The 138,092-nt window shown below is 33.5% G+C and overlaps 10 protein-coding genes across 10 annotated transcripts; 5 read left to right on the top strand and 5 right to left on the bottom strand.

The window, feature by feature from the left end:
• Positions 1-18,516: 18,516 nt before the first annotated feature.
• LOC125835407 (kinesin-like protein NACK2) lies at positions 18,517-26,196 on the top strand. The gene is made up of 15 exons (XM_049514530.1): positions 18,517-18,575; positions 19,027-19,312; positions 19,396-19,485; positions 19,582-19,682; positions 19,774-19,887; positions 20,001-20,082; positions 20,248-20,315; positions 21,003-21,062; positions 21,144-21,268; positions 21,512-21,710; positions 23,408-23,545; positions 24,178-24,267; positions 24,370-25,284; positions 25,436-25,740; positions 25,827-26,196. Exons 2-15 carry the CDS (start codon positions 19,048-19,050, stop codon positions 26,155-26,157), a joined length of 2,883 nt encoding a protein of 960 aa, XP_049370487.1. The 5' UTR covers positions 18,517-18,575; positions 19,027-19,047; the 3' UTR covers positions 26,158-26,196.
• Positions 26,197-28,606: 2,410 nt separating this feature from the next.
• On the top strand, positions 28,607-33,707 carry LOC125835505 (eukaryotic translation initiation factor 3 subunit K). The gene is made up of 8 exons (XM_049514637.1): positions 28,607-28,872; positions 29,004-29,060; positions 29,144-29,194; positions 29,284-29,346; positions 30,644-30,694; positions 30,771-30,837; positions 32,329-32,411; positions 33,252-33,707. The coding sequence occupies exons 1-8, from the start codon at positions 28,744-28,746 to the stop codon at positions 33,453-33,455; spliced, it is 705 nt and encodes a 234-aa protein (XP_049370594.1). The 5' UTR covers positions 28,607-28,743; the 3' UTR covers positions 33,456-33,707.
• Positions 33,708-36,481: 2,774 nt separating this feature from the next.
• LOC125835414 (TORTIFOLIA1-like protein 2) lies at positions 36,482-41,954 on the top strand. Its single transcript, XM_049514541.1, has 7 exons — positions 36,482-37,209; positions 37,515-37,709; positions 37,816-37,918; positions 38,294-38,952; positions 39,289-39,990; positions 40,710-40,875; positions 41,777-41,954. The coding sequence occupies exons 1-7, from the start codon at positions 36,550-36,552 to the stop codon at positions 41,791-41,793; spliced, it is 2,502 nt and encodes an 833-aa protein (XP_049370498.1). The 5' UTR covers positions 36,482-36,549; the 3' UTR covers positions 41,794-41,954.
• A 1,213-nt stretch (positions 41,955-43,167) lies between these two features.
• On the bottom strand, positions 43,168-48,674 carry LOC125835462 (probable serine/threonine-protein kinase PBL17). The gene is made up of 6 exons (XM_049514586.1): positions 48,179-48,674; positions 46,982-47,325; positions 45,183-45,318; positions 44,638-44,774; positions 44,346-44,469; positions 43,168-43,950 (listed from the first exon to the last, which is right to left on the bottom strand). The coding sequence occupies exons 1-6, from the start codon at positions 48,237-48,239 to the stop codon at positions 43,463-43,465; spliced, it is 1,290 nt and encodes a 429-aa protein (XP_049370543.1). The 5' UTR covers positions 48,240-48,674; the 3' UTR covers positions 43,168-43,462.
• Positions 48,675-55,654: 6,980 nt separating this feature from the next.
• LOC125835529 (uncharacterized) lies at positions 55,655-86,857 on the top strand. The gene is made up of 7 exons (XM_049514659.1): positions 55,655-55,665; positions 80,566-80,641; positions 80,726-80,779; positions 81,092-81,197; positions 86,091-86,097; positions 86,241-86,325; positions 86,708-86,857. The coding sequence occupies exons 2-7, from the start codon at positions 80,618-80,620 to the stop codon at positions 86,819-86,821; spliced, it is 390 nt and encodes a 129-aa protein (XP_049370616.1). The 5' UTR covers positions 55,655-55,665; positions 80,566-80,617; the 3' UTR covers positions 86,822-86,857.
• A 739-nt stretch (positions 86,858-87,596) lies between these two features.
• On the bottom strand, positions 87,597-99,248 carry LOC125835523 (lupeol synthase-like). Its single transcript, XM_049514654.1, has 19 exons — positions 99,242-99,248; positions 94,187-94,389; positions 93,885-94,070; positions 93,437-93,526; positions 93,138-93,329; positions 92,943-93,027; positions 92,691-92,857; positions 91,948-92,136; positions 90,721-90,834; positions 90,483-90,602; positions 90,246-90,368; positions 89,639-89,737; positions 89,385-89,441; positions 89,146-89,192; positions 88,884-89,027; positions 88,610-88,787; positions 88,402-88,482; positions 87,875-87,958; positions 87,597-87,776 (listed from the first exon to the last, which is right to left on the bottom strand). Exons 2-19 carry the CDS (start codon positions 94,382-94,384, stop codon positions 87,660-87,662), a joined length of 2,271 nt encoding a protein of 756 aa, XP_049370611.1. The 5' UTR covers positions 94,385-94,389; positions 99,242-99,248; the 3' UTR covers positions 87,597-87,659.
• A 9,339-nt stretch (positions 99,249-108,587) lies between these two features.
• Positions 108,588-110,860, bottom strand: LOC125835556 (uncharacterized). Its single transcript, XM_049514673.1, has 5 exons — positions 110,168-110,860; positions 109,844-109,927; positions 109,625-109,741; positions 109,283-109,553; positions 108,588-109,009 (listed from the first exon to the last, which is right to left on the bottom strand). Exons 1-5 carry the CDS (start codon positions 110,858-110,860, stop codon positions 108,588-108,590), a joined length of 1,587 nt encoding a protein of 528 aa, XP_049370630.1.
• Positions 110,861-111,645: 785 nt separating this feature from the next.
• LOC125835555 (uncharacterized) lies at positions 111,646-112,553 on the bottom strand. Its single transcript, XM_049514672.1, has 3 exons — positions 112,521-112,553; positions 111,963-112,261; positions 111,646-111,844 (listed from the first exon to the last, which is right to left on the bottom strand). Exons 1-3 carry the CDS (start codon positions 112,551-112,553, stop codon positions 111,646-111,648), a joined length of 531 nt encoding a protein of 176 aa, XP_049370629.1.
• Positions 112,554-123,123: 10,570 nt separating this feature from the next.
• On the bottom strand, positions 123,124-124,104 carry LOC125835553 (uncharacterized). Its single transcript, XM_049514671.1, has one exon. The coding sequence runs from the start codon at positions 124,102-124,104 to the stop codon at positions 123,124-123,126; it is 981 nt and encodes a 326-aa protein (XP_049370628.1).
• Positions 124,105-131,196: 7,092 nt separating this feature from the next.
• LOC125835552 (uncharacterized) lies at positions 131,197-131,932 on the top strand. Its single transcript, XM_049514670.1, has 2 exons — positions 131,197-131,263; positions 131,475-131,932. Exons 1-2 carry the CDS (start codon positions 131,197-131,199, stop codon positions 131,930-131,932), a joined length of 525 nt encoding a protein of 174 aa, XP_049370627.1.
• Positions 131,933-138,092: the final 6,160 nt, after the last annotated feature.

The raw sequence follows: 138,092 nt of genomic DNA, 5'->3' as shown, positions 1-138,092 counted from the left end.
AATTTTATAATTTCGGATGTGCTCATCCAAGAAAAATGTTCTTTTTTTAAAAAAATATATGAATTTTCTTTTTCATGGTTGATACTTAAGTAAAAAATATGATACTAAAATGATATGTATATTATAATCTAGAAAAATAAGTATTGAAGTTGAAGAGTGATGGGAATAGGGGGCTAAGATGAAAATGAAGTGTGTCTAAAACTTAAAAGGATGGAAGAATACCGTTAATGTTACTAATAAAACTTATTTTTCTTGCTTTCATAAGAGAGGAAAGACATTTACCTTCATTTTTTAAATAATTTATTTTCTTAGAAAAAATAATTTTCAAAAGAAATTATTAATTAAACATAAAAAACAAATAAAAAGAAAATGTTTCTTCCTTCATACCAAACACAACCTATAGAAAATAAAGGATAACTTGATGTACTTAATGTTAATTTAGGAAGTGATCGCACTTCAAGAGGTATAATTTAGTGGATAATCTTATGGTTCCAACTCATAATTTATAAATTATATAAAGATAATTTTATCTTCACTTTAAGATTCACTTCAACTTTATGATTTATAATTTGTAGTAACTATTTAAATTATTTATCCATTTAACTTTTTTGGTACAAATCTCATCTCACGGTAATTGTGGTAGTTGTTGGCCGTTGAGTTCATTGAATAACCAATTACCTCTTTTCCAATTTTCTTCTTTTGAAAAGAAAGAAAGCTAAGTTCACATTTTCAAGACCTTAGGTTTGACATGAAAGAAAAATAATACCGTGAAAACAATATATAGTGCTTGATCAATTTATTTATTTATCCGATGTTTGATATCTATATTGTAAGCTCATCTAAATAGGATTTATATTGTATAAGTAGGGATTTACATCAGTCGTTTGTTTCATATATTATCGCTATGATTTATTGATTTTCAGTATTTAAATACGATAAATCAATAAGATATTTTTATTGGTTTATCGGTTTTGATCTTTAAAGGTTCGATTTTTTAATTAACCAATAAAAAGATGCTTATAAAATAAATATATGGCTTCTTCAATAATTTGATTATAAGACAAGATAATACTGTACTAAATTATAGAATGCTCATAAAATAGAAACAAGTATAACTAATATGAAAAGAACTATACAAGTGCAACATAAAGAAAAAATTAAGAGGAATAGAGGGTTTTTACTTTAGGTATTGAAGTTATGTATAATGTGAAGTTGTGAACTTAAAGTCATTGTGAAGTGTGAATTGAAGGCTTGAGGACACAGATACTAACCAATAAATACGGAGATTAATATTTAATATTTATATAGGGATAAAATAGTAAATCACTACCGTCTTAATGAGTTAGTTGGCAAAATCATTAAAAAATTGTTAACTTAATAACTCAATAACGATAAACAAATAAGAATTTTTTCAATTCAATTTATCAATGAGTTTAGTTTTTACACGCCCCTGCATATAAATCTCAATTAAAGAAAGAAATGAATATATGATTAATTTAAATTTGTACCACATAAGACTTATTAAATAATCATCAATTGATTAAATTCGTAATCTTATTTATCTCATCGCAATCTAACAATTTTGTCCAATGAAAATGTTTTAACATGCATGCACCTTCGTTTCTACTCCCCTTGTCAGTTTGTCTTCCAGTTTCACAGTTGTTTTATCCAAAACCACTTTTGGTGCTTCTGTATTTAACAGTAATACAATGGACTCATTCTTTGTTTAATATTGGTGGACCCGACCCGTTTCCTTGATGATGACTTTAAAACCCTTTTTTATGTCAATTTGTTGGGATACTATATTTGATTTGTGGTTGGGATTTGACCTTTTTAAATAAAATTCACTCAATGTTCAAAGCACACATTGGAGCTCCCATTAAGTTTAAATCGCCTATTGCAGGGCTTATTCGGGAATGACGTTTCCAACAGGATTTTCACCATATTCAAGACTCAAATTCGAAACCTCTGATTAAGGATAAAAAACACTTCCAACAGTACACCCAACTCATGTAAATTTAAACTTTTTTATTTGTTAGTGTGTTTACAATAATGACAATATTTTATTACTTGCATAGGGAAAATAAAAGTTAATTGAGGATAATACTATGATCTTTAATGTTTTGATTGTACGGTATGTTTCTGGATTTCTTGAATTTTCAAAGGTTCCTTTTTCTCTTTTTGACTCTATCATCCTTGAACCAATTACATCTTACATTACGTGTGTTTTAAAAATTGAAATTAAGAATAGATTTTGAAATTTATTTATTAACTCTAAATATATATATATATATATATATATATATAAGGTTAAAAATAATTTTAAAAAATTTATGTATACATTATGGATTGTTAAATTCATTTTGACTTCCGTGTGTTCAAATTTTTTATAAAGATTTTGAAGCGGTGAAAATTCTAATTATACCACTTATACATGCATATTTTTCTTTATTTTTCAATGTAGAGAAATTATGTAGGCATTTGATCATAAATTTCAAATATTATTTACTTTACTTAGAATTTATTAGATCATCAAATATTTGAAAAACTGATCATTCTTAAGTATACTCCAAATACTATTTCAAAAAATAAAAAGTGAGTAGAAAAACAAATTTTAAGCTATTTTCAAATAAGAAAATAACTTTAAATTGAATTTAAAATTTTCGTAATCAAATTTTCAAATAAAATAAAAAATCATTTCGACAAACAAAAAGAATTGTTTATGGGCAAATTGGTCCACTTTAATTGTCATATACCATGCATGTCTTTTTTGTTGGTGGTTTCTAGAAATAGGGTGTAGGATTATGACTTTGTTTCTCTCCTCCATATATTAGCTACAAACCATATCCAATCCACCAACTACAAAGACAAGACAAGAGGAATTAAATCACTTTTTAAAAAAAATGTTTTTCAACTTAAAACAAGATTAAATATTATGATCCGAAATAGAGTAAGATATGCAGTCCACAGTACTTTTTGTCTTCACGTGCGTGCAGATCTGATTCTTTTTTAGAGTTAAGCATGTGAAAATTCTGATTGATATGGGTGACGGTAAAATTCGATTTCAAAACCTTTGTCTGCTCTAATATCATATTAAAATGTGTGACCATCTCATCTAAAATATAAAAGTTTAATCTATTAGATAGAGTATAATTTTTATTAGTTAATTTATCTAATTTACGAAAAACAAAACTCAAAACATGAATAAAATTTATGTAGTTTGATTTTATGGAACATTACAAGTATTTTGGAACAGAGGGAGTAATTAATAAATGGAATTGTTGAGATTTTTCATTTTGGGTGTGGAAGTTGAAAGAAGTTTCTTGGCAACCAAAATCCTAATGAATGTCAGCCAATGAATCCCACCGTTTTCCCTTTTCCACATAATTCTTTTAGACTCAAATTAGGCCATGACAAATATATAGGAAAGTGAAATTTGATGTCCTATGAAAGTCAAAAGCAAAACACTTCTAGATAGAGGAGCCTTTTATTTTAGCTTTGTCCACAATTTTGATTAATTTCTCGATCCGTTTTATTTTATTTGATCATATTAATTTGATTATTAGTGATTTATTTCATTAAAATAACATTATTAATCGTTTTAAAATTCAGGTTTTGATTATTATTTCATTCGTTTTATTTTATTAGACACTTATATTAAATATTAGAAGTTTCATTCATTTTGACAAATCAAAAGAGTTTCATTACTTTTTTTCACCTGCTATATTTATTAGTAATAATTATATAAAGTCGTAGTATGATAGTCAAATCTAAAGTTTTTAGCATTATTAAAATGTTAGTTTTGTAAAATATACTTTTAACTTGTTATTTTGGATCTCAACGAAAAAACTGTATTATACCTTGAAATTTCAAATATTATTTTTGAATAAAAAACAAATTTATACTCAAATTATGTGAAACAGAATAATCTTATCCTCAAATAACGATTAATTTTGTCTCTATTCATAAGTAATATCAAAGTGGCTTGATTTTTCCCTTATGAACTAACATCAACAACTTAAGGGCAAATTTAGACAAATCACTTATCACCTGGTTAAAAGGTAAATCCGATCCTTTTTACTTCATTTCCCAAAATCTTTTCATTAAAAAGTCAATCAAAGCTAAATTTAGATAATTAAGTGTCACTAAATATAGATAACTTATAAAACAGAATGATTATGGTTGAAGTACATCAATTTAAATTAAATTTGTGAGACTTTTTTTTTCTTTATGCCTGGTGTAGAAAACTTTAATATTGATATAATTTTTATTTACTTATAACGTTCATTACTTAATTTACACACCAAGTTAGAATAGTTACAATCTCAATAGACTACTATGTAAAGAATCTTCTAGTCTCAGACCTCGACCTGAATGATAAAATTTTAAATATTAATTTAAATTCTATGCACTAATAATATAAATTGAGTTTTTATATATCAACATGTTAAATTGGATATATGAAGTAAATAATGCACAAGAGAACAAAAAACTATACATAAATTGGGATAGAAGTTTTATTCACGGATGACATAAAAAAAGGTTTAGGTTCAATTTAAACATGTGTACTTTGACGCACATTCATTTTCTATTATAGGCTATATATATTTGGTGACACATAATTACATTCGATTAAGTTTAATGACTTTTTAAAAAAGATTTCATGGAAAAAAAAAAAAAATCAAATTTACTTTTGAACTTTGCGAAGGATTGAAAATATCCCTTTGTTGTCATTAGTCCATTAGGACAAATTGAGCCACGGCAATACCGATGATAATAGAAATTGTTAGCCTCATATAATCGACAAGTTTTAATAATGACAATACTTAACTGACTCATCACTTGGTGCAGGAAAATAACGAGGTACAAGTCAAAGCACAAATACTCGTAATGAAGGAAAGTAGATGATTTGCTGATTGAGCCTCTTAAGAAAGGAAAGTACATATTTGCTAAATCAATCGAGAGGAACAACTCGCAGGAATCAAAGGATACAATCAAGAAAACAAGATCAGCCAAAGAGGAAGATATCTTGTAAATCAGTCTAGAAGGACAATACGCATAAATCAAGGGACACAATCAAGGAAGTAAGATTGACCAGAATTCAAGATCGTTTAAGAAGAAATCAAAATCAAGGGATAAAGTCAAGACATGAAGATCAGCTAAGATTCAAGATCATCCCACAAGGAAGGATTCGATTTACCCACATATCTGATATGGACATGACTCAGCAAATCAATCACGATCGAATCAAGGATTAAATAAATGACTTGATTCAAACACCCTTGGGTTTCTAAAAAGAGCAAAACTATATAAACCTTTCTTAGCCATATTTGTGAAGTAATGAACTTCACTTGAACTTGTACGATTGTTTTCTATTATCTGTCATAAAAGCATTGTATTCTTAAGAGTATATAACTGAAAAAGAAAAGAAAAAGGAAGATCAGAGTGTAGGTTATACAAGTTGAGGTTGTGTCAATTAGAAGATCTGATTTGCATATCAGACAGGGAACTTAGCAAAATCATTTTGTAACCCATCAAGTTCTCAATTGCTCTTAAGGAAACCCTTGAAACCCAAGGGGACTGGACGTAGGTACCACACCGGTGTTTCAAACCAGTATAAAACCTTCTGTGTTATTTACTTACTGCTAATTACTCTTACTGTTTATCTATTCTACTAACTTGCATGTGAGTCAACTAGTCCTCTCAGGAAGTCGATGTCATCCCTCGAGTCTACACCCTAGACGGGACTGGCACTCGAGAACCATTGATGGCCCCAAGCGAACTCTTGGCCTGACTTACTTACTCAGCGGAAGACTTTAAGCATTAAGAAAAGAACTCAAATGCAAGATAAATCAACTGTCTCAAACTAAACTCATAATGTTTTAGAAATAAACATTTAACTTAACCAAAGTGGCAACTCAAATCTGAACATAAGCCAATAACAAAGTAAAGACAAATGAACCAACTAATTGTCTATCTATGAAGCCTCTAATAATTGAGATGGATGTCGAGACAAGACCCACAACATCCTAATGAACTAAATACTATAAAGCAATAAAAAGGATCATCTGAAAGCAATGAGGCTCACCAACAAACTCTGGAGCTCAACTAGAATCAACGATGCGTTGGCTGTTGATCCTGGTTACCTGTGTCTGCATCATAAAAAGATGCAGGACAAATGGCATCAATACATTGAATGTACGAGTATGCGAGGGGAATTCTAAAACAAGACATAAGCTTGAAAGGAACTGAAGAACTTACCTTGGCTTTACTCAACTCATGAACAACTTAACTCAATGTAATGCAATAAAACACATGCAATATATAAAGCCTTTAAAACAGTAGAAAACAACTTAGTTCGTTAAAGAAAATGCAATAACAAACTCAAATTTACTCTTATAATAAAATAATATAGTTTCTGTGGGAGTTTCTCTAACTGACAACCACCACTATGAGCCTAAGTGGTGATACATCGTCTTGCCCACGCTACCAGAACTGTCTTATACTTTGCCGTCATATAGAACGCCTTAACTAAGTGGATCCACTAGTCTATGCTAAAAAGCACTTAAGGAGTCATCTAAAAAGTATGATCATTTACTACCCATGATGGCTACATGGTTTATGAAGACTTGAGTTAATATGAACTCGGATCCCTATATCGATGCTCAATATTACTCCCAAAATATACTTAGCTCATAAGTTTTAAAACAAAACTTCTTTCTTTGGTTTGAGATAATTACTCAAAACTTTAGCTTAAAAGCTCTCTTGGAAATCGATTTTTCCCTTTCTTGTTCAAATGTGAAAGCATTTTAAACTCTTAGGAATACTTAGTTCCCTTATAGCTTTTGGAGAAATGAACTCAACTCTTTACTCTTTGCTTAACTCGAAACTTAAGTCTTAAAACAAAGTTAAAACGTTTGTGAAAGACTTTTGAAAACTTTATAAACTTCTTTTGACTTGCTTCTTAACTTCTAGACTTGACTCGTAACTTTCCTTGAATTGAATTATGGATTCAAGGTTCATGATCTCATGTTTATGGATGATTTCATGATGTTTAGATGTACCTAAGAGTGTTGGAATCAACTAGAAAACATAGGTACATTGCTAAGGAACTAGTACGGAAAGAAAGGGGGGAAAATAGAAGACCTAGCGTCCTTGGCGCTCTGAGAGACGCAGGGAGCCAGACACAAAACTTCAGAAATGAAGTTGGGGCGCACTGGTAGGCACGGCTCCCCACCCCTTTCCCCATGTGTTTGATGATTTTTCTTGCTCGTTTTTCAACTCTAACCCCTCTAAACTCAAATAGTTATTTTCCCAAACACTTAGAATTGACTAAATCCTCAATATATGAAATATTCAACTCGAATTCACACCTAAATACATGAATCAATCTCAAGAAACTTCAACAACAAGAACCCACAAGATTTCAAACGAATTTCATCAAGTACTCATAGGATTTACTTTCAAATCAATATAACTTTGCTGAATTGAATCATGATTGGCGCGTAGGTGAACTAACCCAATGATATGTGATTTCACATACCTCGTAGGGATCACCCCTTAACGAAATGCACAAACGATTCTTGAAGAACTTGACGATTCTTGATCCTTCTCATTTCTCTTCTTCTTTTCTCTTTTTTAAAACCCTAACTCATTATCGTAAAGTGTAAACTGAATCCTATCAGTTTAGAGCTCAATTAATTACCAAAAAACAAAAGTAAGTCATGGGGTATGGAAAAGACCATAATGCCTTTCTAAAATTTGAGTTAGATGGGCATATCTCACTCATACGAACTCGGAATCGCGCAAACCCAGCGGCGTTGGAAATATAATTCAATAATCTTTCCAACGGTATCTTCAAGAACACCTAACTCATTCTGAACTAGGAGTTATGGTCATTTGACGTTGACCAAAAACCATACTTGACATAACTTGACCAAATTTCCAGATTTTTTTATTCTTTCCTAAAATGCCTATTTCCAATTTTCTTAACTCTTCCTAGTTCTTTCAAATAGCGAGATGTTATAGTTTACTAACAGAATTATTAATTCACCCCCCCCCCCCTCTCTTGACTTTCAATTGGTATCATAGCATGTCTCACTATTTCAGTGTTTAACCCAAATGTGAGCAAAGATCCAATGGCACACTATCAGATCCCTGGCACTTTACTTCAAGATAGACATTTTTCACACCGACCACCATACTTCAATGGACAACATTACTCTCACTGGAAAGACAGATTCAAAATCATTGTCTCTTTAAATGATCATCAATCATGGATAGTAATCAAGAAGGGCCCAAAACCTATTCCAGGATTGACTGAAATATGGCACTGAAAAGCCATTTGATCCTGAATCATTTGATATCACCAAGGAACAACAAGAGGTAATTCAAACTAATGTTAGAGCTATAAGTTTGTTATATTGTGCAGTGAGTGGAGCCGAATCTGACAAAATATCAATATGTGAAACTGCGAAAGAAATGTGGGACAAAATAGAAGTGACTTATGAAGGAACTACTAAAGTAAAGGAAGCTCGGATCAGTTCACTTGTAAATGAACATGAGTTGTTCAAAATGGCAGAAGATGAAAACGTTGAATCCATGTTCTCGAGATTCAGTAAAATTGTCTGTGAATTCAAATCACTTGGAATGGTGTATTCAAATGCACTACAAGTCAGGAAACTCGTTGAAGTCTTCCCAAGACTTGGGAAACTAAAGTTGTCATTCTTGAAGATGGAGATCTGCAGAAAATGACATACGATGAACTTCGAGGCAACTTAATGGCCTATGAACAGAATTATATTAACATGTACAACAAGGATGATAAAAAGAAGATTGTGGCATTTACACCTGAAACATCTGAAATTGGAAAAGAAGTTGATGAAGATCAAGATAAAGGAATGACTCTTATCAATCGAAGAGTAATACAAATGTTTAGACAGAGAAGACAGAGACCTCAACAGGACTTTAATAACAATGATTTCAAAAGGAATGATGATCAATGTTACTACTGCGGGAAACCAGGACACATCAAACAAAATTGCCTAGAACGGAGAAGAAGAGACAATCGAAGAAACGAAGATCTTAAGAGTCTTGGAGAATGGGATCAAGGTGACACAATTGACGATGACCATGATGAAATGGAAAATCTATGTTTCATGGCACTAGGTAAGTGAGGTAAGACCTTTTAACCGTCGAAATTGTAATGATTTACAAAATTCTTTGGATATGGTTGCTGATGAATTACAGAAGGTTATTGATTAATACAATAAAATTGCACAAGAAAATAAAGATTGGCAGATTCTTCTTGAAGCAAGTCAGATTGAAGTCGACTTACTAAGAAGAGCTAGAGGAAGTAAAAATGTAGTTGAACAACATCAAAAAATCTCCAAGTCACAGTTCTGTCAGATCTAACAGAACTATGTTTTATAGGAGAAACTCTCCTAATCATAGTTCCAACAGATCAAACAGATCTATATCAAATTCTCACTCTCCTGATAATTCTGTTAAAGTTACTTACTATACTTGTGGAGAACTTGGTCATAAATTCTTTAACTGTAGAAAATATTCTTCTGGAAAGTGGATTTGGAGAACAAAAGTCACTAATCATCAAGGACCCAAAAATACTTGTGTACCTAAAAGAAACTAATCTTTTTTATTTTTAGGAGCAGACTAAGAAAACCTACAAAAAGGGAATGTGGGTACTTGACAGTGGATGCTCTAGACATATGTGCGGAAAGAAAGAAAATTTCAAAACCATAAAAAAGATTGATGGAGGTTGTGTAAGATTCAGGACAATGCTAAAGGAGAAGTAACATGAGTAGGAACCATTACTCTTAGCTCTTCATGTGATCTAGTTTAAGGACTCAAGCACAACCTTCTTAGCATCAGTCAACTATGTGATGTCGGATTTCAAGTCACCTTCAACATTGCAAGTTGCATCATCAAACATCCTGAGAAAAACCCCACTTTTATCGGAGATCGAGTAAATAATATATATGTCCTGAATAATGTTGATTTTCCTTCTCTTACTTGTCTTACTGCAGTCACAAGTGACTCGTGGTTATGGCATCGAAAGTTAGGACATGCAAGTATACACGCTCTTGATAAACTCTCTAAATTGGAACTAGTTATTGGTTTACCAAAATTAAATTTTGAGAAAAATCACATCTATGATGCATGTCAAATATGTAAGCAAACTCGTTCATCTTTCAAGGTAAAAGATATTGTAAGTACCTCTAAACCTCCCCAGCTTCTTCATATGGACCTTTTTGGTCCAACTCGAACTGCCAGTATCGAAGGTAAAAGATTTGCTTTCGTAATTGTTGATGATTTCTCAAGATTTACATGGGTAATGTTTCTCACTTACAAGAGTGAGGCCTTTACTATCTTTGAAGTGTTTTGTAGAAGAGTTCAAAGGGAAGCAAGTTACTTCATTACTACCATTCACAATGACCATGGTGGCGAATTTGAAAATAAAGCATTTGAGGATTTTTGTGCTTAAAATGGATTCACTCAAAACTTCTTTTCACCCAGATCACCTCAATAAAATGGAGTAGTTGAAAGGAAAAATCGTTCATTACATGATACAACCAGAACTATGTTATTGGATCGAAATCTTCTTGATCATTTTGGGCAGAAGCTGTAAGTATTGTTTGTCACATTCTTAACAAGTGTCTTATCAGGCCTATTTTAAATAAGATTCCATATGAAATCTGGAAAGGAAGGAAGCCAAACATTAGCTATTTTCATCGTTTTAGTTGCAAATGCTTCATCCACAATAATGATAAGAACAACCTTGGTAAGTTCGATTCAAGAAGTGACGAAGGTATTTTCCTAGGCTATGCCCCTCTTAGCAGATCTTTTAGAGTTTTTAACAAAATAACTTTAAGTGTTGAAGAATATGTTCATGTAGTTTTTTATGACACTAATCCAAGAGTACAGGAAACTGAAGTTGGTGACGATGAAACTCCCTCCCTTAAACAAACTGAAGAGACTCCAAAAGTTACTCTTGTACCTAACACTGAAAAGTCAACTACTACAGAAGTGGAGTCGACTACCCCAACTGACAAAGCTAATATTCCTAGAGAATGGAGACATAATGCAAGTTACCCTGAAAATTTCATTCTTGGGAAACCTGATAACAAAATTCAGACAAGGTCTTCACTTAGAAAACAAGCTTCCTTGGCTCTTGTGTCTCAAATGGAACCCAAACGAATCAATGAAGCTATGGAAGATGAGTCTTGGATACAGGCAATGAAAGAAGAACTTGACCCATTCGAAAGAAATCAAGTATGGACTCTTATCGAAAGACCAAAAAACTGCTCAGTAATTAGAACTAAGTGGGTGTTTCGTAACAAATTGGATGAGAATGGAAAAGTCATTCGTAACAAAGCACGATTAGTTGCTCAAGGTTACTCCTAATAAGAAGGTATTGTCTACGATGAAACCTTCACTCTTGTAGCAAGGTTAGAGTTTATTCGCATCTTACTTGCATATGTTTCTTTTAAGCGTTTTAAACTTTTTCAAATGGATGTAAAAAGTGCTTTTTTAAACAACTTTATTAAATAAGAAGTTTTTATCAAACAGCCCCTCGGGTTTGAAAATTCCTCGTGCCCCGACTTTGTTTATAAACTTTCCAAAGCACTTTATGGTCTCAAACAGGACGCAAAAGCCTGGTATGAGAGATTAAGTACCTTTTTACTACAAAATAATTTTCAAAGGGGGAAAATCGATACAACTCTTTTTATTCAAAGATCTGGCTTATATATTCTTATAGTACAAATTTATGTGGATGATATTATACTTGGAAGCTCTAACCCTTCTTTGTGTGAGAACTTTGCAAATCTAATGAAAGGTGAATTTGAAATGAGCTTAATGGGAGAACTCTCATTCTTCCTTGGATTACAAATCAAGCAGTCGACTAATGGAACTTTCATCAGTCAAAACAAATACACAAAAGAGCTTATAAAAAAACTTGGACTCGAAAAAGGTAAAGCCTTTAGAACTCCAATGAGTCCTTTCACGTGTCTCGAAACAGATGCAGCAGGCAAAGATGTAGATGAAAAAATGTATCGTGGAATGGTTGGATCTCTACTCTATCTCACTGCAAGCAAACAATATATCATGTTCGGTGTATGCAAATGTGTATGTTTTCAAGCTGCTCCAAAAGAATCTCATCTCACTGCAGTAAAGTGAATCATCTGTTATCTTATTAGAACTACTAAACTAGGGCTATGGTATTCTCACCCTTCTCATTTTGATTTAATTGGATATTCAGATGCTGACTTTGCAGGTGATAAAAATGATAGAAAAAGCACTAGTGGAAATGCCAAATTCTAGGTCAATCCCTAATTTCCTGGCACAGCAAAAAGCAAACCTCTGTCGCTTTATCCACCAAGGAATCAGAATATCTTGCGGTGGGAAGCTGCGGTACTCAATTATTATAGACGATGCATCAATTACTTGATTATGATTTATCCTATGAAGTTGTTCCTATTTTTTGCGATAATATCAGTGTTATTAGCCTTTCTATATATATTGTGCATCATTCCAGGGCTAAGAATATTGATATTATGAATCATTTCATTCAAGATCATGTTGAAAATGGTGATTTTTCATTAGAGTTTGTTGACTCTGAAAATCAGTTAGCAGATATTTTTACAAAATCCTTGCTTGAAGAAAGATTTTGCTTCCTTCGAAATAGTTTGGGAATTACCGTATTTGCTCCATAAGCTAATTTTTTTTCCTTATTTATTTGCTTTCTGTTATTTAATCGTATATTAATTATTCTCTAACTTATTTCTTTTCCTTTTTTAGTGTGCTCCGCCTTTTCTCTTCCCCATAAAATGTCTTTTCCTTTCCATCAACCTGTCTTTTCCTTTTTTGTTCCATCTTGACTTTTCTTCCCTCCGTAAAACCCTTCCTCTTCTTTCTCCCTTCTACTTATTCTCTCTTTTATCTCCTCTCTTTTCCTCATTCTCACCATGCCTAAAACATGATCGATGGCCTCTCTTAAATTCCGATCTCTGTTCCTCAAATTCCCCTAATGTTCTCTCCTTATCCTCTAATTCATCTGATGAATCACTTGTTTCCCCTTCTTTGTCCTCTAAGCGTAACTATCTGCAACAAAGACGAATAGTTAGAAGAAAGTCAAACCGAGTTCTTCTGGAACTCTCTCTCCTGAGGACATGCATCGTTTCTGGGCATGGAACAAAAGAACATGTATGAAAGGTTTAAGTCTCAACCCATTGTTCCTGGCAGGGTGGTAAATCTCAGTCAGTTACGAGACTCCCATTGTCCGGTAAGTCCTTTTCTTAAGTCTAAAAAATTATCTCTGTTTTTTACCCTTTGTGGTCTTGAATTGTTTAAGGATGTTGTTCATTTATTCTATGTTAATCTCCGTGTGTCAAGCGATAGTGGTGAGTTGGAAACTCTTGTTTTAGGAAATCAACTTATCATTAATGAACTGTTGTTTGAAGATGTTTTTGGAACACATTTTTTTGGGATTATTCCATACATGAATGATTCCTAGCCTGAAGATTTTGAGGTAACCCTGGAGGGTGCCAAGACTGCCGTGGCTGAACCCGGTTTACAATTATTTGAATTTGGTCATTTATCTCTTTGCTTTGAACATCGTATCTTAGCGCATATCATTGCTACCACTCTTTTGCCCAAGAAGGGCTCTCTGAGCAACATCTCCAACAGGGATGTGTTTGTACTCTATTGTCTGCTTAAGAAATATCAGAGTAACTGGGCAAATTAGTTTAAGGAATATATGTGGGAAAACGCTGAGGAATCCAATCCATTTGCTAGTTTACCATATGGGTTGCTCATTTCTAGAATACTGGTGGATAGACTCATTGACCTCTTCATGTTCAAATAAATTGAAATCAGCTCCACATATGACTTTTGTACGTTTTCCAGCATGGGTTGTGTGGAAGTAGGAAACAAATGGGTTAAAAAGGATTCCGTCCAAGAACGGGTTGATGCTGCCAAACCAACCAAGATCTCTGCAGAGTCAGCTGCTCTCTTGCTTCAGGACTCTGATGAACTGAAAACTCGCATCATGGCTATGGAGCAAGGATTGGAAACCCTTCATGATGACGTTGAGAAGGTGTTTTGACTTTAGAAGGATACCAACACTGATATAGGTAATCTTCGTATTGCAATGACAGGGATAAAACAAAAAGGCATTGCAACAGTTAACAAGATGATCAGGCAAGTTAATTCTCTCAAGTGTGGAGTCGACTCTTCCAACAATGAGCTTGCCATCTTTGTTCAGAATTCCTACTCCAGCCTATCCAGGAATGTGGAGCGTTCCTACAATTCTTTCAGTGAAAGGGTTATCAGCTCCCTGAAGTACTTTTAGGGTTCGCATCGTTAGATCTCTAGACTTGTTTTGCTACTTATGAACAATTTCTAACAGGGGTCTGTTCCTGTAGCTTTTGGACTGTATATTGAAGGTTCACAGCCTTTCTACACTGCTTTTCTCTTATTTTGCTATTATCTGGTCTATAGTTTGTGCTTTCCATTATCTTTCTTTTTTATTACGCCAAAGGAGAAGAATGGGTTCAAGTCCAGGTTCACTTAAACAGGAGACAGTCAAACTCAGGGGGAGCTTCACAAGAACCTCAACATATCAGGGAAGTCTTATTATATCTCCATGTTTATAAAATTAGTTGTCATTATCAAAAAGGGGGAGATTGTTAGCCTCATATAATCGACAAGTTTTAATAATAACAATACTTAACTGACTCATCATTTGGTGCAGGAAAAGAACGAGGTACAAGTCAAAGCACAAACACTCTCAATGAAGAAAAATAGATGATTTGTTGATTGAGCCTTTTAAGAAAGGAAAGTACATATTTGCTAAATCAATCAAGAGGAATAACTCACAGGAATCAAAGGATACATTCAAGGAAACAAGATCAGCCAAAGAAGAAGATATGATCTAAATCAGTCTAGAAGGACAATACGCATAAATCAAGGGACACAATCAAGGAAGTAAGATCGACAAGAATTCAATATCGCTTAAGAAGACATCAAAATCAAGGGATAAAGTCAAGACATGAAGATCAACCAAGATTCAAGATCATCCCACAAGGAAGGATTCGATTTGCCATGCACATATCTGATATGGACATGACTCAACAAATCAATCACGATCGAATCAAGGATTAAATCAATGATCCTTGATTCAAACACCCTTGGGTTTTTGAAAAGAGCAAAACTATATAAACCTCTCTTAGCCATAGTTGTGAAGTAACGAACTTCACTTGAACTTGTACAATTATCTTCTATTATCTTTCATAAAAGCATTGTATTCTTGAGAGTATACAACTGAAAAAGAAAAGAAAAAGAAAGATCAGAGTGTAGGTTATACAAGTTGAGGTTGTGTCAATTAGAAGATCTGATTTGCATATCAGACAGGGAACTTAGCAACACCATTATGTAACCCATCAAGTTCTCAATTGCTCTTAAGGAAACCCTTGAAACCCAAGGGGACTGGACATAGGCACTACACCGGTGTTCCGAACCAGTATAAAACCTTCTGTGTTATTTACTTACTGCAACTTACTGTTACTGTTTATCTATTCTACTAACTTACAGGTGAGTCGACTAACATAATTTTTAATTCACCCCCCCCCCCTCCCTCCCTCTTGACTTTCAGAAATATACTTTCTTTTTTCTAAGGATGGTAAAAATTGTTCCATTTTGTATAATATAAGGACGTGCTATAAGTGGAGGATTCAGAATTTTTAGTTATGGGTGCTTAACTATTTCTAATTTGAAGTTGCTACTAAAACTGAGTGCTCAATATACATATTTGTACAAATTATTAGATTTCCTATATAAATAATAGTGTTGGCTCCAAAATATAGTGGGTGCTCAGCACCCATAAGCTTAAGTGTAGATCCACCACTGCGTGCTATATATAATTCTTAGCCTAAAGACAAATATTACAAGATGTAATGCCAAAAGATAGTAATAGACTAATAGTACACGCTTTAAGAATTTCTAAAACATACGTACGATGAGCAATAATATATGTCAATATTTGGGGATTTTAACAAATCTATTGGCTGGCTTGGCCATGTGGGTTTAAGGGAACCCATAGTATCTCCATTCATTGCATGTGTCACGTGCTATATGTATTCATTTTACATGTAATATATCAAGTTTCGTTTCAAATAATTTATCGTATTTTTCTTTTATACGTATATAAGAAATATCCTACCTTTATTTATATCATCATTTCACAATTGAAGTGTTTGTAAGTTTTCAAGAACAAGTACTATTAAGAGTAAAATAAAAATAAACAAATTATCTTGAACTTCTAAAATAACAAATAATTTAAGATAACTAACTTTTAGATGTCAATGATTGATTTTCGAATTTATTAGTCGTGAACTCGTGACACAACAATTACCAAAAAATACTCGTGTAGTATCAATTACTACCTCCGTCCATTTTTAATTGTCATAGTTTCATTTTTTAGAGTCGAACTATAAAAACTTTGACTAACATTGTACGATGTATTTTTTTCATATTATTGATATGCAAAAAGTTTCAATTTATAGTATTTTTCGTATAGTTTTTGAATATCTAAATTTTCTATTAAAATTATCGAATTAATGTAATCTAATTTAACTTTGAAAATTAGTCAAATTAACTTTTGAAAAACGCAACATGACAAATAAAAATGGACGGTGAGAGTACCAAGTAAGGATACTATGAAAAAACTCAAAAAGAATTTAATCAAGGCGCGATAAACAAGTTGGCATATTTTGTTAACCTCTTTAGTTATAAATTTTAAAAAATTGACAATATTTTAATTTGATGGTTAGTTAGAACTATGTCGATATTAACAAGCATAACTTAGTTATTTCATCTTCAATATCTTGCAATTGAATAATATATATAAAAAAATTATAATTTATACATGTATTAATTATTCATGCAAAATTTGATAACCAAACACTATGTTTGATGTGTTAAATCTTATACACAACCATTAAAATGCTACCAAAGATGATATTAGTTATTCTAATTTTAAGAGATGATGAACGATTTATCCTAACTAGTATCCAACCGACACTACAACAAAAATATTTTTTAGCGGCAATAAATATATTGTATACACATTAAAAAAGAGTGTTAAAGTCTTTACATGCATTACTTAATTGTCATTAGATCTAATGTCGCTATATATTTTAGAAACATTTACAAAGAGTATTAATGAATTAAAAAAATTATATTTAACGGCGATTAAGCTACTGACAATAAATTAATTATCATTAAAAATATTTTTTCAACTGCCGCTAAAGATTTTTTTTAATGTAGTGCGACCCCTTATTTGGTGTACTATTCCCTTTTGTATGGTATTGAAATACAAAATTTTAAAGTACTCCTAAAGAGGAAAATAACCTTTAATTTCTGTTTTCTATCATAAAATTCCCTTTACTTATCTCTACCTTTTATTCCAATGCCATTAGAAATGGTCATATAGCATCAAATATTCTATATGTATGTTGTGTGTATATCATTACTCGGTCTTCTTGCATTATTTTTTTCTGGGAGAAGTGAAAGCCAGACTGTTTGGTTCTACGGAATTTAATTCTCAATGTTCTTACATTGAAATTTGATTAATTTGGATTCACAGTAGGTAGGGGTCATTTGGAAAAATCGTTTCCTATCAAGAATTTTTTCATATTCAAAGCTCAAAATCGATACATCTAGGCTCTAATTAAGAAAGGAATTGTCTCGTTCACTGCACTACCTTCTTTTATTGGTACAATGTTACTTGATTCGTGGGTAGAACATACTATTTTTTAAGAAAATATATATTAGTAAAAATTAAGAATAATATTATAGCAAATCGTATTGTTATTGGATGAAATGTTTGAGTCCTAAAAATCATAGGCGAATATTTTTTTTTTTATTTCCATCAGACTTAAAACTCATTGTTGAAAAGAGCTTTAATAGAACATAACTTCAGACTTGAAACTCGTTGTTGAGAAGCATTTTGATAGAGCTTAACTTCAAACTTAAAACTCGTTGTTCGAATAATATAAATAAATATCATATAAAATTTATTAATGAACAAAGTTTGCTATTCTCAATTTTAAATTAAAAATTTCTAAATTAAAATAAAAGGATCATATTGAACTCACCATATTATATATTTCCTTGGTGAAGAGAGACAAAGAATAAAGAGTAAAGACTGGGTTGGGCCCAAATGCACATATCATCAAGCTAGTACTTGGATAGCATTAGGAGAAAGTATTAAGGTTATATATGACAAAAACAGAAACTTGAGGTACTAAAGTGTAGTAATTTCAAAAACATTTTACAGGGATGAACGAAGAGGCTCCAACTCAGATATAAATAAATAAATCAACGGCCTTCAGGTGCGCGAGGTGTACGGAAACGGAAAAAAAAAAGAATATAATTTTGTTAATTAGATTTAACTAGCCGTTACTCTCTCAGAATCTCAAAAACACGAACCCTGAAAAATCTTGTGTATCAATCTTTTCCATATTTGATCTCAGTTTACTTGCATCTTCTTGGGGGTAAGTCATGTACATTCCTTGTTTATTATCTGGGTTTTCGTTGAAATCGCAAAATTATCGTTTAAAAATCTAATTTTTTGGGTTTGAGCTTTACTGGTTTAAGTAATCTTTCCATATTTGATTCCACTTTACTTGCCATTTCTTGTTTATTATCTTAAAAAACGCATAATTTCATCTGGGTTTCGTTTAATTCTTACTTGTTTCCTTGAAATTAGATGATAATAACGAAATTGGTTTTCACAAGATCGGTTTTTTTTTTCAAGATTAACTTTTTTTCTTGTTTAAAATCATGGGTTTTGGGTTTTTTTTTTTTAATGCGTTGTTTTGGTGGTTTAAGGAGCTTAAGTTGATGGTTTTAGTGATTTTCTTGAATTTTAGTTGGTGATTTTGGTGTATGGTTTGATAATTTCATGTTAAGAATGGTTTATTAATTTGATGGTTTTTTGAATAGGATGGTATATAGTTCACAAAGATGGTGATAGGCGTACCAGGAACACCATTGTCGAAGACTGGAAGGACACCTTCTCGTTTTCCAGGTAGTAGAAGGACTATTCCGTCGTCTACTCCAGGAGGTCCAAAGCTTCGCGAAGAGAAAATTCTTGTAACGATTCGTGTGAGGCCTCTTAGCCCGAAAGAACAAGCAGCCTACGATCTCATTGCTTGGGATTTCCCTGATGAACAAACTATTGTTTCGAAGAACTTAAATCATGAAAGACACACTGGTCCTTATTCATTTGGTAGGTTGATTAAATGTGAATTGCTGGTTGTTGTAGGTTCTGATTTTTGAAAATCTGCTAACATGGTTTTTTTTCTGTGCCAGATAATGTCTTTGACCCGACTTGTTCGACTAGCAAGGTTTATGAACAAGGGGCTAGAGATGTTGCTCTCTCTGCTCTAAATGGGATAAATGGTAGAACTAGAGTACATTTTGTTTTAGCTCTTACATACGTCATTTGGTTTATTGTTTGAAAGAGATCATTCAGTTAATCTCGTACTTCTTTTGCAGCAACCATATTTGCATATGGACAGACAAGTAGTGGGAAGACATTCACAATGAGGGGAATAACCGAGAGTGCTGTTAATGACATTTATGAGCACATCAAATTTGTAAATCCTACTTTCTCTAGAATCTTTTGTTGTTCTATGATTGAGAAATTGAGATGTTGATATCCGGATGCTTTTATTTTCTGCATTACAGACTACTGAGAGGGACTTTGTGCTGAAATTTTCTGCTTTAGAAATATATAATGAGACAGTAGTAGACCTCTTGAATCGCGAGTCTGGCTCGCTTCGCCTATTGGATGATCCAGAGGTAAACAAGTGTTAGACCTCTTGAATCGCGAGTCTTAGTTTACGAGTTCAAGTTTCTTAACTAGAATTTCCTTATAAATAAATTTTCCTGAATTTTTTTGTCTCTGAATGCAGAAAGGTATTATTGTAGAGAAACTAGTGGAAGAGATTGTAAAGGATAGCCAACATCTGAGAACCTTAATTGGTGCCTGTGAAGGTAAGTTACATACTTCTGGTTCAACAAAATATTCTTTAATGATACATTATTGCATTATCTTATAATATCATAGAAGAATGCTGCCTTAGAAACCTCAGTATATATATTTTTGAAGTTCAGGATTTTTCTCTGACCTTGTGGTTAAATACTTGTTACTTGCTGCAGCCCAGAGACAAGTGGGTGAAACTGCTCTAAATGATAAAAGCTCAAGGTCTCATCAGATAATTAAGCTGGTAAAAGATGCTGATCCCTTTTCTACTAAAGTTTAAAAGTATTTGGCATTGTTAAGTTTCTTCTGCACATTTGACATGAGATATCGTACATGGAATAGATAGGGATTCAAGGATTTGTAGGCCAGAAAATTAAAGTTGGACTAAATCATCATTTTGAAATTCTTGTTATTTACTTGGTTTTAGACCACTTGAACTATGTACTATATGTTGTTAGTTGGAGGGAGCAAATCTAATCTACCCAATAACTACGAAGACTAAATCCTTTAACTCTTAATCCGGATGCCAAGTAGTGAAGTAGATGTGGTTGCTGCCTCTTTCTATGCTGGGGGAACTACTTCTAAGGTGGCATCCCAGCAGTTCTTATTTTCGTGATTTATATGGAATATCTTTATAGTAATACTAGATATGGTTGCTGCCTCTTTCTATGCTGGGATCTACTTCTAAGGTGGTATCCCAGCAGTTCTTATTTTCGTGATTTATATGGAATATCTTTATAGTAATACTAAATGTCATGTTGGTAATATTATATTTGGTGATTTATATGGAATATTCTTCATGTACTAATAAACAATGTTGTGTTTGTACTGTTATGATGTATTATGTATCTTACCTCCTTTCATCCATATTGTTTCTACATGAGTTCTTAGCACCCTGTCCATACAGCTGACATATTGACTTTTTGTTTAGACCATTGAGAGCAGCATCCGGGAAAATTCAGGGCGTGTGAAATCCTTCTTGGCAACTCTGGTAAGGACCTCTCATTACTGATACTATAATATTTCTAATGTCGTGCATGAATGTCAATATATGATACTCCTAATACTGTAGAACCTTGTGGATCTTGCTGGAAGTGAGCGTGCCTTGCAAACAAGTGCAGATGGTACAAGGTTAAAGGAAGGAAGCCATATTAACCGGAGCTTGCTGACACTGACCACAGTGATCAGAAAACTAAGGTAATTGAGAACACCATGATATTCAGTTACTTAAGAAAATTTTTGCAACTTGGAAGAATGGGTGAGCGCATTGCTTTCCATTCACACTATTTATATAACCACATCTGTTGTTCTTATTATTGTGCACAATTCTCATATGCATTAATGGCCTAGAATTCTTGCTACTTGTAAGAACAATCCAGTTGATGATAAATCTCAGTTAATAATAGCCTTGAGACATTACTTGTTGAATTTCATTTGCAGTGGTGGAAAGAGGGGTGGTCATATTCCCTACAGAGATTCAAAATTGACGAGGATATTACAGCCTTCACTTGGCGGAAACTCAAGAACAGCAATTGTTTGCACTATGAGTCCTGCTTTAAGTCATGTGGAACAATCACGCAACACTCTGTGTTTTGCAACAAGTGCCAAAGAAGTCATTACCACTGCGCAAGTAAACATGGTATGCGATTAGTGGTTAATTTGAAAGCTCCTAATGAACTTCTAAAGGAACTGTATCATTTTATTATTTCTCTCTGTTTTCTTCCCTTTAAAATTAAATATACCAATTGATAACAATAAATAAGTTAAGGGGTTGTTTGGCCATGTACTAGTTATGCAGTGATTATTTATGCGGTGAATAATAATGTGGAGATTGTTATACTGTTAATACCGAATAATCTTGTTATGCAGATCTTACTGGCTTTATGTGACTTTGTTGTTTAGTTAGTCTTATTCACGTAGTGCTATTATATGTTTTCTTATCACATATTCTATCAAGCATAGAATAATATGCAGATTGGCGCACACTTATGTGGTATGAGCAAATGCGGATTTTAATGCTGCCAACCAAATGTTTGTTATAAATTATGTGGCACTCGTGGTGGAATACTCTCTCACGGATTCGCTCTATTGGTTTTACTGCATTTATTTCCAATTATTATTAATTTTGTCAGATTTAACACTCACTGACTGTCCATTAGGGTAGAAGGGTAGTAGTAGGTAGTGTAGTGTTGTCTTGCTTAGGGTGGCTGGTGTTTGCTATGGTACTAGTTGTATTATTGTAATTCTTGTTTTTTTACCAGTATCATTGTTGTTTACGATGTTTCAATTATCACATGATTTTATTGTTGTTTTCGCTACTTTTGCACTGTTCCTTGTTATTGCTGTATTCTCTACATTGTCTGCTTCTTCTTTATACCGGGATTTGTTGCACTTGAGCTGAGCTCGGAAACAGCCTCTCTACCTCTTCAAGGTAGTGGTAAGGTCTGCGCACAATCTACCCTCCCCAGACCTCACTTGTGGGATTTCACTTACTGGCCATGGATTCAGATATTCAATCCCACAATGATTGGAAATATTTGGAACCGGTAGAGTGAGGATTTCCAGTCCTCTATCAATCCAGATTGGAACTGGTGGAAGCGAGGATTTTCAGTTCTCTGCCACAATCCCAACCCTCTGGAACCGGTAGCTGCCAACTGGTGGTGACACGAGAATTTTCAGTCCTTTGCCCTACGAAGTGAGCTATCCTGGCTTTTAATTCCCAATCCAGATTGGAACTGGTGGCACGAGGATTTTCAGTCCTGCCAATCCCCTTGAACAAGATTCCTGCAAGCGTGGATCGGTTGTGCTTGAGGGTGATTAGTGGTAATTCAGCTCTGAAAAAACTCCCCGTAGAGCCAGAGGGAGATGAAATTTATAGTCAAACCTCTCTGCCTCTCAGATAGCTTTCTTTTTCCTCTACAACTTAAACCATAAGACCCCTGAGTTATTGTTTAGGCCTACAAATTATCTCGTAATGTGAATTAAATCCGTAAAATCTATATAACTTCTGTAGTGTAGATACCATTGATTGTTTTGTTTAGTCCCTTTATTGCTAATTACATGTACTCTTATCCCATATTCTATTTGGCATAAAAAAATTCACATACTCAAATTCTTTGTATTACTTAATGTGGATATTAGCAAATGCGGACTTTAATAAGGCCAACCAAATGTTGTATTAAATCGTGCAGTACATACCATTTATGTATTCCTTTTTTTATGCAAGTTAAAGCCTGCATTACAAAAAAAATCAGGGCCCTTAGTCTACTTGGTTATTCTACAATCACAGACCTTCATGTTTGACTTCTTCTTTCTTGTTTTCCTATAATTTTCCAGGTTGTTGCTGAGAAGCAATTGCTGAAGCATTTACAAAAGGAAGTTTCCAGACTTGAAGCAGAGCTCCGAAGTCCTGACCCTTCTGCCTCCCCGTGTTTCAGATCTCTACTAATGGAGAAAGAGCGGAAAATCCAACAGGTACCACAAATGTTTTTCAGCAGTATTGGACTTCCAGCATCATTTTAGCTATTACTAAAGAGGGGGGTAACCCTGCCCTTCTAGTATCATAACTTTGTCATAATAAATGAACTTCTTTGTCATTTTCTGGAGTTATTATCTCTGGCAGCTACGTTGTACTGCTTCTCATTTTCATGTGTGAAGAGTTGCTCATTTCATTGCACAATCCGATTGAAAAGTCTAGATTAACAGAAGCTTCGTATCTCATTACAGCTTACCATCTTGACTTACAAATACTAGCCATGTTACCCAAATACTTCATTTTCCTAGATTCACCTGAGCAGATGGCGAGATATGGGAATATAAGATGCTTATTGCAGATCCTTTGACACAGAAAAAACTGCTAATTTTGCATGTAAGCATGCAGATAGACCTCTTTCCAACAATGACATCTGAACTTGTATGACATAGGACAATTGTGATACTTATGAAATACATGTTCTCTAAGTGTAAAGTGTCAGTTGTATTAGTTCAGAGATATTTGTATGTTCAAGAAACAGAAAGCAATGGCTTATTAAGGTGGAATTGTCATGTTCACTGTTAGTCTAATATTTTTCCTTAATCTAATATCTTTACTTATGAATCATTTGCAGATGGAGGAGGAGATGAATGAGCTGAAACGTCAACGTGACCTAGCACAATCCCAGCTCGAACTAGAAAGAAGATCAAAGAAAGAGCTCAAGGTACAAAAAATTGTGGAATCTAGACAGAACACCTAACATCCCATCTTTGTTTGTGGATTTGAGTCTTGAAAAGTAAAACTTGTTGGCATATGCTCATTTCAGGCTTCAGATCACCATGGACCTTCTCGTCAAGTAGTCAAATGTCTTTCATTTACAACTGAAAATGAAGTAGTTTCTGGATCTCTTTCTACACCCCTGGGAAGAAAAAAGTTACTTGACAGGCAGGCTGCAATTAGGAGGTCTACCAATTCAACCAATCCATCTATGCTGGTGCACGAGATCCGAAAGCTTGAGATGAGACAGAGGCAACTTGGTGATGAAGCAAACCATGCACTTCAGTTGCTTCACAAAGAGTTTGCATCTCACAGAATTGGCAGCCAAGGGGCCACAGATACCATTGCAAAATTGTTTGCAGAAATTAAAGAACTGCACAAAATAAGTTCTGTTCCTGAACAAATTGAGATAAAAGATAAAGCCAGCTTGAAAGAAGAGATTGCACGGCTGAGATCGCAGGAAAACAACATTGCATCTTTAGAACAGAAACTTGAAAATGTTCAGAGATCTATAGACGAATTAGTCATGCATCTTCCAAGTTGTCAGGAATCTGTTGATTTGAGGAGTCCAAAAAAGAAAAAGGTGCTTCCTTTTAACTTGAGTAACACCAGTAACATGCCAAATATAATTCGATCACCATGTTCTCCTATGTCTCCTTCATCCTGCAACATCGTGGATAGCGAGATTGAGAACAGAGCACCAGAATGCAATAATGTTGGATCTGCTGGTGATTCATTCTGTAGCCAAAAGAGCACTCCAATTAGAAGAATGGACAGTAACTGTATCTCATCGAGGGAGGGTACTCCTGGATCAAGGCAGTCAAACTCTGTTAACATGAAGAAGATGCAAAAGATGTTTAAAAAAGCAGCTGAAGAGAACATTCGGAGTATTAAAGCTTATGTTACTGAGCTGAAAGAAAGGGTAGCTAAGTTACAGTACCAGAAGCAGCTGCTTGTTTGCCAGGTTAGGATTTATCTTCACTCTCCTTGTGGCTTTTTTTGACAAGATATACAACCTCCAGTTCATGGTTCTAACTGTTGCAATTTCCTTTTCCTTTTGTTTTGATAAATCAAAATATCATTTGGTCTAATTGTTGTGCGACGAGTAAAACCAGGTGCTGGAGTTGGAGGCAAATGAAGCTGCAAGTGATGAAGCTGATATAACCGATCAATCTCCGTTGTCATGGCACTTGGTGTTTGAGGACCAAAGGCAGCAAATTATAATGTTGTGGCATTTGTGTCACGTGTCTTTAGTGCACCGTACTCAATTTTACATGTTATTTAAAGGGGATCCATCAGATCAGATATACATGGAAGTTGAGCTTAGGAGGCTGACATGGTTAGATCAACACTTAGCAGGGCTTGGTAACGCGAGTCCTGCTCTTTTGGGTGATGACCCTGCTGGCTATGTCTCATCAAGGTATTATTTATTCTTTCAAGGTATTTTATTTGAACTTTTCCAAGGCCTTCAGTAAATTTACCAACTCTTGGCTTTTGAATACACAGTATTAAGGCTCTGAAGCAGGAGAGGGAATATCTAGCGAAAAGGGTGAGCTCCAAGCTAAATGCAGAAGAAAGGGAAATGCTGTACATGAAATGGGGCATTCCACCAGAAGGAAAACAGAGGAGACGGCTACAGCTTGTGAATAAACTCTGGTCAGATCCTCTTAACATGCAAAATGTACGCGAAAGTGCTGAAGTAGTCGCGAAGCTTGTTGGATTCTGCGAAACAGGAGAACATGTTTCAAAGGAGATGTTTCAGCTCAATTTTGTTTCCCCATCTGACAAAAAAACATGGCTAGGTTGGAATCTGATATCAAACTTATTACACTTGTAGTTCCAAATAGCAAGTCAATGTAGATTTTGGCATCCTGTACAGTTTCTTGCTTTTTTGCTTCTAGTAAACACACATCTTGCTAGAATTTTAGCAGAGAGAAGAGTTTACTGATTTTTTTTCAAAAAACTAAAAAATAGCATTCATGAAAGACATAATACCTGAAACAAAAATTAAAAATCTAAATCTACATAATATTCAATTGCTTTTGACATATATTGTTTTGGCTAGGAGTGGCAAATGAGTGGGTCGAGTCGAATGTGAGTCTGTCCAAAATGAGTTAAACAAAAATGGGTAAAATACTCTACTCGACTTATATTTTAAAGAGCCAACTTTCACATATAGCAAAGATAAAAATGATATTTGTATGTTATAGCTATAGTTTGCATAATGGTGCTCCATAACAAACATAAATATGTATATTTCGCTCTACATATACAAAAGAAAACAATTGTCTAATCTGTTTCGGTATACATATACACAAGATCAATTGTATAATATGTGTTTTTATAAAGCGAGAAAGAGAGAAAGACAAAAGAAAACTGGGCAGGAGAAGATCGTAATTGTATAATCATAAGTGTATAGGATGAAAATATATGCATTTGTATATACAATTTTCTCTCGCTTTATACAAACACAAACGCAATGTATACATTTGTGTTTGTATAAAGTGAGAGAGGCGAGTGAGAGTGGTGAGCGAGATCTGGGAGAGGGGAACGAAAATATATGTATATATACAATTTTCTCTCGCTTTATACAAACACAAACGCATTTTATACATTTGTGTTTGTATAAAAGCGAGAGAGGCGAGGGAGACTGCCCAACGAGAATGAGAGTGGCGAGCGAGATTCATCAGGAGAGAGGCGAAATAACAGCAGTTTGCTATGGGGTACAATTAAATCAAACTATAGTTGTAGCATTTAATTTGAATTAATAGTTTGCTACTATATACAATTTTTCCTATTTTAAATGGGTTAAAACGAGTGATCCGTTTTAATGGGTAAAGCCTTCTTAAGGCAAGTGAGGAGTTGTCCGTCTTATGTACTTTTCTGAAAATAGTACTCTCTGTTCAATGTGAAAAATTAGACTTTCTTTAAGGGGTAACTGAACTTCCCTTTATCCGGCTGAAATGCTTTTGAAAACTATTTATGCTCTTCTTAAAAAAAGTAATTATTTTCTCAATGTGAAAATAGTACACTTTTGGAACCATTTGCATTTCCTTAAACTTTTCTCAAAAGATACTTTAAAATACTCTTGAACTCACTTTAAAATTTCAAAATCAATACATGAAAATAAATGCACAAAGACTTTCAATAAAAATCTCATTAACTAGGGTTCATGTGAAATATAAGTATGAACAACAACTCAAGGATATCAATGCATATAATATTGCAATCTCATAATATAAAAATTTAAAATTCGAAACAAGAACATAACTTGTATCAAGAATTTCATAAAACTAAGGGCAGAATCCTAGATTGAACTTTCTACTGATTGAATTGGGATGTAGGGCGTGAAGACAAACTTAGTCCAATACTATGAGTAGTCTTCCATAAATGGAAGAACAAAGTTCTTGAAGAAGTTTAAAGAAGAACTTGATTGGAAGCCTTGAAACCCTAGCTTTTGTCTTTCTTGCTGTTTTCTTTTTGAGTTGGGGAGTTGAGAGTGTAGAATTAAAGAAAATTGAGTACTTGGTGGAATATGTTCTCCTAATTGAAGTTAAAATGTCATGACTTGGGTTTAGGAAAAATGGGAAATACAAAAGAAACCCCACTTAAAAAGCTATCGAAAACTTTCCACGGGCCATCTACGGTTCATGGTTTGATCTACGAACCGTAGATCCCATCCGTGGAATTCATTTTGAAATTTTAAGACTAAAAAGTTCACTCTACGACCCAAATTACGATCTATAGAAGTTTCTACGACTCGTAGATGGGTCCGTAGAAATTGGACCCAAAAACTTGACTTTCAGTACTTTACAGGTCAACAATACAAGTTGTAGCTCTTTCTACAACTCGTAGAAGTGATTCATAGGTCAGAGACTCAAAAAACTCTGTTGTGATAGTTTATGGTTAAATGGTCATAAATGATTACTCCGGACTATAAATGAGGCAAACTTTATGATGTTGGAAAGAAAACTCATAGATTATGAAAAACAAAAAAAAATAATCTATTTTGTATATTGAAAAAAAGATGAAAAAACATATCATGTCAGATGAAGAGAAATATCGATATAGTTTTATATATCCAACACTAACTTGAATATAAATATTTTATTCTACTTTATTAAAATAAAAGTTATTTATCAAGAATTACTATGTGTATATATAACTGTGGGAAGGGAGGACAATTTCACTAATCTAAATATAATGTCCAAAAAAAATTCAATTTAAATCAGTTTAATTTTAAATTATGTTCAAAGATGGAGAAATTTGAAGGGTATATCCGTCACAAACAAATAATCCCTCCCGTATCTCCTACTCTCGCCCTCTTAACCCTAAAACCTCCGTTCAGCTACACTGCAACCCCTCTTTTGCTCCTCTCTTCTTCTTCCAATTTGCTCCAAAGCAGGCAGATACAGTTTAGAAAATGGTTCAAGAGGCGATTAATGGTGGTGCCGAGAAGTCACAGTTGGCTATCACTGTAGAGCAGCTCATTGCCGTTAACCCTTACAACCCAGATATCCTCCCTGATCTGGAAAACTATGTTAACGAACAGGTACACTAATTTACTAATGCCGATGACTCCAAAATTGATTTTTTTGTAATGGGTTTTCAACCCTTTTTCAGATTTTTGGTTCTGCTGGATTTTCCGTTGTTTTTGATTGAGTAATTTCAATGTTAATTTAGGTTTCGTCTCAAACATACAATCTGGATGCAAACCTTTGCTTGCTCCGTCTTTATCAGGTTTATATCGTTATTTTGAGAATTAAGCATGGAGGTTTGTTTGTTGTTTGATATTGGTTTTTGATTTGTTTGGATGAGTACAGTTTGAGCCGGAGAGAATGAGTACACCAATTGTTGCTCGTATTTTGGTTAAGGTGCAATCAAGTTCTTGTTTTGCATCCCGTGATATTACTTGTTGCCTCTGTTATTATCTAACTTATTATTTGCTTGGTATTATTGATAGGCCCTAATGGCAATGCCAGCTCCAGATTACAGCCTGTGTCTCTTCCTAATCCCGGAACGAGTGGTATATATCTCTGAAGTTGCCTTGATTATGACTTTACCTTTGATGAATATGAATTGTAAATTTTGCTTGTCTTGTGTACTCTGGAATGGGTGTTGCTGGAAAACATAAAAACTGTCACAGCCAAATATGTAGGTAGATTTGTTACTACACCTATTTGTGACCAGGAATATTAGCTATCCTCATTCATACCTAACACAGCTTGACAGTTGTTTCATTGCTTGTTTAAAACAGAAAGGAAGGCAGGTGATCATTATGACATAATTCTAATATAAAAAAAAAACCCAAAAGATCTTCCTATATTGCTAAATCTTTTAATACTCATTTGTCGTCTCTTGCTGTGTATCCAACTAGATTGGAGGTATATTACATCAATAAAACAAGTACAAGCTGGAGGGTTTGGGAAGGATTGCTGCTTTATGGGTTCAGAAATGTTCTTGTGCTAAGTATGAGGAAATTAGATAAATAGGAAACTCTGAAACAAATAAATAGATACATAATGATGTATGATATTTGGTGGTGCTCTATAAACCAATATCTGCAACATAAAGGTTGTAAGACTGAATATCCTAATGTCTTCCCCAGAGTTGTTAAACAACAAAAACATACCCTAGTGTAGTTCCACAAGTGGGGTCTGGGGAGGATAGGATGTACACAAACCCTTACCCCTACCTTTAAGGTATTCTTAAATTTCTTAGCTAGTATAGTTTCATATTTGTTAATGAAATGCATCCAAATGTATATTGAGGTTGAGATAGCCTCCCCCCCCAAGTTATTCAACACCTGCATACCCAGTGTAGTCCCACAAGTGGGGTGTTTGGAGAGGATATGATGTACGCAACCTTACCCCCACTTTTGTGGGGTAGAGAGGTTGTTTCCCTGTAAGTTCTCCATTTCCTTATATTGGTATTCTTAAATTCCTTAGCTAGTATAGTTTCCTATTTGTTAATGAAATGCATCCAAATGGATATTGAAGAGGATGAGGATTTATATAGCTGTCCCAAACAAGATTGGGATTGAGGAACAGTTATTGTTGTTTGTTTCCTTCTGAGGGGCACTTTCATGTGCAGACACTTTTCGCTGCAACTCCCATAGACATCTATTTATTGCTGCTCAAGTTTGCAAACACTTTTCGCCTTGATTTTCTTTTCTTTTTCACTGGGGTTGTGGTCATTATGGGATTTTTTTGGGAGCAAGGCAGAATACATGCTTTTGACATCTACATATAAATCTTCAACTGTGGTAGATGCATTGTCCTATCCTTTTTTCTTCATAATGATTTTCTCATTTCATTCCTCAGCAAATTGAAGAGCAATTCAAGACACTAAATGTTCTCTCACACTTCTTAGAGGTATGACATGTTGTGTTTGCTGAAAGTTTCTTCCAATTCAATGGTTAACCCAACAAGTACACATATCTTTTTGCAGACTGCAAGGTTCCGCCAATTTTGGGATGAAGCTGCAAAGAGCCGCCACATTGTGGAAGCTGTTTCTGGTATTACTGAATGCTTTAATCCACCCCTCATCCACAGTGTTCAATAGTAGCATTACGGATGCAATAAGAAACCTATTTGTTTTACATAATAAGTATCAAATTTTGTGGCGACATGCTTAGAACTGTGGAGAGAGAGACATTTGAAGTGATTGAGTTTCAAACCATTTCCTTGACCTTATTTATTCCAACTATTAGTAGTAACAATTTATGTTTCAGATATAACCCATTAATATTCTTGAGTTTCTGACCACCCAAAAAGAATTCCTGAGTGTTTCTTGTTGACAATTACACTTTGCCCGACCTATTTACAACAAAATGAATGAAGTACAGAGTATAATATTCTAAATCCCTCATATTAACCACATAATCTGGGTATTGTCTCCATATACTTGATCCTCCCCTTGCCCAAAATGAATGAAGTACAACCTATAATATTTCAAACCTCTCATATTAACCACATGATGTGGATATTGTCTCCATATACTTAATCTTCCCCTTGCCCACAATGTTCAATAGCAGCTTTGATACAATGAGGGAACCTATTTCTCTTAAAAAAATTACATTTTTCAGAACTTGCTTGGCACTGTGCAACAAGGGGAGTTTCATGTAGGGATTTTAAATTTCAAACCGAGTCCTTTACTTAGTTGACATTGTTTATTCTACTACCAACTCCGTTTCATTTTACTTGGCTCTTGTACTAAAACTAGATTTTTTTTGCTTGTCCATTTTAATAAATCAAGAGAAATTTATTATTTTCTTTCAATACTACCCTTGATATTAAATAACTGCATAAAGTAATAATAGTCAAATTTAGATTTCGAAAGCATATTTAATAAGGTTAGTTTAGCAAAATGAATCCATAATAATACTTTCTTGAGGAAGTGTCAAGTCAACATGGATCAAGTAAAATGAAACGGAGAGTAATTTTTAATAATTTATGTAAGACATTTAAGCCATTATGCACCTGACAATATATATTTGGCCCCACTTAAATCTTGATACTATTATAACAGCAATTTGAGTGATATAGGGTGTTTAATATTCCCAGTCCTCTATTAATCACATAATCATGGTAACTTTATTTGAAAACTCGTTAATCCCTTAATTGTATTCTGTATTTGTGTTATTAGTTAATAAATTCCAAATTTGTAATATAAAATTATTATTAACTTCCAAACTCTTTAGATGACCTGCTTTTAACGTGATTTTGTGCATTCAAACTACAATATTTTTCTTAGATTTTTCAACAGCCAACCATTTAGTGCTTGCCTCTTTTATAGGCAAAATTCGAATGTTACAAATTCAGATTTTGTTCCTTATTTGATGTAAGTGGATACTTCGTGGGACAATCTTGAATAGATACTTGATCCCTCTTGTGTTATCCATATGTTGGCTAATTGAGATTTGTGCCATACGGTTGCCTTTTTCCTAGAATGTCTTGTTTTTATTGAAACATGAATGCTATTTATATTAAGAAAGTGTGAACTGTAGGTTTTGAACAAGCTATTCGAGCATATGCTGTTCATGTCCTTTCAATAACCTACCAGAAGGTTCCAAGGACGATCCTTGCAGAGGTATGTTTTCTCCATGATTGCTGGTGTATTATCTATTTTGAGCTTTACTTGTGCAACCACTTGAAAGAATTTGAAAGGTAATCCTAATCATTGGATGAATATATGTTCCGTAAAAAGAAGATGAAGAGTGTTAATATGAGTTTGGCTAGTCACACTTCTGGAGAAACCAGAGGATTGGATGGTTGAAATTTCATAATTGTATAACATATAACATACCATGGTTAAATATGGTTTATAACTTTTTGATCATTTTATTTTCGAAGTATCCAACTTTTGAAAGATTATACAAAGACTTGTAAAGTGTACATGCTCTATTGCATTTGCAACTCAAGTTTTTTACTGGTTCTATACATAAATAACTCGTTTTATTCATTGAGTTATGGTCTAGGCACACATATCCTACTTGTGTTTAGCTGCTGTGAGTGATAGACTGTTTTTAAAGAGAAGTATCTGTCAAACTATGTGGTAAAGAATTTCCTTTCTAGAAAATGACTTACTACTTGCATTTTCACTAAAGCTTCACAAAAATATTATTATTTATTCATGTATTGTGTTAACCTGAAAATAATGGTAAGTCTAGGAAGGTGTAGTATATTCTGTGTGAACTGTATTCGACAATTTCATGCTTGTAATGAGGTCTCTTTTTACTTGAAATCTATATCCCATTGTTGTTGAATAAGAAACTCTTCTTTCTTCGTGGATATTTTTAATTTATTCAGAGAGAAGGAAGGAGGTTGGAATGCCAACATGCACATATTATATTGAATTTACCCTATAGTTCCCAAGTCTCTTTTATCATTATGACATGTGTTGAGCTCACCGTGTAATTAATATTGGCAGGCTATCAACATTGAGGGTGTTTCATTGGATAAGTTCCTTGAGCACCAGGCATCGAACAATGGTTGGGTTATTGAAAAAGGTCAGGGTAAGGGCCAACTCATCACCCTTCCTCCCACTGAATTCAACCATCCAGAGCTTAAGAAAAATACTGCTGATAGTGTTCCACTGGAGCACATCACGCGTATCTTCCCCATTCTTGGCTGAAGCCTGCAATTGAGAGCAATTTTTCATTGTGAAACACATGGGATCGTAGGTCCTTGCATTTTCTGAACTTTAATAGACTTAGGAGAGGGTTCTTTTTTTTTTTTTAAATGATTACCGCCAGCCAATGTACTTTTGGAAGATGTTAAAATATACTCTGCTCGGAAAATTTATAATGTAGTCGATATGAGCGATGTGTACTATATGTGCTTTAGCGTATTTTTAGTCCAACATGAATTTGGGAATGGTCTGCTATTCCATTAGTCCCTCTCTCTCTATATATGTTTGATTGATGCCCTTCCTGCTTCACGCATAGTCCTTGTTAGATAACATATCAATAATTTCATAGCAATCAGTCTCGATGATTAAGGGTGTTAAGTTATTTTGTAAAGTCAGTTTAAAATTGTGGAGTAACGTTAGTGCTTCCTTGCAGATGTTAGTGGCATAATATATTCCCATGACCCATTTTTGTAGTGGTCTCTGAAAACACTTACATTTTTATTTGGTGGTTTTTATTTGATGTAGATGATGCTCTTTATTCTATTGACAGAATTTTTACTAGGTCATGAACTTGTATTCTAATGGAGAAATTTATGTCACTGATTCACTTGTTCCCATAAGATTTTTGAGTGAGTGCACCTAAAAAATGTATGTTCTATGCAATACGACGAAAAGAATAGTTTCATATGACAAAAGTATCGATACAATTCATTTAAATCAGGTGATATTTCAGTTGAGCAGAATTAAGAGAGAATATTTGAAGATTTAGTGACGTGATTCATGAAGCAAATGTGACATCGAGATTTGATTCAAGAGAGATAGTTCTAAATATTTAGGGTCAATTGTCCAAGATAATGGGGAGAATTGTGATGATCTCACGTATTGTATTGGAGTAGATGAATGAAATGAAGGATTGTTTTTGTGATAAGAATGTGTCATTGAGGTTAACAGGTAAGTTTTACAGAATGGTTGTTAGATCAACTTTGTTGTATGAAAAGTGTTGGTCAGTTAAGAACACCTATGTCCAAAAGATAAAAGTAGTATAAATGAGGATGATATGTGAACATACCAAGAGAGATAAGATTAGAAATGAAGATATTTGAAACAAGGTCGGTCGGTGTGTCCTTCGCGGTGGATAAGATGTGGCATGGAAGACTAAAATATTTTGAATATGTGCAAAGGAGGTGCATGAATGTCCCAATGAGGAAGCATGAGAGGTTGGTCATATTGTGTTTGAGGAAATGCAGAAATAGGTCAAAGAAGTACTAAAGAGAAGTGATTGCGCAGGATAAACCACAACTTCAACTTACTCTTGATAAGAGAGTTGTGGAGGTCTAGTATCAGGGATAGAAGGTTAGTAGGTTGCTGAGCATATTCCTTTACTCGAGTATTAATTTTATTTTTAAATTGCTTATTTTTAGATCTATAGTACTATCTGATTTTTTTCCGCTTCGTTTATTTGACTATTTTGTTGTTGTTACTATGTGTTATTACAACTTCTTTTTCATCTATTTCTTTTTTTTAATTGAAAGACTATTGGAAATGATCTCTCTAAGCTCTATCATTAAAAAAAATAAGAATAAAATCTGCGTAAATTATTGTTGATATTTTTCAAATTACGACGCAATTATAACCTTACAAAAAAAAGTCTTTATCACATTCAATTCTCGTCTTAAGTAATTAGTAGTATTGAAATTAAAACACCATATTCAAAAATTGAAAGCTTACAAAAGTGAAAACAGACAAAAAGAAAAGAAAATAAAATCCTCGGGACTAGCAGCTTCAGGTGGGTCCCATTACCGAAATTCTCCCTCTTAATTCGAAAATCGAAGTCAGAGCGCGAAAACTTAAAATAGCCACTCGGAAAACCCCAAAAACCCCTACACCGTCGCTCTTTGCCGGCGCGTGTTCTCCACCTTCCGGTCTCTTTCTCTCTCTCTATCTCTGACATTACTTTTCAGAGTTTTTCTCCTTATTCTCACTCTGTTATTGTACGGGATTTGATTTTCAATTCTCGCAGTGAGCTCCTTCTTCACTGTTTCTCCATCACCGAGATTCGTAAATTTCAAATATTAAATTACTGTAATATAGTACAAGTCATGAATGGCGTAAGTTTTATTCTCAATGTTTCAACTATGCACATGCAGGGAACTTTATTTACAGCTTTAATTCGCAGTTTCCTACTTTACCTGCGATACTTATTACCGAAAAAAGTGAAAAAAATTTATGGCCAAGTTGTTCGTTGTATCGAGTAAAGTTTGACATTTCAGTAGTATTATTAAATTAATATTCAAATTTTGAACTTCAAAATGTTACTCTATTTTCCAGGGACCTGAGTTAGATTTTTCAACTCTGCTTTTGGACATCTGGTGAAGACTGAAATGCTCGGCTTCTTTTGTAAGTTTTTCAATCTATTAGCTCTATGAACATTTTTTTATACTTTCATGTTTTTTGCTTAGTTGCAGTGAAAATGTGACTGTTTTGATTTTTCTTTTTTTTAAAAAAATAATGTGGTGTTCGACTGGTTCAATTTTTGGATAATTCTGACCACCAAAGTTTGCTTATATGGAAAAAAATCTTTTGAGATTTAAACTTGGTCTCTTATGGTTTTCATCCTACTTCATGTACCACTGGTGCAGGCTCTTGGATATTCCTAGAGTGTTTGCATTTGTATTCTGCAAAATGCTCAGGTTCAGTCATTTGTGTGTTCTTAACCGTTTTCTTTGTACTTTTTTTTTGGCTTCAAGGAAAGTTGGAAGCTATACAGTTACAAATAATATTAGATAGAGTTATTCATTTTCCCCCTTTTTTGGTTTACTGGTTGGAGGTTTGTTGTGGGGCTGGGAGAGAGAAACATTGGGGGCAGCCTTGCAACATTATTAATCGCAGTTACTAACTTTGACCCAATAAATTTTTTGAAAATGAAAATGACTTTGGCACATGAAAATAGGTGTTGCTGTTTACTGGATAGAAAGAGAGAAAAGCTTGATATTTTCTTAACAAGTTATTATTTGAATTTTGAAGGGAATAATCGTGGGTTACAACTGTGAATTGCTGGAATTATATTCTGGGAGAGGTGAATGAGCAGGCAAAAGAGATGAAGACACATGTTAATATGGTGAAAGGAAGAGGTCCCAGCCGGGGGAACGGACAACAGGTTGTTTTTGAACTTAAACAACGTGTGGTTCTTGCACTGAACAAGCTTGCAGATAGGGATACTTACCAAATTGGAGTTGAAGAGCTAGAGAAAATAATTGAATGCTTAACCCCAGATGGAGTCACTCCATTTCTGTCTTGTATATTAGATACGGACTCTGAGCAGAAAAGTTCTGTTCGTAAGGAATCTATCCGGCTGATGGGCATTCTGGCCAATTTCCATGATAGTATTGTTGTTCCACATCTTGGGAAGATGGTAGCCAGCATTGTTAAGCGTCTCAAGGACTCAGATACTGTTGTAAGAGATGCGTGTGTGGATACTGTTGGCATTTTGGCTTCTAAAATGAGCAGTGTTGCACGTGACAATGAAAATGATGGAGTTTTTGTGGTGCTAGTGAGACCTATTTTTGAAGCATTGGGAGAGCAAAATAAGCATGTGCAAACTGGTTCGGCGCTGTGCTTGGCTCGGGTCATAGACAGTATTCAGAACCCTCCAGCTGTTATTTTGCAGAAGATGCTGGGTAAAACTGTCAAGCTGCTTAAGAATCCACACTTCATGGCAAAGCCAGCTGTTATTGAATTGAATAGAAGCATAATTCAGGTTGGTCTATCTTGTGTAATTTTCTTTGATCTTTGAAATTTTCTGTCACACACATATAATGGTAATATTTGTGTGTGACTTGAAGGATAAAAACATTCCAGTTTATACTTACTGTTAGATCCTATTGAGTTCTGCAGTTGTGTAGCATATGTCTACATGTAGTTGGCACCTTAAAAGAACAAGGAAAATGTCCTTTTAGTCATTAATTTCACCTAAGTAAAATTTTCAAATTATGTTTGCAAGCTAATGCTGATTTACACATCAGATAAAGATGACAATTTTTCACATTTTTTTCTAATAATCAGGCTGGTGGTGCTAGTACACATAGTGCTTTATCAACTGCAATGACTAGCATTCAAGAAGGACTCAAGAACAGTGATTGGGCAACAAGAAAAGCTGCATGCGCAGCATTAGGGGACATTGCTTCAGTTGGTGGAGCATTGTTCAGTGCTTTCAAATCTTCCAGCATCCGGACCCTTGAATCCTGTCGATTTGATAAGGTAAATGTTGCAGTCAGAATGCATAATTGAGCCATGTGGTAAGCTTCCTTGTGGTGGTTGCCTGATATGAAAGTTGAAAATGTTAAACCTTATATGCTTTGTTCAGGTGAAACCAGTCAGGGACTCGGCATTGCAAGCTTTACACATGTGGAAAAGGCTTCCTTGCCATGGTACATCTGAACCTTCCGAAGCAGGCTCTTCCATAAAAGGTATGCTGGTCAGTGCTCTCTGATGTGATATTTTTTTCAATTGTTGCAGATATCTCTCATGTCTCATCTTACTCTCAATGTTTATGTAATACTCTGATAACCTAGTTGATTCGTTCCGCATCTAAGTAAATAAAGTTTGCGATTTGAGTGCTCTAGTTCTTGAGCTATGATTTTGTGAAAATGAGCTGGTTCTTTGGGCTCATGGCATTTAAACCCAAATGTTGATCTAGTTTCAGGTCAGTCTTGCTTCTGTCCTTGTTAGGCTGGCCATATGACTGGCATGTTTCCAAATTACATGTTTCCAACAGCATTTTAAGGATGGACTTCTGTTATTTTTATTTTGTGACTAGCGTAATAATACTTTGTATCATGCAGAAAATCTGTATAAAGATGACTATGGTGATATAACAAGTGCCAGTGAGTCAACACTGAAGGATGTCACACCTAAGAAATTTGGTTGTGACTCGGTTAAAAACAAGCTTCCCCTTTCTTTGAGAAAAGCAGGCCATAACCATGTTGAAAAGCCTCAGCATTCCGGTGCTGATGAGTGGCATGTAGAAATAGCAGTTCCAAAAACCCGTAAGATCTTTATGCCAGAAGTTAGGGATGAAGAATCAGAGGGTAGTTCTGTTACGAAGGCATTTGAAAAAGGTGCTGGGACTAGAAGTTCTCATGATGTTGAATATGAGTATGTGCACATAGATGACAAACAGGAATGCTCTTCTGGGTCAAATCTGTTTCCTGATAACTTTCAACGCAAAGAAGTTGTGGGTTCTCATGACGTAATTGATGAGGCCAGTTTGGGTACACCATTGGGAACAAGTCGGCGTTCTGCAGTTGAAGAAATCAGTATTGAAGAACAACGGTATTTTTCTGGAATGCAGGACCGAAGAAGCTTAGATTCAACTGTTACTGATTTGAGTTCTCAAAAATTGCATGGCTGTTGTTCTCAAGTAGCCAAGGAAATGTTAGCTGTCAGAAAGCAACTGTTAGACATTGAAAATAAGCAATCCAATTTACTGGATTTATTAAAGGTAATTAAATTAACATTTCTGTTGTGTTAGTCTGGATCAGCCAATGCATATCATGGCAACTAACCATTGTGTGTCATGCCATTTTGTGGAAGGCACATCAAATGCTCTTGTAGTATTAATCTGTAATGTAAAGTAAGCCAAGAACTAAACTTCCTGGACACTGTCCTTTCAAATATAACTATATAACAGTAACAAGGAAGCTTCAGTATATGCATTATGCTTGTATCTGATTAAGCTACTTTCTATATATGATGTATAACATTTTAGTTGGTGCCTTGTTAAAAAAAACATGTTCAGTTGATTATTTGACCACCCCTGTTGTAACTATACTTTCAGGAGTTCACATCCAACATTGTGGATAACCTATCAATTATGCAAATAAAGGTATCCAGTCTTGAAGGCATGGTTGATAGAATGTCCAAGGAACTTTCTCATGGGGGGAAATTTCCTGATCCAGCAACAACAAAATTTATGAAAAGAAGTCCTGCTGTTGCTTCGCCAAGACTCTCCACATACACCCCAAGGCCATCAGTTGATATACCTCATAGGAAGTCTCCATTACCACCCACCAAAGAAGTGGAGGTTCGGGGGGATAGGACACTTGTGAAGAGCAGATCTAGCAGTTTTAGAAATCAAAATCTAGACATGTGGATCGATCCTGCTGCAAAACAAGGTGGATATTCTGTTGGAAAGGGCATCCACCAAAATAGTGGACAGGGAACACATGGAGGACAATTGAGGAGAAATAAAGATGTTATTGGCAGAACTGCTACAACTAATGACAAACAAAATCACTTGGACGCCAAGAATAACCTCTGGAGAGTTGTCAAAGGACATCTGTTGGGTGCGGATGTAGACTCTGCTTATATGGAAGCCCTTTATTCTGGTGATGAACTTCTTTTATTTGAACTTGTTGATACAACAGGGCCGGTTCTGGAGAATTTATCCCAAAAGACCGCAAATGATCTTTTGGCAACTTTGGCATCATACTTCTTTGAGCAAACATATGTGAATAGCATAATTCCCTGGCTGCAACAGGCAAGTGCATCTTGTGGTTATCAAAATCTTAAAACTAACTATATGCTTTTTCTTTACTTCTCTTGAAAATATACATGCACAAAGTATGCTTGATTAGGAAGAAGGTTCAACTAAGAGTGCGTAGCACTAAAGGTAGATAAGTGGGGGTTTGAATGTTTTATCAAATTACTGTGCCTTTTTCTACTTCAGTAAATCCTTTCATTAAGTTTTCTGCCAAATATGTGATAGCTTCGTTGTTTTATTCCATAGATTTCTGCTTATCTTGGTTTACAATCTTTCACGACTTAGATGGCATGTCCATTGCCTATTTTTTTGTTGTTGAAAATAACAGTGGTGTCCGGGTCAACTTGTGCATACCTCGACTTTTACACCAGATTCCGCTGCCTCCCACCATCACAAGTACCAGACTACTTTGTCCACCAAGACTTAAGCAGATGAGAAGAAATCACCTAGTCTTTTTTGTCTTTACTGCAATCCTGATATCCAAGATATACCTCCACATTGAACAGTTGGCCAAACCCTTGGGTGCCATGTCCACTGCCTTTTTGTTTCTTGACTTTCTTCTACTTGCAGCATTTCTGAATTATGCCATATGGTAAAACATGTTATGATAGTCTGATCACATTATACATAATGATGTATTTGGATCATGAATAATTCATTTTTGAAAAAATTGTGGACTTAAAGCCTCATGGTATGTATTTTTTTCTGAAACTTAGGTGGTGGAATTGAGTTCTGTCCATGGACCAGATTATATTGTCCTCCCTACAAATGCAAAGCGGGAATTTCTTTCTGCATTTCAGGAAATGATAAAGGGTGGATATTCTACCCCGGCAGAGAGAAAATCTTTGATGCAGTTGGCAATGACGTTAAACCAGATTTGGGGTAAGAAAAGTCTCTTCTTATTCAAATTTTTCTCCAATCAGAAGCTCACATTATTGAATGATCTATTATATTTACCTGCTTCAACTCTTGCTGAACATGGGTAAGATAGATAGATATAAGGTTGCTGAATTCTACTAAGAACCTAACAGAACTTCCCAAAATGTGGGTTAAAAACCACTTGTTTAAGTCGGGGTTGAGAGTTGGAGGGCCATGCCCTACCCCATCAGCCTAAGCTTCACTATGAGAAACGACACTTTCTAACTCTCTATGAGGAGCGGTCTGCTGGAAACAGCCTCTCTACCTCCACGAGGTAGTGGTAAGGTCTGCGTACATTCTACCCTCCCCAGACCCCGCTTAGTGGGATTTCACTGGGTATGTTGTATGTTGTTTATGAGGAGCGGTCTTATGGATTTTGTTGGTCAGAAAGCTCCTTTATTTTTATAGATCCCTTTGTGATAGTCAATGTGCATTATCTACCATGCGGTGCTTGCTGAAAAGTAGAATTTGAGAGTTGATCACAGAGTCTGCGATTTTTAGGATAGGAAGAGTGGCCATGTGGAGAAGGAAGTTTAAATTGATGGAGGTTTCAGTTTTCTGATTTTTGTTTCTCAAAAAACCAGGTTTATAAAATACAATGCAACAAGTATTTTCTGTGATGGGTGCCCCTATTTGGAACTCCTAGAGAGGGTGTTTAGAGTTTCTTAGGGAATGGAAGGACAACACGATTACCAACAAAGTGATACCACTAGAAGAAACACAAAAGCTTGTGTTTATTCGTTTACTTGAATTTGTGTGTTAGCAATTGTCAAGTTGACCTGAGAAAGATCTTTTGTTGCTTGTGCTTCTTTTCCTCTTTCATAGAGGTGTCTTCAGTCTTGACATCACTTGTTTCTCATCGCAGGAAAAAATGCACCATAGCATATGCCAAAGAAAGTTGAAGTGAATGGATTTGCGGGGAAATGAATCTTGATGTTTAGAAAGAGCTATTCTTTTCTTTTATCAACTTCTAGAGTGTCAAGACAGTTTCTGTTTTCATGAATCTGTGATTTGTTTTTGTTCATTTCTCAGTTTCCTTGACAATGCTGACATATCTGCCATCATGTCAACCATTCATTAGGTGACATTGTACAGTTGAAATTGAACAGTAATTTCATGTTTTTACCTCTCCAATCTCATTTTAGCAACATTTATAAGAAAACTGCCTTTTAGTTTAGTGAAATGAACAAGGGTCAGGAAGAGGCTTACTGCAGCATAGAGGACCTAAGCTTCTTCAAACAAAAAATTGCGCCAAAATCAAATATTGAATTAAACCATCTTGATAAATTCATTTGTTCAGTCTGTAATCCTCCTTAACTGCATGTTCTCAGAATTGATTGAATCTAATGACATTAGGTGGTATGATAGAATATAAAGACAATTCTAGTTTGAAGCATGTTCAATTATGTTATTTTGATGCATATGTGATTACATGGAATCTTATGACATTTGGTGATTTGATGGAATGTAAAGATATTTTGTGGTTTGAAATAATGTCGTAAAATTCTTGTTTCATGAAATTATAATTGTTGTAACTTTACCTAAAAGCTTCCCAACTTATATTGTACAAAATAGCATGTTAACTCTTTAGTTGCTTAAAAATGGCTTAGAATGTGTCTATGCAATACCTTAAATTGGTGAGAAAATTCACTACAATTTAATTCAAGTTGCTTCATAAATACAACATAATTACAATTAAAAAAACCTAAATTGGACTGAATATGCTCTTATACTTTTGTGTGTAGATCTAAATATGTTCTCGATTAGATTCATATGATATAAGGATCTTTTCGACTCAATAAAGTAACTTTAGGAGCATAAATGAGCCAAATTATTAATATATGATGAATTTGATATACTTTTAACCTTTTTGGTATATTTTTCTTATTTTGAACACGTTTAACTTTAGGCAAAAGATCTGGCATTAAACTATTTATACTTTAGAATTATTCTTTTCTATTTTTATGGAGACAAAAATCCAACCACTTTACAGGCAGGAAAATCATGAAAACTCAACAGGTTGGTTATCTTATTTTACTATCATTAGGTAGCCTTTTTCATCATTACAACCATGACATGTCAAGCTTTACTCATACAGATCAATATCATCTAACAACAAATTCCTTAAACATTCGAATTTAGTTGAGCTCCAATGCTCTGGTGAAACCAAAAAACAAAAAACCATTAAACAACTCTTTGTTGGTTTCCCTTTCGAGACTCCATTCAAGAAAGAAATAACTTAAATTTTTTTGGGTCATACCAATATATTTGGTCAAAATGATGCTAGACGCCTGCCTCTCCTTCGGAAAGACCTTATTGTTTCCCTAATATGACCAAATGTCTCATTGCTAAAGCAGTTCCTCAATACAACAACACAAAATAGACGTGGAGTGACACATGATGTCTTACAAATATTGATAGTTCCTCCAATGAAGGAATGCTAAGAGAAAATATATGTAATGCGGATTAGCAAAGATACATTTGGTACAACATTAGCTTCATCTTAGCTTTTCAACTTCTTGAAGAAACTGATCCCACGTCAAGTACAAGATCAGGTGAAAGGATTATAAAGATCACACTCCTTTGGTAGCTCACTCTTGCTTCTTCCATTTGTTTGATTACTCTTTGATGCATCAGGTTCCCTTCCACTTTCACATTTGAGTGGGTTTGCTTTAGCTTCATACAATGTGACACTGCCACCTCCAGTCATAAGAAGTGCCTCTTCACCTTTATCTTGTGGTTGAAGGGCTTCAAGTATTTCAACAACAACACTCATGACAGGCCTTCCCTTTGGGTTTTGACTTAGGCATTGATAGGCTAGATTAGCAACTTTCAAAGCAGTTTTAGAGGAGTATTGACCGTCCAGTCTGGGGTCAATTATCCTGAAAAGCTTCTTGCCATGATTCAAGAGAGGTCGAGCAAACTCAACAAGGTTATGTTCCCGGCTAGGTTTACTTTTGTCCATTGCTCTCCTTCCAATGAGCATTTCAAGCAAAACAACGCCAAAACCATAAACATCACTTCTGGCTGTTAAATGTCCTGAATAATGCAATTAAACATCTTAGTTCACAGCATCAGGTGGTAGCAATGCCTATTCAAAGTAAACAATAACCAGTAAGGTGTATAACATTTGGGTCTTTGGCTGCATAAAGAAGATAAGGAAGATGCTATGGTTTATGTTGAAGAATTTTAATACTTGAGTCTTCAAATACAGTTTCTTTGAACAGCTACGGAAGGCAAATGGATGTGCTATAAGTATTTAAGAAGATAGCCAAAACATAAAACCACTCATTCTTAAAGGTTGAAGAGAAATTGGGCATAAATGGGTCTAACCATCGTTCTTTGCTAGGCTCAGAAGTTACTTTACTACTGTATCTCATAAGCATTTATTCTGTGCTTGCCTGATTTGTGCAACAAGCAACCACAGGACTTACCGGTCATGACATACTCTGGAGCAGCATAGCCATAAGTGCCCATCACACGAGTTGATACATGTGTTTGATCTCCCATGGGCCCATCTTTTGCAAGTCCAAAGTCAGAAAGCTTTGCATTAAATTCCTGCATCAAAATTTAAACAAAGGCAAAGATGGTATAGAACTAATAATTTTGTTCTCAGCAAGTTGTAAATACCAATTTTCTAGGTCTCTTTTAACAAATGAGAAGAAGACCATAAACAAAGAAAGAGGCTTTGAAAGAAAAAAATACATCATGAAAAAGACAGCTCACCGCATCCAACAAAATGTTTGACGTCTTGAAGTCTCTATATATTATAGGCCTTTCAGCTCCATGAAGAAAAGCAAGCCCTTTAGCAGCATCCAAAGCAATTCTCATTCTTCTTGACCAAGATAGAGTAGCACACACTCCTACAGCACAAGCCATAGTTGAAGAGAGAAAGAAATTTTTTTCATAGAGAACAAACTACTAAAAATACTGATCAGTTAAATAGGGATTTGGAAACAAAGAACATTATTCACGAAATATATGTTAATTTCTATAATTTTAGTGACACTGCACAGATAGGTGCATCTTCTTCATCATGATTATATAGTACAAATGTTCAGCTTTACATGCACAGAACAGTTGTACTTTGTACCTAATGCAACATTGGTGTTGGTATAAACAGAAAACTAATTTAAAATTACAAGTCTCTCTGAAAGTTTAGGAAGTAAATCCAAAATTCACGAGTGCCTATTGTTTCTTTGTGTTCTAGAGTGGACATTAGTCTTATTAGCCTTTGTCAACATGGACTGACATGGATACTGAGTACTCACTTGGAAAAAGGTGCTTTTCCAGGCTGCCAGATGCCATATATTCATAAACCAGCAGTCTATGGTAATCCTCACAGCAATATCCTATCAGCTTCACCAGATTCGGATGTCGAATATGCCCCAAGTAATTCACCTCTGCCTGCATGTGAATGAGTTAAATAAAAGATTAATATGCCAATGAACAACAGAGTCACCGAAATTGCTGCACATTCATGAAAATTATTGTAGTAGAACTTGCACCTGAGTGATCGCGGCAAGTCTAGTTCATAAGACAATTTTTTTGTCAAACAGCAGACTAATATGTACACTTTGCAAAGATCTTTACATGTCTTGCACACTCTCAAATGCATGTCACTATTAATTTGTATGCAGTTGAGATGTAAGATCTATTAATTGACATCAAAGAATCGATTGACAACAAAATGTTTGGTCTTTATAACACAAAGGAAAAAAAAGAAAAAGTTGGACCACAAGTCAAATCCACTGAAGCATCTTGAAAAACACTACTTGTTTGAGTAGCTAGAGAAATAGACAAAGGCGATAAGCACAGGAATAAGTGACGAGTGGAAACAAACAAAGAAATTTTGAGAAAAGAATTCATAGAAAGACAAGAAGCACCCGAAACACATGAGAAAAAAACAAAACAAATGAACCAGAATGATACAACTGCTTATAATTTAAAATCAGAAAACTGGAGAACTGACCTCTTTATATTGGATATTGGAGAAAAGAGAAAGACACAAGGGCACTTCTGAATTCAGTTAAGTTGCATCATACAAAAATATGGTAAGTTTCTTTTATTGTTCAATGGTTTACAAGATTGTCCATGAAGTCAACATACAGGGTGTGTTAGGTACAGAGGAAACATTTTGAGAAAAATGACTTCCCTAATGGAAGTATTGAAAACAAGTTAGACTAGTGGCATTACACATTCATAGTGTCCCCCCCCCCCCCCCCACACACACACACACACATACACACCCTTCCCTTCCAACACACCTCATCTTCATCCTCACCACCCCACACCCCCTACCCTCCACCTCCACCTCTCATAGTATTTGTCTAGATTATATATAAATGCTTTTAGGATAATTTTTTTGCTTGCATACTGAAAACAAGAAAATAAATAAGAAACCCATTTATTTTCCTAAAAAACAATTTCTAAGAAAATATTTCCATCATACTAAACACACCCACAGTTTATGCAGTTTCATACAAGTTATGAACATTCAGTCTTAGTAAAATAACACGGAAAGATCATGTCGTTCAGGAGATTTGTTAACATAAATGTTTTGGATTAGACAACACAATTGTACCTCAAAAGCTGAACAGCAGCATGAGATTACAACTCACAGTACAATAGAAGGCCACATCCCCACAATCAAGTCACTGTTATGCTTCAAAATAACAATGTGAGGAATCTATCCTAAACTTGGTGATTCCATCTAGTTTCTGGAGGCATATCAGGCAGTATATATTCTATAGAACTATGTATATACTTATCTTTTCACCTTATACTATGTTCCCTTATTGGATTTTTATGCAGGGATATCAACAGAATGTAAATAATGGAAAACACCAGCAGTATTTTACAATTTTATGTCAACCCCCCATTTTGGTAGTGTCAGTGTTCAAAAATTCAGTAAAGTTGATGCAGAAACAGATATGCTGATTTTATTGGTTCAAAGATATTAAGAATATCCTTTTACTAATCTAATGACACTCAGAATTCCAAAGTTCAATTCCACAGAGACTGCAAATTAGTATAATGGTGTTTAATAGTCAATAAGCGGAAATCCTACCAGCCACTCTCTGTCGCCCTGAAGACTTTCTGGATCAAGCTCCTTAATGGCAACATATGTGGTCTTGTATCCTGGTCTGACATTTTCATCAATAACTCCTTTGTAGACAATGCCAAACCCACCCTCTCCGAGTACCTTATCTGGTCGAAAGTGCTTGGTAGACAACTTCATCTCTTCATATGTGAAGATATCAAGGTCGCTACTCCCAGGATTCTGCCGCAGGTCCTTGACATTTTTGGGAATCACCACAATGCTGTTTGCCTTTTCAGTGTCATGAGCATTAAGATTTGTGTTCTGGGGAATTACAGGATTTGACCTGGGATATGCACCAACTCCATGGCCAACTAGAAGTTAAAGAAAAAACAGAATCCCTCAATTATCATATTTGCATTAGATTCTCTGCAAGATAAGATATAATTTTTACTCATATACTTTGCAGTTAGGAGATCCCATGTTCCAAAAGCTGTAAAAGCCTTTTTTTTTACATCAAATAGTAGCATATGCATGACATTGTTTGCAGAGATCTTGAAGAGATTCTCATTTAGCCAACAGCTATTATTGTCTAAGATGGGCTGACAGCTTGGTAAACAGTCAGTTTTATGCTTTAAATCAGCACAACGTCTAACATCTCAAGGTCTTCGGGTAAGTAAAAGGTCAAAGCAATTTCCCTGATCAAATGAATTAGGTCAATTGTGATTCAAGTTCAGTGGCAATGACATGGAAGTTTAGAGTCCAAGACTCTACCTAATGGATAATTCTCAAATGGTTACTGACATCCAAATTCCAATCAGACTGGCACCTTTCATATTTGGCAATCAGATGCCTTAACCATTTCGAGATTAGCAATATTGGTAATACCAATAATAGTACTCCATCCGTCCACTTTTAGTTGTCCAGTTTCGAAAATCAAGTTATCACTTAGGGTGATACAGTAAAATTGTCATATTGGTATGCCAAGTCAATACCAGACAAGTAAAAACGAAGGGAGGGAGTAACTTCACTATACTTTAGAAATTCCATAAGCAGCATCACAATTCACAACAAAAACAGATCACTGCACAATTTTCCATTTACACAATAATTGATCTTAATCAATGGATCCATCACACATATATGCTTTGGTCACTGAACAATTTAAACATGCATTCTATAACAAAACTATCAAAAACCCCAAAAAAAGAAAGAGAAAAAAAAAACCTGGCTTGTTATGTGGTCGCGGTTCTGATTCATCTTCTTCAATACTAAAACAAGACCCCATGAAATCTGTCCTTAACAACAGATTTGCATTTCATTTACCCAAAAATAACTTAAAACCCACTAAAGATAAGATCTTTATGCACTAAAAATCCTTTCTTTTTCCTTAAAACACTCTACTAAGTTGTCACTCTCAATTGCCAACAGAATCTGAAATGGGTAACAGGAAACTTGATTAATTTTGCAAGAATCCGATCTGGGTCGGTGGGGATATTCCAAGAAATGTGAAGGGAACAGAGAAAAATCTTCTAGAAAATGCAGAATGCGTAAAGTAGAGAAGAAGAAGAAGAAGAAGAAATGGAAGAGAAGGAAGGGTCTAAACAAGTGCAACCACTAAATTCATTTTAATTTTTTGGGTTATTGAGAGAGTATATTTAGGAGGTGTTTGATGATGAAATAATGATTATTCAGTCAAGTGTTTTGGTAGGAAGATAATTCCAAAGGTAACAGCTGGAGTCTAACTTTACTTTGGTTGGACTTTGAATCCTTGAGGGTCCTACCTTCATAAATCATAATGTCTTCCCAAATTGCCCTTTTCATTTCGGAAGTTGAGATTTGAAAATTTGAGTTTTTCAAGTTGTGACTTTTGTAATTTGAAGTTGTGTCTAGATGTGTATTTTACTTGAAAAAAATTATAGTTTTGTGAGAGTGAGTGGATGTCTCAGAAACTCGTCTAAATTAGTTTTTGGAACTTGAAAATTTATGAAGATTGATTTTTAAAATCTGATTGAATTCTACGATTAAACGAATATCTGATGAAGATTAATTTTCAAAATGTGATTCAATACCTATGATCAAACTCTAGCTTATTCTATTTGTCTTGTTTTATATGAGAATTTTTATCGAGATATATAAATTAGGGCCTAATTATCCGCCTTGGCGAAGGAAAGCAATAGTTTTTAAAAATAAAATATACACAAATAATGTAAAAATATACAAATATACACAATATATATATATATATATATATATATATATATATATATATATATATATATATTATTATTATTATTATTATTGTATAGCATCCAAGAGTATGTCTTAATGGTCAATTAAGTGTGTTGAAAATCATGAGGTCTCACATTTAAATTCCAAAAGAGACAGAAACAATACTAGGCAATTTATTCTCATTTGTCTTAATTTTGATGAACAGAGTGACCTGATTGATACCTATTATTGGTAAGAGGTGACAAGTATCTGGTAGAATTAGATTAGACGTGTGTAAGCTAATTCAAACACCACAATTAGTATCAGAGAAAAACATGCAAATGGCCTATACAAAATATACAATTATGTTGTTGTATGTATTTTGTACGTGAAAATGCATATATTTTATATATCGTGTGTATATCATTGTATGTCTAACAATAGAATGAACATACAAATAATATACAGCCGATATATAACTATTCCACAACTTGAAAAATAGGCATACCCGTCATTAAATATCACCATAAGCATAATTCATTATAGAAGAAAGAAGAGGAAGTAATATGACCACAACAAAATAATGACCTATTGGCATCCCTATGTAATTTTGATCATCGTTAGCATTTTACATTTCAAATTTATTTGGGACAACTATGTATTAAAAGTTTTGAGTTCATAATATCTTGAAAATTGATTGAATACATGTGACACTTGAGGGAAATAACATGACAATCTTGGAAAGTCAAATTTTAGAAAAGACACTCTTGATAAAGAAAAAAGAAAAAAAATACTAATGGCTAATGTAAGTTCAGGTGCTCACGACGTGAATAACGAGACAAATGGAACAAAATGTATGGATGATTAGGTACGCAGACGAGCTCGTCTGAATTTGAGTTGGCATTATTAACGTCATCTTCACGTAGCCTCCGTTCATTGGTCTTGATACTTTAGGGCCCAGTTGAGGCATTTCTATTTGCTAGTGTCTCACTATGAACAGTTTATTTCAATCATTTATAAAGGCATTGTAACAACAACTCTATATGTTCTTGTGCATTAAGTTCCCTTTGGCTTTATAACTTCATCCGTTCCTCATTAGCTTTCAGGCATTCTCAAAGTCAAGATCTATCTTTCAAAGACACTTTTATACGCCCCAAAACATTCACTCATACTCTTGCTCTTTATTTATCTCATTTACTCATAGTAGCATCTCATAATTTTCCATATCTATACCTATTACTCATTAACTTGCTTTACTTTCTTAGCTCATTATTAATCTATATTTGAACCGCTAATAAACATACTAAAAATAAAGAATTAAATTAAGATGCGTGCTCTGACCTCATATAAATTCAATTATACAAAATCTATAACATAGGGTCTAATGTCTCAAGACTTAAATCTAATTAAGAATTATTTTCTTCCTTACACTACAACCACATCAAGATTCCCTTCGACAAAATACATCTTACGTGAAGCACACTTCCATTTAGAACTAGGAGATCATAAAGAAAATTATCATACGATTACCCTTAGATTCTCAAATTTTAATGATGAAATTTTAACTTGCAAATAATTAATTTTATATGAATAATTTTAGTTGAAGTTGAAAAAATAGAGAGTATTTTAAAGTAAAGTTGCAAAAGAGTGTTAGTAATATATTTGGAAATAGTTGTGTTAGGACACGAAGCATACTTCGAAAAAATAAAAACTTAGAAGTTTTAATAGGTGAAAATCATTATTTCACTTGAGATACTCTTTAAAATCAATTTTTCAACTTCAAATTCTCTATTTTAAATTGAAGTTGAAACAATTGATCAAATGAAGAAGAAAAAAATTGTGTCCCAAATCATATTTGAATTTAAAGTTTTAAAATGAGTATCTCATACTTTCTGTATATACATGAATTTACTTTATTTTTAGAAAAGTTAAGGATTTGCGAATAAAATCATACTTCAATTTTATTCAAATCAAAATTTTAATTTTGAAATTGGAATAATAAACAAACATATAAATAAATATTGATTTTCAAGAAGTATTTCAATTGAAGTTATGTCCAAACTCGAAACGCTATGCAATTGAAGTCATGAACAGTTACAAACGGTTATACCTAGGGTCCGTCTGGCCATGGATGATTTTTATTTTTTTGGAAATAGTTACAATTTTTGGCAATTCAATTTTATTTTGTTGAATAGTTGTTATAATTTGCATTTCAAATCACTCACAAAATTTAAAATAATTCTAGTTAGTATTCCTATCCAAACATATTTCGATAACATCCGTTCTACCTTTACAAGATAATGATAAAATCTGTGTATACATCACATTATTTTTCTGGAAAATAACTCGATCATTTGTCTTACTGATCAAAATATAGGTCTAAAGAGACAATAAAGTGTTTCATAAACCTTATTTTTATTTCAAAATAATGATATACTCTAAAAAAGTAAAGAAGAAGTTTCCATTTTAGACGATTGTGACTTCCCACCTCTGACCACTCTACACTAGGGGTGTTCACGGGTTGGTTTGGATCGGTTATTGGTCAAAATCAAAACCAAACCAACTTAATTGGTTTTAAAATTATCAAAACCAAACCAAACCAAATATAATATACATTTATCGGTTTGGTGATTATCGATTTCGGTTTGGTTTGGTTCGGTTATTCGGTTATTAACCATACACAAAAATAAAAGAAACAATTCATTTAAAATGTGATAGCAGTGACAACAATCCATTCAAAACGAATATAGTTAGAATGACTTAAATTACTGAACTTTCGATCACTAAATTTACTATCAATAAAGCTTTAAAATTCACTATATTGGTCTAGAAGGAAGAGAAAATAACATTTTCAGTCCCACAAAGAATTGTCATAGACACTCATATACATGAAATCAATAAGATAAATGTTTCATCTTGGGAATTTTTGCTTTCAATAAGTAAATTATAAAGAAATTTTAATGAAAATATGTATAAGATCTTTAAAATTGTTTATAAAAACAATATATTAAGTATGTATATTAATAAAATATATGTATATAATTCATCGGTTCGGTTCGGTTATTTCTTCGATTTTTTTCAAATAAAACCATAATCAAACCAAATACTATCGGTTTTCAAAAATCTAAAACCAAACCAAACCAAACCCAAATAAAATCGGTTTGGTTTGGTTTGGTTTTTCGGTTTGGATCGGTTTTTATCCAAACCGTGAACTCCCCTACTCTACACCATACGCAAATTATGGAATTTCACTGAATCTGTTATTATTGTGTACAATAGACAAACACAATTTTAATTTTCAACTTTAAAAAAATATATTATTTTTTTAAAAAAATTATATTTTTTTAAAAAAATAATCACCAAGTTCTATGTCTAAACACTTAACTAAAATACATATAAAAGCAAAATTGACCTTTTCAAAGGCATGAAACGTGTAATATTTTTCTTATAATTATTATTATGTCATCATGTATGTGATCTTCACAGTTGACGAAGAGCTTAAATAGTCCACACGTTTCGAGTCAGCAGCACACGGTTAAGTCCTTTTCTTTAATTAAAAATAAAGTCTCATTTTTGAATTTCAATATTAAAAGACAAACTTTCTCTTTCCATAACTTATATGTTTTTTAAAATAAATAAAATTAGAGATGCTTTAGGCGTTTAGGCATCTTTTGAAAAGAGTTATTTACAAAACTTATTTAGGAGTTCCGCATAAGGCACTAGTATACCGCTTCCGTGAGTCATAGTTCCGTCTCTCAAGTTCTTAGTAGGGGTACAAAACGCGATCATAACGGAGAAGTCGAGACCTAACAAAAGAGGTAAACCTGAAGTCTTGCGAAAGACTAGGTCATTACTGAACGATCCCTGTTTACTAAGAAACTTTAGGGTGGATTCTAACGAAGGGGAGAACATGTTTGTGAAAAAAGTACATTTGACTAATTATAGAAAGTAGGTGTGTGAAAAGAATATGAAAAATCGACCGAATCAATTAAACCTAATTGTATCAAATCGATTTATATTATTTTTTTCAATAAAAGTTAAAACCGTGGATTTTTATTTAAGTGTATAACCGTTCCAAACAATTGAGATGGTCTTTTTAATTTATAATAAAAACTGAAAAATTCCTGAACCGAAGCGAATAATCTTACATGTATGTAAGACTAATATTTTTTCACAACTACTTGTGTATATAATTGGTTTATAAAGTGATTTTGATGGTTTAATTTTTTTTGAATTGATCTAGGTGTATCAATTTGGTATGATATGTGATGTTCAAAAAATAAAATTATTGAATTATATGATATTGATATATTTTCAGGTTTCAAAAAAAAATAAAAAATATATATATATATATATATATATATATATATATATATATAAATTGGTTACTAACTTGCTATCAATGATTTTCTTTCAATTAAAGAAGTATATAAAATTGATGTCTTAATATATATGTATTATATAAAATATAAGTAACCTGATTTTTAAAAATTTCAGACAACAAGAAGTTATTTAAAAAATTTAAGGCCAAAGTCATCTGTAGCCACTCAAAGTTGTCCTCATTATTCATTTAGACACCTCAACTACACCTAGTACCTATTGAACACCTCTACCACCCCAGATTTGAACCATCTAAGCATTTTTTGCCTACATGGCAAATCGTTTGTGATTCACGCAAATCAGGTGCGTGAATTGTTTTTTCTCCCATTTTTTATCCTGCATTTAAGACATCCAACGTTAACTTGGATATTTTAACATTAAAATCTTCTTCTTCCCCCAAATACATTTTAGAACCCTAATCCCCAATTCTCTCTTCTTCCTCTAAATATCCAACGTTTCTCTCTTCTAAATCAGTTGTGTTTTATCAAATGTCACAAAGTTCAGTGAATATCGAGGAAGTTGATGTATGTAAGTGTGGTTATTATTGTCGACTGAAAACTTCGAGGACTCCATTGAACCCAGGTCGTCGATTTTTTGGATGCAAAGCATCAAAGGTTTGTAGTTATTTGAACAAAGACTACTGTTATTGTATTATTTGAAAAATCAACATTTTTGTATATTTATTACTATTATGTGGTTTGTAGGAAAATGGTGGGTGTGGCTATTTTAGATGGATTGATCCGTCACTTGAAAATGTTGATGAATCATCCTTAATGAATAGATTCATAGATGGTCATAATCCGATTGATCAACTAAAGAGAAAAGTGAAAGAGCTTGAAGAAGAAAGGGATTCTTTGAAATTTCAATTGAATGAAAATGAAGAGAAGATGATGGTATTGAACAAGAAGCTCAAGGAAGTTAAACTCCAAAGGGATTGGGAAAATGTCAAATTTAACCGAGTTGTGATTGTTTTTCTTTGTCTGCTAACTATAAAATGGTTCTTTAATATTGTGTAGTTCAAAATTGTAGTACTTAATTGTTTAGTTTTGCAATAGTTAGGAGGCTATTTCACGTAATTAGTGTTGTACTTAATTGGTCTGTTAAGTTCATATTTTATATCAAATTGGAAGTTTGAATGTGAATTGATCAGTGTCTCTTTTGTAACTTCTAGTGTGAATTGATCAGTTTCTCTTTTATAACTTGCCTCTGTTTTATAACTTGCCTCTGTTTGTTAACTTGCCCTGTGTTCTGAAATTAGTTCTGGGATCGACTTGCCCTGTGTAATTGTTGTTCAAAAACTGAGCTAATAACACAAATGCATGGCTGGAAAATACATAACACAAAGTCATGGTTGAAAAATACATAACACAAATGCATTGAGAGGTAATAAACAACCATTGTCTTGCATGGTTCAAAAATACATAGTCTTGCTAACACAAAGGCATGGTTCAAAAATACATCACATGAGTGTTCAAAATAAACTAAAGAGTAGCTTGTTGAAAACCCTTTTAACATGGGCCAAAATCATAACAACTTTCTAAATGAACTACTTTTAGTTTTTCCTGTTTGCTTTCATTTGTTGCAACTGTGAGGTGCTGACTGCATCTTTTCCCTTCCATTTTAGGCCACGAGGTTTAAAGCCAATGTCTATATTGGTTGGTGAAGCACTCTTCAATTTTGTTGGCCCATGTAGAATCTTCTCACTTGATGTACCAGGCTGTAATATAAGAAAGAAAGTGTAAGATAAGGTAAGATCATAATATAGCTATAAGAATATACACCAAAACAGAGTAAACATACATTAAATACTTGGGCTCCAGTTGTAGGATTAGAGTAAACACCAAAACCAGTTGCAGGCCTTCTGTTACCTCCAGTAGCAGCAGCAAATGAGGCAGAACTGTACGGTCTTTTGTGACCTGATAAAGGTGGCAGTTGACTAGAAGAACTATCACTTTCAGTAACAATTGGGGTCCCTCTTACATTAGCTTTTTTTCTTCCCAATCCTCTTCCAGTCCCAACTTGAACCCTATTTTGAGGACGTCTTGGCACATATTCTGTGTCAGCACAAATAGAACTTGGTTGACTTGATTGTGTAGTTGCATATGTGGTTCTGAAAGTAGAATGCGATGGACCTCCCATTGTAGACTATATAGCATAAATAAGGATATATGAATAACTTGTAGATCAATTAGAAAATGTAAATGAATTATTAAATCTAATCTTACTGTTGTTTGAGTAGTTCTTGGCACAGCAGTGGTATCAGCACAAACAGAACTTTGTTGACTTGATTGTGTTCTAACCTATTGAACAAAAATAAGGAGATATGAATAACTTATACAGTGAAAATTAATGCAAATAAATATGTAAATCAAATCTTACTCCTGTTTGAGAATAACTTTGTTGACTTGAATTTCCTTGACTTGTAGGTTGAGAAGTGCTCCCCCTCGTATACTATGTCACCACAAAATAAAATATATGATTATAATATATATAAACTTTTAAGCAATTTACAAATGTGAATATGAAGTATTACTTACTCTTGCACACACAGCTTTGTTATGACCAGTTTTCTTGCATATGGTACATGTCATCTTTACTCCTTTTCTTGAAAGTTTCCCCCATTTTTTTGGCTCATCCTTACTCTTTCTTCTCTTCTTGCCAGGTCTGCCTGGCATTTTTCTTGGTTTTGGAGGCTCTATTGATGGATTTGTAGTTTTAGGCCACATCCTCATATTGGGAATAGGTTGGATAAAATGGATGTAAGCCTTGAGAAATGTTTCCTTCTTATACCAGTGCTCTACATGTTGATCAGGATTTTGATTCAAGTTATAATAAGCACAATTAGCATGAGGGCAAGGAATACCTCTCAACATCCACAACCTACAGTCACAATGTTTCTTCTCCAAGTCAACAACAAATGAATATTCCCCCTCACTAATCTCAAAACCATTCAACCCATTCCATTGAACATTACAATTATTTGAATACTCCTTGTTTCTTTCTAGTATTGCCCTTGCCATAGGTGCAATGTCTGATATCCATGTTTCAGCAAATTTGATCATGTCTATATGTCTGTTCATCATTTTATGCCTAATATCCTCTAACATGGTAATAATTGATTTATGTCTAGCAGCTAAGATCCAAGAATTGAAAGTCTCACACATGTTATTTTCTACAACATCACACTTGGAGTGAGTTTGGAAAAAGGCCCTAGACCAATTTCTGGGATCATAATGTAGCAAGTCCTCTGTTATTTCCTTCTTACCTAGCTTGGACATTGCATGAACTTCTTCTCCAAACTTGACTTCAAAGGAGGCCTTTGAGCATCTCCAAAACTGGTTCCTTCTTTCTTCTCCTTTCCAGTTCACATGCCAGTTACTCCATATATGTCTAGCACACATCCTTTTCTCAGCATTTGGTAACAACTCTGACAAGACAGGAATAAGTCCCTAACAAAAAATATGTACAAAATAAGTAATTGAAGAAGTAAAGATCAAATTAAAACTAAAATATAAAAAATTGTATAATCAATACCTTTTGCATATCTGACATTACAGTCAAACCTTCACCAGTTCCCAAGTTTAGATCAGCAATTAAATACCTTATGAACCAGCTCCAACTATGTTTTGTTTTTGTATCCACAACTGCCTAGGCAATGGGATACATTTGATTGTTCCCATTCTTTCCAACAGCAACTAATAGCTCACCTTTACAAGCTCCCTTAAGAAAACAACCATCAAATCTAATTATATTCCTACACCCCTCCAACCATCCTTGCTTAAATGCATGAAAGCACACATAAAAATACACAAAAAGGTTCTTTCCTGGTTCAGTTTCCTTATCAATTTTTACCCAACAAGAGCTTCCAGGATTGGTTTGTTTGATCATATCTGCATAGTCACATAATCTGGCAAATTCCACTTTCCAATCACCCATGTTTTCCTTCATAATCCTCTGTTTAGCCCTGTAACAAAGAGTCTTACCAACATAAAGACCCAATGTCTTTCTAACCAAATCTTGAATTTCCCAAATCCTTATGTATGGTTGAGATACAATTCTGTCCTTAAACTTTCTAGCAATTAACTTTGAATTACACAACTTGTTCATGTTTAATGGAATACACTTGTGAACAGGATGATAGTTCTTCACAATGAAATCACCTGAGTCCCTGTGAATGGAAGCATATAACAACCACTTACAGTTAGCATTTTTGCACTTCACCCTCACTCTATGTTTTTCATTAGGTCTTAACTTTATCTGCCTCCTGTACTCTACAGCATAATCTGCCACTGCTTTCCTGAACTGATTTGCACCCTCAAAGACCATTCCAAGCTCAAATATTGAAACTTCACAATCTTCATCATACCTAACTTTTTTGCTTCTCCTTCTAGTAGGTATATCTACTCCCCTAACAGCATCCACATCTAGTTGTTCATCATTATCATCACTCCAACAGTCTGAGCTATCAATATAATCCTCATCTCCACCTAATTTTCCTGCATATTTGTCAGTTTTATTTTTTCCAATATCCTCAAAGCCTCTATCTATACCACCAGCCTCTCCAACTGGTATTTCTTCAAATTCAGTAGCCTTTTTTCTCTGTTTTTTGTTTCTTCTTTCTTGTCTAAAAGCTCTCAACTCCTCATCAATATCTGAACCATCTTCTGAAGGTATATCTAGATCTGAATCACTAATCAAGAAATCAGATTCACCTTCTCCACCTAGGTTATCATCCACACCATCTCTACCTAGGTTATCATCCACACCCTCTTCACCAATGTTAACATCAACACCCTCACCACCAAGGTTAACAGCCTCACCTTCTCCACTTAGGTCAACAACCTCACCTTCTCCACCTAAGTTAACAGCCTCACCCTCTTCGCCAAGGTCAACATCAACACCTTCACCACCAACATTAGTTAGATAGCCTCTAGGTCCCTCAGTGTCAAGTAAGGGTTCATCTAATACATGACAGACAAATACTTCAAAAGTGTCCTCATGTTTTAAGTCTTTAATTAGGTGTAGGAGATGTTGGTCAGTTGTAATTAGGACCCATTTTTTATTCAATAAATCCTTCACATAAAAGCCTCCAACAGTTTCATACCCTAATTCTTTAGTATAATACAGTAGTTCCAAAATGGAAAAGTGGTCCTTCATAATATACTTGAGTGCAGACACACAGTTTCCAACATAAGTAGGGACAGATATCTCGGATAAGATTCCACCGTGGTAAATCTTTGTAAAAATAACGCTTTCCTCCATGGTCAATTGTTAGCCCTACAAAATATCAAACAAACCCTAGCTTAAGATAACGGAATATACTCATATATCCCATACAACAACTAAAAAACAAAGTTTTAAAGCATATTTTCTGGGTAATAGTAAAGAAGGGACAAAATATTCGCAAAAATCACAAACCCTATATTTTTACAAAACCCTAGCTTTTTGGAATTCATTTAACAAAGCATGTAAAAATCATTAACAATCCTAACTTACACAAGGAAATCTTCAAGATTGTAACACGAACAAGACGAATCCAACTTCAATCTGGAGGAAATCGCGAAGATGGAGAGCTTCAATTTGGAAAAAATTGCGAAGAGAGAGAGAGAAGTGTTCTGTCAATTTTAACGATTTAGGAATCTTCCCCAATTAAGACATTTACAAATACACGTCGGATACACGTGGTAGTTGTTAAATGGTTATTCTATACACGTCGGATACACGTGGGAGCTTAAATACACGCGCCTTGGCCGTTTATGAAAAGTGATAAAAAAAATGCTTAGATGGTTCAAATCTGGGGTGGTAGAGGTGTTCAATAGGTACTAGGTGTAGTTTAGGTGTCTAAATGAATAATGAGGACAACTTTGAGTGGCTACAGATGACTTTGGCCAAATTTTAAAAACTTGTTTTTAATACCAGATTTAATATCAACATAATATATGAAACAACAAGGATATATTAGATTGAGGTCAAGGTTGAAAATCTAATACTATACCGTAAGTAATAAATTCAACAAAAACACATGCATACAAATAACAATTGCTGAAAAAATTGAAGTTATTAAATGTGTTAGTTAATAAAAATATATAAATTTAAAAATAAAGACAAGATGAACAAATGAGAACGATACAGTTAATGAAAAAAATTGAACAAAAAAGATATTTTGATTTTGGTTCTCTTTTTCTGGGTAGCAAAAACTTTCAAATTTTTCTTCATAATTTCAATTTTGAAAGATAAAACACAACATAAATCGATTATGAAATTGGAAAAAAAAAAAAGTTGAATAAAGAGTATCAAACTTAAGTTGAAAAGGAGTTGATGATTTAGTAGTATAGACCTATTCAAACACGATTTGTATTTGAAAAACGAAAAAATACGTGGGTTTATCAGCTTCTTGGAGATTATGGAGAAAAAAAAATGGAATTTCAAGTAATAGTTGAGATTATTACCTTTTTGAAAGATTTGTAAAATTAAAATTCTTAAATTGTAGTTAGATAATTACCTTGGTAACTTCCATTAAAAAATGTGTCTTTTATTTTCTCTTTCCAATATTAAATACGAAAATAAAAACAAATAAAATTCAAATTAAATAAATTAATTTGAATATGTTATCACTAGTAATTAAGTTGTTGTATTAGCAGTGGCGGATCCAGAATTTTACGGCTATGGGTGCTCACTATTTTTAACATAAACGTGTATCAATCAAAGAGCGTAATTGCGAGCTAAAATTCCTCAACAAAGGCGTTATTTTTTTTTCAATGCAATAGTCAATCGGATCTTTGGATTGGTTCAAGAAAAAAAAAGGAGAAACAATATACCTTCACATACAATTGTAATTACCAAAAAGGCAAACCAACGAGAAGGAGGATTTTTTCACTTTTGAATTGGAGAACTGAAATGAATGCACTAGAACAAATTATTATTTTTCCTTCCCTTTTCATTTTTCCTAATTAGACTGATGAGAAAGAAAGAGTTAATAGACATGGAAGATCACGATTGTTCATATTTTTGGAGACTAAGTTGCATAATAGACATGAGCAGTGACCAATTCAAGGTTTTAAGATCATGGTTACTTTTTAGGAAAAAATATTGAAATACACGTCCTATGTTTCCCTTATTTCTAATATTCCCTTCTATTTCTAAAAACCTCTAAAATCCCTTATTTCTCTCCTAATTCTAAATTATTTTATAATGTATCCGATTTATTTTATAATGTATCTGAGCTACATATTATGTATCCGATTTGTTTTACTTTTTCAAGGATTAATGTAATTACAAACTAAATAGGGATAAATTGTAATTTTATATTAAAACTATGTAATTTCTAAAATTTATACCTTTTTAAGCTATCAATCATAGAATATAAATGTACAAATTTAACACTTGTTATAAGAAAGACAATTATATTTAACTATGATAGTGAAAATAAATCAATAAGAAAAACTAAAATAAGATTATCTTGAAAAAGGAAGAAGGAATTTTGTATAAGATTTTGTTTAAGAAAAGTTAGCAAAAAGGATAGTTTATGAAAGGAAAAAAAGAACAGGGAGAAAAGAAGAAGTTTAATTGAAATAAAAGGGTAGAAAGAAAAGAGCTGGATTTTAAAATAAAAGCATCGCTCTTAGAGAGAATCAAACTCAAACCATAGAAGCAATATTATGACCCTGAGCACCCACTTACAACCACCGCACCAATTAAACTATTTATTTACTGGGTGATTGCATTTTATTTTATACGATACTGCCTTAATTTAATTATAAGTATATATAGTTCGATACGAGGTTAATGGATGCTTGCCTTTTATTTTATACGATATTGTCTTAATTTATATATAAGTATATATAGTTCGATACGAGATTAATAGGTGCTTGAGCACCCAGACATGTCCATGTGGATCCGCCCCTGTGTATTTGTAATTCCTAATTAATAGATTTATATGATGTAATATAGAGTCTTAAATATATATATAGGGGGGGGGGGTCTATTTAAAAAAAAATAGATTTTCAAAACAATTTTTTTCTTTACTTAAAATGCTACAAGTAATCTTTTAATTAATTGTTTGCTCTGCAACATTATCAACGAGTATATTACATTCTTCTTAATTTGTTTGTTGATTGTCAAAATAACACAATACAATCCTACTATGCGTGTTTAAAGTGGCAAAGTCTTGTTGAGGCGTAAAAGCGAAGTTATCGATGGATTCTGCTTTGTCACTCTTTTCTTTTCAAATGTTATTTATATCTTGGTTAACTTGACAACTTAGTTTCTATTGCCTTAATTTGTATGCAGATTTAGAATGCAAATTTATCTATATTGGATCTGATGAGGATGAAACATATGAACCAACCAACATCTAGAAAGTAAACTTGTTATGCCTTGTCAATGTTGGAAAGCACCCGTAGTATTGCAAGTATCATCTCTTGGTTTTCAAAATAATTTTTTTCTTTACTTAAAATGCTACAAGTAATCATTTAATTAGTTGTTTGCTCTGCAACATTATCAACGAGTATATTACATTCTTCTTAATTTGTTTGTTGATTGTCAAAATGACACAATACAATCCTACTACGGGTGTTTAAAGTGGGCAAAGTCTTGTTGAGGTGTAAAAGCGAAGTTGTTGATGGATTCTACTTTGTCACTCTTTTCTTTTCAAATGTTATTTATATCTTGGTTAACTTGACAACTTAGTTTCTATTGCCTTAATTTGCATGCAGATTTAGAATGCAAATTTATCTATATTGGATCTGTTGAGGATGAAACATATGAACCAACCAACACCTAGAAAGTAAACTTGTTATGCCCCGTCAATGTTGGAAAGTATCTCTTAGTATTGCAAGTATCATCTCTTGATTTGTGTGAAGGAGCTATGAAATTACATTGATGTACCCTAACTAACTAATTATGTTAGTTAGTTACTGAAAGATTCTATTTCTGTTAATTAGCTACTAGAAGGTTCTATTGGTTAATTAGCTACTAGATTAATTATGTTAGTTGAATAGTCAGTAAGATAGTGTGTATAAATGTAATAAGTTCAATCCTGTTGAGTTCAATGCAAGATATTTTTCTTTTTTCTTCTTTGTAAATTTTCTCTCCCTCACTCATATTCTTGCATTAGTTTTTTACATGGTATCAGAGCATTCATGAGAGCAAATCAAATGAGATTCATCCACACGCAATGGAGAATTGTAAAAAAATTGTAGCTAGATTCATCCACACGCAGTGAAAAATTGTTGGAGTTTTTTATTTGCAACTCTTTTTTCTTCTTTTTTTGATGTTAATCTCATCAGCTGAAGCTGAATCCGCTGGTTCGATGCCACCAGTTACAATCGATCATCATCATCCTTTTTTTTGTATCATGCACCTGGTTCTCTATCCATTGGAATCATGCTCACTGGATCTGATAAATATACCCTGTGGAACAGGGCAATGAAATTGGCATTGCTTCGAAAAAATAAATTGGGATTTATTGATGGACTTGTTCAACGTGATCAATTTGCAGGAGATTTGGTGCAACTATGGGATCGTGGTAATGCCATCATCGTATCGTAGATCATGTGTAATGCCAGCAAAGATCTGCTTGGAGGTATTCTTTTCTGTTCTAAACACACCTGATTTGAAATGAATTACGTGAACGATTTGATAAAATCAACATTTTAAAGACTTTTCAGTTGCATAAGGAATTTTTCACCTTTGTTCAAGGTGTTTCTTCAGTATCAGTTTATTATTCCAAACTTAAAGATCTTTGGGACGAGTATGACTCTTTTATGCCCCCACCTTCATGTAATTGCTCTAAATCTAGTGAGTTTCTCGAACACCTGCAATATCAAAGGGTACTGTAGTTTCTAATGAGACTAGATGACAATTACAGCCAAGCTAGGAGCCAAATTTTAATGATGCAACATGTTCCTAATGTGAATCAAGTCTATGTGATGATTAATCAGGATGAGAGTCAACGTCTTGTTGTAGGATCGACTAGAGTGTTTAATGATCACTTGACTCTAACTGTCATGTTTATCCAAGGCAATACTGAATCCACAACTAAATCGAAGAAGCTTTACAATCCTAATTCATATTGTGATCATTGACATATGAAAGGACACATTCGAGCTGATTGTTACAAACTTATGAAGTGTGACTATTTTCACCTCACAGAACATGTCAAGCTTGACTGTTACAGACTTTATGAATACCCAACTGATTTTAAGGGGATGAAACGAGTAAATGCAAATGCAGTACTAAGCCCTCTTCTAGATAACACTTTTTCTTCTGATAGTGTAGGTCAACATGGATGGCAAGGTCAGTAGGAGTGGCCAGGTCGACCACCTTATCAACACTAACAACTCATTCACATGATCAACAAGCCTAGCATTGAAGAACTGGAGGCAACACTAGTGGGAGTGCTAATATGGCAGGTAATTATTTTCCTACCAAAGAGCTTCCCATGAAATGGATAGTTGACACAGGTGCCTCTAACCATATGATAGGGGATCTTGCTTACTTACAAGGTACATGTTTCATAGAAAATGCATAACATGTTCACTTACCCACAAGTGATTCAGCCAGGGTATCACATGTTGGAGATTATCACTTAGGAGGAGGTGATGTTCTTAAGAATATACTATGTGTGCCAGCATTTCAGTTTAATCTTTTGTCAATTTCAAAAATGACTAAAGAATTGAACTGTTGTGCAACATTCTTTCCCAACTATTGTGCGTTTCAGGATCTAACATCTGGGAATTTGAGGGGGATTGGTAAGGAGGAAGAAGGTCTATACATTTTACATTCACAAGCAAGCAATAATAAAGGAAGGATCAATAAGTGTTTGGTTGTTGCAACACAGGACATTGGTGCAATGACATGGCATAACATGATGTGTCATGTGCCCATGAAGGTCTTAAGAAATATACCTATGTTTCAGAGTTTTGAGTCTTTTGTTGTTCCTGACTGTGAGGTTTGCCCCCTTGCAAGACAAACCAGGCTTCCTTTTCCACATAGCACTAGTAGGTCTACTTATGTTTTTCAATTACTACATAGGGATGTTTGGCGACCATATAAGTTGAAAACAATGAGATATTTTTTAGGGCTGAGCATAAACACAGAAAAACTGAAACATCGAATCGAATTATTTCGATTTCGGTATTTTGGTTTTCGATTCGGTATATGTTTTTGTATTTTTTGATATTTCGATTCAATTTTCGATATGTAATTTTTTTGTTATTCGGTATTTCGATTTACCGAAATATATTATATTATAATATATTAATATATTATATTAATTATTAATATTAAATAACAAATATTATAATTTAAAATAAAAAGCAAAAGTAGGTCAAATCAAAAGTTTGCCTTTTCAAACTTTTGTTACTTTTCATGTTTTCCACTTTACACTTAAGACTATCGTTCCCAAAGGTCAAAAGTGACCATCCCAGTTCCCACGTTCCCACGTCTACAGACTACAGCAGCAGCGACCGTTCCCACTTCCAAGTTTCGGCGACCAACAGTAGCACGCACCAGCCGCCAGTCGACCAACACGCAGCCGCAGCACATCAGCCGACCTTTTCAATTTCCACACAGTCAGGCGCCAGCCGTAAGCCGACCATCGACCACTTTCCACTTCCGATGACCACCAGCAACCCCATAACAAAAATTGAAATAACATTAATTCGGTTCGGTGTTTGATACACGTTATACAAGAATTGAAAATTGAAAAAAAACCAAAATTGAACTGAAATACCGAATGCCCAACCCTAATATTTTTTTACTATTGTTGATGACCATTTTAGGTGGACTTGGATTTTTTTTATGAGACTTAAATCTGATGTGCTTACTTTATTAAATAGTTTCTTTGTTCAAATAGAAACTCAATTTAGTAGTAAGGTCAAAATGGTAAGGTCTGATAGCGGGACCGAGTTCTTTAATTATGTGTCACGCCCCGAGACGCAGACACGGGTCCTAGGACCACAAGTGATCCCAAGCTAACCCTGTTGGCCTGATCATGAGCATAATAAAGATAATAAACTGATGCGGAAGCTAAATCATAAATGAAAATGAAAAGATGGGGAATACCCATATACTATAACTGATATAAATGATAATTGATGAGTTTAATAAAAAGATGATATTAACTCAATGTTAAGTTGAATCTAACTATGTCTGAAAATAGCCTCTAACTGACTAGAAATGTTGGGACAGGCCCCAACTAAGTCTAGCAAAACTAAAACTAAAGGACTAAAAATAATACTGAAAAGAGACTCATGACTATTGTCCTCGGAGAATGAGGACTCACCACTGATTCTGCTGAACTGGAGATCGGGAACCTATCTAAGCGTGATCTGGATGCTGATAACCTGAACCTACATCACAAGAAGATGTAGCGCACGTATGCGTCAGTACATGAAAGGTACTAAACGTGCAGGATATAATACAACTGAAATAACATATAATTGAACAAATCAAATAAACAATGACATAATCTGAATAGGATATAGATACTGAATGCTGAGATAACTGAATGTAGTGACCAATTTATAACATGCTGAAACTGAATACTGACTATGCTGATAAATGGTCAATGCAATAGAATCTGACTTAACTGTGGGAGCTACTAATAACCGATAATAAAATCACATGAGCTAAATGTGGAGTCCGATGTATACGCCTCATCGAGAGGACCCAATATACCCTGCCAGAGGTATAGAAGCATGCTGGCGTGATCACTGAAATGATGCCCACAGAGGGGACTTACAACCTACGTGGCTAGTAGTTCTGGGACTATTTGGGTACGCTGAATCCTAGTCCAACTCGGTATTATGCTACTCCCAATGGATTAAGTGATTAACACATTATGACTGAATTTCTGTAAGTTACTGAATAGCTCAAATTGAGCATGCAAACTGAGAATGCAACAATTAATCTGATAATTATGCATTCATAAACTGAGGCATGTATAACTGAATACTGAAATATCTGACCTAACATGTGTAATTCAAGAACTAAAGAAATATATAGCTAGGGTTCTGAAATTCATGCAATAAACTGAATATTAACATACTAATCTGATGTGGATCATTCTAACAGCTAGGAACCCAACAATTCTAACATTCAAGAAACCCTAGGTCTAGTCATAATAAGGGAATCAAGAAACTGACTAAAAACTAGGGACCTAATGGGTGAAAGGAACCCACTAGTGAAATCCCACATACCTGATGATGATTTCTCTCGATTTCGAGGCTGGAACTGAAGAAAACTTGATGCGTTCTTGAACTAGGGTTCTTGACTTCTTTCTCCTCTTAGCGTTCTAATTTTCAAAATTTTGATTAATGATTTGACTTAGGTAAGTTCTAGTTATGTTTCTAGGCTTAAACTGACTAAAACCTCATAATTTAGGGTCTAAACGATGTAGCTTAGGGGTCTAACGAAATAGGAAAAGTACCAAAACAACACTAACGTAATTCTGGCGAAGCCCATCCACGGAAGGAACGATGGTCCGTCGTTTGATCTACCAGCCGTCGTTTGGGTCCGTCGGTCAAGTCTGTCCGGCAAGTCTTCACTAAAATGAGCATAACTTTTTACTCGGAGGTCGGATTTTAGCAAACTTGGTGGCATTGGAAAGAGAATTCAATTATCTATCATATCATAGGTCATGGAACACATAATTCATTTTTTTATAAGAGGTATGACCATTTTAAGTTGACCCAATCAATAATTTTCCTCTAACTAGCTGCTGACCCTCATCCACGGTCGGACCTATGGATCGTGCATTGAACGAAGGTCCGTTCTGGTCGACCGTAGTTCGTGTCAGAGGTTGGGTAAAGGTGTCTTGATCCACGGACCGTGGTCTGACCTACGGACCGTGGGTTTGTTTGTGGGTCGAGACTTAGCCGATTTTCTAAGCTAGGCAAGGGGGAGGGGTTGCAGTGGTGAACCACAGACCACCAACACGTGCCGTGGTCTGACCTACGGTCCGTGGATGGCAACCGTGGGTTGCACCTGCAACTTCTCAAAATCTGCATTTTGGTCTATCTAGGATACGGGGTGTTACATTATGGATGTAAGGAGTTGTTCCAAAAATATGGAATTATCCATCAAAGTTCATACCCTTACACACCTCAACAAAATGGTGTTGTGGAAATGAGACATAGGCACATTCTAGAGACTGTAAGAGCAATTAAATTCCAAAGTAGTTTACCTGATAAATTTTGGGGTTTGTGTGTGGAAGCTGTTGTATATGTACTGAATAGGATACCTTCTATTGTTATGAAAAATAAATCACCTTATGAAAGAGTTATTTTGGGTCTCTCCATTGTTTCTTCTTAATCTAGATAGAGTAAAATAATCTTGGAGTTTTTCCACTATTATCATTTGTAGCTCCCCTACTTTTTTGCATCTTAGTTATGCTTGAGTTTCTTAGCTTTGAATTTACCTCTATATCTTGATGAATGTTCCTTAAAAATGTTTATTTTCCTCAACTTATCTACGCTATTGTATAAAATTGTTCAAGATGAAAGAGTTATTTTGGGTTTCTCTGTTGCTTCTTCTTAAATAGAGTTTCAAACTCTTAGCACTCTTCAGCTACCATGCTAGTAACAGTTGGAAAAGTCTAATAGGTACTAAATCTGAACCCATAGTTTTACAGTTACAATTATTTATGTGTTACAAGTGTTAAGATCCATATAGGTTGAACTCATCAAGTTTAAATCTTAGATCGTATCAAGCCTAGGGAGCTTCTTAAATAGAAAAGATATCAGAGTTCTGATTCATTTAAAACTGCGATTATTTTAGTGTCAAAAGTATTAGATCCGCTCGGGCCTTAGGAGCCCCTTGAATAGGTCTTCCAAAGGACAGTAAAATTTTGATTCTCAAAGTTGTGCTTGGCGTGGCGTTTCCACTTGAGAATACTTCATTCTACTTGTTTCTTCCAAGTCTCTTATTCATATTACATTATGGCTAGCCTTAGTAGAAGTTGGTAGATGTGGACAGATGAACATTTCTTAGATTATTGAATTCCAACTCAGAGATCTTCAACTCTAAAATTATTAAGTGGACGGGTCTCTCCACCCTTCGTAGGTATTACTTGCTATTCTTTAGGAGCGAAAATGACAAGGAAGTAGTGCCACGACGATACAAAATGTGACTTGTGGTATAATGGTTGGTGGAGTGCCCTCACTTGGTGTGCGCGTGAGTAACTCACTTCATTTTTCTAGAGCACCGATTATAAAGCCTTTTAGTCTCTTTCTCTCTGCATTATGGATTTATAGCATAGAACACATGGTGTACCACAATTATTGATTTGCGCTACACTTATAGCCAATTAATTAGACCAAGTTCTGAAGTCTATTTGGACGTTGTATCACAATTTGAATTATCTGTTTTGGACATTGGAGCACAATTTGTATTATCGCCATATTGTCAAACTAGGAGCATGTCGTAGATATTGAATCCCCTTTTACATAAAAAAAAAGAAGGCTAGTTTTAAACATTTTTTAATGTTCCTCACTAATGTGTTTATCATATTGTTATTATTGCACCTTGTAATGAGCAACCTTTGTTATATCATATCGTAGTCGCCCATGAGGGCATCTATCATGGTGGTGGCATCAACAAAGAAAAATAGTATATTTGTTGACATGGTATGTGAATGCATAGTGGTTAAAAATAAAAAGTAATTTATTCCCTCTTTTGAACATCCACGTTTATTGTATATTGAACTATTGAGAGCGAAATTGCAGGTAACGTATAGAGTGAAGGTGAAACAATTGGCTTTTATGGGGATTAATATATGTACAATTATGTTTTTAATTGTGTATAGGACCACTAAATATCAGTATCAACATACAAAGGTATGATAGTTCTACCATTGATGTGTTACACAATTTTCTGTTTATTTAAATGATTAAATGTGAGAAAGTAGGGATACCTTATATTTTGCCCGAGAACGATACAACCAGCCACTCTGCTGACAATCATACTTTACCGTGTACCTTTTCAGATGGACTCAAAATTAGATCCATTTTATTTTTCAAAGGTAGTTGCATTTATGTTCTTCTCTATATATAAATTTGTAATTGTCCGACACTTATTAGCTTTCGGTTCTGGATGAGCTGAAGTATTTCACCAAAATCATTTGTATCAATTGTCACTCTAGTGCATTATGTTCGTCTATCCAAGATTTTGATGTAGCTATTTCATGTTTGAACAGTTTGCCTCATAGTATTATCTAAGCAAGCTCGGGTCTAGAGTTAAAGCCTCTTTTGATCTACAAGTAATTCAAAGCCCAAGTTGTGTCTCTACTCCTTAAGTGCTGGATAAATATAGCATCCTCCTTTATTATCTCTTGATCTTGTCATGTTACTATTTGTTTGTTTTTTTGGCTTTGACCCTACCTTGTGTAATGGAAAATTCTTCTATACGGAGTATGAGAAATAAAAAATTAATGCTGATAACGTTGGAATTTTTTTATCATGGTAGAGGCCCAACCAACCAAAGTTGTGTGAGGCTCCATTCATTTTTTGACACGTGAATTATGGGCCAATATGTGTACTTTGCAAATGAAATCAAATGAAACAAAATCAAAATAAAGATAAACTTTTGTATAGTACAATAAAAATAGAGGGAAAGAGAGTACTATTTTCCATCTTTAATTAGGATCTTTGCATATCATATCTAAACCAAGCAAAGTAAAAACTCCAAAAAAAAATACACCATTGTTGATCTTTTACTCTCCAGAGACGTTCACATTTTATTCAAGTAAAGTTACAAAATATATAGATCTATGAACTTATTTTTTTTACTCTCTTTGTTTCTCAATATTATTTATATTTGTACAATGATATTTTTTCTTTCTAAAATTTTAAATAGAATGAGAAGTTGTTCATTAATAATTCTCATTATACATAGATATAAATATTTTATACACAACTTGAAGGCATAGTATTGCTTTATCTTGTGCATAATGCTCAAGATGACACAATTTTCTATGTAGACTTTTGTGTATCATTCAATAACATTGTCTCTAAAAATTGAACACTAAGTCTTCAATATAACTTGATATTAATGAAATTTCCGATCTAGAAGAAAGAAGAAGAATGATTTGAATGTTAATCTTCTCTTTCCTTTGGAGAAGAGAAAAAGAAATCCAAAACTTTTTCTCTTGGATATAAGTAAGCATTTAATATATGTAGACTCCATTATTAACTTTTAGTTATATTTTTATTTTATTTAAGACCATTTTTTTAGAGGGACCTGTCACTTTTGACAGATTTTTCTCCTTTTGATTTTTTTAGCCTTTACTTTAAGAAAGGGTCCACAATCCACGTGTCAGAAAATGAATGGAGCCTCACACAACTTTGGTTGGTTGTGCATTTTTCATAATGTTGCATCAAATGTTGCATTTGAAGGAATGTCAATTATGCTCGTTTATTCAGGAGTCATATATGGTCCCGCAAAAGTCCAGACTGAAAATGTTGTTGTATGTATGATACATATTTCAATCTTCTTCCCTCCTTTATGGTTGAAATGTCATTGCCTGCATGGTAAATCGTTTTAATGCTACAACTTTGATCTTAGCTACAATGTTGATGCTCTTGTAGTTGATTAAAATATTTTACATTTCTATCTTTTTATTCACATTGACATATTTTTTTTAAGACTAAAGCATGTTCAATGATGCCACAATTATCATTCTATAAGAGGGTGAATTTTAATTTTCCTTTTTCACTATAATTAGCAAACAATCGTTTGAAATTCTTTTAACTACTCTGGATGAAAGTGAATGAAGGAAGAGACAAAAATCAAAATGTTACACATATTTAGATTATGATAGCTAACGAAAATTCAGGAAATTAGTTGAGCCACATCAGCAATTAGTTAGTTACTACCGGGTTAGTCAAAGTTGTTAGAATACTGTTACATTGTTATTGTTCCATTGAAACAGTTAGTAGATATTTTTTCTTTCAGCTAATTCAATTGTAAATCCTATATAGTTCTGCATTGTAAAGGAGAATTCATCGTGAATATACAATACAAGTCATTTCTCTCTTAAAATCTATATTCCCCTTCTTCTCTATTTTTTCATTGTTCTTAACTGTTCTTCAGTAGTTACTTCTCTCAATCCTCGAATCTTAGTTGATTCCTGCAATTGAGGTAATATTGGTATCAGAGCAACATTTTTCTTGACAACAATGACAAAGAACATAAGATCAATTGAAGGATCTGGTAACAATGGGGTGGGATAATTGCGTGAATTGATGTAGAGGGTATTATCAGAAGTGAGAACTCTTGCGGGAGAAGTCTCAAGTCTCAAGAAATTGGATCATGTTGTATTAGAATTAAGGGAACAATTAGCAATTTTTAAAAAGACATAAATTTTTATATGATTCTCAAAATTCTATCAATGCCACATAAATAGGGATAGCGAGAATAACATATATTATTTGAAAATTACATAAAAAGGTACTACAAATCACAATAATTAACAACTTGAAACATTTAAAAGAAATATTAAAATTTGGTTGAACTTTGAAATTCTATCAGTGCCACAAAAATTGGGACATAGGAAGCACAGACGAATCTACGTGTACGTGTACGGGTACCAATACAACAAACTGCAAAAAAAGAACAGTATACATAAGAATAATAAACTAATAAACTATTTATTTTAATGATATAGAGATTACCCCAATGATTATTCCACCGGCTATAGTATCGACGCATTTTCGTCGAGATCCATCTATGTTTTCAACCTTGGAAATTTGAAAATTTCGGAAGTGGTTTGGACCGTGCCGATAACCCCACCAAAATTTGGTAAATTTCTTCACAGTTTCAGGTAGATCATTGTATTTACCAACAATACCGTTAAAAAACCTTAAAAGACAACATTTTCAGCCAATAAACTGCTAAACTATGAAATTTGGCGTAATGAACCTAGACTGTCTGGCATGGCATAATAGAAAAAAAAAAAGAAAAAAAAGGTGAAAGAGAAGAAGTGAAAGACGATGAAGTCTTTTTCTCTTTTTCTTCTTTTTAAAAATATAACATTTTCAGCCAATAAACTACTAAACTATGAAATTTGGTGTAGTGAACCTAGTGTCACGATCTTAGAGTCTCACTAAAGCTCCGTGTGGCACTTGAAAACTTACTCACGAATCTTTCACGATCTTGTAAGTTCAAATAAGCCCTTTGAAACTAAGATCGCTAAGAGAATGAAACTAAGATAGCTAAGAGAATGAAAGAAAGACTAAGAGAGCTTTTTAAAGAAGATTTTGTATATTGTTGCTTACAATTTGTTGGATAATTTACAAATGAGAGTTCATCTATTTATACTACTTCCTAGGGGGATAAAGTGAAAATAGAAGTTACTACACAAGTCCCTACTTGTTTACAATCTAGTCTCTTTTCTAAAATTATCTTCTAGTCTAGAGAATTCAAAGCATTCTAAGATATTTTCAAAGGCATTCTAGAGTCATCTAAGAAAAGATCTAGGGAATTCTAGAGTCTTCCACTAACCTCTTCATAACTCTAGATTCTCCCCACACCCCTCCCCTCTATTTTTATGTCAAATTTGAATGACAAAGTGTCGAGTGATTTTGTTAAAAAAAAAATAGACAAGAGGAAGTCAAAAGAAAAAAAAACAAAGAACCAAATAATTTTCTTTATTTATTAGTTTGATGAGGTACTCCTCCATAACAGTGGGATAACTTTTAAACCACTTCTTTGAAATTGTTGGGATTTCAAATTCGAATTCAATATTAATTTCTGATATTCAACGGGATTCACATATGTTTTAAAGAAATCGTGAATAAGGCATTGTTGAACATCTTCAAGATGCAATGCTTATTTTCACCATAAGAAAAAATACTAATAATTTTAAATCCCAACATATGTATCAAAGTAATATGCTTTCATTTAAATCCCAACATATTGATCAAAGAATTTAAGAATACCGTATTACCGTGACATAACAAGAAATGAATTTCAAGTGTGCAACTTTTTTTTTATATAAGTAGTAATTTTTATGTTGTATCTTATGTGATTTTTATCTTTTTATGTTTAATTAGATGTGCCTTGCTTCTTAGAATTAATTTAAGATGTGTCTTGCTTCTTATTACTCCCTATGTAATAGAGTTGGGTTTCATTTATTTTTTTGATGGATTTGGAATTCTCTAATAAATGAAGAGATGATGAAACTTGAGTTGAACGTTTTGGATTGAAGAGTTATTATTAGCTTGATGAATCAGAATCATAATAGGTGATACTAAACGTGTTTAGTTTAAAATGATTTTCATAGTGAATAATGTTCTCTCATCCCCCCTCTGAGTGTATAGTGCCTAACTATAATCTTTAAAAAGTACAAATATATCTTAGACAATTCAGTGAAATATGATTATATTGTATTCTGTTTTTTATTAAAATTTAAATCTAGTTAAAGTTGATCTCTAACTTTTCTTATTGCATTAAAAAGTTTCGGTGTTGTCTTTTCAAACTGTACCATAAAATTGTGAAGATTTCTAAATGCGATAAGTGTTTCCTTACGCGTAACTGGTTCCAAAGGTATTGTTTCATCTTCAACTTTATCATTAACATTATATTTTTCAATGGTATCCACAATTTCTTTTATGCTCTGAACCTCTGAACATATATCATTTTCACTATCCAATAGGTTATTAACGTTCATTTTATTACAGTAGCCAAGATCATTAATGAGATTTGTTAGTGTCAATCTTATATATGTCTATGTTTTTATATGTATTTCAAGTGTTCAATCATTTCTTGGATGCAGTTTCCACAATATATATGACCAATGAGAGAAGTGATTTGCAATGTCCGAATGTATTTCAAATGCATTGTTTGAAACTCATTCTGCTAATACAAGTTATAAATCTTAAACCAAAGTTAATTTGACATATTTCATGAGTGAACAATGAATTTTAGAACAAAAATGAAGAACATTCAAACCTAAAGCACAACTTTTAAAGATAGGGAATTTGATCTTCTTAATGAGAATTCAATAATAGCTAGCAAGCAAGTAATTTATGATTGTAATATTACACATATGCTACATAATTGATATTTTATTTCTAATATTGTATAACAATTATATTGTTGTTCACATGCAACCATCTCAATTCAACGAACTTTTATTTTTCATTCTCTTACGTATTATGTTGTCTTACATTACATATAAGATGTAACAAAAAGGCTTAATCATGGTCCAAACAATTATTTTTTTCATCTATGAATATATAGTTATTTGTAACTCAATACTTTTTAGACGTAATTAATTGTGTCATTTCATATGGCTCATCAATCAACATACCTAAGTGCAATTTCATAAATGAGATTTTGGGAGAATAAATTTATGCAAATATTTGTATTAACTCATGAAGGTAGGGAGCTATGCTTCAATACGTTGAGAGATTGATCTCTAAAACTCCTAGAAATTTGATCTACAATGATTAATTTCGTTGGCGGATAACTTTACAAGTTGTATCTAAGACCCTTTACTATCGGATGGACAATTTTATTAGTCATTGTTTAGGTTAATTTTGTGTCAATTAAGGTATTTTTAAGGGTAAACTTTTATGTACTTAGTTGGCATACTTCTACGTCAATATATCTATAAATGCTTATAGTTATGTTGTAATTGCATCAAACAAGCTTTCGTGATATTAACTCTATGTTTTTCCTGTGTTACTTTTTCATTTTTCTTTTAATTTAACTTCTATCTTGCACCTCCAAACGATGATTGAAAGATATATAGATATAATATGGTGATATCATTACAGACTGAATCTCAATGATACCATATTTGTATATATATATATTGTGATGGTATTATGGAGGTCTCACTAAAGTATTGAAATATACATCAATGATACCATGAAAGTGTATAGATAAACTATGATAGTATTGAAGCAAATGAAAAAAAAAAAATTAGAAACAAAAATGAAAAGAAACTTAATTGAAAGAAAAATAAAAATAAAATATAGAATGACCAAAAATATGAAATTAAATTGTGGCGAAAAAATAAAGAATATTATGATTTGAGAAAAAATGAATGAAAAAGCAAGAAAATGATAAAAAAAAAATAAAGAAATAATTAGAAAAAAAAGGAGAAAAGAAAAGGAACATAAAATAAAGAAATTATAAAATAATGAAAAAAATAAAAGGAACCAAAAAAAAGGGGAAAAAAGAGAAAAATAAAAGCAGGATCCTTTTTGAGAAAATAAGCGAATAAAGAAATATACGAGAAAAAATAAAAAATAAAAAATAAAAAGGAGAATATAAAATAAAAATTGAGTGTGAATTAAATTATGTAAAAATAAAATAAAATAATAAAATAAATTGAAAAAATAAAAGAACAAAATGCATAAAAAAAAACGAGAAAAAAAAGTAGAGAAAACATAAAGAATAAAGAAATAACTGAGAAAAAAGAAAAAGAGAAGAAGAAAGAAAGTATATGAAATAAATGTTTAGTATAAATCAGATTATGATATAAAAAAGAAATAAAGTTTAAAATAATTTAATTGAACAAAGAAATAAAAAAAGAAATAAAAAACGAACTAGATAAATAGAAAAACAAAAGGATTAATTACTTGGATGGATTCCCTTTAAAAAATAATTACTTATTTTAAATATACTCTCTAATTATTACCATTTATAGCAATATTTAACAATATTATCTACTTTATTTTGTGTCTGCTTTCTCTCTTTTGCTTCTTTCTCTTTTTTCCGTGTCTCTCCTTATTAAGCAAGGATGACAAATACTTTTTGATGAATTGAATGGTGAAACAAACATATCTCAAATGGAAGTTTGCTCATCTTGATTATTACTTTTCTATTTTATTTGAATTTTTATCATGTTTATGTTTTTTTTTTTTTTTAAAATCTTGGTGAAAAAATATTGTTCTTTTTGTTTTTTTTAACTTAAAGATGGGCAAGCCCATTTTATTGATTATTGTTCTTTTTGTTGAATAAAAAGTTTCGCACTTTTATAAATTGGAGATGTTTCCTTAATATAGTAACACAATAATCATTAGGATTAAACAATTTTATTTAGAAAAAATATTCTCTCGATATATATAGTATAATTTTCTTTGTTGATTTATATTCAAGATTTACAATTATTAGCTTCTGCGTAACACCTTGAAGTAATGCTTAATTGTCAATATATAAAAAATTTAATACATTTGCATTAAATGTTTAATTCTCTTCTAATTCAACTTTAATATGTGTGTAATACATTTTTAATTCATTTTGCAACTTAATGTCTCTTCATTTGTTACAATTATATTACTTGTCTAATTCATTATTGATACAAGTTTTATTCAGTCTATGAATCATTGACTGCTCTTTCGTTTGCTACATTTTGCGTTTATGTTTAATTCTGTTCTAATTCAACTTTAATATGTGTGTAATACATTTTTAATTCATTTTCTAGTTTATTGGTGATGTGCAAGAAAAAAACATGACAAATCAGATTATTTCACTACTACTAAAAATGTATTACACACATATTAAAATTGAATTAGAAGAGAAATAAACATGAATGCAAAATGTAGCAAACGAATGAACAGTCAATGATTAGAAGACTGAATAAAACTTGTATCAAGGATTAATTAGACAAGTAATCTAATAGTAACAAATGAAGAAACATAATAAATTGTCAAATGAATTAAAGTTGAATTAAAAATGTATTACAAACATATTAAAGTTGAATTAGAAGCGAATTAAACATGAATGCAAAATATAGCAAACTAAAGAACATTATGTAATCAGTAAACTGAATAAAACTTGTATTAATAATGAAATAAACAAGTAATTCAATCGTAACAAATCAACCAATAAACTACAAAATGAATAAACTTATATTAATAGTGTATTACACAAATATTAAAGTTGAATTAGAAGAGAGATTTAAACATGAATAAAAAATGTAACTAATGAAAGACCAACCAATGATCTATAGAGTGAATTAAACTTATATCAATAATAAATTAAACAAGCAATCTAATAGTAACAAATAATAAACTACAAAATGAATTAAATTTGCATTAAAAGTGTATTACACAATACTAAAGTTGAATTAGAAGAGAAAAATTAAGAATAAATGAAAAACGTAACTAATGAACGACAAGACAATAACCTATAGACTGAATTAAACTTGTATTATTCATGAATAAAACATGTATTATATGCGTCTTATAAATTATTTTGATTTATCACTAAGAAAATGAGGGACAATTGCAATATGTATTAAAAATGTATTGCGCATATCTTATAAATGTATTATTAGTGTGTTACCTAAATTATTCTTGTTGGTATCACTAAGAAAGGAGTAAAGTGTGCAATATGAATTATTCATGGATAAATCATGTATTATATCTATATTTTGATTTGTATCACTAAGAAAAAGAGCGATGTTTGCAATATGTATTACAAATGTATTGTGCCTATATTAAAATGTATTACAAGTGTGTTACTTATATTATTTTGGTTGATATCACTAAAAATGAGTGAAATTTGAAATATATATTGAACATGTATTGTTCATGATTTTAATACAATTATGAAATATATCTAATATAACTATTCATTTAAGAATAGTTATTTAAATGAAAATTTCTAAAAGAAGAAAAATAATTAAATAAAAAAGAGAGGAGGAAGAGAAAGAATGTGCGAAGAGACGAAGAAGAAGAAAAGTAAAAAGAAGAAGCATAAGAGAAAAAAAAGGCAGAGAAAGAAGCGAAGAAAGATAGACAGTACAATTTTTAAAGTAAAAAAAAATGTTATATTTAGTTAGAAAATTTATATTGCCATAGATGGTAAATATTTTTTTAATATAGGATATTTATGTGATTTACCCAAAACAAAAGTGACATGATATACCCATCAACCTTACCATTATACAAATGACTCCAATATACCCCTATTGTTACAAAAGGAGTTCATATATACGCTTCATCTAACATAAGTGAAAAAATAGTTTTAAATTTATATTTTTGACTTTTTAATTTTTTTAAAATTTATGTAAGGGTATATATGATCCTTCTAACAAAGTTCAAGGTATATTTTAATCTTTTTCATACATAAAATGTTTTTTGACTTCTTTGATTATCATTATTTGAGATTCTTATTCTTTTTTTATTTGTTCTTTCATTCTTTAGTGTAAAGAAGATAATTTTAAAATCTAATTTTTTATGGCTATGTTATAATTTGAAACTATTTTTTCCAACTATATTATAATTTAGTTTTTGTATTTGTAAAAAAATATTGGGGCATCTATGATAAATTTTACAAGAAAATTAGTGGAACATAAATAAGTTTGACCATAAAAATAATAAATTTAAATTAGTCATTGAAACAAAAAAAATAAAATAAAACGTGTGAGGAGGATCAAATATACCCCATATGAATTATATATATTTTAAATTATTTTTTTTCACTTCCATTAGAGGAAAATAATATATCAGCTTAAAATGACAAAGTTGAGGGGTATATTAGTCCCTTTTCCCTTTAATAATTAAAGCTACAAAAAAGGGTAGAGAAAAGGTCCAAAATAGTCTCTCATCTTTGGGTTAAGACTCAAAGTCATCCTTGAGTTTTCTCATGGAGCACTAATAGTCCCTCATGTTTGCAATATTGGTGCACTTTTGGTCCTCCCCTAAACTTTTGCATATTTTTTAACATTAATTTTGTCCACAATTTTATGTAAGGAATGCCCAATCGTCTTTTTTATATATTTAGTAGAAATAATAATTCTATGTGAGAGGAGGTGAGAAGAAGAACACATTATTCTGTTCAGAAGAAATATTACTGCAACTAAGCTAAGAACATTTTAACATATGACGTTGTAAGAAAAGAAAAAATTGTAATATTGCACGTGAAATTGTCGTGATGAACCTCTCGACTTTACCTGCAATACGATTTCTACTAAACAAAATAAAGTATTTTTCTTCTCACATTCTCCCATGTCGAGTTATTATTTCTACTAAATATATAAAATGACGATTGAACATTCCATACATAAATTATGGATAAAATCAATGTTAAAAAATAAGCAAAATTTTGGAGAAGGACCAAAAGGGCACCAATATTGCAAACATGAGGGAATATTAATGCTCCATATGAAAACTTAAGGATGATTTTGAGTCTTAAATCTTAATGCAAAGATGAGGGACTATTTTGGGTTTTTTCTCAAAAAGGGAATATTAAAGGTAAGTGAATATAAGGGGATTTTCACATATAGTCACTCAAAAACAGCTTAATTATGCCTCATATCTATAGTTTGCTAATTACAATTCATAGCTACATGTTATAGAAAGGAGAGTGACGAGCGAAATTGGGAGAGGGAGGAGAGAGGCGGCCGAGAGAGAGAGAGTAGAGAGGCGAGTTGTATATGTATATATGTCAAAATAATTATATATATGTAACTGATATACATATGTATTTGTATATCTGACGAGTGAGATTGAGAGAGAGGCGAGCGAGAGAGGGCAGAGAGTGGAGAGAAGCGAACTGTATATGTATATTGTACGATAAATTATATATATGTAACGGGTATACATACGTATTTGTATATCTAGTGAGCGAGATTGGGAGAGAGACAAGTGAGAGAGGCCAGAGAGTGGAGAGAGGCTAATTGTATTTGTATATATGTCATATAATTGTAAAATTTGTATTTGATAATTTGTATTTGTATATGTATAAATAAGGAGAGAGGCGAGAGAGAGGAAGAGAGGAGAGAGGCGACGTAAATTTAGCTAAAATTAAGCTGCGAGCCGTAATTAATTCAAATTATAACTATGTTAGCTAATTAAATAATATATATTTGCTTATCCGGGTAATTTTTTTTCATGAATATATGTCTGTAATTAATTAACTTTTATAGGGCCATATGCTTAGTTTCTACAACTTATGGGCCAGAATAGGCATTGGGCCGGAAGTTATCAACCCAAATTATAGGCAGCGACATACCTTTTACTGTTCGTCTCTTGCTCTATCAATCTCACTCGGCTGTTTTCATATATATTCTAGGGCTTCAGTTTTTGTATCTGCACTTGGAATTGCAGTTGAAAAATGGCGGACGAAGCAAATAGAACTGTAAATATCCTTTTTCATTTCACAATTTCTGTTTTTTTTTTCCTCTAATTTTACTTCTGATTTTTTTTTTTTTTTCTTCAACAGGCTTTTATTGAAATTCAGGGTCGAATGATAGAGACTTCCGGGAAATTGAAGCAGGTTAGTTCTTATTTGCATTTACATGTGTCTTTTACTCAGTTTCATGTTCGTAGAATTGTGAAAAATATCAACTTTTGTCTGTGAGATCGATTAGAAATTTGAAAAAAAAAACGTTGCTCTTAAGCGAGAAATGGATTAATTTACTGATTGTTTGCTTCTTCGGATTTGTATCCTGAGGAAAATGAAATGGGAAAAGATATGCTTAAGAGTTGAATGAAATCTGAAAGGAACTAAAATTGGGCATAATTGAATTGCCTGATTGAGATATTAATGTAATGTTGATCTAAGGTAAAGAGTTGTTTTGGCTTGTAGGTTCAAACCCAGATTCGAAACAAAGAAACCGAGAAGAAGCGTGCTTATTTGACATTGGAGGAACTGAAACAGCTGTCTGATGATACCAATACATACAAAGCCATAGGTAAGCTACAAAAAAAGAAGTAAAAGTTGGTTTAAATTGGTGCTTTAGTGATAAGCTAGTTTTAATGACCTCATCGATAGCTCAAGCAAATAACTGGAGCGGTTCCCAATGACTGTGTATTCTTTTTCTATAGTAGCTTCTCACTGCTTGGCAGGTCAAACACATTAATGGATACAGTAGCAAACTATTGGTTTCTATTTTAATAAAAGAATCGACGGTAAACTAGGGCTTAGGAGAACTACTTCTCTTAGATATCACATTGTATATTGTTGTGGCCAACTCACACACAAGTATACACAGTTGTACAAGTAAATATAGAATTTGAGTCCAGATATCGTTTTCTCCCAGAGACTTCTAGGATTGATGGTCTAATTTGAATTCCTATTTCAACTATTAGAGAAATCAACAGTTTTGGAGTTCATTATACTAATTATTTAACTAAGAGAAAACAGTAAAATAGATGCAATGCTAGGACAATTTGGTTTTATCAGATGAGAGAGAGGTCTAAGGCTATGAAATCTAACAATCTAGTGAAGTCTTTCGATTGTCACACCTATTGATTTAATGAGTTACTAATTGCACGTTAATATTATCTTTATGAGTATCTCTCGAATTGCTCACATGCCTATTCAAGCTACTCCAACGCCTATATCTCTATGGTTGCCTATATCTCTATGGTCGTCAGGCAATAGCCGAATGCATTTAAATCTCTGTATTCAACTAAGTGAGGCTAAAGGCCAAAGGGTATATCTCTATCCACTCTAGCGAAACAATCCTCTGTCTATAGGTTCACGAACATGCTCTATTTATTCTTATTACGCTTTCCATCCCCTCTCTCGAGTTCAATTAGCGAGTCACAAATAGTATTCGATAATGGCCAGGCAATCAAATAAGTAAGAGCAAGAATAAATAAATAATTCAATAATGGAAAAACCAATAATTATGAATGATCTTCAAACGTTAGCTTTCATATCAATGCCAAAACCCTAGGACTATGATTCCAATACAATGACAAGAATTGATGAATAACATGTGGCGATGATGAAAAAATAAGGCGAAGAAAGATAAGACCTACAAATAATACTCTTAGCCCTTGATCTGCATAACAATGTTAATTCCCCTCAAAATCATGTTTAAGACGCTTATATAGAGTATCTATTAGAGCCCTAGAGAAAATACCCTTAAGACAGATGAATTATAGAACTCAGCTGCAAACCACCTTGGTGCATTGTGCAGGGCCTTTGTTTCAGGGACTTGACTGCTCGGCAAGCGACAATAGGCGCGTTGCACACGGACAAAATGTGTCGATGTCGTTTTTCTTCCATTTTTCCGCGTGCATTCCATCCTCGAAACTTGGACTTGCTCCGGAATCATTTCTTTGGGATTTTACTCGGACTTCAAAGCTCCAAATCACTTGTTTTAGCTCCAACATTCTTCATTTTCATCCTACACCAAAAGCACAATAATAAGCACAAAGTGATCAAAGTTATACTCAAATGACTACGAAAGAGCCCAAATTTGGTTAATGGAGATTTGATAAAATACCTACAAATTATAAGACAGTTCAACTTCAAACTCTGGAAAGGGATGCTCTTGTTTTTGAAGCATCTCTGGTTCCTTTCCTTCCAGATTGTCCACTAGATGCCAGCAGAGACAATCTTCCATCTTTCCATCTCTCCCCGTGACCTGATGTATTCCCTTCTCTATTCCAGCATGCTAGAAAATCTGCCACAATTTCTCTATCACTTTGCAATGGATGAAGAGATGGTTTGTTGTCTCTGTTTCTATTTCACAAAAAAAACACCTGGAGCATAACTGTCTTCCCCTTTTCATTAGATTGTCTGTCCTGAGTTAGTACTGCTTCCCTAGCTACCAACCAGGTGAAACAAGCCACCTTGTGAGGTACATTAATTTTCCATATCATCTTCCAAGGCCATGGTAACAACATTTCAGCTAGCCTGTCAAGATGTCTATAAGCTGATTTTATTGTGAACTTCCCATTATTGGCCCTCAACCATTGTAAACTATCCTCCTTCGTGTCAAGGTTATTCGCCTGCTCCAAAGACTTGTAGAAATCTGCTAATTTGTCTATTTCCCAGGCATTCAACCTTCTCCTAAAAGATAGGTTCCATCCTTGGTTGTCTTTGACTTCTGCTACTGTTGCTTCCTTCTGTTGGTTCATATTATAAATCTCAGGATGCAACTGTTTCAGAGAGTGTTGTCCAACCCACATTATTTTTGGTGTAATCATGTCCTCCCCAAAGAGGTGGAGGCTATTACTCACTTTTTAGATAGTTTAGGAGGGGTATAAATGATAGATCTTTTGGTTTTGCTTATTGTATACTCCTGATGTAATTACTACTGAAATACACCATTGGTGTATTGTTGTTTATAAAATGTTAACTTTCTAAAAAGTATCTACAAATTGGAAAGGAAGTTATAAATAACAATCGTTAGATCAACAACTTTACATTAAAGTGAATATGGGTCCTCAAAACTCAATATATTTGCACGACGAGTATGGTGTTGATATATTGGAAAGTTATACTCAAATGACTATGAAAGAACCCAAATGTCGTGAATGGCGATATGATAAATACCTAACAAATTGGAAAGGAAGTTCTAAGAACAGTTTTGAAACCAACAATGTTACATTAAAGTGGATATGGGTCCTTCAAAAACCAATATATCTGCATGACGAGTGTGGTAGAAATTCTTCTATGAAGATGCATCTATTGTCATACAATATTGAACAAGCTTAGAAAATTATCACATCCAAGCACGTAGCGTGGATAAGATGAGAGGTTGGTTTGGCCAATGTCTTATATAGACCTCCAAATGCATTGGTCCATAGATGTGACACTATGATGATTGAGGGTTCTTAAAAGGAACGTGACATACAAATCAAATGGAGTGAAGGTGTTCCAAAATACATACGATTTCATGAAATCAATGAGGATTTAGTTAAGAACTAAACGTAATGGAAGTAAAAGATCCATAAATATGCTACCATTTAGCAGGGATTAAGATTTATTTTGTTAATAAATTATGTTAGGTTCAGTATTCAGCATGAGACTTTTTGGTCGGGTTAGATATCTTTTATCAGTGAAGGAAAAGTGTGACATTCAGAAAACCTCTGGTTTGCAGAGTGGAGAAATTGCCCACAACCTATTTGGGTATGCCTTTAGGTAATAAACACAGATTTGGAGATATGGGACAGCATAGTCGAGAAGACTGAAAAAAGACTAGCCAGATGGAAGGCTCAATACATTTCTTTTGGTGGTAGACACATCCTTATCAACTCTGTTCTAGATTCTCTCCCAACATATGTATGTCTCTTTTCACTATACCGACAAAAGTGGCTAAGAAATTGGACTAACTTAGGAGAGATTTCCTTTGGCATGGCTGCAAAGAGAACAAAGGGTACAATTTGGTCAAGTGGGTGACAATTTTGCATAGAAAAGATAAAGGTGGCTTGGGCATCAGTTATTTGAGGAAGCATAACAACAGTCTTTTGATGAAATGGTTGTGGAGATACTGAGGAGAGGCAAGCTTTGTGGAAAGATTTGATTAAATGTAAATATGGGGAGGATGGATTTTGGTGTAGTAACGTAAGCATAAATGCCTATGGAGCAGGGGTTTGGAGAGCTAATAGAAACTTATGACCCAAGTTAGAAGCAAATTTACATATTAAGGTGGGGGATGGAAGGAGAACTAGATTCTGGTGGGATGTATGGATCAAACAAACCCCCTAAAAGGAAACATTTCCTCATCTATTTATTTTGTGCACCAATTCTGAGGCAATGATTAGTGATTGCTGGACAGAACAAAGTTGGAATCTCTAACTACTAAATGATTGGGAGATAGAGATAGTAGCCAAATTGTTGGAGGAAGTGGGGGATTTTGCAGGCACCAATACTGCCAATGATGTTGTTAGATGGTCTCACAGTAAGGATGGTATCTTCACAGTTGGCAGGGCATATAAAAAGGAGTGCAACTCGCAAAGTCGCAAATACTAGAGTTCATGGAAAAATATCTGGAGGATTGTAGCACCAACAAAAGTTAAGTGCTTTACTTGGTTGGTCATTAGAAAGGCATGCTTGACACATGAAGTCTTGAGGAAGAAAAGAAAGATCATACTTCCTTGGTGCTCTTTATGTGGGAAGACGGGGGAATGGGGAAACTAACAGTCACCTATTCTTACATTGTACTTTCACAACACAAATATGGTCCATGTTTCTCAACTTTTCAAAAGTGAAATGGACTATGCCAGAACATACAACTGATTTACTTAGTTGTTGGATTAGGAGAGGAGGTAGCAAGAGACAGAAGACCTGGTGGAATTTGATTCCACATTGCATGGTGGACGGTGTGGAAGGAGAGGAATAGTAGGAATTTTGAAGATATATCCAATTCGATTCACAAGGTTAAATGGAATTGCATTGTATTGTATTTCTATATTTTTGGTGTAAAGAGATAGGATTAGAGGATCCAGATCAACTTTTAGAATTCTTAGGATCCTTGTAAGTATTATGCTTTTTGTTCTTTTCTGATTTTCTAAAGGTCCCCAGCATATCCTTAATGCTGAAGAATACAATGTTATCAATTCTCAAAAAGAAAACCTCTGGTTAAAAGGATAAAGAAGAAAACCTCTAATTTTAAAGAATTCAAGTTGCCCGAAAGAAAATTATTTGATGTTGGACTCATTTAGCCTCAAAGACAGTGGAGTAATTATAGAAGATCTCTTATAGTCGATACCAACCAGTTTGGGAGTGAGATTTAGTTAATCACTTAATTGAGTGATTTGTTAATCTTGAAATATCACTTCTGAAATTAAATTTGAACAGAATTCTTATAATGTTGTGTTTCATTGTTTTCTATCTTTTGTTGCAGGAAGAACGTAAGTTTTGAACCGAAGTCTATCGTGTTGCTGTTATCTGAAAAAAGGAAAAGGATATGTAGATCATATACATTATTGTCCTGGAATTCTCAAATTTCTCTGCTTTTGTACTTATCTCACTCTGAACAATCTTTTATGTTCAGGTTTGTCTTAGAGCCAAAGGCTGTGTTAATGAATGAGCAAGAGCAAAAACTCAAGGATGGTGAAACTGCAATTGCCTCTTTGCAGGTGTTCTCAAATTCCTTTTTCAATTCAGCATTGACTGTTGTCAATCTTAACTTCTGAAAAATCATTAAAACAATATTCTTGCATCTTTTATCGAAATAAGTATTATAGAACTGCATAATTTACAGTTCAAAAACAACAAAAAGTAAGTCCATGTTAGTCTTATAAGGAACCTATAGCATCTATCGGTTATTTTCAATGTTGGTTTCCATATTTCTGTTCTTTTAACTTATAGGGTACATAGCTCTTTATTTTCTGACGTTTATCCATTTTTGTTTCTAGTAAATACTGCTATTTATTATAGTTTTCCATTTGCTTGATTGTCTGGGAACATAAACCGGATACACCAGTCAAGGGATGTTAATAGAAATTACTTGTTGGACAGACTTCTAAAGAGTATTTGGAAAAGCACATGGCGGAGGTGGAGAATAACCTTAGGGAGCTCTTGCAACAAGATCCTGGTCTCGCTCGTCAGATAATGACTATGTCTGTAGCATAGATTTTCTGCTTCTGAAGTTCGTTTTGTCAACTCTTTCCTTGGAAGAAAAAAAAAGATAGCTTCTCAAAGATTTTCTGGAACTTCAAATTCTAGGTAAAGACTACATTGTGTACTGGCTGTATGAGGAACTTATCCACCTGATTTCTGGCACTTCAACTATTGCTGCTGTGTTGGTCGTCAATCGTAATGCTTGCTTCTATTGGACCTGGAGTTGGTCTAGAGACTGCTGCGAGTCAAGTTGTAATTCATTAGAAATGTTGTGTATTAGCTACCTTAACAATTTTGTGGGCTTGAATTTCCAAATAATTAAGGAAACAAGTGGTTGGATGCATCTTTTTGTTTGCAGACAAATTTAGCCTGTCGGACTAACGAGGAGCAAAATTTGAAAAATGGCGAGTTCTGCAAATGATTCCCCAAATAAGGTTTTTGATTTTGATTGAGATATAATGTCTTCAAAATTGGAGAATTACTCATGTTTTTTCTTTTCAGTGGAAAAAAGTGAAATTTTCATGGCCAAATAATGTTGGTATTATTCAACTTTATGATTATTTAAATGTGTACTAAGTTCATTGACACATGCAATGTTACTGGTTTATCAACATTAAATTGATATTTTAACTTTTAAGCATAAAAAATGTAATACTTCATATAGCATCCACGAGGTCAAACTAAATACCAATTGCCAAAAGGAGGCAAGTTTAAAAAAAAAAGAGAAAGAGGAGCAGAGCATGTATATATTGTGATCCACCTCTTTTTAGCAAAAATGAAAATACAGGAAAAAATAAAATAGAAGTACATTTATTTAGTATACATATTGAATTAGTAAAATAAAAATTTTCTAGTTGAGTTTGATGAGAAGACGTTTGTGATATTGTGCAAGAGCCCATATTGGGAATATATTTCTGTATGATGCATAGTTTAAGGTGCAATTCTTCATGAATGCCCCTGTTACTCCCTGCAAAACAATTGTAACAAAATAAATATCATTAGTCTCTATAGTCTATACACATGCAAATGTTAAAATTATCATTTTATAAGGCAACTAATTGTTACCTGTTGTGGATAGTCACCATCTTCCATTTGTGAATTTATTAACAATCTTATTCCACAATGTATTGGTGATGGATCAATTCCCCCCTAATGAACAACAAAAAACCAAAGAGAGTGTTAGGGATCGTTAAAACGATATATATATTCTTCAGTCAACTAGTTTTTTTTTTTGTTTCCCATCCAGTGTCCGGTGTCTACATTAGAGCCCCACTAAATTCGGATTCGTGCCAGAAAGTCCCATATTGAGGGGTAAAACACTTCCTATCAAAGGCAATTCTGTACCTAGGGGGATTTGGATCCGAGATCTCTAGTTAAGGATGAATGAATACTTATCACTCCACCACAATTCTTGTTGGTTTTTGGTCAACTAGCTTATCAATAAGCTAAGGCCTCAGTATATACAACACATATACACTATCAATGTGTTTTATATATTATATGTTGAATGGTTCAGATCCATAATTATCCCATTATGAATTTGTTGAATTGTGAGTGAAAAATAAGACATACAATAATTTTTAACAACAAACCTGTCCAGCGTTAATGAGAGCTAACAATGCCCATGAAGTTTGCACCAAATTTGACTTATCCCCTTCAATGTTTGTATAAACCTTTTAATCAAACAAATTAATTAACAACTCTTAATTCAAAGAAACAAATGATCACATACAATTTTTTTTAGTGTTTGTACCTTATATTTAAAAAATAGAAGTAAATATAATAAATTATATTTGTTACCTTGTTTGAATTTGAAAGGTAACTCTCACCCCATCCACCATCTAACAATTGTTTTGACAACAAAAATTGACAAGCTTTTTGAAGGGCATGACTAGTAGAATAGGTTCTTCCACAAGCTATTAATCCATCCACTGCAAACCATATTCCATATGTATAACAAATTCCCCAACAACCCGTCCTATATAACCAGCAGCAAAATCAGAAATTTTGATAAATTAATATATCTAAAAGTTAATCTGTAGTATAATTTTTTAGACGAAGGATATATATTTACCAAGAGCCATCAGGATTTTGTGTATTTTCAATGTATTGTAAGCCTTTTGTAATTGCAACATCAATTTCCTTCCTTCGATGTCCAGGGTGCAACTTTTTAAATAATGATAAAGCTTGGATTGATGATGAAGTGCATTCCACATACCTTCATATATTCATTAATTAACATATATTAATCTTATAATTAAAATATTGTTGAAGATATATTTAATATTTTCTAATAAATGTAGAATTTTAGAAAAAGAGTAGCATAGAGTACTTACTCTCTTTCAATTATGGTATCCTCAAAAAATTCTGTAGGATTAAATTTCTGACAAGAAAAAAAAAGGTTAAATAGTTAATCAAGTAAATTAACCTATAAGTATACAAAACTAAACAATTAACACCTTTAGCAAAAGTATATATGAGCTTGGGAATTCAAATAGAATTTAAGTTATACACAGAGATATTTGTACCATTTAACACGCGATAATAGTTAAGAAAAGGATTTTGAGTATGTTACCTCCAACCAGCGATAGGCACGTTGAGGCTCCCAAGCTGGAAAACCCCCATTTTCGCTCTACATTATTAATATTTACAATTAATAATAGCAAGAAAGGTTGGTTAAAGTAGCACATTAAATCATTTGATCATGAACTAAATATATTACCAAGAAAACATTTAAATTATAGTTTCTTGCTTACAAATTAAACTATATATGTTCAAACAATTTAATCATCGATAATAAAATATGACTAAATCAGGATTTGTTTTTACCTGGAGAGACAAAATAACATTTACTGCATCATATAAGCGCTCAGCATCGAATTTTTCCCCAACAAGTTGTGTAGGCATTTGTGAAAATAAAAGTGCACACTGCAAAATAATTGCACACAACGTGTTATAATATTTGTGTAGCTATAAAACAAACTTGCACAAAGAATAAAATAAGAAGCAGAAAGTTAATAAATTATTTTTGAATATATAAATATGTCATTCTTTTTAAGTACCGATTAAAAAAAAATTGTATTACATGAGTTGAAAAAATGGAAGGAATACTAACAATTTTGCCATTTGCTAAGACTTGAACCTTAATATTCCATAATTTTTATTTCACTTTATTAGGCCACACCATATTATAACAAATAAAGAATGTATCGATAATAACATAATCGCCACTATATTAAAGTTAGATGCAATAATATTATTGTCAGATATTTATAATCAATATTTTATATAAATGTCGCTAAATGACTTAGCGATTCTGAATATAATAACATTGACTTAACTATCGCGACAATAAAATTTTTTATTATCACTAAATATCTCTTTTATTGTAATGCGAGATGAACCACACTTTAAATAGTTGAAAATTAAGAATTACCTTTAATCCTTCAGAAGTGCAATCAGAGACTTGCCAACCATGATCTTGCATGGAAAATGGCCAACCACCTTTAGATATGTGCCTATACATTTTTTTAAAGTCCCCACTAGGATTCTCCCTCACCTAAAAATTAAATAATAATAATTCAAAATTATTTTTTTCAGATAATTATGATGTAACATTTTATCCTAATTTATTTATTACTATGAAGAAAGAATTAATAATTAATTATATAACCTGTGATGCTTTTAGAAAATTATTTGCTTTCTTGAGTGTTGGCCCAAATTCTTCAGCCACATCACTTGATAAGATTGCTTGGATTGAAAATACTGCATCCCAAGTTTGACAACCAAAGGACTGCATGCAAACCATATTGTACTAATTTTAATTAGCTAATTATTTAATTTTGTCATTCGGGGTTCAATATTTGTATTAGAGCCATAAAAAATTGAAAGGCTATATATGGAAAAATAACCTGAAATTTTAAACCATCTTCAGATATCCAATAATAATCTGGTAATCGAGCAAGGTGACGTTTATATGCTTCTGAATTTGGATCTTCCACCCAACAAGCCATAAGACATAAAACCTAACAAAACAATTATTATATTTTTATTATGTTAATTTAACACGGTTGTAATATAAATTTTATCATGTTGTAGTTTTTTTTTAGATGACTATATATTAGATCACAAGTGTTTAGAAGCTAATTACTCTAACTAATTAATCTCTATGTTCTAATATATGAGGGCATTATTTTTTTTATGTCGGTTCGAAAAGAATATCATGTTTTTATTTTTAAAAGTAATTTAATTTTATAGAGATAGTTTATAGCCACACAATTGCTTCCTCTGTTTCCCACTTAAGTACTCCTACCATTTTAGAAATTCAAATTAAAAAATTGTACTCCCTTCGTCCAATAATAGTTGTCTACTAAACTATTTTGGGATGTCAAACAATACTTGTCCACTTTATGAAATCAATGGATAGTTTTATACTTAGTTCCTAATTTAGTCTTATCAATTATAGTCATTTCTCTTTACATTTATCAGGACATTGTATTTATTATATTCAAAGAGTGATATAGTAAAATTACACTTATATTTAATTTATAGTTTCTTAAGAAGTGTGCAAAATCAATAGTGGACAAATATTGTTGGATAGAGACATATGCCTTTTTCAGTTATATCCTTATACTCCTTCTTTTCAATAGTATTCAGTTTTCAAGAGACATTTATTAAATATGAGTAATTTAGTAAACTACACATTGTAGTTATTGATTTCTTACTAAACCTAATTTTGCCTAAAACGACACTTATATTGAAACAAAGGGAATATGAGCCTATTTGGATGGGCTTATGACTTAAAAACAAGTGCTTAAAAACACTTTTTTTATTTAATCCAATTATTACAAATATGTTTAAAAGTTATTTTAGCCTTTAATCACTTAAATAAGTCAATAAGAAGCTGATTGTAATGTTGTAATGGCCGAAAGGTAAATTTCAATAAGAGCCAGTGCTTCTTCTCGAATAGAGCTCCTTGCAGAAATTCTAGACAATTCAATCGAAACAAATTTTGAATATCTAAAATTTATTTTAGATTATAAATTTTAAATTCTTATTTTTTTTTAAAACTCGGTACCAGGTGAACATCACCACAAATGGAAGGGAGGGGGTACAAATTTTGTAAGTTACATGCATACCTTTTCGACACATCCAATGCAAATGTATCTACTAGTTTGGTCCTCGTAGTGAATATGTTCCATGGCAACTTTCAAAGCCTTTTCTCTCAACTTGTTAAATGGCCATCTTTTTAACATTGGCTCAGCAAAGTGATGAAGGAACCCCCAAAGTGTATCTTGTATAAGTGGATGTGGATAGTAAAGATCCTCCTATTATTATCATCATAAATAAGAAAAAAACATATATTATTTAATGCTTTTACAATTAATTATATTCATTTTTATAACAATAATGTCTAGCTAGGTCAATTGGCACAACTATGGTTATTTTATACTTTCTATACTCGATTCACTTCTCTCTCATCCAAAAGAAAATGAATTGCAAATGATGAAATTAATTTTTTTGGGCCGCTCTAAAAAATAATACCTGACAAATGTGTATAATTTTGTATCTAAGTATATTATATACATGTTGTATGCATAAAAAATACATAAATATTCATATAATATACATATTCAATGTGTATGTTTTGTATATTTTGACTAGTGCTCGTAATTGATTTCAACAAAAGGTCCTTTTTAAAAAAAAATTAATTTTCACTCTATGTTTGGTACTCTCTTTGAAGTTTGACTAATTGTATAACTCATTAAAGAGAAGAAACTCCAACCATGATTTTCTGGACAAAATTATTATACTTAATTAATCTTAACCAAATAACGTAACTCCAATAAAATAAAAAAAAGTATAATAGTTTTCCACAAACCTTAGCACATGTATTCCTTGCTTTATTCCAATCAATTTGATGGTAAGGTTGAATGTAAATTTCATCTCTTATAGATTGCACCAAACTAGTTATCCTTCCAACAAATCGCTTTCCATATAAGTAGGACATAGGCATGTACACCAAACGAGCATAGCACAACATTTTTCCTGCATTACAAATAACAAAATCAATTTATTTTTAATTCCCTTCTTGTTTTTAAAATTTATCGACAAATATAATATAGAAATTAACCTGGATGAATAGGAAATAATGTAGGCATAATCCAAAATTCCGGTGGCATTGGGTTGCACCCATCCCACTCATATACTCCAAGCACCTGAAATTAGTAAATTCGTTAATATAAGATATGTTTTTCTTATATATTAAGATGATATGAAATATTATTTGATATCTTCGATCAACACAAGTATAAAATAACATATATACCGCGAGCCAAAACTTTCCCCAAGAAGGAGTAGCAACAGCACCAGCGTGATCAAGGATCCATTTACGTCCTTTAGCCAATGCATTATTATTTTCACAATCTTCTCCTAGTAATCTTAGTGCTACATAATTAAATACTGTCCCAAACATTGTGCTATGTCCTTCTATATGAAATCCCCAACCTCCATCTTCGTTCTGTCCACATTTAACTTTATTATTAATATATAAATAAAAATTATTTCCAAAATTTGTATAAAAATCACAAAAATCTTATAGTATAAATTTCAAAATCAAGAGAAGACCTGATGATTGTAAGTGTAGCGTTTAATCTCCATTTGATGAGCTGGTGATAAAACAACATTCATATCTCCAGTCACATACAATGCCATCACCTGCACAAGTACGTATTACTACTATTCAAAATTTGTAAGTAGCAAGTAATCCTATTCTCGTTTATATTAAGTGAATTGTTGGATAAAAAATTCCACAACTACAAAACACATGAAAAATGTTGGGTATATAAGTAAACATGCCTTACCCCCTAAATTCTAATAACACGTTTTAAAGCTGTGTAAGCTTAGACTCAAAATGTACAATATCACTAGTTGATTGAGTCATACATTTTCTAAGAGAATAATTTTGAAATAATAAAAAAAGGTGGAAACTAGTCTTTAATTTATGTCCTAAAATATTTAATGACTTTGATAGGTCCTAAGTAAATTTTTTTAAAGTAGTATATATAGTAATTACCAAAGGGGGTAGGAAGAATAAAGGGCCGGCAGATTCAGCCGGCCAATGCCCATCATGTGCTTGAATTGTTGAGTAATAACTTATACTTCTTCTCAATTTAATTTTCACTGCTTCTTCTGTTACATCTTCTGATTCTTCTAACTTCACTCTTCCTCCAACTTCTCCACATCCATTCTCTTTCCTTAGCTAGGGTAAATCATGAAAAAAAATAAAAATAATAACGTTTATGTACGTTTTGACATGTTAAAAGTGACAAATAAACACATATTTTCAGTATAGTGGACACGTAAAAGTGAACAGACCTGCATACGCATGAGTAAATCGGCACTTTGTTTATGAAGGAATCTATTTTTTGTGAAATTTTGGCGCATTTCATCAACAAGAGCTCTTTCTTGAAGAGTTCCACCTTCTTCATCATATTCCCAATATTGTCTTCCAATATAATTATTGCTGCTTGTTAGCCATAATCCTTCCCCTTGTGCTGTTTTTAGCTTCCACATTTTTTCTACTTATCAACTTAATCAATTAATTAGTGAGTTAATTTGAATTTGAATAAGAATATATAAGTGAGTTTCAATAGTACTTCATCCCACACCTTTATATAGAGAAGACGTACGGGCCGGGAACTCAATTTTTTACAACTAATTAAAATAGTGGTCACTATTCCGTTTCATTTTATTTGATCCTATACTAAAAATTAAAATTTATTTTTACTTGTTCATTTTAGCAAATTAATAAAGTTTTATAGTATGTTTTTTTTCCATACTATTCTTATAATTAAATAACTATATACCATAGTAATAGTCAAATTTGAAGTAATTATGAGACAAATAAATGAAACAAAGTGGTGGAAGCTGACATTCTATATGATTCCTTCTGCATACCTAGTTTTTAAAATGAAAAGGAAACACTTTTGAAATATTAGTGTGATTATAAATTATATTTAATTAATTAAGTGTAAAATGAGAAATTTAAAATTTAATTATTTCTAATTTTTTAAAAAGATACTCCAATATTTATCATTTTATTAACAAACTAAAATGAAAAATGGGCTCTTTTTAGTTTAATCTTAATTTATTTTTTTTGGTTCCTACGGTGTTCTATATTCACATGTGTGTCTACTCGCCGGAAAGTTCTAGAGTGGAGGGAAAACACTCTCTAATAATCCGCCCTTAGGGAAATTCGAACTTGAGACCTCTAGTTAAAGATGAAGCAGCACGTACTTACCACTCCATCACGACCCTCGTTAGTTCATCTTAATTTTAATTAACGTGCAGGCTAACATAATTGCAATATTCTTTATACCTTGCAGTCTTTCTCTGTTCACTTTTGACTATGAGTTCATCAGTTTCTGCCGATCGATTGCTGGCCAGAACTAGCTAGTACAAAAGCCAAATATACACTAAAATGAGACAATTAATTTAATTAGTTAATTAATTCTCTCTCTGTCTCTCTCATATAACAATTGACTATGTAAAACTTCATATATATCAACCACTAATATAATATACCTAATGTAATTTTACGAGTAGAGTATGATAGAATGTATGCAAATTTTATCGTTACTTTATGGAGGGAGGTAGACAAAATATTATAAAAACGAAAAAAAAATGTAAAAAACCTCAACTCAAGTAACGTCTATTAAAACAATTACGTTAAATAGTAGAATAAGATATAATTTGTCTACCAAAAATATATCCCAATCATACACTAGTGCTTCATGAATTTGTGTATCAAAAGCATTTATGTTGGAGTTAGTGTCCTCACAACCCATCTAATCTCCCCTTAATTCATGAGGAAATTAAGGTCATGGTGAAATGCATGTATTACCTCCTTGATCATAAATATTAGGAGATGGAAAACAAGATTTAAAGCACAATAAAAAGCTTTTCAATATTGATCTATACTGCTCCATCCGTTCATTCACTTGTCCATTGTATTAAAAATAAATGTTCACTTTTACTTGTTCAATTTAAAAAAATCAAAACATAATTTATTACTTAAATCCTAATTTACTCTTATTTTTAACTATATAGTCATTACCAAAACGTTGAATTTATTATATTCAAGTCGATGTTGGACAAATAAAAATGAACGAAAAAAATAGTATCAAACTAACTTGCTATTGATAATAGACTTCACATCAAATGCATGACATATTTCTATTAGCTCTTTATTTCTTACAAGGAAAATCACACCCTTTCTATCCACTAATCTTTCTCAACATATAAATCACTCATGCATGAAACATTACATAAGAATTTGGTAACAAGACTGATAATTAAAACCAGAAGCTAATAATTAATTATAATTTAGCCACTCAAAATTAAATCACCAGGCAAGAACAACAAAATTATAAGATCAACTTTTCACTATTTTGCTAACTATTACATACATAATGCATTTGAATCACCCGTCAAGTATAAATTATTATTTTTAAAAAAAATTAAACTATATCATGAAATATTTTTTCCCCTCCATATCGAAAATACCCTTTGTCTTTATTTATCTTTAACTTGAATATTCTAATTGCTACCTTGATAATAACTAATAATGATTCCTTTAATTTGTTAATTCCCTTGTGCCCCATCTCAACAACAGGAGTCCATTGGAAGACGTTTTAGAATTTTTTAATATAAAGTATATTATATTATAGTTATTTAACTTGATTTTCTAAAAATAGATTTTCACTTTTAATATATCAAGAAAAAAGTAAAAAAATCATGTTTTATTCTCAACATTAGATACTTATTTTCCAAGAGATAAAACTATATATCAATTTTTATGAATACTGTAATAAAATAATTGTTTTAATCATAATTTCTTTAAAAAGCGTGTAAATTCAAAATAGGCAATTTAAAATGAACAAAGTATTAGGGAAAAATTACCTAACTATACATCCTTTTTACCATATTTTCTATTATTTCCTATCATTCTAAAAAATTACAAAAATCTTTTGTTTTCCACAATTTCTCTTACTTTTCCGGATATATCACTGTAAACTATCACCCAAAGATATTTTTTTCCCTTTTTGCACGCCTAAAATCACTTCATGGTATCACCAATTATCTCCATCACTCTATTTTTGAATTTCAAATCTTTTATCTTTCTGATTTATGATTGCAAGTAATTGAATAGGTAGTTCTCTTCATCCATTTTTTTCTTTCCACTTCATTAGGCGATTTTTATTTTTAATTTTTTAGCTTATCACCTACAAATTCAGTCAAAGAAGGATACATTTTCAACTTCAAAATTGATTGTGGAAAAAAACGCCCACAAAAGGGAGGGAAAGGTCAAGTTGTTGGTGGCTCTGATAAGGGCTTTGGATCGAGATCCATGGGTGATGCCATTGTTGAAAGTGAAAAAAAGCTACGAAAATTGATATAGAGCAAAATAAAAGGAAGTGTAGAAGGATTTATTCATCATTTTTTTTTTGCTTTCAGCAGATCAGATTGATGACTTTTTTTTGATATTTTGTTGTTCATCTTTTTCTGAAACATATGGGTTCAGTTTTTAATGTATCTAGTTGTTTATATTTCTAAAATTAATGTATAATGCATTTGTTTCAACATTATGGTACATTACAATTTTATCAAGAGTTGTTGGTGGCTCCGGTAAGGACTTTGAGTCGAGATCCATGGGTGACGCCATTGTTGAAAGTGAAAAAAAGCTACAAGAGTTGATATAGAGCAAATGAGAAAGTGTAGAAGGATTTCTTTATCATATTTTTTTTTTTACTTTTAGCAGATTGAATTGTTGATTTTTTTATTTTTAGTTGATTTCAACAGATCTTTTTTATGTATTAAGTGGATTTTGATTCTTAAATTAATGTATAATTCGTTCGTTTTACCTTTATGATACATTACAATTTTATCATGTACAATATCATTTTAAATTATTAATTTTGATACATAACCCTAATTTATTGAAACACAAATTAGTATGTATCGTATATAGTTATGTATTGGATACACAACTATTATAAATTTTGTTATCTTTTACTACCGATACATACACCCAGTCTTATTCAACTAGTAGAAGGTTATGTATCTGTAGACATTATCAAATATTACTGTTGATACATAAACGCTAATATTTTATAACAAAATTTGTTTGTATCATATTCATAGTTATGTATATGACACATAACTTTGTTATGTGTATAACATAGTTATGTATCAGATGTTGTGATGTATTACATGTTGTTAAGTATCTGCAACACTATTTTATATAAAAATCAGCGTCTATCATATTCATAGTTTTTTTTTTGTATATGATACATAACTATATAAAATTGTTGATTTTTTTAATCTGTTACTATTTGGGAGAGATTTGAGAGAAGAAAATTTGAAATTTGAATTGTTTGAAGCTGCTATTTGGGAGAGATTGACATCGATTTAATTTACATGATTTGTGGAACTGACATTGAATTTCCTTTTTAATCTCAACAAACTAGTTGTATAATGTAAGAGTAGGGATAAAATGTAATATGCTCCTTACACTATGTGATTCCTAAATTTTTTACTATTATTACTTTCCTGTTTTTTCAAGGCAACTCACAAGTCATATTGCATTTATTGGTTTAACTAGATATGGGACCCTGTGCCATCACAAGGCCCAATATTTGTTACTCTTTCTGTTTTAATTAATGTAATACATATGAAATTTGAAGTCAATCAATTTTATTATGTTTTTAAATATTTTAAGTTGTTCATTATTACCAATTATAATATATTTTATGCAAAATCTTTTTATGATATATGTTACTCCTTTTGTGCCAATTTAAGTGACACAGATGAATTTGAGAGTCAATCAAATTTTAATATACTTTTGTCGTTATATAGATATCACCCTCTTTGTCTTGATTTATGTGATACAAATGAAATTTCAAAACTTAACCAACTTTTCAATAAGTTTTTTTAATATTTAACTTGTTAATTATTGTGATTTATAATATATATATATATATATATATATATATATATATATATATATTATGTATTTTACATAGTATATATTTTTCCTTTATCCCAATTTATTTGGTATAGATGAAATTTTTGAGAGTTAACAATTTTTTTTATATGTTTTTAAATAATTTAAGCTATTAATTATTATGATTTATAATACTTTTGACATAATTTTCTATTTATATAAAATAATGAAACATAAAAATTTAAAGAAGAAAACATAATGAAACATGGTGGCCTGATCTAGAACCAACCTATTAAGCAAAGAGTAAGACATGTGTAATTACACAGAAGTAGACAGAACAAAAGCAAGGAAAATAATTTTTTGAGAAAGTGGTTATAGACATTGTAGTGGTCCATTGTACTTGTATCAATTTGTATTCTGGACACTTCTACTTAATCATTTGTCAACTAAACTCTTAAACTCAATTAAAATGAGACTTTTAAAGCCCTCTAACCATGTGTGTAGATCACTCTCCTTTACATAAAGTAAAACTCCATACATCCGATTCTCCCCATTTTAACTGTTTCACGACCAAAATCTACCGGAGAAAGCCATGCCGCCGTCGTCGCCACTTTTGCCGGTGAAATCATATATACTCTCTCCCACAACCGTCTTCATCTCCGCAACACACCATCACCATTTTTCTTTCCTCCTCCAACCTCCACAAAACCAACAACCTAAGCCACCGCACCACCATATCTGGCTGAAAAACCTTTTTGCCGCCATGACCTCACACCCTCACCCACCTCGTTCTCCTCTCCACTGACCAGTGCCGCCTCTCTCTCTCACTCCACTGCGAAACAGTGGTCTTTGGCGTGCACCATAAGTGTCGCATCTCTCTTTCACTCCACTGCAATTCAGTGGTCTCCGGTGAGCGTTGGTCCGCTTTCTCCCTATGCATTGAATCAATGGACTCAAGGAAATGCCCAAGATTTGCTAAATAGATGTTAATAAATTGTGGAGAAGGAAAAAAAAATTGTCCAGTCGATGAAAATGGCCGAAAAGGGAGGGGCAGGGTGAAGAAGAAAAGACTTTTTAATTAATTGTTTTTTTTTTAAATTCTTTTATAATTTTAATATTTTTTAACCCAAAAATGCTATTCACTCGCCTTAAGAGGCGCGTAGTTACACACTTTTGCCAACTCAGACATTCTAATGCCACATAAGTCTGGTCAATGGTCAGAGAGATTTATTAAATTGTGTTTTATTGAGTATAAGAGTTCAGTTGACAAATAATTAAGTAGAAGGATCCAAAATATAAATTGATATAAGTACAAGGGCCCACCATAGCCTTTTGCCTAATAATTATACAAAGTTTGACTTGAACGAAATAACAAAAGATCCCCACGGTTAAGGAATTAGTGGGGCTTACCAAGAATTTCAATTCTAGGAAAAGATATGTAAAGTAAAATCTAACTAAATTAATATAGATGAGACTATAAAATATTATTATTTTGTAGAGATATTATTTAATTGATAAATTACTATTTATTAATTTAAAGTGTGTTTTGAGATTCAATGAAGGTTGATTTTGATTGCAACAAAATCATTGTATCTTACTAATTTATGTATCATATTTATTGAATTCACGTACAAAAATAAATTTATCATATATAAAGTATAATGAATACATCAATGTTGGTGATGAAGTTGAAAATGATACAATACATTTGGAAGTAGTTACGTGTAATGAAACACTTATCACATCCAGAACTCTTCATAATTTTATGGTGCAGTTCGAAAAGACAACACCGGAACTTTTGGATGTAATAAGAAAAGTTAGAGATGAACTTCGACTACATTTAAATTTTAATAAAAAATAAAACACAATTGAATCATATTTCACTAAATTATCTAAGATATATTTATACTTTTAAATAATTATTATTTTATAATATTAATGGGAACATATATTTATATAAGAGTTTTCTGAAAATATATTATCTTATTACCTTATCAAGATGAGTGATTTTGTTTCATTGACCCAAGTCAGGACTGAAAAATATTATCTTAGAGAGATTATTAATTTATCGAGTATTCATTTAGTGAGGTTTTACTGTATACATGCATAAAATATTAATTCTCTCTATAAGAATACTCTTTCCTAGATTATGGCCATGTTCACCCACTAAACCACGAAGCAACCAACTTCGATCTCACTGGATCCACCAGAACCACTAGACAGACTCTCTGCTACGATAACGAAAAATTGGCAAAAAGCAACATCAATAATCCTTCAAAGATGTACTAACTAACAAAGATATATCCCTTAACACAATTTACTTTATAAAAGCATCCATTGTGGAAGAAGAACTCCCCCACCTCCCTAGACGAAATCGTGCTAGCAGAGGAAGATAAACAAAGAATATATAAACCTTGGAGCCTCTCAGTCATAATCAAAGTATTCGACAAGAAGTTGTCTCACATCTATCTAAAAATAAAACTAACATATATGTGGAAACTATCTGAACCCAAGTCGATTAAATATCGAAATCCCTTACTTTGATCGACTTGGGGGTTCAGATTATAGCAAAATTCCACAAAGTGAAAAACTGCAAACAGCCCTGCACGGAGCCCCTTGGTTTATAGCAGGACACTTTCTCTCTATTAAGCGATGGGAACCAAACTTTGTCCTGGAAGCATCAACACTAACCCACACTGCAATCTGGGCTAGACTGCCTCAACTCCCTACAAAGTTCTACATAAATAAGTACTAGAGAAGGTGAGAAAGAGATTGGGGGAACTACTGAAAATTGAAATATGCACCTTTGCAACGTTGATGGGTCGATACACACATTTGCATTCAATTCCATCTGGAAGTCCCTTTAAAGACCGAAGTCATAATTGGATACCACAAACAAAACATCATCTATGAGGAGGATGATATTTTGTGCACTAGCTGTGGGAAACTTGGCCATACTCGAAAGAGTTGTAATTGTTGTCCACTAAATCTACCCGTCAACACCCAGGAAGCAACTCAAACCACAAAGGAGCCCAATTAGGAATGGAAAGTGGTTGTCTTTCCAAAAAGGAAGAAAAACTCTAGCATAACGGACAAGCTGCAGGGAATCAACATACCAGTAAAAGGCAAAGCACTACAAAATGTACAATTATATGACCTATAATTAGGTAATTAGTTCCTTAGCACAACCCCTGAGAAATTATGGCACAATAATGGCCGGGAAACTACCATCGATGATTTAACAGTTGCAAATAAAAACATGAAAAATAATTACAAAAGTGAGCCAGGGAAGCACTTTCCAAAATCCCATTGCCCAACTAATTCAGCCATTAAGATTAGCATACCAACCCACCATAACTCTACCTCTACGACTCAATTAAAGCAGGTAGATTCCCCAAAACCCCCCAAATTCCATCAGGAGTAATGAGACTATGGGCACTAAGCCCAAAACTCAATCCACCCACCCCTTCCACACGGAGACCCTCATTGAAAAGAGAATTCCACGGGTTTCCCCCCATCAGAGTAGCTACTACTCTAAGAAAAAACAATCATCATTCTGGCCCTGTTGAAGTGACTATGGTCGTCGCATTAACTTTTTATCACATTACTCATTTTAGTAAGGATAAAAACCACTTCTACTCCGCACTAGCAAACAACTCGATCAAAGCCCTAAGTTTAACAATGTAATCAAACCAACTATCCTTTCAGACAAACCCACAAACCCCCATGAGCAAACCACTAGTCTTCACGACAACATCACTACCACCAAGTCACCCCATAACTTCGTGGCTGGAGCTATCACTATAGTATTAGTGTGTAGTGTTGAAGGTGAACATAGGGGGCACCTGTTGCGTCCGAATCGCACACGCAAGTGCACGTGGTCGTTCAAGTATTAAAGTAGCTCTTTTTAAGAGTCGGGTATCGTACCCACAAGAACTTACGCTTAGAATCACTCAATTTCTCTAACTTTCAACTAAACACAAGTGTATTCAAGATTTCAAAAGTGATTTAGTTTCTAATACTAATATTGTAACAAAATGTACAAACGCGATTCAATTTCAAGGGTTTAAAAACAGTGATTGGGTAAAGTCCAGGGCTGCAACTTCTATCATGATTCATGCAATCAATATCATTTATATGGGTAATTATCAACTATCGAATCAATGAATCACAGGGTTAAATTTATGATCATGATCTCCCGACCTCTAATCACCTATGATAAATAACACCCTAACTACAGCGTTGAGCAGGGATATGATGGATTAAGTACCGAGCATTACGATTTCTTCTTGTATGGTGACCCAAACATGGTTTCTAGGTATATCCCTATCCTAGATACAAATTAACCCTAGTTATTTAGAATTAATCATGCTCCTTATGTCCCATGTTCTATTTTCTTATTCCTTTTCCGAGTTCAATTTGGACAAGGTATTTATTTTAATGGTGATCAGTCATGAAATACAGAAAGCAAGAACATAAGAAAGATTCATATGATAATTGACATTAACCCAATGAAAACTTAATAGATTACAATCATCATGTAGTCACAACCCTAGAACTAGGGTATTTAGCTACTCATAATCAAGAATCGATCAAACAATGTTTAATGAACATAAAGAGATCGAAAAGAAAAGAGTTTAGGAAAGAACTCTAAAAATGGTGAAAACGTTCTCCCAAGTCGTCGTTCTTCAAAACCCAGAAAAAGAATATTTAATAAAATAAAATAGACCTATTTATACTAAAAGTCGAAATGACCAAAACTGGAACCTAGGGGCGCGTCGCGGAGGCATCTTCAACTTTCATTCTGCGAATCTTTTCTCTTCTCCGTGACGCGGACTTGCCACGGACCACTCCGCCTCAAAACTGAATTTCGCGACCACAATTATACTCCCTCTCCACGACGTGGAGAGTACACGGAGGGCTCTGCCTAATATCAACTCCCGCGAATTAATTTAAGACCCCCTCTCCGCGACGCGGAGAGGATACAACATTGCCTTAATAATTTCTTCTTGCTCTTACTTCCTTGCTTCTTTTTGCCTTGAATATTTTCTGTTCCCCATTGTCCATTTTCGAGCTCATTTCTCTAATTACGCTCACCTACACAACTAATCATGTTGGTTAGCTCATAAACACACAAAAGACTATAAACAAACACATATTGAATTCAAGCTTAGCTTAAATATGGGCATTATTAGATTTCTAGGCATATAAATATGCCTAAGATCACTACCCCACACTTAGAACTTTGTTTGTCCTCGAACAACTTACTAACTACTCCTAGACCTAGACTCACTACTATGGTATTTGTGCATCCGCTACTTTCTTCTAAGGATCTGTAACCAATTAACACAAACATGTTTTCATTCAGAATCTGCATGACCCTTGTAATTGACTTGACAACTTTTATCAACCAACACATTTAACAACATTATGCACCATTACATATCACATATCCTTCATACAACAAGTGCTCCTCACTCCAAAGAACAATCCACACACTCAACTCAACAAATTTAATATACTTTAAGGACTTTGTAAACAAAGTATGCTCTCACTCAGCAACAACATCAAACATGTAAGCATTGAGAACCATAAGCTTGCCCATTATGTACATCTCTACTAATAAAGTGTATAATGCTCAAAATCAAACATGACTTGTTTTGGTTGTAATGTAGGCTTAAGGTAAGGGAGGATTCATTTGGATAAAATTAGTGACTTATCCTCCCTAATGCACCATGTTTAACGTTTTTCTTACATTCACAACTTTTTCTTTTCGTTAGCCCCCTCCTTCTTCACAGGTTTCCACTAGTGTTACCAACCAGCCTTGCCTTTATTTCTTACTCGCCCCTTTATTTTTTTTATTTTTTTTACACTTAACAATAGCCACCCTTGACTTAGAGATTTCTCTCGAGTTAAGGTGCACAATGCCCTTGTTAGGGCCAGGGACATCATTAAGGTATTCACTAAGTTTGCCACCTTCAACTTGGGTTTCTCCTAGTCGAAGTGTACAATGTCCTAAGGACCAGGGCCACTCTCAAATTCACACTAATGGAGTATCATTTTACCTTTTTCACTCTTCCCCAACAAACTACCATTTCCACCCAATTTACTCTTTCCGTTGTTTTCACTTTTCCTCATAAAATAGTGCATTAGGGATTGGGATCAAAGCTAACGGTATCAATAAAAGAGATTTGGCTTAATTATGTGGGTTAGAACAAAATCAAGGATAAAAACGACTCAATTGGGCTATACTAGGGATATTCTTTCTGAACATGCGACAATACAAGACAATTCAAAGAAAGCCTATTATCATCTTTTAAACACAATAACACTTGTATTTCGCTTCAATAACAACCTGGGCAAGTTCTAGACTCAGATGCAATCATGGATATCACAAAAAGTCACCGCTCATGGCACAAGTTATACTCAGAATGGATCAATCAAAGCAACACAATCAGATCATGCACAAGGTTCAAATTAAGCTTAAGTTGCATCATTCAAGTCATATACAAAAATTCACTACATTCATATATCAACTTCACACATGCTTTTCATACATCCCTTTCAAACTTTCAGCTTCAGCACAAACCAACTACGACTCAATGACGAAATTTCCCTTAAGACGGTCGTCATCCATCTATCATTGGGCAGCTTGACTCAACTACGACTACAAACTCAATCCTATAAAGACAAAATCTTTTTTGTATTTTGTACGGTTCAAAGGGACTATCCTTGGCCAAAGAACCAAAAACAACCTCCAAGCAACCCAAAATAAAACAAAACAAAAACGAAAACAGACTCTAGCAATGTTCAACAATAGAAATATATGTACAGACCAGATGTTTTCACCCTCACCCCACACTTATACAATAGCACTATCCCCAGTGCTTTACAAAAAAAATCAGAATAGATCAAGAGGTAAGGTGAAAACACTTCCTGATCAATCTTTCATCGCATCACCCCCTTCGGCCTCATCACCGGCCTAAGCGGGGTCGATCTCCTCCTCCGAGTCGGAATCCACATTTGAGCTAGTACGCGCATGCTCCTCATCTGTCTGAATATATTATCAATCGGCTCGCGAAACTCAGGACCAATGCCAAGTAGTGCCTTGGAATGGTCATTCAGAGGGTGACACCTCGCGACCTCGCCCAACTGCATATCAGTAGAAGCATGGTAGCCATTCTGATGGCATAACATCTCTAAGCCATACATCCTCGCCATAATAAGCTTATCCCTCCTATGGCGCTCAACGGTGGTAAGAGTTGGGCCAAACTCAGTGTCAGGCCCCTTTGTCCGAGTAATGTCCACTGATACTGGATATAGATGAGCCATATAGTCCAAATGTTCTTCATGAACACCTACAGCACGACACATCTTGGTAATCAAACCACTAAAAGCATACATGTGCCCTCTGTGCACCCGATCCTTTCGCATAATAGATTTCACAATGGCTTCGATGTTCAACTCCGTGCTAGTCATCAAGTCATATACCAGGCACACCCGATCACGAGTGATATTAGTGTAGTGTAGACCTGGTATCAAACAGTTCATAACCACCTTCAGCCAAACACGTGTCTCCCGAAACATATGAGCGTAGAGAAGAGATTGGTGATATCTCTTCCCACTATTCTTAGTCCATTAAGCCATGGACTGTGGACCGCACATTGTGTGTCGGATAGCCTGGTATGGAGGGCGTATGATCAACCCTGTCAGCATAAGTGGGTTTGTGTTCTGTGGTGTACCCAGTATGTCATTTATACATGTGGGGGTGATGGGTACATTCCTTCCATGCACCGTCACATAGTGGGATCGTGCCTCAGGCGCCTAGTTGGCGTAAAACTCCTGGACCATGTGCAATCTGTGGAAACTCACGCGCCAGGCTGTCCCTATCAATACAAACATCAGAGAAGTAAGACCTGGTTTATACCATGTCTTCCCTTGCTTGATTACAACTTAACCTCGAACCACCTGGTTTGCCCCTTTGGAACTGCAGGTGCGAGTGGGACATTCCCACTTCGGGAACGTTTCTTATGGCTTGACGTGGCCAGTTCTTTGCCTGGTCTGTGTTAACTTGATATAATTACCTGCCAAATAGAACAAAGTTCAGCCCAATTTACTAGATGGTAATTAAAACATATGAGTAGTGTGCGCACACCACCCCACACTTAGTTCAATGCAATCTCATTTTAGGTACTCAGACTTCCCAAAAATAACCAACAACATACTCAACTAATCATCACGTTCCTCAAACCAGATAGGCATCACAATATCAGTTACAACCACACAACAATTAGGTAGTGATACTCAAGACTTCACACAACTAATATAGACCCCTGAATACACACTAGCACCCATCCATATTGCCTAGCAACACTTACCATTTACGCATTCATCGCCAAAATAATGTCTACTCAAGAATTTGACACTAAAGGCATACAATTTGTAGTGCTACTCAAGAATTCACACGATAACTATTAGCCACATTATCCAATTTATGGCTTATAGACACAATCAAACAACAATCACAATAGCAAAAAACTCAAGCAAGAGCATGTAACAGAAATTTCAACCCCCAAAAATCCTCCAAATCCATAGGTACATAACAATTAGGTAATTCTACTCAAAACTTCGAAATCACCAATATGCAAGCAACGATTTCAGTGAGGTTTTACAAGATTCCTCAATACCCACTAATCGAGTGCACACACCAAGCATAACCCCAGACAACACCCATCAATTTCACCAACTTCACCACAACCCATATACAAGTAGTAAAAACATGATGTCGGCCAACCAAGAATCGCTCCCAACCCCCATTCAAGTAACAAGAAGTGTATCTACTCAGACTTTAAAACACCTCTAAGCCAACATGAACACATTTAACATTACAAACAGAAACTACACTCCCAAATCCCAAAATACGAGCAAACAACAACCCATAACAATGCACCTGCAATCATGCCTAGAATAGCAAGAACGACACACGAGCACATACCTGGAGTGGTGAAGACAAGTTGAAGAGAAGGGAAATCGTAGCTTTGACTCGGTGTTACGGATGTATGCGCGAAAAATTGAGATGGTCAAAAGGGGAGAGGAGAAAATTGGGGTGAATATATTTTAAAAGAAGGGGAGTGAATGGGCGAATTTGGGGGGAAAATCAGGGTTAATAGGGTTGAGGTCGGGTAAGTTTTGGAACTGAAACGGGTAAAACCCGTTTATTTAATGAAAACAAAAAATCGTTACCTAAAGGCGCGACGCGGGGTGGACACGGAGTGTTCTTTCTCGCGAAATTAATTAAAATTTCTCCGAAGTCAAAATTACATACCTCTTGCGTGACGCGGCTCCATCCCGAAGCTATCTTCTTTATGACGTAAAAGTAACTTATTGTCGAAATTGAAATATCGGGACCCCTCCACGATGCGCCATCTACACGGGCCTCTCTGCTTCAAATTGGACCAGGCGATGCAAAATTTTACCCCACCTCCGTGACGAGCGAACTCCATGGGGTTGCCTTTGGGGAAATTTCTGCTTCCTACATATTCTCAGCATTTAACCCATTAGTGAAAACACGATGGGTTGCCTCCCATCCATCGTCGTAGTTTTGGTCGTGACACGACTAATATTTTTGTATTTTTTTTACTATTTCATTTTTTTTTGTTTTGGACTAAAATAACTAAACAAAAGCAAATAAATCCTAATTATTATAAGAGTTCACGGGTTCCCTCACGTGTAGCGCCTGTTTTAACATCGCGGCACGACCCATCTTATGACTCAAACGTCATTTAATGTTAGCGCTTCAAGCTCACGATCCACATCATTCCCGAAATAGTGCTTGACCCTCTGACCATTCACAAGGAAATTAGTGCTCATATCCTTGTTCCGTAATTCCACAGCACCATGTTGGATCATCCTCACCACTTCAAAAGGACCATTCCACTTAGACCAAAGCTTTTCGGGAAATAACTTCAACCTTGAGTTAAACAACAACACTAGTTGACCAGGCTCAAAGGTGTGTGACACAATATGCTTGTCATGCCACCTCTTGGTATTCTCTTTGTACTGCTTAGCGTTCTCATAGGCGTGAAGCCTAAACTCCTCTAATTTATGCAGCTGTGTTATTCTCTTCCTACCGACTAACTCAGCATCCACATTCAGTTTTTTTATCGCCCAATATGCCTTATGCTCCAATTTAACTAGTAGGTGACAAGCTTTTCAAAACACCATTCGATAAGGAGAAGTCCCTATCGGTGTTTTGTATGCAGTCTGATATGCCCACAAGGCATCATCTAGCTTGTCCACCTAGTCTTTTCTTTGGGCATTCACAGTTTTCTGGAGGATCTGTTTGACCTCACTATTAGACACTTCTACCTGCCCACTAGTTTGGGGATGATATGTTGTAGCCACCTTGTGTTTCACCCCATATTTGGCTAACAAATTATGCATTGAATTATTAATAAAGTCCTTACCTTCGTCACTGATCATAGCCCTTGGAGTTTCGAAGCTGGTGAAGATGTGTTTTCGGATGAACTTCACAACCACATTTGCATCATTGGATGGTAGTGCAACTGCCTCCACCCACTTAGACACGTAGTCCACCGCGAATAGGATGTATTGATTACCACGGGACGATGGGCATGGTCCCATAAAGTCTATCCCCCAGACATCAAAGATCTCAACCTCCAGTATATTGTTCAATGACATCTCATGCCTTCTGAAAATGGTGCCCATCCTTTGGCACTAATCGCAACCTTTCATAAACAAAGCAGCATCTTTAAACAGAGTAGCCAAAAGAAACCAGATTGCAGTACCTTATGCGCAGTTCGTTCGCTTCCGTGGTGTCCACCATATGGTGAAGAGTGACAACTCTCCAACACTTGTGTCGCCTCTTGTTCAGCTATACATTTTTGCATCATCTGATCAGGTCCCTACTTGAATAAGAAGAGCTAATCCCATATATAAAAGCGTGCATCATACTTCAGTCTCTGCTTTTGATGTGTTGAGGCCCCAGGTGGAAATAAACCACTCACCAGAAAATTCACAATATCAGCATACCAAGGCACTTGAGCAATGTCCAAAGCAAGCAATTGCTCAGCAGGAAACTCTTCACGAATCTACCTCTCATTCTTCACATGAGATGAATCCTCCAGCCTGGATAGATGATCAACTATCTAGTTCTCAGTTCCCTTCATGTCCCTTATCTCTAGATCAAACGCTTGTAGTAGCAGAATCCACCAAATCAACTTCGACTTGGCATCTTTTTTATTGAAAAAAATACCTGATTGCAGCATGATCCGTATAGACTATAACCTTAGTTCCCACCAAATATGATCTGAACTTATTAACGCGAACACCAATGCTAGCATCTCTTTTTCAGTCACAATGTAATTCGATTGACCTGCATCAACTGTCTTCCTCACATAGTAGATAGAATGGAACATCTTCTCTTTTCTCTGCCCAAGTACTGCCCCAACTGCTATGTCACTGGCATCACACATAAGCTCAAATAGAAGCTCCCAATTCTTAGCAATAAGAATATGAGCTTCAATCAACTTCTTCTTCAGCAACTCAAATGCTTGCAAACACTTTTCATCAAAACCAAACTTTATCTCTTTGTCTAACATGCTGCACATAGGTCTTGCAGTCTTAGAAAAGTCCTTGATGAACCTTCTATAGAAACCAGCATATCCCAGGAAGCTTCTCACTCCTTTCAGTGTGATGGGGGGTGGCAACTTCTCAATAACTTCCACTTTAGCTTTGTCAACTTCCAGCACACTTTTGGAGATCTTATACCCCAACACAATTACTTCTCTAACCAGAAAGTGACACTTCTCCCAGTTTAGCACCAGATTTGTCTCTTCACACCTAGCAAGAACTCTGTAAAGATTAGTCAAACAAAGTTCAAAAGACTCACCAAACACTGAGAAGTCATCCATGAATACTTCAACAAAATCCTCCACCATATCATGGAATATTGCCATCATAAATATCTTAAATGTGGCTAGGGCATTGCACAAGCCGAATGGCATACGCTTGAACGCATACATGCCATACGAACATGTGAATGTAGTCTTCTCCTGATCCTCTGGTGCAATGACGATCTAATTGTACCTTGAATAACCATCAAGGAAATAATAATATTCCTGGCCAGCCAACCTATCCAACATTTAATCAATGAAACGTACCGGATAATGGTCCTTTCTAGTGGGGTCATTCAACTTCTGTAGTCCATGTAGATCGGCCACCCAGTCACTGTTCTTGTGGGGATTAACTCATTCTTCTCATTGGTCACCACCGTCATTCCGCCCTTCTTGGGCACACACTATACTGGAATTACCCATTTACTGTCTGATATTGGGTACACAATTCATGCATCCAACCACTTGATCACCTCTTTTCTTACCACATTCTTCATCAATAGGTTTAGTTTCCGTTGGTGCTGTGCACTTGGCTTATACCCTTCCTTCATATATAGTTTATGCATGCACAACATGGGACTAATCCCATGGATGTCGGACATTTGTCAACCCAGAGCTGCTTTCCTCTTCTTTAAGATGATTAATGTTGCTTCCACCTGTGCATCAGACAATGATGCAGACAAAATAATCGGTAAAGTTTTATGTTCACCCAAAAATGCATACCTGAGGTGAGCTGGCAATGCTTTTAGTTACAACTGAGGTACTTCTTCAATAGAGGGCTTGAGTGGAGGACCCAACACCCTATTCAAAGGCTCCCATAGATCTCCAGATATATCTACAAGTACCATTTCAAGAAATTGCACAATTTCTTGTGCCTCAGTATCCCCTTAAATATCATCCCCTACTAACACTCGCTATAAAGGGTCCTTAGATTCAATGTAGCGAGCCTCTGCCTCAAGATCTATCACAGTTATGGCAGACAACTCCTCATACATAGCTGGCAACTTTAATGCTTTATAGACGTCGAACACCTCCACTTTATCATATGATCGCATAGTAAGTTGCCCAGCTGCTACATCTATCATGGCCCTCCAGTCGCTAAGAACGGTCTTCCTAAGATGAATGGGACATCAGGATCTAGCTCAAAATTCAGCACAACAAAATCTACTGGGAATATCAACGACCCCACTAGCACTAAAACATCCTCTACAACACCCTCAGGCCTAGCTACAGTCTATCAGTCAATTGTAAGATGATGGTAGTAGGTTTAGGACTACCCAACCCCAGCTTTTTGTACAAAGAAGTTGGCATCAGATTTATGCTAGCTCCTAGATCACACAATCCTCGCGCATGAATTCTCTGCCCTATAGTGATCTGAATCGTAAAGCTACCCGAATCTTTCAGTTTAGTGGGCAACCTATTTTGGATTCTGGAGCTGCACTCTTCAGTTAGTGCAACAATTTCATATTCTGTCAGCCCCCTTTTATTTGCCACAATCTCCTTCACATATTTCACATACTTGGGTATACCCTGCAAAACATCTACCAATGGCAAGTTAAAGTGAACTTGTTTCAAAAGAGAGAAACTTACCAAAACATTCATCCTCTTTCTATTTCTTGAACTTTTGAGGGAATGGAAGAGGTGGTTTCACAATTGGTTGCACTCTTTCTTCTTGTGCAACAACTTCGCTCTCATTGGGTTCACTCTCTTTACTCACAGCGTCAGTGTTTCTTTTCTTAGAAGCTTACTCCTCCAATTGTAAACCACTGCGTGTACCTACCACATTTACCTGCTTAGGATTTGGATCAGTATTTCTCGGCATACCTCCTTGCGGTCGTGAGTTTTGGGCACTAGAAAACTGCCCGAATTGCTTCTCCAAAGTTTGTGTAATCAACTGGTTATTCCTTACACCAGCAACTAACTAGGCTTGATCAGCTATGATCTTTTTCAGCATGTCCTCCATGCTCATGTTACCAGATTGCTTATTCGGCTGCTCCCGTTGGGCCTGTGGTTGGTACCCTTATGCATTTCCTTGGGGTTTATATTCATTCTGGCCTTGACCCTGATTTTGATTTCCACCCCAAGAAAAGTTCGGGTGGTTGCGCCAACTTGGGTTATAAGAGTTCCCATAATTCTGCTTGCCTCCTCCTCGTTGTGCATTTTCTACAAAATTAACTGAATCTGGGTTTGCACCATATACCTCTACGCTATGGTCACCACCTCCGTAGATCACACACCAAGATGGTGGTTGTTGAACTGCATTTACCTGTGTGGACTGTTGTCCCAATGCTAGATTGGTGAAGTGGGTGTTCATCATATTCTACATAGCAGCAATCTGTGGAGTTAAGACAGTCACAACATCTACCTCTAGCATACCTGCAGTTTTTTGAATCACAGGTTTCACCCCTACTCCATTCCATTCGGGGTTTCCCTGCGAGATCTTGTTCAGCAAGGTGAATAGTTCAGCATATGTCTTCTCCAAAACCTGACCACCTGCAGCTGAATCAAGTAGAATTTTGGTGTTAGGCTCCAATCCTTCAATGAAGGTATGGACTAACACCTCATTAGACTGATGATGATGTGGGCAACTCATCAACGTCAATTTACTTCTGTGCTAGATCATTCCAAGTGGTAATTGAGTTCGCAAGCTCTGAGTTTAACCATCTTTTTGTTTCCCCAAGCACAGAAAAGGGGAATAAAGTGAGCCTCACATAATCCACATTCACTCAAGTTGGAGTGTGCGTATCACTGATCTCGAGAAAATTCTGAATGTGAATTGTTAGATCCTCGTGCGACAGACCATTGAACTATCCATTAGTGTGCAATAATTGCACTATACTTTTCTTCAATTCAAACCTTCCACCAGCTTCAGGTTTCTGAATGCATGATGTCACATTGGTGGGACGTGGGATTGCCATGTCTCTCACTTTCAACTCAGCCATTATTTCAGGTTCCTCTTCCTCAACTCTTGCTACTAGAGATGTTGGTTCACTAGCAACCAGAGGGACCGGATAAGTAAGACGTCTTTGCCTTCTCCGGTAGTGAACAAATCTTTTCGGTTCAACTAGAGGCGATACCAATCCTTGATCGTCGTCCAGTTTGAAGTTCTAATACAACCTGCAACAATGAAATGCTAAGATCAAGTTGTCAACACTTGCTTTTTAACTTCAGAAATCAGAAAAATCAAATAATTCCTAATTCTAAACTCCCCGGCAGCGGCACCAAAAACTTGTTGCGTCCAAATCGCACACACAATTGCACGTGGTCGTTCAAGTATTAAAGTGGCTTTTTTTAACTGCCGGGTATCGTACCCATTGGGACTTATGCTTAGAATCACTCAATTTCTCTGACTTTCAGCTAAACACAACTGTATTCAAGATTTCCAAAGTGATTTAGTTTCTAATACTAAGATTGTAATAAAATGTACAAACACGATTTAATTTCAAGGGTTTAAAAATAATGATTAGGTAAAGTCCAGGGTTGCAGCTTCTATCAGGATTCATGCAATCAATATCATTTATATGGGTTATTATCAACTATCGAATCAATGAATCACAGGGTTAAATGTATGATCATGGTCTCCCGACCTTTAATCACCTACGATAAATAACACCCTAACTACATCGTTTAGCGAGGATAGAATGAATTAAGTACCGAGTATTACGATTTCTTCCTGTATGGTGACCCAAGCATGGTTTCTAGGTATATCCCTATCCTAGATACAAATTAACTGTAGTTATTTAGAATTAATCATGCTCCTTATGTCCCACGTTCTATCCTCTTATTCCTCTCCCGAGTTCAATTTGGACAAGGTATTTATTTCAATAGTGATCAGTCACGAAATACGGAAAGCAAGAACATAAGAAAGATTCATATGATAATTGACATTAACCCAATGAAAACTTAATAGATTACAATCATCCTGTAACCACAGCCCTAGAACAAGGGTATTTAGCTACTCATAATCAAGAATCGATCAAACAATGTTTAATGAACATAAAGAGATAAAAAAGAAAAGAGTTTAGGAAAGAACCCTAAAAATGGTGAAAACGTTCTCCCAAGTCGTCGTTCTTCAAAACCCAGAAAAAGAATATTTAATAAAATAAAATAATGACCTATTTATACTAAAGGTCGAAACGGCCAAAACTAGAACCTAGGGGTGCGTCGCGGAGGCATCTTCAACTTTCATTCTGCGAATCTTTTCTCTTCACCGCGACGCAGACTTGCCACGGACCACTCTGCCTCAAAACTGAATTTCGCAACCATAATTATAGTCCCTCTCCTCGACACGGAGAGTACACGGAGGGCTCTGCCTAATATCAACTCTAGCGAATTAATTTAAGACCCCCTCTCTGCGATGCGAAGAGGATACGACATTGCCTTGGTATTCTTTTCTTCCTCTTTCATCCTTGCTTTTTTTTGCCTTGAATATTTTGTGTTCCCCACTGTCCATTTTCGAGCTCATTTCTCCAATTACGCTCACCTACACAACTAATCATGTTGGTTAGCTCATAAACACACAAAAGACTTGATAAGACTATAAACAAACACATATTGAATTCAAACTTAGCTTAAATATGGGCATTATTAGATTTCTAGGCATATAAATATGCCTAAGATCAACATCTCTATAGTCCTCATCCTCCAAGATCCTTCCTTCTTTGTCCAAATAATCAAGGAGGGTATGGATCATGAGATAGAGAGACTGGGGTCGCATATCTAGATACAAACGCTGAGACAAACCCAACTCATGAAAAGTATCAATATGTTGTCAATGCCCGACCTCAACAATTTTATGGGATAGAATTTTCAGAGTTTGCCCTTCTTCCCCTCATTCCCATATCTCCCCAGCTCCCAAAGCCCAATATTCGTCCCTTGGATGCCATTGGAGCACCCAATATTGTATCCCTAGAGCACAAGCTGCGAACAAAGAGTAGGAATGCAAAATCAAAACAAAGAAGGAGAGGAACCCACATCACCGGAAGCATTAAGAAAAAACACCCAAGAACTTGAGGAACTCTTAGTGATGCTTGGGGACGAAACACAAAAGTGATGGTCTTGGAAAAATTATGGCTCAAAATGTTTACCAACCTCACCAGTGCAGCGATAGTAGCCTACTTTCGTAAACACCTCAGTATGTGTTTGCGAAACCTGAGAAACGAGAAAAGGGTGTTACGACACCTGTAGCCCAAAACCTAGTGAAGGAGCAAGCAAGGCAAGCCCGTGTGGAGAAAGGAAAGGGCCTTCAGAATCAGCCACCCACACCAAAGACACTAATGAATTTCATCATATGGAACACTAGATGAGCCAATAGCTCAAGCTTTAGAAGGTTGTGTGATATGCTCGTGAAAACTCACGAACCCTCTATGCTAGTCCTACTTAAAACCAAGATGAAGGATTACAAGCACCTTACTGATGAGTTAAGGTTTGATTCTCAGATTCAGTTCGCTGCGGATGACCTGTTTGGAGGAATAGGCATCATGTGGGAGGACGACTCTCTTAAGATGAATAATATTTCCATCACTCCCCAAGGTATCCATGTCTTAGTCAAGGTACTCCCTAACTCCCCCCCCCCCCCCCCCCCTTTCTGCTATTTATGTGAACCCTGACTTCAGTACTAGGATAGAACTTTGGGATGACTTGTGCACTCTCTCTGATAACCACCAGTACGAATGACTCATTAGTGAGGACTTTATTGAAGTACTGAGAGGGAGAGAGAGAAAATGGGGGAGCTAGCATTAACCAAACTTTTTGATTTCTTTTATATAATTAATTTGATTTAATTCTTTTTAAAAATTTAATCAAATGAAATCATGAATATCCTTAACATAAAGGATACAAAATACACATTAATACTCGATAATCTCTAGAAATTTGGTATTAAAAAAGACAAATTTCATATCACCCTTTCTAAATTACTTTAACATATAATGTTATATTTTCATTTGTCTTTTGATAAAATCTTGTAAACTATCTTTGACAGGAAAAAAATTAAAATTATTTTTTTGTTGATTAAAAAGACAAGTACTTGAAGAATAAATTTATGCCAGAAATGAAAAACAAATGGAGAGAAACAAAATTGTATAATTGTATTTGTAAAGTGTTTTACAATAAATTTATGTTTAAAAATAAAGTTGGTTCCTTCTTTTTTCTTAATTATTTTGTTGTTTTTTTACCCCATGTTTGATCTCATTACATCTTTATCTATGATTTTATTTTGTCAGATAAAAAAAAAACTGAGAGAATTCTTAACTTTAGATTAGGAAAAATATATTAATAGATATGTAAAACATAAATCATGAAAATAATTAATTATATTAATGAGGAGCCAAAATTAGTGAAAGATGAGATTTTCATACCAAAATTAGTGAATTTCTCCCTAATTTATTTTTTAACTATGGCTAAGAGGCTTGTTAAATTAAATTACATTTTAGACCTTTAAATTTTTAAATATGACAAACATGTGTCACTAATAGAGCCGTCAATATGGGCTGGTCCACCCCATCCGGGTTAACCCATACAGGCTTTGCAATTTGACGGGTCAGGTCGGGCTAGCCCATTTTTTATGTAGGCCAGAAAATGGCTGGCACAGTCCACAAGTGCGTGGGCTACGGGTCAGCCCTCTTTTCTTAAAAATATATTTTTTATAATTTTTTAAATTAAATTATAATTTAAAAATATTATCATAAATATCGACTAGTGTTACTACTTGTTAATCAAATACACAAATAAAATTATCTATATAATATTATTAAGTTTGATTTCAAGTAAAAACATAAATAGCTAAATTGAAATATTAACCTAATTGTTTTCCAATGATCATAATAAAATACAAAAACTATGATAATATTCCATAGGCTATGGCCTATGTGTAGTGATTCCCTTCAAATTTTAGGAACTTTATTTTATGTAGTACATATTTTATAAAAATAATTTGTATTTAAATTGTAATATTTCAAACTTTAAATAGATTTTGAGTGTAGACTCCTATTATTTTTAATACTCTATTTTATTTTTATTTTTTAATTAATTTTTATTTGGCCCACGGGCTGGCCCTATCCATATTTCTCAAGCTCCACAAATCGACATGCTTATTCAAGCTGGGCTAAAAAGCCCTTTTTCTTAAATGGGCACCAAAAATCATAGCACAGCCCTATCAAATCACGGGTTAGGCTAGACCGGCCCAACGGGCCTAGCCCATATTGACGACTCTAGTCACTAATCTAAATATGCACTTGAGGAGATTGAGAGAAAGTGTAGTGGAGATGAGCCAAGTCCTTCATAAATATATGTTCACTTCAATGAAATCCTAGACTTGACTTGTCCTTTTTTCCTGCCCAACTTCCTTCTAAATTCCAGAATTATTTGCAACAAAATATCAAAATATAATTTGCTTCAAAACCTTCAATTTTGTACCTTAACTAAGTGTATTAATTGTTCAAAAAAGAAAAAAACTAATAACGACTAACTAGAGAGGTGAAGCCAAAAAATTTCACTAAAAAGCTTCACAATATGAAGTAAATAAATGAAACAGTAAAGAAAACTGAGAAACGCATACAAAATATGTTATTCTTATATGTAAGATGTAACTTTTTCGTTATAAAAAATGATTTGCATGAACTTCATGGTCTTAGGCTCCTAGCTAGTTGGAACTTCACTCAAAATAGTGCTACCCCACTAGAGGTCCTTTTTTTTGTGTGTGTGTAGGGGAGAGGGGGGATAGGGGGCGGTGAAAATTGAATAGAGACGACTTAGTGTGTATCTAATTCTCAAATGGTACCACTAGTGACTAGAATAAGCCTTACTAATATGAGATTTACCCCCGAATTATCAATAAAATTATTTGTTGGTAAATTCATTAAATCGATTTGGCAAATGATTTAATCATTCGAATACCAACTAATGTTAATCAGTATAATACATAAATATGCCCTTTAACTTGTCTTCAATGCACATTTATGTCATTCAATTTTGGGTGTGCACAAGTAGACACTTAAATTTGTATAAAGTTGAACAAATAGATACATACGTCCTACGTGGCATCCTACATGGTAATTTTTATCTTACGTGGTGTCCTATGTGTATTATGTCATGTATGACTCATGTGTCTAGTTGTTTAACTTTATACAAGTTAAATTGTCTATTTGTGCACACCCAAAGTTGTAGGACATAAATATAAAATGAGGTCAAGTTAAAGGGTGACTCTACACTCAGGGGAACTCGAACTTGAGACATGCATCTGGTTAAAGATAAAAGAATACTTACCACTCCTCGACAATCCTAGTTGGTTGATCTTAATTTTAATTAACGTGCATGCTAACATAACCAGAACTGAGATATTCTTTTTTCCTTAATCCTTGTCTTTCTCTGTTCACTTTTGACTATGAGTTCATCAGTTTCTGCCGATCGATTGCTGGCCAGAACTAGCTAGTACAACAGCCAAATACACACTAAAATGAGACAATTTATTAATTAATTAATTATTTCTCTCTTATAACAGTTGACTATGTAAAACTTCATATTATACCAACAACTAATATAATATACCTAGTGTAATCTCACAAGTAGAGTCTGCTGGAGTGTATATAGATCTTACTATTACATGATAGAGGTAGACAAACTATTATCAAATAAAAAAAAGCAAAGAACCTCAGCTCAAGTAACGTTATATTAAAATAAAAATAATACATAATTTATCTACCTCAAATATATCCCAATATATTACACCAGTGCTTCATGAATTTGGAGCTAGTGTCCTCACAACCCCTCTAATCTCCCCTAAATTCATGAGGAAATTAAGGTCATGGTGAAATGCATGTACATTACCATACTACAAATAGATACTTGATCATATATATTAGGAGAGAGAAAACAAGGTTTAAAATACAATAAAAAGCTTTTCAATATTGATATATAAATTACTCCTCCGTTCATTTACTTGTTCACTATACTACTAATAGATATTCTATCACTTTTACTTGTTCAATTTTAAAAATTAATACATAATTTATCTCTTAATTATATCATAATCTATCCTTATTATTAACTATATAGTCTTTATTAAAATGTTGAATTTATTATATTCAAAGAGTTGTCATTTTATTTGTTGCTCTTTTAAATGGTACATAAAATCGATATTGAACAAGTAACAATAAACGGAGGGAGCAATATTAAACTAACTTGCTATTAATACTAGACAGGGACATATTTCTATTAGCTCTTTATTTCTTCCAAGGAAAATCATTATATTAAAATTTGGTAACAAAACTAGTAATTAAAACCAGAAACTAATAATTGATTATTTAGCCACTCAAAATAAAATTATCAATGAGCTAACCACTGATAGATAAAACAGTATCAAGAAATATATATTTATAAGTTGAAAGACGATAGAGAAGAGAGAAGGCAATATAATCGAAGGAATTTTTTTGACTGAATAATTGAAAGCTCCAATTACAATCCTTTATAAGCAAAACAACCTGAAGCTAAAAATTAGGAACTACACTCCTAAAACTAGATAGTTGCCCACGTTTAAAATTACTTCCTAAAGACTAGGACAAACCTAACGTATAACAAAACTCTAATTTACTAAACTGAAATTTTAAACTAACACCCTCTCTTAAACTGAAAGCTCTCAAGCTTCAGTTTAAATTCAGCTTCTTGAACTCATCCATTGTGCCAATTCCAATCAACCTCCTCAAATTTTGGAAAGGAAACAACCTGAGAGGTTTGATAAAGATATCTGCCAGTTGGTCTTCACTTCGGCAATATTCCAACTCTATTGTTCCTTCATCGTTGAGATCTTGCAGAAAATAATACTTCACATCAATGTGCTTGCTCCTTCCATGTAGCATAGGATTTTTTGATAGCTTGATAGCAGAGTTGTTGTCGCAGAAAATTGTAGTTGCTCTTTCTTGTTTGAATTGTAGTTCTTCAAAAATTCTTCTTAACCAAACAGCTTGACAAGCACAAGCTGTAGCAACAACAAATTCCGCTTCAGTACTCGATAAAGTGACAATTTTTTGCTTCCTGGAAGACCACGAAACAGCCCTTGTGCCTAGCATAAAAACATAACCGGAAGTGCTCTTTCTGTTGTCTTGATCTCCTGCATAGTCACTGTCTGTAAAGCCAATCAAATCTGACTTTTCTCCTTTCTGGTAGAAAATACCAAAATCTTTCGTTCCTTGTAAGTAGCGAAGAATTCTCTTTGCAGCTAACAAATGCATCTCCGTTGGACTTTCCATATATCTACTTACAAGACTTACTACATACATAATGTCGGGTCTTGTAGCAGTTAGGTACATTAAACTGTCCACAATTTGTTTGTAAAGCGTACTATCCACCTTCGTTCCTCTCCCAGCTTTGTTCAGTTTTAAGCCAAACTCAACGGTGTGTTGGTGGGATTGCAGTTCAACATCTTGAACCTGTCTAAAATATCTCGCACATACTTCTTTTGGAAAATAAATAACCCATCATCAGATTGCACCACTTCTAATCCAAGAAAGTAACGCATATTACCAAGATCAAACATCTCGAACTCATCCATCATAGACTTCTTAAATTCAGCAAACATGGCACTATCATTCCCAGTATATATAAGATCATCAACATATAAGCATACAATAAGCATTTTCGCATCATCCCCAATCTTCACAAAAAGTGTATGCTCATATGGACACTTTTGAAAACCCGTTTTTAGAAAATAAGCCTCAATGCGACTATACCAAGCTCCGGGGGCTTGTTTTAGTCCATCAAGGGCCTTTTTTAAGCGATAAACTTTATGCTCATTTCCAATCTTAACATAACCAGGAGGTTGTTCGATAAATACCTCTTCCTCCAAATATCCGTGTAGATTGGAAGATAGGCCATGAATTTTGCGCCGCCAATGCAATTACCATTCTAATGGTGTCATGCCTTGCAACTGGAGCATAAACTTCAGTGTAGTCCATACCGTACTCCTGCGTGTATCCCTTAGCCACCAATCGCACCTTATATTTGTCAATTTCACCATTTTCCTTCAGTTTCGTCTTGTAGACCCACTTGACGCCAATGGTTTTCTGCTTCTCAGGAAGATCAATAAGCTCCCAAGTATCGTTCCTTTCAATAGCTTCAATTTCAACATCCATCGCCTTTCTCCATTTTTCTTCTCTAACAACACTCTCAAAAACTGTAGGGTCGCAGTCTGCAAACAATGCAAAATGAGTAATTGCATCATTATTTACCTTAATTCCTGTTACCTCATAGTCCGACATCCATGCAGGCCTTTTTCGAGTACGCCGATGTGACTGAGCTGCTGAATCAGTTTCTTCCAAAGCTGCTGGAAAATTTCCACCAGTTGGTGTAATTTCAGCAGCTGTTGGAGATATTTCAGCGGTTGTAGGAGCATAATCCTCTGAATTTCCAGGTATCAAGGCTTGTTCTTCGACTTCATTCTCAAATAGGACTGGGGTAGACTGCTGCATATTCCAATCCCAAGTAGTTTCTTCATTAAAAATAACATCTCGGCTGATCACAATCTTTTCTGTTTGTGGATTGAATAATTTATAGGCCTTGGATGTTTCACTAACACCAAGAAATACACCTTTTTCACTTTTATCATCGAGCTTCTTCCTTTTCTCATCTGGGACATGTATATACGCAATGCACCCAAAAATTCGAAAGTGATCTACAACGGGCCTTCTTCCACTCCACGCCTCCTCTGGAGTCATGTTCTTAACAAAAATGTAGGGCTTTTGTTCAAGACGTGAATACTCCAAGTTATCGCTTCTGGCCAAAAACTTTTTTTCACTCTTCCTTTTGCCAGCAAACTCTGAACCATATTGAGGATGGTTTTTTTTTTCTCTCCGATACACCATTTTGTTGTGGTGTATAAGCTGTTGTAAGCTCTTTTCTAATGCCATCAAATTCACAAAAATCATCAAAAACTTTAGAGCAATACTCGCCACCATGATCTGTTCGAAGAGTCTTGATTTTCTTTCCCGTCTCATTTTCTTCATGAACCTTGAAGCTTTTAAATGCTTTAAAAGCCTCAAATTTTTCATGTAAAAAATAAACCTAAGTTTTTCGAGAAAAATCATCAGTAAACGTAATAAAGTATCGTTTACCTCCATTAGAAGCTGGTTTGATTGGGCCACAAATGTCCGAATGTATCAGCTCCAAAACATCATTGGCTCTCCACGACTTTCCTTTCGGAAATTGAGAACGATGTTGTTTGCCAACAACACATTCCTCACAAACTTGCGATGGAATTGTAATTTTAGGAAGACCTATCACCATATTTTTTTGTTGGAGAACTTTTAATCCGCCAAAACCCAAATGACCATATTTAAAATGCCACAACCATGACGAATCTCTAACTTCTGCTTTCAAACAATGGTGAATATTCTCTATCTTCAGCGGGAACAACCTCTAGTAGGATTATAAATCTCACATGCACCTTTCTCAATAGTTATAACATATCCTTTTTCTTGCAATTGACCAACACTTAGCAGATTACTTTTCAAAGCAGGAACATATAGCACATTTGAGATCGTTTCTTCAAAACCATTCTTGGTTCTAATCATAATATCTCCCTTTCCAATTGCACTCACAGTGGAAGAATCACCAAAACTAATTGTTGAACGGAAGTCTTCATTCAAAGAAGAAAAAGAATACTTACTTCCACACATGTGATTGCTGCAGCCTGTATCCAAATACCAAACGTTTTGTTCAGGTTCCTTCTCTACTTGGACTGCCATTAACAATGTCTCAACTTCGTTACTTTCAACAAAATTTAACTTCTCATCCTTGTCATTAGGCAGCTTGGTATAACATTCAGACTTATAATGACCAAATTTATGATATCGATAACATTCTACTTTTGATTTGTCAAAATTCCTTCCTCTGCCTTTACCGTGGTCATCATTGGCTCTGAAATTCCTACTGCCGTCTTTGCTGCCTCCATCTCTATATCCTCGATCTCCCCTTCCTCTTCCTCTACCTCTACCCCTTCCTCTATAATTTGAGAAACGAGTATTAGTAGAAGCCTTCAAAGCCTGCTCTTCGGAAGATAAACTGCATTTCATTTTTTGCTCATGTACCAATAAAGAACTTTGCAATTCGTCAAGCGATAACTCGTCTATATCTTTTGACTCCTCAATGGAGCAAACGACATAGACATACTTTGGCGTCAGGGAGCGCAATATCTTTTCCACAATTGTGACATTAGTCACCTTTTCACCATGAAATCGCATTTTGTTGCTAATCTCCATTGTTCTAGTGCAGTAACTCATTATAGACTCTCCTTCCTTCATCTGCAACGTCTCAAAATCCCTACTCAAGGCTTGAAGCTTTGCATGCTTCACTCTAGCAGTACCTTGATACTTTTTCTTCATCGACTCCCAAATATCCTTAGAAGTTTCTTTGCAAAGAATAGTTTTTAGGATGGGACGAACGATAGCCTGAAAGAGATAATTCTTTGCCTTCAAATCTTTCAACTTTCTTGCTTCGAACTCCGCCTTTTGAGCATTCATTAAGGCTTCGCCTTTCGCCGGAGCTCCGAGTCCATCCTCGACAATTGGTCAATACTCCTTTGACCGTAGGAAGTTCTCCATCAGCATACTCCAATGGTCATAGTGACCATAAAAAATGCGGTATAGCTGCTTGAACGTAATTGCTCTCTGAAGTCATAAACTAGCAATATTTCTCTCTATTTTTTTCTTTCTTTTTGGATCTCACTCGGTTCTGATACCACTGATAGATAAAACAGTATCAAGAAATATATATTTGTAAGTTGAAAGACGATAGAGAAGAGAGAAGGCAATATAATCGAAGGAATTTTTTTGACTGAATAATTGAAAGCTGCAATTACAATCCTTTATAAGCAAAACAACCTGAAGCTAAAAATTTGAACTACACTCCTAAAACTAAATAGTTGCCCACGTTTAAAATTATTTCCTAAAGACTAGGACAAACTTAACGTATAACAAAACTCTAATTTACTAAACTGAATTTTTAAACTAACAACCACTACACCTGAACTAAATTATAAGATCAATTTTCACTATTTGCTAACTATTACATGCATTATGAATTTGAATTACCTGTCAAGTAGCAAAAAAAATTAAACTATACTATAAAATAGTTTTTTCCCTCCATATCGAAAATACCCTTCTTCTTTAATATATCCTTTAATTTAACTTGTTAATTCCCCCGTGCCCCATCTCAACAACAGGAGTCCATTGGAAGATGTTTATATTATAGTTATTTAACTTGTGATTGAAAGCTTGTGATCGAACAGTGGCTTCGAGAATAAAATGTCAATCTTCATATGTGATGAATATTTGTGTGAATTAGTGAACAAGCAGAATTCAATGCATGATAATGTGACCATAGTTATTAATTATTTAATATTCCCTCCATTCACTTAACTTTACTTGTTCGGTATTCTAAAAATGGATTTTTTCTTTTAAAATATCAAGAAAAAAAATCATGTTTTACCCTCAATACTAGTTACTTATCTTTCAAGACATAAAATTATACATCAAATTTTATGGTATATAGTAAAATAATCATATTAATCACAATTTCAAAGAATCAAAAAAGTAATGAAGACGGAGATAGGAAATTTTCCGAGTGATTTCCATTGATGTAACAATGGCTCTGATACCATTTTTCGTTGCGGAATTCATCTTATTGGTAGGTGAGGAATTCATGATATTTTTGGTAGTATGATAGGTGGGGAATTCATGACATTTTTGGTAGGTGTACCATTTTTGGTAGGTGAGGAATCCATCTTAAAGATTTTATTATAATATTCTTTTGCTAAGTGTCTTAGTCTTGATATCTCTTTAATATTATTTATGATATATTCTATATATAACATATCTTGGGTTCTTTGGTACATATATAAATTATTTTTCATTAATTGTTCTAATAGTTTTATGTTTTCCATAGCTTCTGTCCAATATTGTAAATATTCGTAGTTCAATTTAATCCAAATTTATTTCTAAATCATACCATTCTATTCTTTCGAGGTCTAAATCATGTAGGTCTATTTCATACCATTGTTGGTTTAATATATCTTCTGATTCGTTATAATTAAATATTTTTTCCCATATGATTGTTGTTAATTCAATTATCTCAATACCTTTAAGTATATATAGGATTAAAGTTTCATAATTTTTTATTATTTTATCATGCATGTATGTAGTCACGTTCTTTATCATGCAGATTTTTATTTTCAATTATTTCTTCCTATCATATTCATAATTGATTAAATTCATATTAGATCATTATGAACTAGATTATTTGTTTATCATGTTCTCCTGTCACTACTAGCATCGTACTTTAGCGGATACTTTCTTCTTATCAGCGCCTCAACTTTGTTTACTCCCCTAACGGCTTTCCTCGCCTACCGGTTTCAACATTAGGATGGTATAGTATAGAAGTTTTCTCCCTGTTCTCAGTGTGCTAATAAACTAGAAATTATGATTCAAATAATTCTAATACATAATAAATAACATAAATTTATTCAATCATATATATGATATTCAGGAATATATGAAATTAGTTCTGTATGCTTGTTGAACAATATACCTTTTCCTCTTGCCTATCCATGATATCTGAATGTTGCTCCATTATCTATTATGTATGAATATTTTAAATATTTGGGAGAGTGTTTTTATGAAAGCTTGCTTCATTTATTGAAGACTTGCTTATTATGTTACTTGTACATTCCTTTATATAGAAAGGAATTTCTATCATATGACTATTTTACAGTAATGCACAATAATGCACGTACTATACTACAATAATGCATGCACTATACTACTTACTCTACAATAATGCACAATAATGCACCTACTTTATGACTTTTTTAAATAGTACTATTTACTTTATTACTTTTTTACATAGTACTATTTACTTTATACTATTTGCTTTTGGCTTTTTTGGCCAAATATGTCTTCTTTGCCTTATCTCTTTAGTTGTCTCTATCTTCTTTGTCTCCATCTTCTTTGTCTTCTTTGCCTTATCTTCTTATCTCTTTAGACTTTGTTCTAACTGGACATCGGGAATCACATTGTCTTCTCCATTACATTTTGAACATATATGGTCAGGTTATTTGTGTCCAATTAGCTTACAATAGCTGGTTAAAAGTTCTGAGGAATTAAATCCTGCTTTTAATGCTCTTTTTGTAGGTCTTTCTTCTGGTTTTAATAATGATAAAATCCATTTCTGGACTTCATCCATATTTGATTTCCTTAGTTCCCTTGAGTTGGCATAAATCATTAATTGATCTCTGGAATAGTAACTCCATATAACATTTCCATTCAAATAATTGTTGGCTAGTTCTTGTATTATAGTTGATATACCAATTATTCTTTTATTGTCATAAAAATTAGGTATCTCGATATTTTGTATTTCTGGTTGTTCTCCAATATCTTCTGGTATTATCATATCTTTGGTCAGGCCTATCTTCATAACTTGGATCGGAGGTTTTATCTCTTCATGTAGTATTTCTGCTGTCGCCGTATAGAATTTTACATAGAATAAATTTCCTTTGGTTACTCTTTTATATATAATTAATGCTTTGTATAATTCTGGTATACCGCTTAGTTCTTCTCCGTCGTAGGTATATGCAGTATTTATTAATCCATAATTATAACATGCTTTAACTAGGTTAGCATTGATTTTTGGCTGTGCAATTAGTTTGTTGTATCCTTGTAATTTCGGGGTTATGTAGTCTTGGTTTGGATCTTTTGTAGTGGTAGATCTGGAATTGAGGATTAGGTAACTCTGTATTTTGTATATATTTTCGATGTATGTCCTCGTGATTTGGTTATATACCTTTTCCTCATGTTGTAGGCTATCTGCATACGTTGAAGTTTGAGGTTCTATGGTTAATGGGTTTTTTTCTTTTTGTCTAAATGGTTTTTTCACATAACTGATTTAAATTTCCATTTCGCTGTTTTTCATTAACTGGTTTATTCATACCTGCAACTGTATTTAAACAAATATTATGGGTTTTAAGGTGTTTCCCAACGTCACCTCTTAGCTCTAGATTTTTAAAGTCTTCCGATCGACTTAGCTCCGCATTTTTATAGTCATGCTGCTAACTTGTACTAGCTTTAGACTTCAGATTATCTTCATTAATCTTTAGGTATTGTATCTCATTGTCCATATTGTCCACTTTTATATAAAGTGTAGTAATGGCTTTGAGTATCTCTTCAATTGTATTTTCTTTCTCAGTTTGAGTAGCTTTGTCTTGATAAATAATCTGCAATAACATTCTTGTCAGTTTTTATTACTTCAATAGTAAATGTAAAATTTAATATATTTAATATCAATCTTCTTATTTCTTTAGTAGTTACTGAATCCTGTATTTTTCTTGTTAGGCACCACTTTACTTGTGTGTTATCTGTCCTTATAATAAATTTGTTATATACAATATATGGTTCAAATGATAATAAACATTTATAGATTGAATATAATTCTTTCCTGTTTATTTCCCATTTTATTTCTGTATTAGTAAATGTTCCTGAATAATATCTACAACGATATTCTATTTTTTTTCCATCATACTCGTATTTTAAGATTACTCCATAACTTTTTTCACTGGCATCTGATTCTACTATATAAGTAAATTTTTTGTTTTCATCCGGAAAATATAGTTTATGTAGGTTCTTACATAATGGTTTTACTTTTTGTATTTGTGTTTGGTCTTTTTTATCAAACTGGTATTCTATGTCTTTCTTTAATTTTTGTTGTAATGGTTTTAAATTTTCTGCTAATTTTGGTATGTATTCTCTTACTTGGTTTACTAGTCCTAGAAATGATTGTAATTTCTTTTTCGTATCTAGTTGTTCATTTGAGTTAATTATTTTTTGTACTATATGTGTTTGCATTTTTATTCCATTTTTATCTATTTGTATTCCTAAGAATTCTATTTGCTTTTTCACTATATCTGCTTTCTTTTTACTTAGGCTTATACCTGAGTATTCAATGATATGTATAAATTTTTCTAATAACCTTATATGTTCATCTTGTATTTTAGAATATAATAATATATCATCAATATATACTATATAATTTTCTAATTGTTTAAAATAGTTATCCATAAAGTGTTGATATCTATCTGGTGCATTTTTATATCTAAATGGTAAACATTTCATTCATAAAATCCTTGTGGTACTGTAAATGCTGTAAGTTTTTTAGATTCTTCTTCTATCTTTAAGTGATAAAATCCTGATTTGCAGTCAAATTTACTAAAGTAATTATATCCTTGTATTTATCTTATTTTTAGTATTTTATTTGGTATTGAGTAATTATATGTTTTAGTTTTTGCATTTAAATTTCTATAATCAATAACCATTCTACTTTTTCCTTTTTTTTGTTTACTATGTTTATTTACTATAAAGGATGGGCTTGTATGCTTACTATTGCTTTCTTGTATATACCCTTTTTCTAGTAATTCACTTATATGTATCTTAAATTCTGTTAAATCATTAAAATTATATTTTAATGGTTTTTGGATTATTATACTATTATTATCAATTAGCCCAATTTTTACTTTTATTTTATGTTTTTTCCCATCCTTGTAAATGATCTTCACTATATAATAATTCTAATTTATCTTGGATTATTTTTACTTTGTCTATAAAGAATATAATTAATTCTATTTTAGGGACTTCTTCTTTTATATTTTCTAATTTTTTTGTAATTTTTTCACTTCCTTTTATCCATTCTGTTGTTTTTCGTTTTTGGTTATTTACTCTTTTTGCTCCTATATTTTGTTTACATGGTGTTGTGAACCAGTGTTTTTTTTATGATTATATGTGGGTATAATTTTTCTAAAAATGGCATTTCTAATAGCATATTTTTTGTGGTCAAATCAAAGTTATATATTTCTTCTATAGTTAATATCTTATACCATATTTGTATTTTTATATTTTTTGCCTTATATGTGATCATGCTTCACTCATTATTAAATCCTGTTACTACTATCGGCGTTTTTATTTTTTCCCAATTATCTTTTGGTTTTTGTGGATTTTTATATATTCTTTTTGAGGTACACATTTTTTATGATATTTGTTGTATTTCATAGTTTGTGTTTTTTTTTTTTTATGTGCTTAACCTTTCTTTTACTATTTCTATATCTTCTTTTATGTCAATCTCATTATAACTATAGTCATTATTATCTATGACTGTGACTATTCTTTCAAAATGATTCTCTATTTTTATTTTATTTATTTATTTTATTCTCGTTATTCATTGTATTTTTAAATATTGAATATATATTTATATTCTATTTTAGATATACTATCTATTAATTGATCTAATTTGTCGTTATCAGTTTTTGTAATATTGAGTTGTTTGTATTCTAGATATAATTTGTTTAATTTTTTTTTATTTTTCTTAGCTCTCTACTAGTATATTTCTTCTTATATTTATTTTCATCCATAACTCTGATACCATTTCCATTGACGTAACAACGAAAAATGGTATCAGAGCCATTGTTACATCAATGGAAATCACTCGAAAAATTTCCTATCTCCGTCTTCATTACTTTTTTGATTTTTTGAAATTGTGATTAATATGATTATTTAACTATAGACCATAAAATTTGATGTATAGTTTTATGTCTTGAAAGATAAGTAACTAGTATTGAGGGTAAAACATGATTTTTTAAAAAAAATTCTTAATATTTTAAAAGAAAAAATCTATTTTTAGAATACTGAACAAGTAAAGTTAAGTGAATGGAGGGAATATTAAATAATTAATAACTAGGATCACATTATCATGCATTAAATTCTGCTTGTTCACTAATTCACACAAATATTCATCAAATATGAAGATTGACATTTTATTCTGGAAGTCACTGTTCGATCACAAGCTTTCAATCACAAGTTAAATAACTATAATATAAACATCTTCCAATGGACTCCTGTTGTTGGGATGGGGTACAGGGGAATTAACAAGTTAAATTAAAGGATAAATAAAGAAGAAGGGTATTTTCGATATGGAAGAAAAAAACTATTTTATGGTATAGTTTAATTTTTTTTTCTACTTGACGGGTAATTCAAATTCATAATATATGTAATAGTTAGCAAATAGTGAAAATTCATCTTATAATTTAGTTTAGGTGTGGTGGTTGTTAGTTTAAAAATTCAATTTAGTAAATTAGAGTATTGTTATACGTTAGGTTTGTCCTAGTCTTTAGGAAGTAATTTTAAACGTGGGCAACTATCTAGTTTTAGGAGTGTAGTTTCTAATTTTTAGTTTCATGTTGTTTTGCTTATAAAAGATTGTAATTGCAGCTTTCAATTATTCAATCAAAAAAATTCCTTCGATTATATTGTCTTCTCTCTTCTCTATCGTCTTTCAACTTACAAATATATATTTCTTGATACTGTTTTATCTATCAGTGGTATCAGAGCCGAGTGACATCCAAAAAGGAAAAAAAAACAGATAAATATTGCTAGTTTATGACTTCAGAGAGCAATTACGTTCAAGCAGTTATTCTGCGTTTTAATGGTCACTATGACCATTGGAGTATACTGATGCAGAAATTCTTACGTTAAAGGAGTATTGACCAATTGTCGAGGATGGACTCGGAGCTCCGGCGAAAGGGGGAGCCTTAACGAATGCTCAAAATGCGGAGTTCAAAGCAAGAAAGTTGAAAGATTTGAAGGCAGAGAATTATCTCTTTCACGCTATCGATCGTCCCATCCTAGAAACTATTCTATGCAAAGAAACTTCTAAGGATATTTGAGATTCGATGAAGAAAAATATCAAGGTACTGCTAGAGTGAAGCGTGCACAGCTTCAAGGCTTGAGAAGGGATTTCGAGACGTTGCAGATGAAGGAAGGAGATTCCGTAATGAGTTACTACGCTAGAACAATGGAGATTAGCAACAAAATGCGATTTCATGGTGGAAAGATGACTGATGTCACAATTGTGGAAAAGATATTGCGCTCCCTGACGCTGAAGTATGACTATGTCGTTTCCTCAATTGAGAAGTCAAAAGATATAGACGAGTTATCGCTTGACGAATTGCAAAGTTCCTTATTGGTACATGAGGAAAAAATGAACCGCAGTACATCTTCCGAAGAGCAGGCTTTGAAGACATCTACTAATACTCATTTCTCAAATTTTAGAGGAAGTGGTAGAGGTAGAGGAAGAGGAAGGGGAGATCGAGGATATAGAGATGAAGGCAGCTAAGACGGCAGTAGGAATTTCAGAGCCAATGATGACCACGGTAAAGGCAGAGGAAGGAATTTTGACAAATCAAAAGTAAAATGTTATCGATGTCATAAATTTGGTCATTATAAGTCTGAATGTTAAACCAGGCTGCCTAATGACAATGATGAGAAGTCAAATTTTGTTGAAAGTAACGAAGTTGAAACATTGTTGATGGCAGTCCAAGTAGAGAAGGAACCTGAACAAAACGTTTGATATTTGGATACAGGCTGCAGCAATCACATGTGTGGAAGTAAGAATTCTTTTTCTTCTTTGAATGAAGACTTCCATTCAACAATTAGGGCCCGTTTGGCCATAGATTTCCCAAATAACATTTGGGAAAAAATTTGGTAAATAGTGTTTGTCCATACAATTTGCCATTATTTGGCAAATATTTTTGACAAATATCCCAAATTCCCAAATACTAGTTTTTTCTAGTATTTAGGCCAAATCTCATTATTTGGGATCTTGTGAAAATTGAAATGTTACCCCAAATTTTTATCTTTTACAAAAACACCCTCTATAGTATTTGTTTGTGTCATATTACATAATTTTTCACGTGAACACCAAAGTAGTGATGAAATATTCAGTGAATATTAAATGATGATATGGTTGTTGATGAAAATGATGAACAATCGGCTCAGGGTAACAAAGTGATGTGATTTGTCTACTTCACGATGTATGGAATGTTGCTTGTTGCACTCATTCCAAACTACCACATTGCTCTAGTGTCATGGACGCTATTTGTTATTGTTGCAATGAAAATTCAATTGACTTGTAAAACAAACTTATGGTTAGTTTTGATAGTTTTTTAAATTTATGGGTATAAATCATATTTTTCTAAAAAAATGAAATATACTTCCCAAATACTATGGCCAAACACATGGTGAAATTTCACCCAAATTTTCACCCAAATAATATTTGCCGAGAATATTTAGAAATCTATGGCCAAACGCTAGCTTAGTTTTGGTGATTCTTCCACTGTGAGTGCATTTGGAAAGGGAGATATTATGATCAAACATCTCGAACTCATCCATCGTAGACTTCTTAAATTCAGCAAACATGGCACTATCATTCCAAGTATGTATAAGATCATCAACATATAAGCATACAATAAGCATTTTCGCATCATCCCCAATCTTCACAAAAAGTGTATGCTCATATGGACACTTTTGAAAACCCATTTTTAGAATGACATTGATAACATTCTACTTTTGATTTGTCAAAATTCCTTTCTCTGCCTTTACCGTGGTCATCATTGGCTCTGAAATTCCTACTGCTGTCTTTGTGGCCTTCATCTCTATATCCTCGATCTCCCTTTCCTCTTCCTCTACCTCTACCCCTTCCTCTATAATTTAAGAAACGAGTATTAGTAGAAGCCTTCAAAGCCTGCTCTTCGGAAGATGAACTGTATTTCATTTTTTGCTCATGTACCAATAAAGAACTTTGCAATTCGTCAAGCGATAACTCGTCTATATCTTTTGACTCCTCAATGGAGCAAACGACATAGACATACTTTGGCGTCAGGGAGCGCAATATCTTTTCCACAATTGTGACATCAGTCACCTTTTCACCATGAAATCGCATTTTGTTGCTAATCTACATTGTTCTAGCGCAGTAACTCATTACAGACTCTCCTTCCTTCATCTGCAACGTCTCAAAATCCCTACTCAAGGCTTGAAGCTTTGCACGCTTTACTCTAGCAGTACCTTGATACTTTTTCTTCATTGAATCCCAAATATCAGTAGAAGTTTCTTGGCAAAGAATAGTTTCTAGGATGGGACGATCGATAGCCTGAAAGAGATAATTCTTTGCCTTCAAATCTTTTAACTTTCTTGCTTCGAACTCCGCCTTTTGAGCATTCATTAAGGCTTCGCCTTCCGGCGGAGCTCCGAGTCCATCCTCGCCAATTGGCCAATACTCCATTGACCGTAAGAAGTTCTCTATCAGCATACTCCAATGGTCATAGTGACCATAAAAAATGCGGTATAGCTGCTTGAACGTAATTGCTCTATGAAGCCATAAACTAGCAATATTTCTCTCTGTTTTTTCTTTCTTTTTGGATCTCACTCGGTTCTGATACCACTGATAGATAAAACAGTATCAAGAAATATATATTTGTAAGTTGAAAGACGATAGAGAAGAGAGAAGGCAATATAATCGAAGGAATTTTTTTGACTGAATAATTGAAAGCTGCAATTACAATCGTTTATAAGCAAAACAACCTGAAGCTAAAAATTAGGAACTACACTCCTAAAACTAGATAGTTGTCCACGTTTAAAATTATTTCCTAAACACTAGGACAAACTTAACGTATAACGAAACTCTAATTTACTAAACTGAATTTTTAAACTAACAACCACCACACCTGAACTAAATTATAAGATCAATTTTCACTATTTGCTAACTATTACATGCATTATGAATTTGAATTACCCGTCAAGTAGGAAAAAAAATTAAACTATACTATAAAATAGTTTTTTCCCTCCATATCGAAAATACCCTTCTTCTTTAATATATCCTTTAATTTAACTTGTTAATTCCCCTGTGCCCCATCCCAACAACAGGAGTCCATTGAAAGATGTTTATATTATAGTTATTTAACTTGTGATTGAAAGCTAGTGATCGAACAGTGGCTTCGAGAATAAAATGTCAATCTTCATATGTGATGAATATTTGTGTGAATTAGTGAACAAACAGAATTCAATGCATGATAATGTGACCATAGTTATTAATTATTTAATATTCTCTCCATTCACTTAACTTTACTTGTTCGGTATTCTAAAAATAGATTTTTTCTTTTAAAATATCAAGAAAAAAAAATCATGTTTTACCCTCAATACTAGTTACTTATCTTTCAAGACATAAAATTAAAAATCAAATTTTATGGTCTATAGTAAAATAATCATATTAATCCCAATTTCAAAAAATCAAAAAAGTAATGAAGATGGAGATAGAATTTTTTTTGAGTGATTTCCATTGATATAACAATGGCTATGATACCATTTTTCGTTACGGAATTCATCTTATTGGTAGGTGAGGAATTCATGATATTTTTGGTAGTGTGGTAGGTGGGGAATTCATGACATTTTTGGTAGGTGTACCATTTTTGGTAGGTGAGGAATCCATCTTAAAGGTTTTATTATAATATTCTTTTGCTAAGTGTCTTAGTCTTGATATCTCTTTAATATTATTTATGATATATTCTAGATACAACATATCTTGGGTTCTTTGGTACATATATAAATTATTTTTCATTAATTGTTCTAATAGTTTTATGTTTTCCACAACTTCTGTCCAATATTGTAAATATTCGTAGTTCAATTTAATACGAATTTATTTCTAAATCATATCATTTTATTCTTTCAAGGTCTAAATCATTTGGTCTATTTCATACCATTGTTAGTTTAATATATCTTCTGATTCGTTATCATTAAATATATTTTTCCATATGATTCTTCTTAATTCAATTATCTCTATACCTTTAAGTATATATAGGATTAAAGTTTCATAGTTTTTTATTATGTTATCATGCATGTATGTAGTCACGTTCTTTATCATGCAGGTTTTTATTTTCAATTATTCCTTTCTATCATATTCATAATTGATTAAATTCATATTAGATCATTATGAACTAGATTATTTGTTTATCATGTTCTCATGTCACTAATAGCATCGTACTTTCGCAGATACTTTCTTCTTATCAGCAGCTCAACTTTGTTTACTCCTCTAACGGCTTTCCTCGCCTACCGGTTTCAACATTAGGATGGCATAGTATAGAAGTTTTCTCCCGGTTTTCATTGTGCTAATAAACTAGAAACTATGATTCAAATAATTCTAATATATAATAACTAACATAAATTTATTCAATCATATATATGATATTCAGGAATATATGAAATTAGTTATGTATGTTTGTTGAACAATATACCTTTGCCTCTTGTTTATCCATGATATCTGAGGGTGCTCCATTATCTATTATGTATGAATATTTTAAATATTTGGGAGAGTGTTTTAATGAAAGCTTGCTTCGTTTATTGAAGACTTGCTTATTATGTTACTTGTACATTCCCTTATATAGAAAGGAATTTCTATCTTATGACTATTTTACAGTAATGCACAATAATGCACGTACTATACTACAATAATGCACAATAATGCACGTACTATACTACTTACTCTACAATAATGCACAATAATGCACCTACTTTATGACTTTTTTACATAGAACTATTTACTTTATGACTTTTTTACATAGTACTATTTTTGCCAAATATGTCTTCTTTGCCTTATCTCTTTAGTTGTCTCTATCTTCTTTGTCTCCATCTTCTTTGTCTTCTTTGCCTTATCTTCTTATCTCTTTAGACTTTATTCTAACTGGACATCGGGAATCACATTGTCTTCTCCATTATATTTTGAACATATATGGTCAGGATATTTGTGTCCAATTAGCTTACAATAGCTGGTTAAAAGTTCTGAGGAATTAAATCCTGTTTTTAATGCTCTTGTTGTAAGTCTTTCTTCTGGTTTTAATAATGATAAAAATCCATTTCTGAACTTTATCCATATGTGATTTCCTTAGTTCCCTTGAGTTGGCATAAATCATTAATTGATCTCTGGAATAGTAACTCCATATAACATTTCCATTCAAATAATTGTTGGCTAGTTCTTGTATTATAGTTGATATACCAATTATTCTTTTATTGTCATAAAAATTAGGTATCTCGATTTTTTGTATTTCTGGTTGTTCTCCAATATCTTCTGGTATTATCATATCTTTGATCTGGCCTATCTTCATAACTTGGATCGGAGGTTTTATCTCTTCATGTTGTATTTCTGCTGTCGCCGTATAGAATTTTACATAGAATAAATTTCCTTTGGTTACTCTTTTATATATAATTAATGCTTTGTATAATTCTGGTATACCGATTAGTTCTTCTCTATCGTAGGTATATGCAGTATTTATTAATCCATAATTATAACATGTTTTAACTAGGTTAGCATTGGTTTTTGGTTGTGCAATTAGTTTGTGGTATCCTTGTAATTTCGGGGTTATGTAGTCTTGGTTTGGATCTTTTGTAGTGGTAGATCTGGGATTGAGGATTAGGTAACTCTGTATTTTGTATATATTTTCGATGTATGTCCTCGTGATGTGGTTATATACCTTTTTCTCATATTGTAGGCTATCTGCATACGTTGAAGTTTGTGGTTTTATGGTTAATGGGTTTTTGCTTTTGTGTAAATGGTTTTTTCAAATAACTGATTTAAATTTACATTTCGTTGTTTTTAATTAACTGATTTGTTCATACCCGCAGCTGTATTTAAACAAATATTATGGGTTTTAAGGTGTTTCCCAATGTCACCTCTTAGCTCTGGATTTTTAAAGTCTTCCGATCGACTTAGCTCCGCATTTTTATAGTCATGCTGCTGACTTGTACTAGATTTAGACATCAGATTATCTTCATTAATCTTTTGGGTATTGTATCTCATTGTCCATACTGTCCACTTTGATATAAAGTGTAGAATGGCTTTAAGTATCTCTTCAATTGTATTTTCTTTCTCAGTTTGAGTAGCTTTGTCTTGATAAGTAATCTGCAATAACATTCTTGTCAGTTTTTATTACTTCAATAGTGAATGTAAAATTTATTATATTTAATATCAATCTTCTTATTTCTTTTGTAGTTACTGAATCCTGTATTTTTCTTGTTAGCCACCACTTTACTTGTGTGTTATCTGTCCTTATAATAAATTTGTTATATACAATATATGGTTCAAATGATAATAAACATTTATATACTGAATATAATTCTTTTCTGTTTATTTCCCATTTTATTTCTGTATTAGTAAATGTTTCTGAATAATATCTACAATGATATTCAATTTTTTTCCATCATACTCGTATTTTAAGATTCCTCCATAACTTTTTTCACTGGCGTCTGATTCTACTATATAAGTAAATTTTTTGTTTTCATCCGGAAAATATAGTTTATGTAGGTTCTTACATAATAGTTTTACTTTTTTTATTTGTGTTTGGTCTTTTTTATCAAACTGGTATTCTATGTCTTTCTTTAATTTTTGTTGTAATGATTTTAAATTCTCTGCTAATTTTCATATGTATTCTCTTACTTGATTTACAAGTCCT

The sequence above is a fragment of the Solanum verrucosum genome, unplaced genomic scaffold, assembly GCF_900185275.1.
Source record: "Solanum verrucosum unplaced genomic scaffold, falcon-dt-bn FXZP01000040.1, whole genome shotgun sequence".
Lineage (NCBI taxonomy): Eukaryota > Viridiplantae > Streptophyta > Magnoliopsida > Solanales > Solanaceae > Solanum > Solanum verrucosum.
Note: the sequence above shows the minus strand (reverse complement) of the source record. Positions and strands in the feature narration are given on the sequence as shown.

Coding starts and splice junctions, on each gene's coding strand:
- LOC125835407 (XM_049514530.1), top strand. CDS start 19,048: ATGGTGATAGGCGTACCAGGAACACCATTGTCGAAGACTGGAAGGACA. Junction 19,313..19,395: donor CACTGGTCCTTATTCATTTG/GTAGGTTGATTA, acceptor TTTCTGTGCCAG/ATAATGTCTTTGACCCGACT. Junction 20,316..21,002: donor CTCATCAGATAATTAAGCTG/GTAAAAGATGCT, acceptor CTTTTTGTTTAG/ACCATTGAGAGCAGCATCCG.
- LOC125835505 (XM_049514637.1), top strand. CDS start 28,744: ATGGTTCAAGAGGCGATTAATGGTGGTGCCGAGAAGTCACAGTTGGCT. Junction 29,347..30,643: donor TCCTAATCCCGGAACGAGTG/GTATATATCTCT, acceptor TTCATTCCTCAG/CAAATTGAAGAGCAATTCAA. Junction 32,412..33,251: donor CAAGGACGATCCTTGCAGAG/GTATGTTTTCTC, acceptor TAATATTGGCAG/GCTATCAACATTGAGGGTGT.
- LOC125835414 (XM_049514541.1), top strand. CDS start 36,550: ATGAAGACACATGTTAATATGGTGAAAGGAAGAGGTCCCAGCCGGGGG. Junction 37,210..37,514: donor TGAATAGAAGCATAATTCAG/GTTGGTCTATCT, acceptor TCTAATAATCAG/GCTGGTGGTGCTAGTACACA. Junction 38,953..39,288: donor ATTTACTGGATTTATTAAAG/GTAATTAAATTA, acceptor CTATACTTTCAG/GAGTTCACATCCAACATTGT.
- LOC125835462 (XM_049514586.1), bottom strand. CDS start 48,239: ATGGGGTCTTGTTTTAGTATTGAAGAAGATGAATCAGAACCGCGACCA. Junction 47,326..48,178: donor GCGACCACATAACAAGCCAG/GTTTTTTTTTTC, acceptor TTTAACTTCTAG/TTGGCCATGGAGTTGGTGCA. Junction 43,951..44,345: donor TCCAGAGTATGTCATGACCG/GTAAGTCCTGTG, acceptor TGCATTATTCAG/GACATTTAACAGCCAGAAGT.
- LOC125835529 (XM_049514659.1), top strand. CDS start 80,618: ATGGCGGACGAAGCAAATAGAACT. Junction 80,780..81,091: donor CTTCCGGGAAATTGAAGCAG/GTTAGTTCTTAT, acceptor TTTGGCTTGTAG/GTTCAAACCCAGATTCGAAA. Junction 86,326..86,707: donor CTGCAATTGCCTCTTTGCAG/GTGTTCTCAAAT, acceptor CTTGTTGGACAG/ACTTCTAAAGAGTATTTGGA.
- LOC125835523 (XM_049514654.1), bottom strand. CDS start 94,384: ATGTGGAAGCTAAAAACAGCACAAGGGGAAGGATTATGGCTAACAAGC. Junction 94,071..94,186: donor ATTTACTCATGCGTATGCAG/GTCTGTTCACTT, acceptor GATTTACCCTAG/CTAAGGAAAGAGAATGGATG. Junction 92,137..92,690: donor CAAGGAATACATGTGCTAAG/GTTTGTGGAAAA, acceptor TGATAATAATAG/GAGGATCTTTACTATCCACA.
- LOC125835556 (XM_049514673.1), bottom strand. CDS start 110,860: ATGTATGCGTTCAAGCGTATGCCATTCGGCTTGTGCAATGCCCTAGCC. Junction 109,742..109,843: donor CTGATATTGTGAATTTTCTG/GTGAGTGGTTTA, acceptor TTATTCAAGTAG/GGACCTGATCAGATGATGCA. Junction 109,554..109,624: donor GCGAACGAACTGCGCATAAG/GTACTGCAATCT, acceptor GGTTGCGATTAG/TGCCAAAGGATGGGCACCAT.
- LOC125835555 (XM_049514672.1), bottom strand. CDS start 112,553: ATGCCGAGAAATACTGATCCAAATCCTAAGCAG. Junction 112,262..112,520: donor CTGATCCAAATCCTAAGCAG/GTAAATGTGGTA, acceptor GATGTTTTGCAG/GGTATACCCAAGTATGTGAA. Junction 111,845..111,962: donor TTACAATTGACTGATAGACT/GTAGCTAGGCCT, acceptor CATTCATCTTAG/GAAGACCGTTCTTAGCGACT.
- LOC125835553 (XM_049514671.1), bottom strand. CDS start 124,104: ATGAAGAAAAAGTATCAAGGTACTGCTAGAGTGAAGCATGCAAAGCTT.
- LOC125835552 (XM_049514670.1), top strand. CDS start 131,197: ATGACTTCAGAGAGCAATTACGTTCAAGCAGTTATTCTGCGTTTTAAT. Junction 131,264..131,474: donor TGGTCACTATGACCATTGGA/GTATACTGATGC, acceptor GAAACTTCTAAG/GATATTTGAGATTCGATGAA.